The sequence below is a fragment of the Monodelphis domestica genome, chromosome 4, assembly GCF_027887165.1.
Source record: "Monodelphis domestica isolate mMonDom1 chromosome 4, mMonDom1.pri, whole genome shotgun sequence".
In the NCBI taxonomy this organism is placed as follows: Eukaryota; Metazoa; Chordata; class Mammalia; order Didelphimorphia; family Didelphidae; genus Monodelphis; species Monodelphis domestica.
In genome coordinates this window covers 254,208,967-254,330,862 of record NC_077230.1, presented here as the reverse complement: position 1 = coordinate 254,330,862, position 121,896 = coordinate 254,208,967, and the positions used below count along the sequence as shown (strand labels likewise).

Genomic DNA, 121,896 nt, shown 5'->3' with positions numbered 1-121,896 from the left:
GCTCTGAAGACTCCTGGAAGGCTGGGCCGCCCAGGCTCTCTCCAGTTCTCTCCAGCTGCTTCTCTGCTGTCCGCAAGTGCCTTTGCCAGCCTCCCTAAACTCTGAGGAGTTCTGATGGGATTAGGTTTAATTGGATTGGTCTGGTTGTGCCTCGAGGCAATGGTGAGACTGGAGCCTGATGGAGGGATCCAGCCACAGCCCGTTTCTCCCTGGCTTCCTCCCCGCTGTCCAAGCTGGATGTTCTGAGCCTGGTGCCCCACTGCTCACAGGTAGATCCTGCAAACCAGCACCTTTGCCTGCTCAGAGGTTCCCACTGCTGCTGGGGGCTCAGCCCTCTGGGTTGTGGGGGAGGGGTCCTGGGACCTACCCTCTGCCTTCCCCTTAGCCCTGAGTATTCTCGGATTCTGGCTTTTGGGGGGGGGGGGGCGTATCTTTTGATTTGAGTCCAGAAGGAGGGTTCCCCGCTTCTGTCCTGTTATTCAGCTTGAATTTCGGTGCCCTAGGAGCATTCAGTCTGTATCGGTAAGGAAGGGTCTTCCACTGAGGTCTGAACTTTTGCTGCTTGCTAAGCTGCCATCTTGACTCCACCCTCCCTACTCCATTATTTTAAGAGTTTTCCCTGTTCAAGCCATTAAAAAGATTTTGACAGTTTTGATTCCTGGGGAACCCACAAAATTCTTTTTATTGATAATTTTTGGTTTTTCTTCATAGAACTCTGTTTTTCAATATATTTTGGCCTTAAAATTGTTTTACTCATTTTTTCCTTGTCTTTCCTAGTTTTGATGATTTATCTGCTCATGAACCATATATTTTTATACTCAGGCTCCATTTGATTTTTGGGGTCCTCCCTTATACCATACCTCATTTCTAACACTCCCCTCCTTTTCCTTTCAATTTCAAGAATGGTTGGCTCCCTTCCAACAGCAATTCTGTGGGTAAAAAAGGACCCGCCCCAGATTGATTTCTAGTCCCCTTTCCCTCTAGCCAAGATTCTCTACACTACTTTGCTTTCCTCTCTTCTTCCTTCAGATGGCTAATGTGGAACACTGCCCACTTCCTCTTGAGAAATGTGTATTGTAGTTCAAACTGAGTCATTGCTGTGGGGGGAATGGAAAGGGGCCATATTAGCCAGAACTAGAAGCACAAGCCTATACATGAAATGGAAATGGGAAAGTAAAATTTAGTACCTTTAAACATTTGTAGGGAAATAATGAATTGGCATCAAAGTCAGGAAAATGTGTGTTCTAAGAAGTCTTGTGTGAACTCAAACAACTCTAAATATTAAAAACTAGGCTCATTAGCAAATATGCTTTGGTAGAGGAAGTTCCCTACATTCGGAAATCACAAAGTTTGGATTTTAAAAAAGTTTAATTTTCTTCTTTGTAGGTCAACACACATTCATTTATTAAGCACTGGTGGAAAGAATAGAAAATGATTAGCCTTGCCCTCACAAAGCTCATGTTCTAATGAGAAAAGAATATTAATAGTGGTGGTTTGACTACTCAGTATTCAGCTATAACAAATTCAGACTGTTCATGAGTGGGGATATAGTTTGACTTGTCAAAAAACTTAGAAGACAGCATCCTTTCATCCAAAATGTCTCACTACTGTAAGTCATGTTTTAATCTCACGTAAGACTAGATCACTATAACACCCAGCAACAGAGACAGTTTAAAAACAAGAAGAAGGGACAGCTAGATGACTCAGTGGGTTGAGAGCTGGGTCCAAAGATGGGAGATCAAATCTCTTCTCAAGACACTTCCTAGCTATGTAACCCTTAACAAGTGACTTAACCCCAACTGCCTAGTCCTTCCTGCTTGACTGAAATGGTAAGGTAAAAAATAAACAAACCAAAAAAACCACCACCACCCAATAAAATTAACAAATTTGCTGCATGATTCCCCAGGCAATGATATTTGGTGTGATTTTTGGCAGTGAAGCTTCTCCATAAATGTTTGCTAAATGAAGGAATTACTATGTTTTGCTTAATGTGCAAATGCAATTTTGAATTATGGGGTGATCACTGCTATCCCTCTTCTCTCACCCCCCAAAGAAAACCCAAACCAGTTTTTATGTCAAAATACTTTATAGTGTCTGTTTAGCACCTGTCAGCTGCCTTGTCTTTCAGACTTTTGCTGTTGATTGCCTTTGTGCTTAAATCAAATTAAATAAATCAGAACACTGGAACTATTTTTTTGTTTTTGAAGTGCAAATTTTCATTTTATTACTTATCTAAAAATAGACCTTAGCAATAACAACAATATACCCAAATGCTGGTTACCATAACAAAAGAAAAGGAAAAACAAAAAGGAAACAGGAATTTACTTTAAAAATTTTTGAAAAAACAAAATTTAAATTGTTTAAATATGCTGCCAACTCTCAACCATCTTATTTCTTCTCTGTATTATTTATGGAAAATTTTTGAGCTTGGGCTAGTTTCTGTTCATCACCCAGCTGTGCACCTGGACTATGTTCATCTTTTGTCAAGTCAGCCGAATGCAAACTAATTTTAATATCTGCCTAAGTCAACATAATTAAGAGAATAAATACACAATCAAAAATGCCAGAATGTAATACCAAGTCAAATAAAAATTACTTCTGATTATCTGTATTAGTTGCTCTAATTTTGGGGGGTAGGGGAAAAGGGATTAAGAGGAACAGATAATGGAGTTGGCTTTTGTAAATAATGATATTATCATATTAACAAATTATACTGTCATGTAAAAAATAGGAGGAAAGCAATATCAATTGTTCAAAAGCAGAAGACAAAGTAGAACATTTTTAAAGCAAATAATGATATTCAGAATTTCAGGAGCTTGTCATCTTCAAAGTGTGACACAAGTATTTTAGAACAACTCAGGAGGGCTGCTCCACACAAGTTCCCATAGACTTCCAACAGCAGTCTCACAGGGTGGTGTGGAACAAACCGAGAAAACACCAATTCCCGCACCAGACTTAGGAAGAAGACAGGTCTTCCTATTCTCACGCTCATTTATTTTTATGAAGGAGGAAACAAAAGCATTGAATGGCAGAGCGACCGACGTGGGGTTAGAGAGGCTCCCGTTTGGCCGATTCCATATCACACGGGGCCCCCATCACATCTTTCTTACTAAATGGACTCTAGTCTCTGGATCAGCGGCTGCTGGCCCGATATTGATTACATCTCTTGGCCACAGGGTACAACCACCATTTAACGTCCATCAGATGCCAAGGATTTTCTGCAAGCAAGAACTGGTTAGAAAAATATTCCTTCTGGTCTCATGAATGGAGTCTTCTTGGCACCTTCGATAGATAGATTTTAGGATGGTTTACTTTGGTTGCCTTCAGTGTGACTAGATATCCCGCTCGTCACTTGCCCTGAGATTCACAGAGAACAGTCTTGGGCAGTGAATGACTCTGAATCATGTCCAACAATACTTTTTTTTTTTTTGCTAATACGAGTGTCACTTTCATGATGTACGATCTCTGCTCTCTACAACTGTCCTACAAGAGGCCAGGAGTCACAAAAAGAGTAAAATTGTTGTAAATGAGGGGGGGAGAGCCTTCCTTAGACATTTCTGAATGTAGTTGAACCAGAAGCAATTTCCAGTGGCAATCTAAATGTTCACAGTAGTAAAAAAAAAAATCTACAGTGTAAGCGCTTTCCTGTCTTGCCAATCTGATTTGTTTTGTTCGTAAGAGTCTGTAATCACACGGTAAACATAATGTGCTGAAAGCATGGCAAGGAAAAGTAAAAAAATAAGGCTGCCCATCAACTACCATTAAAAAAAGCTCAAGTGGAAAGTACTTAAAAAATAAAAATCCAAACTTCCCAGCTGGCATCCTTCATGGAACACAGCTAGGTAAAACTCTCTAAAAGCAAAACTTTGGGGTTACTCTTTAAAATTTGGGGAAGGCTTAGAGGGGGATTTTAATAAACTACCCTGAATAATATTGTATGGTTGAGGAAACAAGGGCCCCATTTTAAGACTGATTATGATCGGCACCCCCAATCTCCATTAGCAGGCAGAGTAGTTTCTGCTTTATCTAGCCCACTGGCAGACTGGGAAAGCTGGCACTTCTCGGGGCACTTCTCATGTCCCAGGGGAGAGTGTGGATCCACTGAGGAGGCAGTGGATGCCCAGATGATATCTCTGCCTTTTGGGTGGCTGCCTTCCAATTGCTGAGTCTTGGAGCCAATTTCACACCACCGTGAATGGCTTTTACTGTGTCGAAACTCATTTATTTTTAAGTGTATATGTGGAAAGAGTACACAAGCTTTCTATTAATTTGTGATCTTGAAACAGTCAAGTCTTTTCATTAAAAAACAAAGCAAAACAAAACAAGAACGAATGCAAACAACTCTTTTTACCTTGAGTAACCACATTCATAGACTATATTTTACTTGGTGGGAATTATCTGTTTATATGTTTTTCAAGAGGGAAACATTTTCCAAAATTAATGACGAGGGTTGCACCATCTTCCTTTGCTTTGGTTCTCAGATGATTTTCTTTAAATGATAGCATCGTGTTCATCACTGTAACAACATGAAATAATAGAATTATTCTCTGTTTTGCAGTAGTACTAAGGATCCATGTTCATTAAGAAAGCTACTTTGAGAAAGACAATCTGGACTCATTTCCATTGCTCTGCTGTGTTTCTCTTACATAAAAGTGTCCTTGATGAGAAGAAACAGACAGCTAGAAATGCTAGTCAGCACTCTCAAATTTTAGCTAGGCTTTTTTTTTTTAATTCAAGGAAACTAACTTCTTCACTGTTTTTTCTGGATGTCTCCTCATGTGGTTCTGAGTTCTAGGAGGTGAGGAATTCTGGCCAGGCTTTAATCAAGTTAGAAGGGCTTCAAAAGTCTCTGCCTGGTGCCAGACCGGGGGTAACCTAAGGACCAGCCTCACTACATTTAGAGAGATCCGTCACATTTAGAGTGGATGCTACATGGTGACTTTATTTTTGGGAAGAACAACTCATGATTTCAGACATTTCAGGAAGGGAAAAATTCCCACATAGATGAAAGAAAGGTTTAGGATTCCAGAATTTTTAAATCTTCTAAATCTTTGGCTGCTAGAAGACAAGAACTATTTTACTCAACCATATGTTCCCCTTAGTGCCAAAGAGAATTTATCAAATCATATGACTAAATAATAGCAAACACTAGAGTAAGCACTTTACAATGATCTGATCTTCATAGCAACTCTAGGAGGTAGGTGCTGTTATTAAGCGTTTTACAGAAGAGCAAGCAGAGGTTAAGTGACTTGACCAGGGTCATATGGCTAGTAAGTGTCTGAGATCAGAACTGAACTCAGGTCTTCCTGATTCCAGACTCAACACTCAGTTAGAAGTTACTATATTTACAACTAAACCTGATCACTAACATCAATTTACTTTAAAAATGATAATTTAATGGAAATAAAACTTTGTTTCTCTTTATGGATTTTATTTCACTACATACTGACTATAAAAACCAAGCCCCCCTTTGCAGAACAAGGTGTGCTCCTGCCAGTAGAGTGCCATTGCTGAGAGATCCAAGTCCTCATGGCAGCTCAAAGCAGGTGAGCAAAGTCATGGAGCCTGCAGTTGTGAGAAAAGACCAAGTCTGTAATGGTTAAAATGATCTATATTCTACTGGCCACAAGAGTTTCAAGAACGGTAGAATTTGGACAAAGTTACTACATTGTTGGCTAGCTTGATAATTCTGATCTCACAAAAGATGATGGCATTTAAAAAAAGAAGAAATAGATTGATCAAGTCAAGGCTTTTGGTTTGATGGTAAAGTTTGGGAAGGTGATAGACAACAAAAATTCAGGGCATATTTAAAAAAGCATTTCTGAGCTGACTGGATTTGAATCACATCAAGCATTTTCTTGAATCTGTAGATTGGACAAACAAAAAAACATGAGTGGATTTTTCCAAATTTGTACTGATAAATAGCACCTAGATTTTTTTTTTAAACCAGGTGAAAATAAATCAGAACACAGGTCCTTAGAATTTTTTATGTTGTGGAATTCTGTGAAATCTTGTGATCCCTTCTCAGAATGTTTTTCAATGCATAAAAGAGGATTATGAAGGAAAACAAATATGAGAAATACAGATACAAAAATCTTTTTTAAAACAAGTCCATGGACTCTAGGATAGAACCGTTGCTGCTTCAGAAAAATAAAGAACATGTCATGATGTTTCTCAATTCAATTAACTTTCTGAACATTTGCTATCATCTGACTGTTTCTTGAGCTTAAAAATGCTATTATTTTTGTTTAGGTATTTGAAAACTAAACCTAACGTATTATTCTGATGAATTATGGATAACATTTATGTGGCAACATGTTTCTGTATAAATCTGAATTATCTCATGAGATTTGATACTTTAAAATTTGGTCTTTGTAGGTTGATAATTTGAGAGCGGGACTATCAATCCTTCCTTTGACCCTTTTATAAATTAAGATATGGAAGTAGAACATTGAAGTGTAACTACAGAGGGCTAGTTTAAAGTGTTTGATGACTAATGACCAAAAGATAGTAACTGTTTAAACAGGAAAGAGAAAGTAATCAAGCATAACTTAGAAGTGTAAATATGTTCTATAACTTTTGTTTGAAGGACAAATATTAAAACCAAAGCCAATCTGAACTTGAAACCTGTGGGCAGCTCTGGCCACCCAACTTTAGAATAACAAGAGGCCAACATCGATTTAGTGCTTTGAAGCATGCAAAGCACTCTGCATACTTAATCTCATTCCAGTTTTATGAGGGAAATAAAAGAGTATTCCAAAAGTCTTAATACAGTTTTAACCTTTAAGAACTTCAGAAGTTTGAAATTTGAAGGTTTACTGGCTTTATTCTACACTTATTTAATTATTCTACACTAATTTAATTAATTGATTAGTTAATTAATTAATTTGGAATAGTTTAAATTTAATTTTAACAAGATGGGGGCATCTCGTCATCATTCATTTGAGTGTAACCATTTCTGGACGGCACTTTTCTCAGATCAGAAAACTGAGAGAAGAAATCTTCCTTGGCCAGGCTGGTCACCCCATCTATTTCCATTAGTCTTTTTTCTTGGGGGATGGATGGGTAAAAATCACGACAAAACTGTTGTATATGCACTGAAACTTCATTCCTTATGTGATCTTCAGGCTAAAATCACAAATTCAATCCTTTCAGTCACTGAGAAGCAGCTAATGAAAGTTTTTAGCAGAATTTGGAAGCTGACTAGAGTAATGTATAGAGCACGGTGATGGTTATGTGGGAATGTAAAAAGAAATATATCAATATTTCAAAACGTAACATTCTAATTTTTTTTTGTATACCTGAAGGATGCATTTATAGTTCTGAAGTTATTGAAATTTAAACTATACTGAGCCTTTTGGGATTCCCTGCATTAGAGTCTCCACGTGACAGATGAGGAAACTGAGGCTCACAGGCGTTTTTGTGTCTTGTCCATTATTGTGTCGCTACAGCAAGTGTCAGGTGGGATGATTCAAAGTACGTGTTATCCAGCCACTGCACACTTTAGCAAAAGTTATGGGAAGAACATCCAAATTGATCCAAGTAAATAGATTAACTCTGATAAGAAGATACAATGCTAGACCATTCAACAAACTCTACATACGAGAGACCATGCTGAGCTGCCAGAGAAATAAAGAGTTATAATATATTTAGGCCCTGACCTCAGGGGCTTACAACACAACAGGGAGAAAAAGACATTCACACAACACATCGGAGCACATGAGTGACTGTGCCAAGGAGTGACGCTTTGATCAAGTCCAATGAGAAATTTGAATAAAGTGAGATCCTGTGGAGGCTGGGACACATTGGGCTAGACATTCCTATTTTGAGCCTTACATAAAGAAGGAATTTCAATCAAAAATGGGAAATCCCATTCCAAGGCTAAAGAATCATGCAAGCAAAGACACAGAAGACCAGTCTACTGCATCTGTAACTATCTAGAGAAATAATTTTTAAAATTGGAGTCATATTTTAAAGGAATTTTGACTATAAGAATTATGACTAAATATTTTAGATTTAAAGAAGATTTAAAATGCCACATGCTCATAGAAATAGAACACAGGAAAACTTTTCAGGTGGAGGAATGAAAGCCTGAATGGAAAAATTATAAACTTGGATTCTGGAAAACCCAACTAAGATGCACATATTATGATGGTAGCTGAGAAGGGTTAGGAAATGATGAAAAAGCTGCAACATGAGAGAAAAGAAGGGATGGGTGTGAGTGTCCTCTCAAATGTGTATCATCTGCCTTCCAGGCCAGGGCCATGTCTCTGATGGAATGTTGGCATGAACAGAAGAGGGTGGAGAAAAGGCAGTTAAGTACTATGAGGAAATTACAAATATAATTTGTATAAATTCAATATCACAATCGATATCAAAAGAATATAAATTATGGGAATAGGAAGTTTTTATTTTTATTTATTTGATTAAAAATTTTTTTTATTAAAAGATATTTTATTTCCCCAATTCCAGGGAAGTTTTTAGATAAAAGATAAGCGTTGTTTGGGGCAAGTTGAAGTCAATGTGCCAACAGTAAATCCAGGAAGAGCTGGTCCATAAGGTACATTAGAAAAAGTCACCTGCAGATGTAATAAAATTATAACCACAAGAGTAGTTGAGATCAACATGGGTGAGAAGGAAGAAAACTGAAAACAGAAATTTGGGTAATGCCAACATTTTAGGGATAAGTGAAAAATACTACACCGGTAGAAGAGACAGAAGAGTGGGCAAGGCAGATGAACTCTGATTTGTTATCTTGGCAGTCAAAGGAGGATATTCAAGAGGGAATAATGCCAAGAGTGGCCCCAAAATGCAGAGAAGTGAAGAAAAAAAAAGAAAAAAAAGCTATTGGATTTTGTGCCAGGGAGATCATGGGTAGGTTAAGCTGTTTTAGGAGAGAAGTAGGAATGGAAACCATAAGTTAAGAGGGAGTAAAATAAATCAATGGGCAGTGAGAAAGTGAACATTCTAAAAGCATTCTTTCTTAAAATTTGCTAGTGAAGCAAAGAAAAAAAATAGCTCAGAAGTATAGCTGAGTCAATGGGTTATTAAAAAAAAAGACTGGTGGTATTTGTAGAGGGAATGATTTATAACATATGAACATATGAAAGAGATAGGGAGAATTATTGCTAGAGCAAAGTCCTAGGAAAGAGAGAGGGAATAAAATTGAGGAGATGGGTGGAAAAAGACCAACTGTTGTCCAGACTTGATAATCTATCTCTTGCCTTGGAGTCAAGATGTTCCTAGTAGCTAGAAAACATTTCCTCCTAACCACTCCCTTTTAGAATCCTTAGCTTCCTTCAAAGCTCAACTTGGATACTATGTATTATGTGAAGCCCTTCCACATTTTACAAAGTACCTAAATTTCTAGTATTTATTGTATTCTTCCCAAGATCCTGGAAGAAAGAGACTGTTTTGTATACTCAGTGTTTTCTACATAACAGTCACTTAAAAAAATGTTTACTGCCACTAGATGAAATGCCAACATCCTTTAGAATCCCTAAAAGGTACAGATAAGGTATGCTTGGATGGTCAGATTTAGAAGAGAACTGGATGTTCCTTGAAATTTTGTGCCAATAAAATTATTTATAATCATTGCTCACTGTTATGGTGCTAAGGGAAAAGGGATCACGGGATATATGTCTAGACTCTGGAGTCAATGGAGATATTATGGAGAAAGAAAGACCATACTTTCCCCCAGAGCTGAGCTTGGTGCTACACTCATGAGTCAAATAGATTACTAGATAGATAGATTCAATATGGACAAGCCTTCAAAGGGCTTTAAGCCCTCTGCCTTGATCAGGGTATTAGCAAATGAAAGCATCTGCTGACCCTGGTTTCTCTGTAGAAAATGCAAGACTTGTGAAATTCACACATACTTGTAGAAAGTTGACATTCTTTCAACTAGGGATGGCCAGGATCAGAAGACCTCAATAAACAGCTAAATTCAGAAGCAGGAGTATAAAGAACACTATTCATTTTTCAAATAAAAGTATGACAGAAATTCTTTTTGTAAAGAGAAAGCTATAAATTGTTGAATGTTGTAATTTATTACCACTATTAAAAGATGAACATTTGGAGACCTAAAAGGTACAAGAAATTTTTTTTCTAGGAATAAAAAGTGCTAATATATGATTACAAAAAATAGTTTTCAGATGGGATTTGAACAGTTTTAGAGAAAATAAATTGTGCTTTACATATATAAAAAATAAACTTAATTTCAGATATGAAATTTATATAAAACCAACTCAAATCCCTTTGGAAATGATATGGAATGAAGTTTCGTTTGTATGAGAACAATTTTAAAAGAAAGGCAGATTTAAAAATTTTATTGATAGGGGGCAGCTGAGTAGCTCAGTGAATTAAAAGCCAGTCCTAGAGACGGGAGGTCCTAGGTTCAAATCTGGCCTCAGACACTTCCCAGCTGTGTGACCCTGGGCAAGTCACTTGACCCCCATTGCCTAGCCCTTACCACAGTATTGACTCCAAGACAGAAGGTAAGGGTTATAAAAAAAAAATTTTATTGATAAATATTAATGGAAAGAAAAAGTTTTAAGGACACCAAAGAGAAATTGGACCATTTTGGAACCTTAGCTCTTTTGCATAACTCTTAATGACTCAAGAGATTAAAGCTAAAAAAACGAGAAATCATAATTCTTTAGATATTAATATATACTGCTTTAAAAGGACTAATGATTGGTTGAGATTTTTGAGTACAAGGCAAATCATTGTGAGCCTAGAATCTTTCTCCTCCACTGAAAACTGAGACCCTGAAATGAGAGAAGAACTTGATGCAAGTTCTCTCTGTCTCTGAAAAAAAGAACTAAAGACCCAGCAGCACTGGCTGGAAAAGCTGTAGGACCTGTGATCCTTAGAAGCAGTCAGTGGACAGAAAGCTTCAAGCGAGTGATTCCTGATCTGTGGGAGTGCTATCTGTCTTCACAGATCCAGTGACACTTATTGCCTTTCAGTACCTTAGCCAGAGGCAGAGAGCAGTGAAGTCCTAGTGCTCTCTGCTACTCCTTTTGACTGGAGAAGGAAAAGCAGAGGGCGCCCTTTCCAGCTGCTTGGAGTTCACTGGGCTTGTTTTCTTTATGTAAAGAATGACTTTGGCCGAGGATGCTATGAGTGAAGTTCTGATTAGACAACACAGCTCTTGGCTGAGTGAATTATTGGCCCCACTGATCTATGGAACCTAGAAATAATGAGTTTGATGAACTTTTTGGTTCTTTGGCTTAGAGAATTATAGAGAAGTAATGCATACTAACTGTTCTAAAAAATCAAAACACAAAACCTTTACCTAATGTCTTAGGCTTACTACTATGTATTGATTCTAAGGCAGGAGAGCTGTAAGGGCTATACTATGGGGGAATAAGTGACAGCTAAGAACTGTCCGAGGCCAGATTTGAACCAAGGACTTCCCATCTCTAAGTCTGACTCTCTATCCAATGATAGAGCCCTAGCTGACCCCTGAATGTCCTTTTAAGATTGGGGAACTATCTCACAGTATCAACAAGCTGCCTTGCGTGTGACTGGTTGTGAAGACAAAGAACTTGTTGGAAGAGAATTTCTCTTTCCATATGTCACTCTGTTAATGTCATCAATCAGTGACTTGGAAGTCATCTCCCACTGAGTAATTCAGATATAGATAGCCCTTTGAGAAAGGAAATTAAAAGAACCCAGGAACAATGAGACGGGAAACTGATCCCACAGGCACTGCTCCCCCCCAGGGGGTGCCAGGCAAATTAAGAAACTATGATTGGTTTCTGAGATGTAACGTGTGAGAGCTAGTGGGTGGAGTAAACATCTTATAAGTGGAAAACCAGGAGGTTTTCTGGGTCTTCTGGCTGGAACGTGGATCCTAAAGGAACTCTTGCCAGTGTTCAGTTTCAATCCATCATGGAGGCCAATAGAGTAGTGAGCTAAGTAACTCTCTACTTCTTTCCTACCTTTCCCTCTCTTTACTATGACTACTTTGATTTAATAAAGTTATTAAAGGTACTAGCAGCCTCATAATTTAATTTTAATTATTACAAACTCATTGTACAGGGGACACAAGGATTAAAGTATCAAACAGAGAGAATATATTTTCCTTCAACGGGTTTATCCATAATAGCTTGGGAGTCAGTCTGTAACCACATCAGTCTACCTTTGAAAATCTGAGAACTGCTTGTGTGAGGAAAGGCTGAAGTGATTGAGCAGACCCAAAGAAAAGAGGGTCAGCACATTCTGGGAGAAGGATGATATTGCTATAATGCAGAACAATAATGGTGAGAGGCCACTCACATCACAGATCACTCGATCACAACCCCAACCACTACCTTTGGCATTCCTGAAGGGCAAATCACAGATGTGGCTTTGCTCATAGTTTTTCTGTTTTGAACATTATTAGACAGATTTCAGTATTTGTCCATAAAATAAAGTCATTTTTAAAAAGAGAAGAAAACACAAAATATCCCAACATGGTGAAACTTACATGGTTCTGTATCGAATACCTCTTGAATAATATGTTTTGCATCCAATGTAGAGGATAGATAAAACTCCTAGAGTGAGTACAATGCCACCAACAAAGCTGCCGATATCAAATTTTGATCCTTTGTTCATTTTGGCATTGATGTTGGCTGTGGCTAAAACAAAGTAAAAAATGGGCATTAGCTTTTTAAAAAAGTGTGATATTGGCTAAAAAGATAGTCCAGGGAAATCTGGTACCATGGTATTGGGTTAACATGGATGACAGATGTGCTGCCTTGCTCATGCAGCTCACTGATTGCTTGTCCCTCATTTCTTTTACCTTTATGCCCTTCCCTTAACTGAAATCCTTAAGGACTTTTAATTTTAAGCAGACTCCAGAAAAAGTGCTATTGAGGTTCAGATCCTGGGTAATGGTGTATGTTGGGGTCAATTCTTAAACGTCTCATTCTGCTAAAAAACCAGAAGGCAGGTTATTTGTTTTTCTGAATAGTCATTTATAGGTACACAGATAATAATAATAATAATAATAATAATGGCTACCATTTATATAGCACTTACTTTGTGACAGGTATTCTCTCAATTGATTCTCCCAATAATTCTGGGAAGTAGAAGCTATTATTATTTCCATTTTACAGATGAGGAAACCAAGGTAGAAAGGTTACTCATGGTTACATAGCTTTTTAAGTGTTTGAGTCTGTTGAATTCACATCTTCCTGGCTCTAGGCCTAGAGACTATTCACTATGCAGCCTGGTTTCTTCAAAAATACATGTACAAATATGGAAATATGTTTTGAGTGATAATACAAGTATATAACCCAGGGAAATTGCTTATTAACTCTGGGAGGGGGGTGGGAAGAAGGGAGGGAGAGAACATGAATCATATAACTTTGAAAAACTTATGTGTACAATTGTTATTGGAATAAAATAAAGATAAAATTTAAAAAATACATCCACACATTTTCTTTGCTAATGAAGTCAAAACCACACATTTCGTTGTTTAAAGAAAGAAGAGTAATCACTTGAGAACTAGATCAAACTAAGGATTTTAGGATTTAGAGATTATGGAGCCTTTGGGAATCATCCAGTCCAGATGTGTCATAGACAGAGCCCATTAACGTGTGTGGACTGAATTAGATTAAAATGTATTTAGAAAACAACCAAATAAAAGAATAACAAAAGAAAAATACAAAAGAACACAGATAATGTTAACATGTGCCTTTCCTAAGTCAATATATCACCCTCAGGAACTTTATGTACAATTCAGTGGACGCCATTTTTATTTTGAGTTGGTCATTCCTGTTCTAGACCAAGCCCTTCATTTTACAGAAGAGGAAATAGAGACTTCTAGGCATTAAATGATTTGCCAAAGGTCATCCAGCTAAGCAAAGCCAGAATTTGAACTCAGCCTCTGACTCCAAATCCAAAATTCTTTCCCTACACAATAGCAGTTGCTGCTCACTAAATATGTCCAACTTCTGCCATAAACGTAGTCTTCAAAACTGCATTTTTTTGGGGGGTGGTATTTGATAATATTTGTAATAATAAAATTAACTTTACTGAACTTTATATGCTTTAAATAACAACCTCAATGAGTATGTTATCATCTATCCATCTTAAATAGATGAGGAAGGAGAAACTCATCAGGAAACAGACTATTAAGTAACATGACCATTTTATTCAATTAGATAAATGATGACATCATGGATCCTGGACTGGCAGGGTTCTGAAACTATCAAATCCAAATCCCTCATTTTAAAATTGAGGAAACCGTGGCCCAGAGTGGTTGTTAGTCGCACAGGGTCAGTCATATAACCCAGTAAGCGTGAAAGTCAAGATTGGCTGGGTTCAAATCTGGCCTCAGACACTTCCTAGCTGTGTGACCCTGGGCAAGTCACTTAATCCCCATTGTCTAAAGCTTACCACTCTTTTGCCTTAGAACCAACACACAATATCGATTCTAAGATGAAAAGGTAAGGGTTAAAAAAAAAGGCAAAATGTTGCCTCAGGTACCCTAGACTCCAAAGCAAAGGCGCATTCCACTATCCTACAGGACCTCAAATTAAAAGCTGGAGCTTATAGTACCTTAAGGAGGACTTGCAAAATCCACTCCTAAAAGGAAGCCATCACAAGATTAGAATTTGGTTTTTAGTTTGTTTTTGAACCTGAGTCTCCCAAGCTGGCACCACGTGGGATGGGGACACAAAGTCACTCTGTTTTTCCATCGTGGGGCTTTCTGCACAGCCTGGGAGCCCTCTCTTGTTCAGAAACTCCCAGCCTCCGCCTCCCCAGCAACAGGGACTCAGAGTCTGCGATGCCCAGGCTGGATTCTGTAGTTCCAACCCAGAAAACACACACTGGTTGGGATCCTTACCTGTGCCCAGGGCAGCTGTGGTCACCACAGAGCTGTTGCTGACTGTGGTTGTTGATTTGGGCATGCTTTGGGTGGTTGTGCTCTGAGGGGTGCTCTTGGTCGTCGCTGGAGGCTTCAGGGTGCTGTTCCTCCCAGGCGTGGAGGAGTGGATGACCTGAGATGGCTCGGTAGCTTTAGGGGTAGAGCCTGTTGTCTTACTGGAAGAGTTTGGGGACAGTGAGGAGGACGTAGGATGGACGGTGGGAGAGGTCAGGTTTTGTTTGAGTACTGTAACAGTGGTTGGAATTTTTGAAGTTTCATTTGTGGCATTTGCTGTGATTTTCATGAAGAGAAAACAAAGAAAGTGATTAATTTTGTAAACAGGCTTTGAAAAAATTTGAGTACCCATTTTTCTTTGGGAATCCCTTCAATTCCTTTTTTTTTTTAAACCCTTACCTTCCGTCTTGGAGTCAATACTGTGTATTGGCTCCAAGGCAGAAGAGTGGTAAGGGCTAGGCAATGGGGGTCAAGTGACTTGCCCAGGGTCACACAGCTAGGAAGTGGCTGAGGCCGGATTTGAACTTAGGACATCCCATCTCTAGGCCTGGTTCTCAATCCACTGAGCTACCCAGCTGCCCCCTAGCAAATGATGGTTATAAGGAGTTCAATAATATAAAATGCACAGCATTATTACTTCAGAATGGAGTCTAGTCCTGGCTCCTATCTTTGGATCAGTAATAATTAAAATTATGAGGCTGATAGTAGCTTTATAACATTATTAAATCAAAGTAGTCAGAGCAAAGAGAGGGAAAGGTAGGAAAGAGGTAGAGAGGAACTTAGCTTACTAATCTATTGGGCTGCCATGATGGACTGAAGCTAACCTCCAACAGTGTGGTTCCTTCCACTCTCCACACTCCAGCCAGAAGACACCCACTTCCTGCTGGGTCTTTCTTTAGAAGCCATTTTCTCCTCCCATTAGCTCTCACCTGTCACATCTCAGGAACCAATCATAGTTTCTTAATTTGCCTGGGCTGCCAGGGGGAAGTGCCTATGAAATCAGTTTCCTGACTGGTTGGTTCCTGGGTTCTTTAATTTCCTTTTTCTTGGGGCTTATCTATACCTGAATTACTCAGTGATCTTTGGCCTCCAGGTCACTGAGAGATGACATTAAACAAAGTGACATAATGGAGAGAGAAATTCTCTTCCAACGGACCAGTCATGATTTCTCTACACCTCACTGTTCTTATCTGTAAAATGTTAATCATGGGGGGTGGCTAGTTGGCTCAGTGGATAGAAAGTCAGGGCTGGATGGGAGAAGTCCTGGGTTCAAATATGACCTGAGACACTTCCTAACTGTGTAACACTGGGCAAGTCACTTAACCCCCATTGCCTAGCCCTTACTGCTCTTCTGCCTTGGAACCAATAGAACAGTATTTATTCTAAAATGGAAGGTAGAGGTTTAAAAAGTTAGTAATAGTCATACTATATGTCTCTGGGAATTATGAAACTCCAACAAGCTCAAGCATCTGAAAGCACTTTCAGAAATAACAAAAGCAAAGTATGCATATCTTGTCATCATTATTTGTTATCATTCACTGAAAACAAGTTAAGAGAAAAATAAGCAAACAGAAGTAAACTGGATTTAGAGTAACTATCAGAAAGAAAGGCAGGCTAGGCAGTACAGTGGACAGAATGCTAGGCCTGGAGTCAGGAAGATGTGCACCTCAATCAAATCTGGCCTCAGACGCTTATTAACTGTGTGACCCTGGGCAGGTCACTTAATCTTGTTGGTCTCAGTTCCTTCATCTCTAAAGTAAGCTGGAGGAAGAAATGGAAAACCATTCCAATACTTTTGCCAAGAAAGCCTTCTATGGCATCACAAAGAATCAGATGAGATTGAAAATGACTAAAAATAACTCAGAAAGAACTTTGTTTCTAAAATGGCAGCTAGGTGGATGGGCACCAAGTCACAAAGACCTGGAGTTCAGAAGCTTACTAGCTGTATGGTCCTGGGCAAGTCATTTAACCTCTGTTTCTGTCTGTTTCCTTATCTGTAAAATGGAGATAATAACATTCCCATGCCATCTAGGATTGTTTGAGGATTGACTAAGATTTTGTTATTTTGTTTAATTTTGTTTGAAATTGTAAAGTGCTTGGCACAGTTCCTCCCTATAAAGAGTGTGATGTCAAAGTTAGCTATTATTATAATAATGTAATTATTGACAGGTAGGTGGTTCAGGAGATACAACTGGGCCTGAAGTCAGGAAGACTCCTCTTTCCAAGTTTAAATCTAGTCTTGGATACTTACCAGTTGTGTGACCCTAAGCAAGTCACTTAACTTTGCTTGTCTCGGTTTCCTCACCCAAAAAAAAAATGAGTTGGAGAAAAAAAAACTGGCAAACCCTTTTGGTATATGTCAAGAAAACCCCACATGGAGTTTCAAAGAGTCAAGACTCAACTGAAATAACCGAACAAATCATTGACTGGAATCCTCAAAGTGCATCAGGAAAGGAGGTGGTAAAGGCTTCTCTGAACAGGATATAAAGCCATTTTCAGGTACATCAAGTACGTGACCTTTCATCTTTTTAAAAAATTAAAAAGAAAAGAAAGGCAGAAAAGCAGGCTAACTTTTTAAAGCCACAGGTTAATCCTATATTGTACTTAAGATGAAGAAGAAACTGTATATAAAAGACCTACAGTTCCACAAGCAAGCTTTTTAATTGTGTATACAAATGCCCATTTCATTTTTTTTTTTTTGCTAACTTCAAGATGAAAACAGAAAAAAAAAGTATGCAAACTTGTAAGGGAACTGGCGAACCAGCCAGGGTTTGCATGACATTATTATTGTCTACTGCTATGCCTTCCCTTGCCTTCCTTGAGCTCCACGCCTGCCAGGACATGTATTTGGCAAGGAGGAGAACTTCCTGTTACACCTGGGGCTTCTCTTCTCCAGGCTGAATGTCACCCACCCTGTCCAGCGATCTGCATTTTTCAAAGCCTCGAGACCCTTTGGCATCCTGGGCGCCTACCAAGTTTGTGTCCTTCCTAAAATGTAGCATTCAAGACAGAACGGAGTATTCCATATTTGACCTGACCAGATCTGTTGCTGTTCAGTTTCAGCCATGCCAAACTCTTTGTGGCTCCACTTTGGATTTTCTTGGCAAAGACACACGTGGTTTGACATTTTCTTCTCCAGCTCATTTTACAGATGAGGAAACTGAGGCAATCAAGGTGAAGTGACTTGCCCGGAGTGATATAGCTAAGCTACTGGAGTGGTTTCCTATGTCCTTCTTCAGCTCATTTTACAGATGAGGAAACTGAGACAAACAGAATTTAAGTGACTTGCTCAGTCACAGAGCCAAGATTTTGGGGTATTTGACATTTTCTTCTCCAGCTCATTTTACAGATGAGGAAATTGAAGCAAACAGAATTTAAGTGACTTGCTCAGAGCCACAGAGCCAAGATTTTGGGGCATTTGTAATTTCCTTCTCCAGCTCATTTTACAGATGAGGAAACCGAGGTAAACAAGGTAAAATGACTTGTCTGGGGTCACACAGCTAAGCTACTGGAGGGGTTTGCCATATCCTTCTTCAGCTCATTTTACAGAAGATGAGGAAACTGAGGCAAACAGAATTTAAGTGACTTGCCCAGAGTAATATAACTAAGCTACTGGAGTGGTTTGCCATTTCCTTCTCCAGCTCATTTTACAGATGAGGAAACTGAGGCAAACAGGGTTAAATGACTTGTCTGGGGTAAGCCAGCTACTTAGTGTCTTCATGCACATTGGAATTTAGGAAAACGAGCCTACCTGACTTCAGGCCCAATGCTCTCTCCACTGTGCCACCCAGCTGCCCAGATCTGGCCAGAATTCCCTCCTCCTTCCTGGCCATGAAGCCTGCGAGCACATTCCTTTTCTCACTGGCCAACATCCTCTCTGTGGATTCACACTGAGCTTGTGGTCCACTAACATCCCCCTATCTTTTTCAGATCATGTGAATTCACCGTTCGTGACTTCCCCCACTGTCCTCCTCCTGTCCAATGCAGTCTCCGTGCCTACTCAATATTTTAAAATCCTATTTATTTGCTTAGATTAGTGCGGTGGGTGAACCTGAACCGATTGCTGGAAGGACTTCTCATGAAGGTTTCCCGAGCCCTTTCCTTAAAAGAATCCTCTGATTCCAGCTCCTAAAAGTATCATTTTATCCTCACGGCACAGATAAAGCAACTGAGCACTGGACACTTCTAATGACTATAGTCTAAGACCAGAAAGGGAGGCAGTGACACGGCCAGAATTTGGACTCAAAGAGTCCAGGCTTCAAATCCAGTGTCTGCTTTTCCCCCCTCCTTTTTTAAACTTACCGTTCTGTGTATTGGTTCCAAGGCAGAAGATAGGTAAGGGCTAGGCAATAGGAGTGACTTGCCCAGGGTCACACAGCCAGGAAGTGTCTGAGGCCACATTTGAACTCAGGACCTTCTGTGTCTCAGGGTGTGGCTCTCCATCCCTTGGGCCACTTAGCTGCTCCCACCATGTGCTCTTTTCAACCCATCGCAAGGATGACTTCTCAAGTTGTTGTTCATCAAACAAGTCTATACCTGTCCCTGGCTAAGTTCAGGGATATTTATGTGAGGAAGCAAGCTCAGCCTCTGGAAGTCAACTAAATTGGTCTTTATGGACATAAAATCTTCCCTTTCTCCTCTGTGTCCCTCGGTAGACCCGGCCTCACTGCGGGGTCCCTGGGCACCATGCCGGCCTGACGAAACCCGTTCCTCAGTGACTGGCGCCCTCACAGCGGTCACCCTTCTCGTCCCAGGGACTCCGACCCCCTGGATGTAATACTACAGATGCTCCCCCTCCCCATTGCTCAGCGCCTGCTCCCTTGTGCCCAGCACCCTACCCAAGATCTACTGACACCTTTTCTACCCCTCCCCAAAATATGTATTGCTTCCAAGGCAACAAGAATGGTAAGGGCCAGACAACAAGGGTTGAGTCACTTGCCCTGGATCTCAGCTAGGAAGTTTCTGAGGTTCCATTTGAACCCAGGACCCGACTCTGTCCACGGAGGCTCTACATATACCTTTTAATGTCCTCTATGGAATTCTTGCTCCAAAGGTGTCACACCTAACCTTACCGGATCTCCAGAAAAAGAAAAAATGCCGCCCCTCCCCCTTTTAAAGTTCATAAAGAATATATAAATATTACATAAATATAAATTTTGAAATATATAAAATATCATAAACATGTTCTTGGTCACTTTCTTAAAGTCTCAACAAGCAACAAAAGGAAAACAAAAATAATGAATCCCCAATTTGTAGCCTTTGCTGGTTTCTAGCACATGATCCTGTTGACCTCCCTTCGCAGCTTTGGTGGCACGTTCACTCAGACCCCCATCGCTGGGATGATGGGGGAGATGGAACACTCCATGCTCCTCGCTGCCATGTCCAGGCTCTCCCTCTCCCCCTGCTCAGTAATCTCGGCGGCTTTGGAGGTTCACTCAATTCCCATTTCTCATCCAGTCCAGATTCTGGTAGCTGTCCTCTACAGACCTCCCGGCCATTCTGCCTCCCTGAAGGAGTCTGGTCCGCGGCTCATCACGCTGTCGCCTACCCTTCATCCCCAAGCACTCCTGCGCAGGCTACACTCTCCTCCCTTCCCCATCTTGACACCTTTGTGAACGCATCTTCTCCATCCTCTCATCTGCAGTCCTTTACTCCCTTATCTTATCACCTACGCTGCCCTGCCAAGCCCCTGCCTGGGAGCGCGTCCACCAGCCTCTTTTATTTATGTGTTATTGAACAAAACTAGAAAAAACATGGAACTACGCTGGCTGGATCTTCTAAAAATGCACGTTACATATCCTCACCTGGGACCCGGCTGTGGCGAGGCAATCCTTTTATCCCTCTCCAATGGATTCATTATTCTACTCACCACAACAGCTTTTCCCAATGATTTTACCCCTCTTTAAGCCTCCCACCACATTCTTACCCATTCTTCTCAGCAGAGCTCCCTTGCCTTCCCCATTCCTCATCTCATAAGCCCCAGATGCCTTCCTCAAGGAGTTTAGTGCCTGGTTCACAGCTAGGAAGCCCAGAGCATTATCAGGTGCAGTCTCAGATAAACTTCCAAGCCCTAGTCCTCTGGACTCAGTAATGGGAGAGAACTTCCCCCCTGCCCCAAGAGCTAATCAATGAAGGAGAGAAATATGGAAATGGTAGCTAGAGTGGGTAAGTCATGGGGGGAGGGGAGGGAATCTATATCTATATCTATATCTGAAGAGACCTTCCTTTACACAGATAAAGGATCTACTGGAGAGGGGAAGGAAGGTTCAAGGGCCTGGGAAAAAGGCAGCAGAGAAGGAATTCTTATGTTGAGGCCAGGATTTGGGTGAGAGAATAAGAAATTTTAATGAATAGACAATGGTACTTGTAAGTCTCCTCAACATGAATACAAATCTTCGAAGCCTTTGCTCAGCTACTTTCACTCAATCTTTTTTTCATTTTCTATCATACCTTTAAAGTTCTTTAGCATTATTAATCCCTATGGCTCCCCCTTATCTATATTCCTCAATGAAGCATCTGACTTACAGTTTTCTCTGTTCTTTGCCAGCTATCATTCTTGGCAATAATAATATTTATGTTGAAGAATTTAGTGTTAGTTATCAATTACGCAGACAGAATTTCAACGTTGGAAGAGAGCTTATCATTCATTTAGCTCAAGCCAGACTTTCCAAGAATTCTCTTTACATCTGTGACAACTGACTCTTGGCAAGGATACACTATTGCCTGCCAAGTGGCCATTTATCCTTTGTTCAAAGACCTCTAGTGAGGAAAGGTCTACCAGGTTCCATTTATGGATAGCTCAAATTCTTCTTCTTTTTTTTTTGTTTAACCCTTACCTTCTGTCTTGGAATCAATACTGTGTATTGGCTCCAAGGCAGAAGAGTGGTAAGGGCTAGACAATGGGGGTCAAGTGACTTGCCCAGGGTCACACAGCTGGGAAGTGTCTGAGGCCAGATTTGAACCTAGGACCTCCTGTCTTTAGGCCTGGCTCTCAATCCACTGAGCTACCCAGCTGCCCCCCTGGATAGCTCAAATTCTAAAAGTTTTTCCTTAAGTCAGATTTAATTTCTTCTCTCTGCAACTTCTACATTGTTCCTGGTCCTGTCTTTGCAAGCTGTTTCCTTTTAAGTCTTTCTTTTCCCTATTTAAACACACTTATTTCCTACAATGGCCCTTTCTTTAGAATGATATCTAGTCCCTTTCACCATCAACCAATTGAATATATTCCAGCTTGCCAATATCCTTCTTCAAATGAAGTACTGCAGCTGACTAAATGCTTTTACAATTATGGCCAGGGGAGCATTCTTATTCAAAGAATATCAATGGTAACTATGAGGAAAAGCATAATTAAAATAATAGAAAATAGAAAATCTTTTGCATAAGCCATACAATCTCCCATAGGGATAAGATGGAAAACAGAAGACTAAGGGTTTGAAACTGAGATAGAAGGGAATTAATATAAATATTTAAACCAAACCATTCTCCAAGGTCAGTGATATGTTCTCAAAAAAAAAAAAATAGCCAACCATTAGCAATCCTATATAGGAATAATTCAAATCAATGGTGTCAAACTCAAATGGAAATGGATGCCACAGAATGCATATTGACTTAGAAAACCACAAATTAGCATTATCTGTGTTGTATTGTAGTTTTATTTTGTTTAAATATTTCCAGCAACATTAATCTGATTCACCCTACTTGTGGGCTACCAGTTTGACACCTGTGTTCTGAATCAATAACAAGATAAACAGAAATCAAAACAACTCTGAGATTTTGCCTCACACCCCAAAATTGGCAAAGATGACAAAAGATGGGAACATTCAATGTTTGAGGGGTTGGGGTGGTGGTGGGGAGGAACAAAAATGCAGTTTGGTAGAACTATGAATTACTTTGACCATTCTGGAATCATGCTAAGAAAGTAATTAAGATGCCTAAATCCTTTGATTCAAAAGTAACTAAAATACCCAAATTCTGTGACTTACTGCTCAGCATATTTTAAGGAGGTAACCAGATTTACAGATTGTGAGTTAAGAGACTCCATTCCAAGGAGTCAATACTGAAAAGATATGCTCCTCCCCATCCCTTTTAAAATTTAAATCTGCTAAAAAATAAAAGAAAAAAACCAACTTTGTCACAAATATGCATAGTCAAGAACAACAAAGACCCACAGTGGTCATATCCAAAAAATATATTTTACTCTGGAGTCAAGAGTTCAGCTCTTGCCCATCCCATCACTTGTCGGGAGGAAGGTCACATGTTTTGATTGAGAATCATCTGGAATTGTGGTTGATTTTTGAGATCAGTGTTCTTAAGTCTTTCTAAGTTGTCTATCTTTATAATAGTTACTATTGCATATATTCTCTTAATCCTGCTTGCTTAATTCTTCATCAATTTATTAGTCTTCCCCAAATTCTCCAAAATAATTCCATTCATCAATCCTTTTAGCACAATAATATTGCATTAAATCCATACACTGTAAACTTGTTCAATCATTCCCTAGTTGATATGTATCTCTTCAGTTTCTAATTCTTTCCACCACAAAAAAAGCAATCAAATATTTTTGTGCAGAGTCTTTTTTTCCTTCTTTCATCTCTTTGGACCTAGTAGCTTTGTCCCTGGGTCAACGGATATTCGTAGGTTAATAGCTTTTTGAGCATAGTTACAAATTGCTTTCTAGAATGGATACCCTATTTCACAACTCTACCAATGATGCATTAATATATCTATTTTCCCACAGTCTCCCCAACATTTGTAATTTTCCCTTTTTTTGCCTACTTTGCTAATTTGATGAGTATGAGAACTTTGGAGCTGTTTTACTTTGTATTTCTTAATTAATAGTGACAGGATATTTTTTTCATTAAATTAGTGATAGCTTGGATTTCTTCTTCCAAATCTACCTGTTCATAGCCTTTGATCATTTATCAAATGGGGAATTCTTCATGTCATATATTTTAATACATTCCTTATATATTTTAAAAAGGAGAATTTTATCAAAGAAATTTGCTACAAAAATTTTTTCCTCATTTACCTGTTTCTCTTTTAATTTTTGCTATATTTGTTTCTGCAAAATGTTTCCATGTCATTTTTATCATATTGGTTTGGCCTACTCATGAGCAACTGATATTTCTCCAACTATTTAGATTTGTGTAAATAAAGTTTTATTATGATGTTCATATAGTCCCTGTGCAAATGTCTTGGCAAGTAAACTCCCAAATATTTTATATTGCCTATAGTAAAATAAAATGGACTTTCTCTTTTTAATCTTTTCCTCCTGAATTTAATTGGCAATATGTAGAAATGCTAATAATTTGTGTGGATTTATTTTATTTTCTACAATTTTGCCCAAGTTAATTGTTAAGAGTATTTTTTTTAGTTGACTAGTGTTCTCGAAGTAAGCTAAATCATAGGCAAAAAGAAATAATTTTGTTTCCTCTTTTCCTATGTTTAATTTCCTTAATTTCTTTTTCTTCTTATTTTTTTATTTTTGCTAGAGCTAGCATGGCAATACTATACTGAATAATAAAAGTGAATAGGACATTTTTGCTTTATTCCTGATATTACTGAAAAGGTCTTTAATAATAGCTTATTTCAGATAATACGAGCTCTCAACTTTATGAAGATAATACTTATATAAAGAACGTATGTTTATTCTTATAGTTTTTAGTTATTTAAAAAAAACAAGGTATTGCAAGGTATTGAATATCTGGCAAAAGCTTTTCCTGCATTTATTGATATAATTATGATTTTGTTATTGACATGTTTATTCATTTATATTCAGTTATAATATATTGATTATATTCATATTTTTTCCTAATACTGAATCGGTTCTGACTTCTGAAAAGTACAGACACAATCTGGTCATAGTATATAACCTTTGTGACATGTTGCAATAGTCTCCTTGATAATATATTGTTTAAAATATTTGCATTGATATTAAGTGGGGATACGGCCTAAAGGTTTTTTTCCTCTACTTTGAGTCTCCCTGGTTTAAGTATTAAGACCACATTTGTATTATCTTATGAATTTGGTATAATTCTTTTTCTATTTTTTCCTCAGGCAGTTTACACATAATGTTGGAATTAACTGCTTTTTAAACATTTGATAAAATTTGCTTATAAATACATCTGGGCCCTGGTTTTTTCCCCCTTTGGTTCTCCTCATGACTTATTTGATATTTTTTTCTTTCTTTCTGAGATTGGGTTAAATCCTTTAATTTATGGTTCTGTTAATCTATACATTTTATTTTTGCAAATTTTATATTTATATACATTTCATGTCAATTTTGTTGGCATGTAATGGGACAAAATAGTTCCTCAAAAATTTTAAATTTTCTCTTCTTCACTGGTTGTGAATTCACTTTTTCTTCAGTTTTGGTACAAATAATTTGGTTTTTTTCTTTCTTAAAAAAAAAAAACACAATAAAAAACCAACCACCAAGTTACCTAATTGTTTATCTTAAAAGACTCATCTCCTGGTTTTATTTATGGCCCTTCCCTTTATTTATAGCAGAACTTTCTTTTTTAATTGTAAAAAATTATAAACAAACCAGATGCCCATTGACTGGGGAATGGCCAAACAAATTATGCGTTATGTTAATGTAACGGAATGTTATTGTGCTGGAATAAGAAAGAATATGAATGAAGCATGGGAAATTATGTGAACTGTTACAAAGTCAGTAGAATAAGCAAAACTATATATATGTATATATAATGACTACAAAAATGTACACATAAAGAACTACAAGAAAATAATTGAAAGTGAATTATATGAAACCATAAATAATCAGACTTGGCTTTCAAAGAGGAGATATAAGAATGTGTGTCCTCTCTTTCTTTATAGAAATAGAAGAACATGGACATGAAACACTATACATAATGATGAATTTGGCCATTGTACTGGTTAGATCTGATTCTTGCTTTTTTCTTTTTTATCCTTTATTATAGGACATAGCTCTTAAAAGTGAAGGGGGAACATTGTGTCATTTACCAGGTTCATGAGCATGGAAGATTTCATCTAAACAAGTGATAAAAATTATAAAAATCACAAGAGCAAAGCTATATCCAAGGTTGTACTAAGAGACATTCCTGCAAGTTGAAATGGAACCATTACTATTTCCTCTTTGGGTTGGATGATTCAAGTACCTCTGAAATCACACCTAAGTGTACAACCTTGGTCTTTCATGACAAACCTATGACATATATGCTGGAGGGGCACCTCCCTTCCCCGTCTCCACCACAGCAGAGGACATTTCTCCCATTACCCACCCCTCTGCCCAGCAGCCAATGGGAACACTTCCTTCCTCCCCTGTCTGGGGCAAGGGGGGTGGCTCACATGCAGCATGAGGGTGCAGTTTGGGCACTCGGTTGCTAAAAGGTTCACCAACACTGGCCTAGGTTCTACCTTCATATTAACAATGAAGTGTTCATGAAATAATGTCAGATAACTTTCTGATTTGTGTAGTATGTCTATGGTATTCTCCTGATCTGCTATGAATCCAATACTATCCCCTAGTCCCAGTAGTTTATTAGGGTTATCATATTATACATTTTATTATATAGCTCTTATAATGTGCCAGGCACTATACTTGGTGCTTTAAAATTATCTCATTTGCCCTTCATAACAACCTGGGGAAATCACAATATTATTATTATTATTCACATTTTACAGCTGAGGAAACTGAGGTATTCGGAGGTTAAGTGACTTGTCAGAGATTACAGAGCTAGTAAGTATCTGAGGCTGCATTTAAACTCTGATTTTCCTTATCCAGATCCAGTGTTCTGTCCACGGGGTCACCTAGTTGCCCAATTAGAGATGGTGTGCTATGACTTGATGGTTTTAAATTGTTTTGATGATAATTCATGTTTTTACATTTCTTTCACTTCCCAATTTGCTTCTTCCCTAACAAACACTATATAGGACCCTCCTCCTTATAACAAAGGACAGTTAGTTAAGTACAAGTTATACATGGCACTCTGTGCATTATTATTAGTAAATTTAAATTACAGAAGAATTGCTAGTTTGTAGGGGAGGGGGAATTTCTGCCCTAGAAGTTTTCCACATCAATGAAATAAAAAGTTCAAATTTAAAGGGGGGGAAGGGGGAAGAAAAGGAAAGAGGATAAGGGGAGTGGGGGAAAACTACCTCCTAGGAGTCTGTATGTTTTTGTATTCAAGGACTGTTTTCAAGCTTTTCTCCCTAGCACCTAGGTATAAACATAATTAATGTTTGTTGAAATACATTAAAAGTGGCTGAATTAAAAGTTGTTGGATTCTAAGTGTGAGCAGACAGCCTGGCTACTTCCTATTATCTTGGGGACAAAGGCTAGAAACTATTTGTATTTGCCACTTTTTACAGATGGACTCTGTTTCTCTGGATGAGGCAGGCACTCAAACCAATTCCATATCCCAAATGCAAAGGTTTCCAGATAAACTCTTACTCCTCATGGTTGTTCTGAATGTATTAATTTTTCTCCAATTTGGAAGATAGAATATGTAATCCTTCCTCCCCCCATTCCCCAAAGATATCAGAATAATTTACATACACTTTGGGATTCGCAGATTTTTACAAATTCATCAGGATTTTTAAATGGTGTGCCAATTGACCTTAGTGCCACATATCCTCTAACCAACTAGGGGGAGTGAGGGCAAACAAGATAAAATTAGCTGTCTGTCTCTAGCATGATGGTTGGCAGGACATATATGTGCATGTATAAATAGAAAGATTATTTTTATAGATTTCGCCCACATCCTGGTATCTTAGGAAGTGAAATATTTTATCAGTAGGCAGTTCTATGGGGATTTCACAATATACTACTCTTCACGGTAGAGGGTTTTTACTTGTAAAATTATCCTTCACAATAATAGCCTGCAAAATTTCCCAAATCTGAGATTCTCCATCTGGAAGAATGATTGTGATTTTTTAAATGATTAAAAAATTTTAAATGGGAAACCACCATTTTCAAACTTACATAATGCATTTAGAAAGATCATCTAGTTCAATCCTCTCATTTTGGAGATGAGGAAGCCAAGGCCAATATAGGTCAGATAAGTAAAAAAATAGAATAGCCAGGATGTAAACTTAAGTTCTCTAATTCCCAAACCAGTGCTTTTCCACTATATCATAATGACTCTTTGCTATTCTATTTGGAAGAAAATGGTTCTCCTTCCTGATCAAAGATATGCTATCTAACAAAGCAGATATTTAAGGAATATTAGATTTCATATTTGAAGAGCTGGTGATTGGGGGTGTGAAGTGGTTATGGTTGGTTACACACTCTTGCTATTTATATGTGGCAGGATTTCCAGGAATTGGGCATTTTCCTTATCCTATTAATAGAACTGCTTGCTGCAGAAAGCATCTGTCACTCAAAGGCTGTATGAAAATTTTCGTGTCTTTATATCATATGTATGTTTGCATATTATTTAGCTTCCAATGAAATGCTTTAAAGGGATTTACCAACAGGTCTAATTTTTCTGAGTATACTTGGGGGCAATACCACTCATACCAGATAGCTGCCAGGCCCCCCAAAAGACTATTTCATTTAGAAGGTTTATCCCTCCATGGTCATTTTGTACTTTATTCACCTCACACTGGGTCAGTATATCCATATTTACTTTTAACCAAATCTAATAGATATGCTTCATCTTCAAACTAATTTTCCCCATCTTAAAAAAAACAACAATGTTTCTGCCAGTGGTGTTCATTTATTGTTCTATTTGCTTGTATAAATAATGGGCTGAAGCATCTCTCACTTAAGGAAGAGGCTAATATGTTATCATTATTCAGGTTTATAATAGGAAATGATGTAACCATGTGTAAATCATGTTTGTTCTGCTAACCAACTTTGGCAAGTTTTGATAGATAAAAGGGTAAGTAATCAACTTCACCATGCCAACTCTTTTTTTCTTTGTTATATGAATTACTTTGTAGCACAATAAAAGACAGCAATAAGACATACTTGTTTGTATCTTAACCAGAGTACAGATCAGATTAAGAGAATGAATTGAATGCTACTTTGAAGCATCCCCAGGGTTTTGGGCCCACTTTTCCCTCAGTAAGAAAAAATATTCCTTCTGCCATCCAGTTTGCAATGACAAAAATGAAGGATTATAATAGGCCAATATTAGGTAAGATAAATAAAAAAGATCAAAACATGTTAATTAGCTAATTAAAAAAAATAAATGGCTACAACAGCTTCCTGCTAGATGGATAACTGCCTTATTGATATACTCTTACTGACCTGTTCACCAGATTAGGGCCAGAGGGCTATCTTCTTTCAACACAAAAAAGAAGGAAATCCAGAGTTAACCCACAACTGAAGGCAGGCAGGGTGGGGCTCATCTAAGCACAGAGCAGTTGCCAGGTGATCCACAGACAAGGAAGAGAGCTGGAAGAATGCCAAACAGAGAGACAGCCATGGGGAACACACAGACTATCAAGAAAGTGAAATCTCACTAGTCGGAGGGGCAGACTACTGCACCCACAAAGTGACAAGAGATCTCAAAGGTCATCTCATTCAACTGGTACCTGTACAAAAAATCCCCCATAAAATCTATGACAGGTAGTGAACCACCTGGGAGAAAGGTAGGTGCTATGATGATAATCCATGCTTTACAAATGGGGGAACTGAGGTAGAGGTTAAGGGTCCAGGGTCACACAACTACTAAGAGGCTATGCCAGAGATGGAAAACCTGAGTGCTGTGACCTGCCCCATTGTATGCTGTGCTCCCCATCCTCCCCTGCTGCCTTACTCCAGACAAGGGAGAAGAGCTCCCATTAGGCTGCTGGGCAGGAGATGACATGAGTGCTCACAGAAAGAATTCTACATGTCATCTGTGGCACATGTTCTATAGCTTCACCAACACTGCTATATATAATCTCTATTCTTCTTGACATCAGATGCAAGGATCTTTCTAAAGAGTAGTGTCTTCAAAACCCAGGGAAGAGTGTCCAGAAGAAACATAGTCAGCAACGTCAAAATACAGCAGATAAGTCAAGATGGATACAACAGAAAAGGGACTACCAGATCTGGCAATTTAAAGAATGTATGTACATACTATTTATGTTCATAGATTGATATTTTTAATTTTTATATTTTATTAAAAAGACAAGAATGTACTTTAAAATGATGACCATGCAAATTGGTGGAAAATTGAGATGATAAATAATTTTTATTTTAAATTTCTCCATTCTGTCCTTTTTTGTGCCTTAAGGTTAGGTCCAAAAGGATATGCATTAAAGACAAATTTCTTGGTACCATGTCAGCAGAATTTGTTATAATCAAGACAGATTGTCTGAATTTTGAATGAGTCTGGGGCTATATTGATAGATATTTGTTTTTGTTTTGTCATTTTCCCCCTCTTCTCCATTGAGTGATAATGATAAAATCTTAATTTGGGAAATCTTTCCTTCCTAGCTGAATAATTTTAACTGAAGCAAAAATAAATATGTATAGGATAAAGAAACAATTTGATCATTTAAAAAAAAGAACCATGAGATTGGGTGTTTGTTGCAGTTGCTATTTGCTTTCTTTGGATTCTAGAATGGTACCAATAAATTACTACAGCCCTAAATGTTGAAATGCTTAGGCAAAATTGAAGAGAAAAAAAAAGCCTTACCATGTTTTAGGATATTTTTGGAATTAGAAATCTCTGCTTATAGAAAAGTTATTTTTTAACAGAGCAACATTGATTCCTGAGAGGAACTAGGCATGAAATAGTAAAAAAGTAAGGGACCGCTGATATATCACCCATGTGTTCCTTTGGTATCCCTGTGACCTCAAGAAAAAACAAGGGAGACACCTAGAATATATGGGTATGGGTGGACATGACCAAGAATAAAAAAAAAAACATCTAGGATGGGCTCTGTCATAAAATCTTTTCTTGTGTTAATTATTTCCTATTTATCCTATATATAGTTTGCTTTGTATGTAGTTTTTGGCATGTTGTCTCCCGCCTTAGGCTGTAAGCTCCTTAAAAAAGAGTAGGGATTATCTTCGGCCTCTTTTTGTATCCCCAGTACTTTGTGCTTAATAAATGTTTATTGAATGAACATACATTTATTAAGCACCTGCCATATGTCATGTGCCAGATAGTCTGCTAGCCACTGAGGCAAATCCTGTCTTCAGGAAGCTTTCATTTTTTGAGACAAAATGTACACATATATGTTTATATAAGACAGATGCAAAACAGTTACAAGGAGTTTCATATTTGATCATTTGGCTTTGGACACAGATAGGGCACAAACCCCATAAGACAATTTTGTGACTGGACTCTTCGAAGTGATTTTGTTTATATGATATTGATAGTAACAGTGGAGAATGAAAGAAATATTTTTGTCTGTCAGCAGTAGGGCTCTCAATTCTACTTTTATTGCCCCTACTCTTTAATAAGAGAATATCAAGAGCAGATCTTTCCATTTGTTGTTGTTCAATTGGGTCCTACTCTACATAACCCCATTTGAGTTTGTTTTTGGCAAAGGTACTACAGTGGTTTGCCATTCCCTCCCTTCTCTAGCTTATTTTTTTATAGGTGAACTGAGACAGAATTAAGTGACTTTCCCAGGATCACACAGTTTATAAATGTCTGAGGTCACATCTGACAGGGAAATGAGTTTTCCTGACTCTAGACCCTGCTCTTTCTGTTCAAAGAGCAGAACTGCTTCCTTTTAAATAAGAAGGAACAAAGAAATATTCAGGAATGAATTTTTCTGGCCTAACTGGACTGTCTTGATGATTTCTATACATCAAGAACCTATGATTCCTTTTCTCTTTCTCTACAAAATGACAATGAACATCTGAACTTGGGAAAATTTTTAAAGCTGACTAAATTTGAACAGAAGCACAAAAAATCCTCAGTTGTAAAATAGGGATCATAATAGCACCTACCTATTTCCCAGGGTTGTTTTGAGGATCAAATGAAATCATATTTGGAAAGTACTTAACATGGTGTCTGACATAGAATAGGCATTTAATAAATTCTTTCTTCTTTCTCCTTTTTTTAACCTGATTGTTTCTTAAAAGTTTCTTTTGCTGGTTCATCATTCATATCACATCTTCTAACCGCAGGTATTCTTTTTCCTAGGACTTCTCAAAAGCAGATGTTATCTCCCTCATTTACTCATTGCAAACTCCTGAAAATCCATCTGTATTCTCTGAACAAGAACACAGTATACAGGACCATTACCCTGCTTGATCTGTTTCACTCTACTAAAAAGGAGATTAACAAGATAGAGGCACTTGCACATTTAAGGCAGATTATGATGTCAAACAAGTCTCTTTTACTATTCCATAAAGTTTCTTTTATTTGTGGTTAAGAATGATATTTTAAGTTTCTGTAATGCAAAGTGGCTCTTTCAGTGACTTAAAAATGTGTGTGTGCTCAGGAATGAAGTGTAACTTTTGACAGCAGTCATTTACTAGTCAACTTCAACTAAGGAAAACACTTGAGAAATGGGAAGCAAGCAAAATGGGATTCTGGAACTTGTGAAACCTCACTTAAAATGTTCATACACTAATGATCAGACTTTACTCCTAGGTGAGCTCCTCCGAAGGCAGCTCTTCTTGGGTTCAAATGAAGTTGAAGTTTAATATTGGTAAAACTTCATGCATTTTATCAAAAGTGGCAATAACATATATGCTACTATATATGAGATAGGGACTGGACCTGTGGTTTCACTAATATAGGGAATTCCTAATTAAGGAAACTTCCCCTTACTTCTACCACATATGATATAGTCAAAGGTATTTTAAGAAAGTTATTTTGATCAGAAAAAGTACTAATAGGGTAATTAGATTGTTTCCAGAATTGTTTTTCTTTTTAAAAACAATTCTTTTTGTTTTTATATCATACTAATTTCCAAATATACCCATTTCCCATTCTGTTTTACCTTTCTTTCACCATAAAGTTGGCATTTACCAAGTACAAGTGCCTGCCCTCAAAGAGCTTTTCATTGAAAAAAGGCCATAATAATATATGGATCCTGAAATTAAAACAGTTAAGTGTATTAAAGAAATTAAAAGTTTATTAGATCAAAGAGAATAATTAACTTTGCTTTGAGAATGAAGGAGAAATCAAGTAATACAGACCTGAAATATGAGTAGATGGAGAAGTAGAAAGGTGATTGTGAATATTCAAAGTAGTTGGAAGATATTGAGAAACAATGAGATTGTGATATAAAAAAGGCATTTCCATGAATAGTAAAAAAATAGGATATTAATATTTGCTAAAAATCAAACATCAGTGATGTGGCAGCCAGCCAGATGAGTTAGATAATGAAATCATTAAGGCAGGAGAAATGGAAAGATATTTAAATAGATGGACAGCTAGAAAGATAAGACAGACACACAAAGTATTAAGTATCTTTGTGCCACTGTACTAAGCACTAAGAATACAAATATGAAATGGAACCTGCCCTCAAGGAGCTTATATCCCTAATGTAATGAGGAATGACAATACTGAAAGGGAAAACTGGAAATTTGGGCTACTTTCCTAAGGAGGGAATAGTTTAGAGCCCTGGCCCCAAAAGGATAAGGAAAAAGCTGATCTAATTAAGAGTCAAAGGACTTGGGGTTTCAATTTAGGTAATCAATGGGGAAATGGGTATGGAAAATGTACCATTCCAGGAAAAGATGAAAGTACACATTTTATATCCAATAATTCTTTCCAATTGTCTTACAAGAGCTAGAAGAGGAATAAAGGAAAATATTTTCTCAGTACAATTAATTCCCTCCCACTGTTTTCTATTTTGAAATAGCAACCACTCTTGAGAAGCTCCTCTAAACAAAGTGAGCCATAAAGGATTAATTCAAGGAACTGCTGGTTTCTAGTCTAATGCTGAGAATTGGGGGTAGATAATGAAGAGTCAATCAACCCTTCTAATCCCTAACCTCCTTCTCTGGGATCCTGGGGTTGTAACAGCCAATAAACTAAACTAAGTCCATTCATGTTGTAGCGCTTGTCAGATACTTCTGGACCCATGCTGCGTAAGCTCCAAATATGACGGACAGAAAAATCCTAGAGGTAAGTACTACTCTTAATCTGTAAAACATTGCTGTCCTGTATTCTGAAAAAGAGATGAAACCACACCAAACCAAAATGAATGAAAAGCCCTGACTATCAAATAGGGTGGTGTTCTAAGTTTGAGCCTCAAACTTTCTATTAGTGGCAGTGTTCCAACCCTCTAAACCTTGGTTCCTGAGCAAAATGACTCATTAGATGACATTTACACATTTCTCTGAAAAATGAGAGCCAGGGCAGTTGTATATATGTAGAAGAGAGAGGGTGAGATGAAAGGGATCAGTTTAGGATTCCTATTTCAAGAAACACTCAAAAGGAAATCTTAACTGATCATAGTTATAATTAATTGAAAAGGCATAATCAATTAAAAAGGGAGTAAGCACTTTAGAGAATAACTTAGTATGGGTCTATATGGGAAAGCTATGTGGGCTTGGAGCCAGCAAGTCCTGAGTTCAAATCTGACCTCAGACACTTACTAGATGTGTGACTCTGGGCAAACCACTTAACCCCTATTTTCCTCAGTAGGTCATCTGTAAAATGGGGATGCGCTGGAAAAAAAAAATAGAAAAACCATTCCAGTGTTTTTGCCAAGAAAAAAGCCCATAGACTCATGCAGAGTGGGACATGGCCAACAACAACTACAGCAAGAATCTATGCACACTAGAGCCCAAATATGCCTCTGTATTTCCATCCCTTTCCAGTGCTTTGAGGAAAAACTAGCAGAAAAAAAAAGACTTTTCTTTTAAACCCTTACCTTCAGTCTTAGAATCATTACTAAGTATTGGGTTCAAGGTAATAAGGGTGAGGCAATGGGGTTAAGTGAATTGTCTAGGGTCACACAGCTAGGAAGTGTCTGGGGCCACATTTGAATCAAGCCACCCAGCTAGGGGTGGGGGAGTGGGGCTTTTTGAGAATATAGTTTGGAGTTGAGTTTTACTTAATGTTTCCATCAACAAAATGGGGGATTCAAGATTAGAAACTAGGTTAATCATCCTTCTGGATGACAAGAAGAGGAATAGAAAGATACTTTAGGGGAAAATAAAAATAAAAAATCCCAATAAATTGGAGAACTGACTTGAAAGGGAAAAAAAAGTTAAATGAGCAAAACTAAGATAACATTATATATAGCAAAAGATATTATTTGAAGAATGACAAACAAAAACAAACAAAACAAGGCTTTATATATCCACATCTTTTTTTTTTTTTTAATTAAATGATACCTTCTGTAGTGAGAGGAAGAGAAATACCTGGGAATTTTAATGTAACAAAGAATTTTTTTTAAAGGGAAAAAAAGGAAATGAAAGTGATGTAAAACCAAAAGATACCAAAAAGATTTCAAGGGGGGAATCTCAAAAAAAGAATTAAAAAGTTCGGTCTGGACAAAAATAAAGCAATAGAGTAAGGGAAGTGATACCATTTCACAAATACAAGGGGAGGAGGATCTATGCTGATGTATTTTCAAATTATTTTAAATTTACTTGCCAGTGAAGCAAAATGAAAAGAATTATAGTAAAGGTAAAGAAGCTTTGGCTTCTCCCAGTGCCCACCAGGCCCCTTTGCTAAGCCAATAAGCAGGGGTTAAGAGCTCCCACTGGCTAAAAACCATTAGAGCTACCAATGGATTCCCCATGCAACAAAAACTTTACTGAGAAATTACTATATTCAAAGGATTCAACTTTTCTTCACTGAACAACTCTAGGCACGTATAAGATCAGATGCTTCTCTGCTCAAACAAAACATGTATTTCAAAGATATTTTGTGACTCATGCTTCCTAAATTTGCAGAAGAGAACACTGTGCTGATTAGGTGGTGGCAGGGGAAGGAAGATGCAGTTTTAACAGGATAAGCAATCTCTCTCCACAGGCCCCCATGACATTCTGAGAGCAGAACCGGCTCTACATATTTGATAAGCATCGATTAAGTAGATGTATTTAAAGACAAAAAACTTGCATTTAAATCCCAGCTCATCCATTTGCCACCAGTTTGATTTTGGACAAATCCCTTCAATTTCTGCAGGCTGTTTCCTCATGTGTGTGGGAGGGGAACAGTAGAAGGTCTAGATAGATGGAAAATCTGAAATCTGTAAGGTCTCGATGTTGGAGCCAGCTTCTACTAGCTCTCCCCATGTTAAAGTTTTAATGCCAGCATTTATACCTCTGAAATCAGCAAAAGCTACAAATCAGGATTTGAGTTCTTGTTTCGGCAATTGTCTACTTTTAAGAAATGGATAGAATAAGTGTTAATAATAAAGCTTAAACTTAAAATAGATACTTTTATAAAAATAATCAGGCTCAAAGTGATGGATGATACATACCGCTGGACTCTTTCATAGCTCTAAATGTATAATCTTTGTGCTAAAAAGCACTGTAAGACTAGGAAATTGGGATTTTTTGTTCTTTTTTTTTCATACTCCTGTGACTTTGTTCATTATAAGGAGCTTTCTGGGTAAGAAACTCCTCCTATCAAGGCAAATGGGTATCTGTTCAACAATTTAGGAAGCTATCTGGATCCCTGAGACGTTAAAACCAAAATGTGCTAGGCTGAACCTGAATCAAACAGACTAAGTCAACAACATATTTAAATATGTCACAGATCATAGAGTGCTGGGAATACAAAAAGAGGGAAAAAACAATCCTTGCTTTCAAAGAGCTTATGGTCTAATGGACTCACAGGAACAGTAACACAAAATATACTTTGTAAGGAAGTTAGTGCTATTATGCCTAGAACTGTCTGGAACCTGGAAGTTGGAAACCTCTTATTGTATCCAGCCACTTTAGACCATGGCTGGTGCCTCCTTTTCCTCTCCAAGAATCTATAAGCATCTTGCATTCTGCAGTTTATCAGAAGTGCCACCCCAGCACTCCCCAGATTAATCTACCCATCTCGATTGAAGACCATTCCAATAACTACTTTACTAGTTCTGTATTTTGCAGGTTGATGGCTGTATAGCCCTGGTAAAGTCACTTAACATCTCAGAGCTCCAGATAAATTTAAGAGTATGAGAAGGCTGACATTCCCAGAAGGAGTTTTCTTACCTAAGAGTTCTGCATACTAATGAAATCACTGGTCCTCTCTATAGCAAAAACTGAGGATAATACAAAGGATGCACTAAACTACTGGCCTAGCTAAACCCCTGCTAGTCAGCTGGCTTCTCAGGTTTTCATTCTTTTTTTCTTTCACTCTTCACTCTCCCTCTCTCTCCTCCTCAAATTACTTTCTTCCTTATTTCCCCCCTTCATCTTTGTCTCTCTCACCCTCTTATTCTCTCCTGTCAATCCTTTCTTCTCTTGGCTATATTCTTACATTCTTTTCTTCCTTGTACCTATCCCTCTTTCTTGTCTCCTCTCCTTCCCCAAATGCCTCTTCTTTCCTTCTTACTTCTTCCCCTACCACTCTTTTCTATTTTAATAGCTCTCTTTGTTTAAAATATCTTCATTTCCCAATACAGCCCATTCCATTCTCTTTTAACAAGGAGAAATTTAACAAATTCTTTTAACAAAGAATAAACAAGAAATATGGGGGGGAGAGATAGCACTTCAGCAAAACTATTCACATGGGGGCAGCCAGGTGGCACAGTGAATAGAGCACTGGGTCTGGAGTTGGGGGACCTGCATTCAAAACTGACCTCGGATGCTGTGTGACTTTGGACAAATTACTTAACATTGATGGCCTAGCCCTTACCTCTCTCCCATCTTAGATTTGATACTGAGACAGAGGGTAAGGGTTAAAAAAAACAACTATCCAGCACTCAAAGTCTGACAGTAAACAAAATGCTACATAGCCACAAGACCTCCACTTCTCCAAAGAAAGCCCTCCCTTCCTTCTTTTGTGTATCCTCTCTATCCACTGAGGCAGGCTGCTACTCACTAAAACCTCTCTGTCTCTATCCTTTGATTCCATTGCTTCTACTTCTTTACGGATATTGCTCCACAGACAACACTTCTCTTCTCATTCATCTTCAATATCTTCCCCCACCTTTAGCTTTTTCTCTTCTCGTTCAAGTGCTCCCAGTCCTAAAAATGGAAACCAAGTAGGTGTCCTCCAAATGGGAAATAGATGAACAAACTACTATATATGAATGTAATTTTTAACACATTGTAAGAAGCAATGAATCTGCGAAACATGGGGACAGATGAACTGATTTTTAAAATGAAGGGTTAAACCCAACTCCAATAATGTGTGTAATGGAGACAGCTCTGAAAGATGGCAGAATCTCAGTCAAATGTAAGGAATCAATATTGGTTCCAGATGATTAATGCTGAGCTAATTCTTGACTCAAAGGTGGTGGTATGGGTAAGGCTTGTGACATAGTCTTGAGTGCTGGTTTTCTTGGACAGTTTTACCCCAACTTTCATTGTTAATGGTTGGTGTGTAATTGGAATCTGAACCCCAGAACTATAATTCCCAGCATCCCACTCTTCTTCTCACCTTACATGCTGAAATAGGCAGAATATAAATTTGGTGTAGCCCCGCCTTTACCCCCCCCCTCGGGTTTACTTTTGTTATATAATTAGGTTTTTATACCTCTATTTCCCTTTAATTTCCTCTACTTCAACTGATTGTTAATAAACTTTATAAAATTAGTACTTGAAGTGTTGGATATTAATTTAAATCTTACATTGGGGAATAAATTATTCCTGCCACTTCCTTACCTTCTACCACACTGCCCAGCTTGGAAACCCACTTCTGAAGGGCTTGATCCTTTCACCCTAAGAGCTTCTGCCTAGAGTCCTCCTTGGTGCTTGCCTTAACTGACCACTCCAGGCCATTCCCCTATCAGCCTCCATGCCCTGCCCCCTTTCCAGTTCTGGAGCCTTAAACAAATAAACTCTCTTATTGCTTTTTGCTTCAAAACATTATTCTATGGAAAACGGTTCAATAAATGTCTTGTTTCCCCCTTCTGTTCCTTGTGATAAAAAACTATCTTCCCCTTTGTTTTTGTGTCCCCCCCCCCATTGCACACATAGCAATAAGTGTTTTTATATATTCGAAAACAGAAGAATAAATAAAAGATATGACTCAAAAATGTCTGTATTCCATGCTTCAGCTTTTTTACTACTCATTTTTTAAAAACCCTTCCTTTCCATCTTAGAATCAATATCTGTAATGGTTCCAAGAGAGAAGAGTGGGTAAGGGATAGGCAAAAGAGATCTAAGTGACTTGCCCAGGGTCAGACACAGCTAGGAAGTATCTGAGGTCACATTTGAACCTAGGACCGCCCCATCTCCAGAACTGGCTATCAATCCACTGAGTCACCTGATCATCACCTCACAATCCATTCTTTCTTCTTCAACCCCTTGTTTCTGGGAGATTGGGCCCCTACTCGCAACTATTCCGATGAAACTTATTTTGTCAACCAACAAAGAATACACATAAATAATATAATTTAAAACTCTGGAAACAAAAATAAATATAAAATGCAAAGAAGAATGTCGGCTATTGTTAAATGTAACCACTAGTATGGCTATAATACAAATGAAAATAAAAATCAAAATAAAAAATTATAGATCTTAACTATGGTCTACTTCCCCTTCCTCGCCATCATCCCTACAATTTCTCTTGAAAGGATTTTTTTTTTCAAGGCAGGACAAGAGATAATACAGTAGACTACAGCAACATTCAACAGAGTCAATTACAAGCTTTTACTAATTTTATTTACTGAAAAGTTTTATATGGATGCTTTTTGTAAGCTTCCCAAACTGGGCTTCCAAAGTCTCATGAGAAAGATCTCTCATTCCTCTTTGAGCTTTAAATACTTGCCCTGGGAAAATTTATTTTACAACTAGTAAACATGAAACTATAAATGCTATGGCTAGTTTTAATTTAAAACAAACTGATATCGCAGCACCCTAAAATTCCCCACTCCCCTCTTACAAGTAAAAGCATTTTTTACTTAAAAGCTATTATAAACTTCTGTTCAGAAACAGCCGAGCTCAAACTACCAGAACTCCATCTACTACTACCTAGAGGGGGAAAATAAGTTTTATAGAGGGATTAAGAAGTATATTTAGGTTAAACAGTACTGGAGTCTGAAGTTAAAAATAAACCAGTTTCCTTTTGAACCTGTTTATTTCAAATCGGTCCTTCTTCCTTGAACTGTGTCCTCTTAATTCTTTCAAGGAAAAAACAATAAGTACAATCTAGTTCTAAAAAAAGTTAAAGGAGACTTTGGCATGAAGGGAGATATCATAAGCAAATTTTTAAAACAGGGAACAATTAGAAGAATTTATAAATAAACAAGTTAGGAAGCATAATGAGATATAAAATGAATAATTTTGAATATATTAAATTGAAAAGGGTTTATTTAAAAAACCCAATATTTTAAAGTAGCCAAAAATTAGAAAGAAAGCTATAAATTGGGATAAAATTTTTAGTTTCTCAGATTGAGGTGTCTCTTATCTAAACTATATAGAAGATTCTGTGAAATATATAAGAATATGAACTATTCTCCAAACAATGAATGATCAAAGGATGTGAACAGATAGTTTTTGAATGAAGAAATCAAAGTTATACATAACTACATTATAAAATGGTCTAAATCATCATTTCATTAGAGAAACGCAACTCAAAGCAACTCAGATATCATCTCACACTATCAGACTGACTAAAATGATAAATGGCAAAATGACAAATCCTAGAGGGATATAAAAAAATGGTGACACTAATACACTGTTGGTGGAACTGTGAACTGTTCCAACCATTTTGGAGAGCAATCTGGAATTATGCACAAAGAGCTCTAAAACTGTATATATCTTTTGATTTTTGATCCAACAATACCACTCTATCTAAGGTGATTTAAAGAAAAAGACAAAGAACTTATCTATAGGTTCCAAAATATTTATAGTAGCTTTCTTTGTGGTGGCAAAGAACTGAAAACTAAAGGGATGAATGCCCATAAACTAGGGAATGATGGAAAGGTTAATTTGGAAAAAGATGTAAAGACTGACATGAAATGATGAAGAGTTAACTGAGCAGAACCAAGAGAATATTATATATAGTAACAGAAATATTGTTTGAAGAATGACCTGGGTGAGTCCACCTCCAAAGGAAAAAACTGACAAGCAGAAATGAGACAAGTTTTATATATGCATATGTCTTTTTGTCAAATAAGGACTTCTCTTAATGAGGGGAGGGGAGAGCAGGAAGGAGTTAACTGGGTATTTTCTTTTTTATTTAAGTTTATTTATTTAATTAATTTAGAGTATTTTTTCCATGCTTACATGACTCATGTTCTTTCCCTCCTTTAGCCAACCCACAATTCTACTGGGTTTTACATGTGCCATTGACCAAGACCTATTTCCATATTATTAGCATTTGCACTAGTATGATCATTTAGAGTCTATATCAACTGGGTATTTTAATGTAACAGAAAAATTTTAAAATTGTGGGGTTTTTTTAGAGAATTTAAGCCTGTGATTTCATTGGTATAAGGAACTCTAGGAAAGGAAACTCTCCTAATTAAGAAGGGCAACTATTTTAAAATTCATATCTGTAGACTGTTGCCTCAGGCACTGAGAGGGTTAAAGAAATAACCTGCCCAGAGTTACACAGCCTAGACTGTGCCAGAGGGAAGACTTAAATCCAGGTATTCTGGACAAGATTATTATCATTATTGATTATTATTAGCCACTAATTTGGTAAAAAGCACAATGGCTGATTTTTCCTAGTAACTCAGGAGAAATGAAGTTTTAGGAATAAATGAGTGAAATAAGTCTGACACAGGCATTAAGTCCCACTGACAAAATCAATAGGCTGCCCTCTCTGGTCAAGTTCCATTATAACAAATGCCAAAAGGTATGACTGTTGTTTACAACAGAAAGAAGAATATAGCTCAAAACACATTTTCTCTGAAAAGTCCTTTATTGAGTTAAGTCTGAGAGTTGTTGTTTTATAAAATTAATAGTTTCTCTGAGTACAATAAAACTTTCCAAGCTCAAGTAGATGGCTTACTGCCTTCAAATATTGGCTAAAACAAAATTAAGTGTAATAATCCAAGATTCTTAGTTGGCCAGAAAGAATTGGCCTATTTTTCTTATTAATGTATTGACTTATATTATAGATAGCTCTCTTTCCCCAAATTTAGCTTATACAAAACCTAAAAGTTAACTTATGAACACATTCTCCAGTTGGCTTTTAAAATAAAATCTGCTTTCCTCTCTTTGATTGTCTTAAAAAGCAAAAGAGGTCATTAGTTATTTCTAGTTGATTCTCCTTTCTCCTCTCCTCTCTCCTTTCCTTCCTATTAAGGATCTGTGAATTTCCTGGTAGTATCTACCAGACCCTTTCTCAGGTCCCAAGGTAACCTAAACAGGTAAGCAATCAATTTTGATAATACACATATTTTGTAGTAATTTTGAATATGCTTTACTGAACAAACTGAATAAAGAGACAATAGGCATTAGTAAATAGAGGTGTCAACCTTGAAAAACACAAAGAACAAGTCTTTAATCAGGACAAGGAAGACATGGAAGATGCTTTGATCAGCCACTACACAGAATCAAATGCTAGGTACTACACAGAGACAAAGCTCTGGGACTCTGGGAACATCTCCGGGAAACTGCATTTAAAAAGGAAATTTTCCAAGGAGCTGAGGAACTTGGGGTCCTACATACCTTCTGGGGGATGAAGGACAGAAAATACAGACTGGCTACAAACAGCTCTGGGAGAAAGGCTGTAGCCACAGGCTGGGGTACCAGGGAATGGCCTCCGATTCAATGGGAGAAACTGCTCAAGACAAAAAAGGTGTTTGAAGTTGAATTATTTCTATCACTCCTATTCAGGATACTTAATGGATGCTTAGCAGTCCACTTCCACAGATCAGTTTGGGACTTCCCTTAAGGCAAGTCCCCAAGGGACAGGGGCAAACTTGGGGGGCTCCATAAATGAAGTTGACATGGGCCAGGCTCTTTAAGACCTGGGCTCAAATGTGATGTCAAAAATATATTGGGACCACAAGAAAACTTGCTCATTAACTTTTCAGTGTCCTGTACAACTAAAGTTGATAAACTGAGGATAAGGGAAAGGAATTTCCACAACTAACGCTCCCCAAACTGAGAAAACCACAGGTCCAGAGCCACTCCCCAAGCCCACAAAATTATTTTACAATGTATACTTAGTTTTTCCTCCAAAGGAAGTCCTGTCTTAGGAAGTGTGGCTTATAATAGTGTTTTCTTATATTTGGACCAATATATTTTTCTAATCATCTTATTGGATATCTGTCTGTCTGTCTACCTATCTATCTATCTATTCTAAAAGACTGAAATAAAGGCTTCATATACATTAAAATATTCATAACATTTTTGTGGTTATAAAAAACTGGAAACTAAGTGCCTTTTGATTGGGAGTGGTTTAATGAATGTTGCTATAGGAAATGATGAATTTGAAAAAGTCAGGAAAACAGGAAGATTTGTATGAAATGATGCAGCAAAAAGTAAGCAAAACTATGAAAGAACAGTATATGAGGTCTACAGTAAAGTAAATGAAAAGAACACTAAAACAACAGACTAAATATGACTGATATTAACTGCTAGTCTAGGCCCTTCATGATCTTTATGAAATACACCTCTGCCCTTTCGGCAATATGGTAGGGTTTCTGGGTACATAATTTTATAACTCTGCAGATGTACAGTTACTGATTCCTTTGGTTTTGCTTAACATTTATATACATATATATATATATATATAACTGCTCATATATGAAAGTAATTATAAAAAACAAAAGGGAACACTTTTATTTGTTTTATAAGAGGCAAACAAAGAGAAGGTAATTGATTTTTTTCTGAAAATTAAATTACTATAAAGTATATCCTTGGCAGAAAAAAAATGTTAAAAGGTGATAAACAGGAAAAATAGTCACTAGGACCCAGCAAACTTCCTCCTACAACCTCTTCCCCTCCCCCCAACTCCTACAAGTAGAGCCTTCTTTTACTGGGTTAGGCAGGAAAGGTGTAGTCAGTCTGACTTCAGTGCTTAATTTCCTGGCTGTGTGTGTGACCCCATTCCCTAAACCTCCATTTCCCTCATGTTTTCTTTATTATTTTTTTTTGCCTTTCCCTTCTTGATCCAAAATAGGTAAGTGGAGAGGAAAACAAAGGTATCTTTCCCTCCTCTTCTGTTTCTCTACCCTCTATCAGTTTCATTATTTTTCCCAACTTCACTATCATTTATTTTTCTTTCTTAACATAACCAGGACCCTAGGAGTCTTGAAATCCTTTTGTAATCACGTTTCTTGCCATTACCAATAACCTTGTCCTCTCATTTGGTTCCTTTGGAAATCTTTCATTAATTATACAGCATTCACAAAGTTCTTGTACTTTCTCTGTTGGAAAACTTGGTCCTTCAATAGATGTGAATTTAGGATAACCCAAAGAGGTTTTACAGGACCTTCTCAAAAATATGAGAGAGACAGACAGACAGACAGACAGACAGACAGACAGAGGAAGGAAAAAAGGAAGGAAGGAAGAATTAATTAATTCAGCATGGTACACTTGAAAAGAGCAATCTGTGCCTCTGGAGTTAGAAGATGGGATTAAATTCCACTTCTGGGGTTTCTGACCAATGTAACAAGAGGCAAATCACTAAGAATCTCTGTTTCCTTGACTAGAAAACAAACAGGGTCAGAACAGATGTCTTCTGGGATTCCTTCTATGATCCTAGGATCTTAGCAAAGGGACAAAGATTGGGATAAATTAAAACAACTATAAGGTTTTTGGCCTTGTTTTTTATATAATGAAAAGAGTACTGGAGTTTTAGAGAAATAGAGAAATCAGAGAATCTAGGGACTGGACAGGACATGAGAGGTCATCTGTCCAACCTCATCTGTCCAACCTCTCACCTTGATGACAAGTCCTTCAGCAGGCAACCTGGGGTCTAGTCTTTTTATTTTTTTTTTAACCCTTACCTTCTGTCTTGAAATCAATACTGTGTTTTGGTTCCAAGGCAGAAGAGTGGTAAGGGCTAGGCAATGGGGGTCAAGTGACTTGCACAGGGTCACACAGCTGGGAAGTGTCTGAGGCCAGATTTGCACCCACGACCTACAGTCTCTAGGTCTGGCTCTCAGTTCACTGAGCCACCCTCAGGGTCTGGTCTTGACCTTGCCATCTGTTAAAAACTATGAGGCCTCTGCCAAGCCAATTTACCTTTATCTGTAAAATTGAATTAGATTCACTTTAAGCATTTAATCTTTTGGGGGGAGGTGAAATTTTCTATATAACTGAACCAAGAAGCTAACTGGCAACTCAGAACTATGTACACAAATCATAACTGTCTCAGAGGGGAAAGTCTACCCTTCAGGAACTAAAATAAATAAATCTATCCAACTTGTCTGATTTTTCAGTTCATGTTTTGTCAACTGACATAATAAGGCTGGCCTTCCAAGGGCTCCAGGTTACCCACACTTTGGCACAGCTACAGAAACAATAATGAGGCCATTAAATAAAGGAGGCCACAGCACGCCTTTCAAATCACTCTCATCCTTCCTGTCTTTTACATCAAGTCCGACAGAATCAACTGTTTCAACATCTTCTTGCCAAAGGTCACAGAAGGAGTCGGCAACAAAACCAGCTGTACAACTATGGTCACATGGTACCCTGACTGCATTCACAGGAGAGGCTCTCTGTAAAATGGTGAAAAAGGAAATAGATTCTGTTGTTTGCAGCCTCTCCCAACCCCTTCAACTTATTCCTTTCTGATTCAGTACTTTCAGTGCTTCCAACTCTTTTCCCAATCTATACTTTAGAGCAGAGGTGTGTTCAAGAAGGGGTCTGTGAGGGGTTTGATGTCCCTGCTATGGAGCACAATACCCCATCACTACTGCTTCAACTCTTTCCTGACACCCTGTACCTTTCACTTGAACATCTCAACAGCAAAGATTTACTGGATTCTTTGCCACTCAATACTTATTTGTCTCACTTCCTGGGTCCTTTTCCTTTAGATTTTAAAACCCCCTCCTTTGGGAGGGGGAGTATCATAGACCCTTTAGCAAGCCAAGAAAGCTTAGGGACCCCATCTCAGATTATTTTCAAATGCATAAAATATATAAATTTACAAAGGAAACATTATATTGAAATAAAGGTATAATTTTTCTCCATACAAGCTCAAAAGCCCCCTAAAATCAATTCATGGACCCCTTCAAACATCTGAATATCTCAAATTAAAAACTCCTGTCTGAATATACGAGTTCCTTCAGAGTTCTGTCCTAGAAGTCTCAGATTCTGAGTTGGATGGGGACCTCCAGAGATCATCCAGTTTGACCTGGAGCTGAACAAGAATCTCCCTTACAACATTCCAGCAAGTGGTCATCTAGTTTTTGTTTATAGATCTCCAGTGAAGGTGAACTCATTATTTTTATTTTTGGACATCTCTAACAATTAGGAAGGGTCTCTTCCCCCGCCCCTTATCTTAGACCTAAATCTTATTTGTGGTAATTTTTTCTTGGTAGATTTTCCTTTTCTCTATACTTCTCTCTTGGAAATCGAATCTACTTCCAAAGTAAACTATATAACCTCTAAAGAGATCACTCCTCTATGAAATGGAAGTCTAAGGTGATCTTGAAAATAACATCATGTGCCCTCTTTAGTCATATGAGGGAGGGAGAGAAGGAGGAGAGAGTGAGGGGGTGGTATGGGGTGGAGGGACAAGCTTTCTTCAGGGTTTCTAGGGGTATTGATCTTGGAGATATTAATAACTCTCATTATTATACATTCATTCCACCTCACAAACTCCTAATACAAATGACCAATTCAAGCTCAATTCAAGCTCTTTCAAAATGGTAAAGGACATTTCCCCAACTACTGATGACCATTTCTCTTGGATGTCTTGCTGGAACCTCAAACTAAACAAACAACTAATACTAAATTCATCATCTTTCTCCAAAATACCTCCCCCTCTCCTTAACTTCCTTATTTCTGTTAAAGGCACAGTTTCTCTTCCAATCTTCCAAAGCCTTTCAATCCCCCTTAACTCTTTTCCTTTCTCTTTCATACTTCATATCCAAATGGTTGCTAGGCACTGTGATTCTGCCTCTGTACACTTTCACATCTGTCTCTTCCCACTGCCATCACTCTAGCTGAGGCTCTCATTACCACTTAACCTAAATTACTGCAACAATCTTTTTAACTGATCCTAGAAATTTCTGAGTTTCATTAACATGCTTGATACTCAATAAATATCTGGTATCGTTATCAGAAAAGACACTATATTTGGAGAGCAGTGATCCGGGCTCTGCTCTTTTCTCTGACACTTAGCAACTGTGTCATCCTAGGCTAGTCATTTAACCTGTCAATCTAAGTTTCCTCAAATGAAAAATTGAAATATTGCAATAATATATTACCTGCTTTGCTGATTATATGTGAATGCTATTGTTAAAGTAGTTATATAAAGCATGCAAATGAGAGCCATCCTGACAAGATGAACCTCCAAAATAATGAGAATTAGACTCGTGTTTAATCTACATTAAGACTGAAAATCTCTAATGTTGTTACCCATGTTTGTATGTTTCCTATGATAATAATATAAGGCATGCTTACATTCATCAGGAAATCATATTAAGTGTTGCCATCTCCCATCATGGTGTCTCTTCTCTTTTTCTAAGTGCCAGAAGTTTTCTGGTATTTTACTTTTTAACAGGTTGAAACATGAAAAGCCACATGAAAAGATTCATTTTTTTTTCAAATTTTTTAAACCCTCATCTTTGCTCTTGAAATCAATACTATGTACTGGTTCTGTCAACCTCGAAAAACTCAGAATCTCCAAAGTAGTTACAAAAGAACAAGTCTTTATTCAGGGCCAAGGAAGACAGAGTTCTTCTGGCCACCACATAGTCAAGCACACACACACAACATCCCAATGAGGTAGGCTCAGAGACTCTGGGAATATTGTCTCCAGGAAAATGCCTCACGAAGGAGCACCTCCATTATGAGAATTTCCTTCATGAGAATTTCCATGGAACAGAAGGACTTCAGGTCTTAAAAGATACTTTGGGAAGTATAGGAAAGGAAGGACAACTGACTGGCTTGGGAAAGTGGCTGTAGCCTGAAGCTTGGGTATCTGGGAGAGACCCAAATACAGTGAGAGAAACCAAGGAACCAAAAAGGATACTTAAGACTTAAGGATCTATCACTCCAATTTAGGGTGCTTAATGGATACTTAATGAAGTTATTGTTCATTAGGGAGTTCATAGGGAGTTCCTAGAAGGCAAATTCCCATAGGACAGAGTGAAATTTGGGATTTAGTAAAACAAGGTTGTCAGTTCCAAAGCATAAAAGGGTGTAAGGGCTAGGCAAAGGGGGTTAAGAGACTTGCCCAGGGTTACACAGCTAAGAAGTGGCAGCGCAGTTTGAACCCAAGACCTCCCCTATCTAGCCCTGGCTCTCAATCCACCAAGCCACCTAGTTGCCTCCAGATTCAACTTTTATAAGATGGAAAGTTCTACATGGTGCTTGTGCTTGCATAAATCAACATTCTTGAAATTTCTTTAATATTTAGAAACACTCTTGTCCACAAGTTTAACTAATGATTAAACAATATGCTGCTTAAACTCTTGCCCTCATCTTTATCTTTCCTCATCGAAAACTGGGTCTCTAGTCTTTCCACCCCACATTTATTTTGCCCAGAAACAGATCTTCCAGTCATGTCCACACCAAGCCTGCTTCCAGCTACCCCTTCCTTCTAGGTGTAGTCTTCTACTAGAATTAAAAAGGGGCAGCTAAGGTGGGGAAATGGACAGTGTTTGGCCTTAAGTCAGGAAGATCTCAGTTCAAATACAGCTTCAGAAACCTTGGACAAGTCACTTAATGGCTATCATAGTTTCCTCAACCAAAAAACAGGGATAATAGTAATAGTGTTAATATTTCAAAACAAAACAAAACAAAAAACTTTTAGCATTGTGCCTGGCACATAGTAGTCACTTTATAAATGCTAGTGATGATGATGATGATGATGATGATGGTATACTCCAAGGCAAGGACTGCCTTCTCTATTTGTATTTGTAATTTCGGCACTAAGCACAGTGATTTATATATAAAGTACTTAATAAGGGGGAAACTAGAATGCAATGATCCAGGACAATTCTGAGGGACTTATGAGAAAAAACGCTATCCACATTCAGAGGAAGAATTGTGGGAGTAGAAACACAGAAGAAAAACAACTGCTTGATCACGTGGGTCAATGGGGATATGATTGGGGATGTAGACTCTAAATGATCACCCTAGTGCAATTATCAATATGAAAATGGGTCTTGATCAATGACACATGTAAAACCCAGTGGAACTTGCACTGGCTATGGGAGGGGTATGGAAGGAGGGGAGGGAAAGAACATGATTCATGTAACCATGGAAAATTTTTCTTAATCAATAAAATTAAATTAAGAAAAAGAGGACAACTAGGTGGCACCATGTTTAGAATTCCAGACCTGGAATCACAAAGACTCATCTTCTGAGTTCAAATCCTTATTCAGACACTTACTAGCTCTGCAACCCTGGCCAAGTCACTTCACCCTGTTTGCCTTGGTCTCTTCATCTGTAAAAATTGAACTCAAAAGGAAATGGCAAACCATTTCTGTTAATACAAGTGACAAATTCTCCACACTGTGGTCTTTATGAGTTGCCTTGTGGTCAATTCTTTGATGGTGAATCTCTTTGTACTGGGTGGGCTTGAAGCTTTTGGAGATAGGTAGGACTTGTCAAAGCTTTCATTCTGCTATTGTGGTCTTTGGGTTGGGTCACCCCTATGTTACTAATCAGATTACAATGCAGCTAACTGCAAATGTACTCCTCAAGGCCACTTTTCAAGATTGAGCTATCTTCTCAAATGAGCATACCTGCTTTTGTAGTACTCAGATATTTTATAGTGAATTAAACTGAACTTGTTGACAGGTTGTTTTTGAAAGGTTAACATTTTTAGCTACTTCTTCTATGTTACAGTTCACAATTAAATTTCAAGTTATTTGAGGTCAAGGAGTAACTTTAAAAAAGTTTTTATATCATTGTCATCTTTGGATACAGTATTTTCACTACCCTCCCATGCCCCTAACAGAACCTGCTCTTTTAACAAAGAAAAACTGGTGAGCAAAAACAACTAATGGAGTAGCCAGCAACTGACAGTGTAGACAACATTCTGAAAGGCAAGAACTATTTCATTTCTTTGCCTCTGTCCAAAGGGACTACAGTAAAAGGCTAATTTTCTCCCATCTGAACTCAAGATTCCTTTTCCAGACTCCCATTCTGACTGGTGAGCTTTCATTTTATCTAGCTATCTCCTTGCCAGTAATAATGGGTTTATAGTTGTCAACATGGAATCTAGAAACCCCCAAACTTGCAGCCTAGTAAGATCTGATGAACTCCAAGTTTTAGGATTAGCTTGTAAACTTGAAACCCCAAAGTTAAAGTTTTGATTCCCTTCAGGGTGGATTCTCATGGGAACAAGAACAAGTTTTGGAGTCTCCAATTTACAAGCTAATCCTAAAACTTGGTATTCATCAGATCTTATTATGCTACAAGTTTGGAGATTTCTAGATTCCATGATGACACAACAGTCTTCCTCCCCACTACACCACTTTTCACCCAAGACTCTTGAAGGACCTTGTTTTATAAACCACCAAATTTACCTTGGTCCCAAAGGAATTTACCTTCAGACACCCCTTAGGCACCCTGAATAGGAATAATAAGAGATACTTAAGTACCCTTTTTGGTTCCTTGGTTTCTCCTATCCTATTTGGGCTTCTCCCAGATACCTTAGCCTCAGGTTACAACCTTTCCAGGTTACAACCTTTCCCAAGCCCCACAGTAACTGGTCCTCAGTCCTTCCTTTCCAAAGTGTAATTACCATGATGATGTCTTTCCCAAAGACATTGTTCCCAGTCTCGGAACTTAGCTCAATGTGGAATTTGGTGTGTGCAAGACCCTGTATAGTGGCCATAAGTACACTGTTCCCCTAGACCTGATTAAAGGCTTGTTCTTTTTTACTGCTTTGGTGGTGGTGTTTTTCCAGGTCAACATTCCTTTAAATGTTGTTTTCACCTTTTAGAATGCAAACTCCTAGATGGTACTGGGCTGTCTTGACTTTTTTTGTTTTTGCATCCCCAGAGATTAGTACACAATTTCTGAAACATGCTGTTTAATAAAAGCTTTTTTCCTCCCTGGAAAGACTCACAAAGTAAAGTGGGTAAAACCAGGAGAACATTGTACATAGTAATAGCAATATCATATGATGAACATTTATGAATGACTTAGCTATTCACAGCAATTCAGTGAGCCAAAGAACTGATGATGAAAATACCATCTGCTTCCAAGGAATCAGTGGAGTCTGAATACAGTTTGAAACATCACTCTGAATCTTTACTTTTTTGGGTAGTGGCGGTGGCATGGGACATTGTACCCCGCCCCCCCAAATCATAGAAGTATTTTAAGCCAAACTGTAAGCAGGAAAACTCCTTTGCTCCCTTACATTCTTGTGACTACTAACCCTAAACATGGGATAAGACCCTGAGAGGATTCATCCCATAGCTTTTGAGATGGACATAGAGATACACCTCTAGGCTAAGCCTCCATACTATCTCTCAGTCCCCTAAACTATGAGGGGACTAAACTAAACCCCTATGTCTTCTGGCAGATCCCCTTCAGATGACCAACCCCTCCCCCCTTCCTGAGTGCATACCCACATATCAACTGTTGTAGAGAGTATAAAGATCCCATTCTTCTTGTCCTCTAGGAGGCAGCTTTCCATCTATACTGTTCTCCCCGGTAAATTCAACATGAATTCCAAATTAATAAATTTCTCTTTTTATTTCTAAGCTAAGTTTTGGAGTCTTGCATTCTTGCATAAGGTACCCTTCCTGAACCCAGGGGGTTCACTTCAAGCCCCCCATGACCGTGGTTGTTCCAAGTTCTCTTCCACAAAATGATTAATATGGAAAAGTGTTTTACATGACTACATATGTAAAATCTACATCAGATTGCTTACTGTCTCAAGGAGGGAAGGGAGAGAGAGAATTTGGAACTCAACTTTTTAAAAAAGAATATTTAAATCATTTTTACATATAATTGGGGGTATAAAATATTATTAAAAACAATAAAAGCTTTTCCCATTCATTCACTTATCCAGCCATCTACCCATTGGACACAGAATATTCTGAAAGTTGGCTTCTAAGTCAACTGGTAGAACTGGTGATGCATTTATACTAAACCAAAATATCCATTTGTATAACAATGTTTCTATTTGAGAATAAATACACTCAGCATTCCAATTGGAATTCCAAAAAGACAGCTCCCTTCAGCTAAAGTAGAAGATGGGACAACTCTTACCTCCCACGGACAGGAAAGTGGGAATGAACCCTACACCCTCCTTCCCAGTATCAATGGAAATGGCTTCCTTGCCTTGGAAATGGGGTTCCTGCAAAATAATGAGTTTGGAAGAGGGAAGAGAAAGGCAAGGCCAGCAGCTCATAATTCCTCCATTCTACTCAACAGTCCTATCTACAACATACATGAGCTACTGGTCCTGATGTGGATTGGGATGGGGAAGAGTTAAGAAGCTAGGGAATAGGAAAGAAGAGCTTTCTGTTAGAAGAAAGTTCTGTGAACAATTTTTAATCCCAGTTGGCCCAGTCAGTCCCCTCACCCCCATCCTTTTTCTTTTCTTTTTTCTCTCAGGTCCTGGGGCCAAGCCTTGTTTTCCATTTCACTGCCACCACCTGTTGCTTCCAATCTTGACTTTTGTCCTTCCCTTCTCCCCTCTCTACCTCCAAATTAGAATGGAGCAAAACCTTTCTCATTTTCCCACCGATCTTTCCCCAGAAGAGGGTATACAAAGAGTATGGTTGCATTTCTGAAAGATTTTAAATGGCAGATAGCAATGAATTCACATGCATAGCTGAGTTGTCCAGAAGGAAAATGAGAAAGATATGGATAGGCTTTCATAAATGATTCCCCATCACAGATCACATGTTTATAGTCACACTGTTGTCTTCAGCATGTTGGGGGTTGTTCCTTCTGTGGAGGATGTAAAAAAAAGGAACAAGAATTATACAGATTGAGAAGTCATGGTGGGTAGTAATAAGTATAAATCACCAACAAAAAGATATGTATAACAAATTATTTCTTTTGTGTTTCTATCAATTCTTTCTCTAGAGGTGGACATTTACAAATTATTCTTAAAATATCATTTTATTCTCTTCATTATATTCATTTCATGTAGGTCTTTCCAAGCTTTTTTCTTTTAACCCTTACCTTCTGTTTTAGAATGGATACTACATATTGGTTGCAAGGCAGAAGAGTGTGAAGGGTCACACAATTGGGGTTAAAGGACTTGCACAGGGTCAACACAGCTAGAAAGTGTCTAAAGTCATATTTGAATCCATGACCTCCCAATTCCAGGACTAGTTCTCTATTCATTCAGTCACCTTAGCTGCCCCAATATTGTACATATTTTTAAAAAACAAGTCTGTAGGACCCTGGTAGAATATTTTCTAGAAGGAATATCCACAGGCAAAATTAAATTGTTTTTGTGTAACAAATCTAGTAAAGCTAAGATTGAAAGGGAAACAACTGGGAAAAATATTTCTAGCTAGTCTCTCTGATAAAGCACTCATTCCCAAGATATAGAAGAAGGAATTGATTCAAATTTAAAAAAAAGTTGTCTTCAATTTCTAATTGGTTTAAGGATATGAAAAATGAGTTTTCAGGGGGAAAAAAACCCAGGCTATAGGATTCAATTCAATATAAATGTTTAGTTGGTCCTTCTAGCATCAGATATTATGCAAGTTATTTAAGGCAAGGAGGGTATAAAAAAAAAAAAACTGTTTCCTGTCCTCAAAGGTGTTTGTTTATCTATCAGAGGGGGAATACAACTTGTACACAAGAAAGTAAATACAAAACAAATACAAAGTAAAAGGGAGAGATTGTTAGTCATGGAAATGGTAGACTAGGAGTAAGGGGGCCAGGAGGTGGGTGTATTAGTAAAAGCTTTAACAATGGGGAGGTGTATGCACCTGTATTTCAATTTAATCTGCATTATTAACATTTTCTCCATCATTTCTTTAAATCTAGACAAACAATGGAACAGTAAATGCTGCTCTCCTTGGAGGCACTAATTTTTGAGGTATGAGTACTCACACTTAAAATTTCAGTCAATTCTCCCAGGCAGTTTCAGTGGCACTAGCACCCAGGAAGAGGTGGCATCTAAACTATAATTAAGAATGTTAAAGAGATTTCAGGTGCCTGGTATCTTTTAGGTATAATCAACAAATGGTAATAGGAAAGGAATAAAAAAGAATTCTCTCTTCAAAGAACTGACCATTCTCTTTTCTCTCTGAATTCCTCTAAGACAACAGTGCTAATGAAGGACTTTTCTACACAGATGACTGAACTAACAAGCACCTACATTTCAAAAGACAACCAGACAAGCAGGCTATTCTAGGCATTTGGAGGTGGGGCAAGTCCCAGGCTCTTGGGTGACAAGCACAAGGAGAAGTGAGAGGTGATGATATGGAACAAGGGACTTCCAAATCAGTTCTGAAGCTGGGATAGCCAACATTGGTGGTTAAAAAATCAAGAGTAGTTTATTCTCTGCTCCTTTCCTCTCTTTGCCGTAACATTCCTGGCATTATTTGAAGGAAAGGGGAGGACAATAATACCTAAGAGCAGCTGCAGAAAGAAGAAAGGGAGTTTACGAGGCCACAGAAGGAGTAGTAGAGACAAGAAGTCAGGATATTTTGGTAGGAACCACCTGTAAGAGGTTGGGGGTTGGGGGTCATACCGCACCTTTCCCTGCCAATCACTCCACAGTAGGATAATTAACAAACACAGAAACTAGCAGCCCCTGGATCCTATAGATTCTGAGACAGTCCTAGAGCATTTGAATTTGTTACTGATTAGCCAGAACAGATGTTAGTCCATGGAATTAAGCCAAGACCATTTATTACCGAACATACGTAATTTAAGGTCAAGTTAGTTAAGAAGGTAGTTTAAGATTAAGAAAAGTTAGTACCTCCAGTCAACAAAGTCTATTCATTTCCAAAAGTTACTGAGACTTTGGGGATGGTGGAAAATAATTTGGAACGATATTGTGAATTCCTTGCTTTAGTTTGAAGATATAAAAGTTCGACAGCCAGATTTGTTCATTTCTAGGAAAAAAGAACTAATTTAAGTAATTTCTGGTAAAACAGAAAGATTTTGAAACTGAAATGACAGGAACTCTGAATCAGATCTCCCCATTCTCTGGAATGAGAGAAACAGACAGAAAAAAACTTAATTCTAGCCTTGCTAGCTGATGTAATTTTTTCTACTCAAGCTTTTCAATCAATTAATATTTATTAAGCACCTACTATGTGCCAGACTCTGTGCTAAACACTCTCCTCCCCCTACACTGTTTTTTCATTGGGTTTTCCTGTGTTTGAAATATTCCCCTATCTCCTTCCAATTTTATTTTTCTACTTTCATGTTTTTTCCTTGATCTGTTTTCACTCCCTTATTTTCTTTTAGGAACAGCACCACCATATCTTTTTTTTTTTTTACCACCATATCTTTCTCTAATTTACTTGTTCCTTTTGCTTTAGTATTGCCTTTCTGGCAATTATTACCTGTGTGACTCGATCCCAATTCTGATTCCTCCCCCCAACAGGCACTCAGGGAGTTCTCTACCACTGGAAACCCACTTATACTGGAGGTTTTATCTGAAGGTCAAATAAACAATTCCCAGAATATTAGCTGGGACTTCTAAACTTCCCTTTTAGAATGCTAATCCAGGGATAAGAATTACTTATACAGCTTTTCAACTTTCTTGTTCAAAGGAAAACAAAACTAAGAAAAAAATACTGAAAGAACAGAATATAATTATTAATCAGATAGTACTGAATGAATAGGGAATTAGTAAGATCCCTGAAGAAAGGGACTACTTACTTAGCCAGTAATGTTTGTTGACCAACTCCTTATAAAACTTTCCTACATCTCTCCTTAAGTCAGTTGTGAAGAACAAAAGTCGAATAAGGCTCTCGGGTAGCTAAGTGGCATAATGGATAGTGTCTAGTTGGATTCAGGAAGACACCTTCCGGAGTTCAAATCTGGCCGCAGACACTCCTGGCTGTGACTAAGTAAATCACTTAACTGTAGTTTGCCTCAGTTTTCTCTTCTGTAAAATGAGCTGGAGAAAAAAATGGCAAAGCAGTCTAAGAAAATCCCAAATAGTCATGAAAAGTTGGATATAACTGAAAAAGGCCTGAACCGCAAGGAAGATTCTAAGAAAATGGGCCATTTAGGGCCTTGACACAGATGAGCAAAAATATGTTGCATTGCTGTCATTGTCTTTCTGGTTCCCCGATTCTCTTCGAGCTAATGAAAACAGAGGAGACCCAAGGGAAAACCAGTGGCCAAAACATCCCAAGAACAGAAGGAGAGGGAGTGTGAGAGGGCACATGGCTCCATTTAATTTCTTTTATCAGAAAGCAGCAAGATGCATTCTGTTACAGTGGAATGAGAATAAGCTCTTTAGTCAAAAGCCATGGGTTCAAATCCCACCTCTGGGAACTATTATCTGTATGACTTTAAAGCTACAGCTTCCTCTTCTATAAAACGAGGAGGTTGGACTAGCTGGTCTCTGAAGGCCCTTCATGCTCTAGACACATCTATGATTGTGTGAATTTGAAGGGTGAATGATGGCTGAATTTTGTATGTAAATCAAGGAAAATCTTCTGAACCAGCCCAAAATGTCCTGGCTGTCCAAAATTCTCTGGCTTTGAATGCCCTGCACTGTTACCTTTGGAGAAGAAAGCTTAAACATACACGGACAGACTTCTTACTCAGTTGGACAAACATCCATCACTGCAGATACAAAAAAGACATTAAAAAAACAAAACCTCGCTGGTATAAAAGTATTGAATTTTGTATTTTGATTGCCACATATTCTAAATTGTTCATAGCTCTCCTACTTTCAGAAAGAGCATTAATTAGGTCAATATACTGGTTAGCTTGCTTATATTTCCCCAGAGCATGGCTATAACATAGAATCACTATAATTATTTTTAACTGTACCAAGAATATCAGTCTCCTGGGGAATTTTTAAATTTACCTGTGGAGGTGGCATCGAAAGATCTCATCTGAACAGAGGTGTTACTGAAAAATAGCCCCTACCAAAAAAAGCCAAGAAGCCTCCCCTATGGGGACAACCCTATGCAAAAAGAGGCATTTATAAATTTAACTCACATGGCTTTGCTGACAGGGAGAAGAGTGTTCTATGGACTAGATACGCTTTCTTAATAGAAGCTGAACTGAATACTGAGCTAGTGTGAAAGTAACCTACAGGCATTCTCCATGGGACCAACTGGACCACAGCCTTTTTTCTTACCAATCAGTGACATGGGGCCACAGTGAGAGAATGACTTTATTTTTTGAGGCCTTAATTTCACATCTGCAGAATGAAGGAGGGTGGGGCCAAATGATCTCTATGATCCCTTCTAGCTCTAAATCCATGAATTTCTGAGCTTATTTTCAATGAAATTCTTTATATCCACAGTGTTCTAATTTTGCCAGTGTGATTGCCAGTTACTTGGATGCTAAAAATCAAACTGTGAGCTCCAAAACACACCTTTTAGGTCAGGTCCTCACAGCTCACTCAAAGCAGAGAATTATGCAATTATCTAATTAATATGAGGCAGTCCATATAAATAATTCAAGAAAATGATAATTTTGGAGGGTTGGAATAATCCTAAAACCAACTTTTCTTGGACAAAATTCCAAAAGAAGAAATTCAAACAATCAATAACCATAAGAAAATGGTTTTCTAAATTACTAATAAGATAAATACAAATTGAAACAATGTTGAAGTTCTATCTCATATCTGCCAAACTGTCAAAGATAATAAAAGATCAAGAGTCAATGCTAGAGGATAGGAACTAAGGAAAGACTGACACTTTAATATAGAACTGAAAGTGTTGTGAACTGGTCAAGACTGTTCTAGAAAACAAATTTTCATGGAAAATTACTGAACAATTCATATCCTTTGACCTAGAGAGCTAATATCAGGTAAATGCCCTAAGAATGTCAGTGAAGAGGAAAAAAAGCCCAAATACACCAACATCTTCATTTATCTCAGGCATTTACATAATAGCAAAAAGCTGGAAACAAGTCTTGGTTACAGAGAATTTCATCCCTCATCTTGGTATCATGGTTCATGATACTATCAGATTTGTTCACTATGTTGGTTTTTTTTATTTAAAAATTTTTTTCTTGTCATAAGTGATTTTATGGAAGGTGTTTGTATTAGTATATGCCTGGAATAAAAAAAATAAAAATAAAATATAGTAGGGAGTTGGTTGAAAGCACACTGATCAATTGAAGGCTCAAAGCTCATTTGATAAAATTATAAAACACAAGGTGCAAACAACAGCAACATGAAGATTTTTGCTACTTTTCTTTGTAACTTAAGAGAACCACCTTTTAAAGAAATTATCCTTTCAGACTTTGAGTGGATTTTTTTGTACCTGATAAAGGATGTGAGCCTCGAGTAGCTTGCATCTTTAGTGGGCAATTCGGAAGGCTATAGCAAGTATAAAGAAGGGGACATCATTTTAACGAAATTATAGGCAAGACAGTTATTGATGCTCACTAAAAGAATAACCTACAATGTGGTCTTTAATGGCATTTTAGCCAGTTCTGCAGGCACACTCTCTAAGGAATCATCTCTTCCAGCTGAGATATTTCTGGCAGTCAAGAAGACTGCCCCTCTAGAACAAGGACCAAGTTCTAGAGAAGGTACTGCCCCTTCACTTTTTCTACCAAGGCATAGGCATTGGGAGTAGAATGAAGGGTTCTTCTTTCTCACTCACTTCCATTTCAAATGGTGTCTTGCAATGAATATTCCTCAATCAGTAAAGAGCAGGACCTAGAGAATACAGCTGGGATACAGAGATGTTGTGCCTGGCAATGAGAAGAGATAGACAGCCCAGTGGTGACTGAGATCAGAAGAAAAATCATGAGGACACTAAGAAAAAGAGAAAGAATATCAGGATCTATACTTCCAGAAGTAAGTGTTAATTTGTTCACATATATACTCCATGTATACTTGTTTACTACTATATTCTATCTATGTGCCTACTGTTTCTACTGATGTTACTTATTTTGTTGTTGAATATATGCTCCAAGTTTATGGAAGGACTATTTTGTAGCTACTGTTGTTACTGTGCCATTACAAGGAATATACTCCCCTTGAGCTAATGGAATCAACTGGCTTACTATTAAAAGTAAAGACACCAGTAGGGGCTTCGCATGCTAACAAGGGTTAGGAATATGGATCCAAAGAGTGTCTTAAAATTGGGGCAAGTGAATCTTAGCAACCGTTGGGGGTGGAAGGAGTGGTACAGAGAAAAGTACTACCAACATATTCATTTAAACATCTAAAAATGACTTCCAGGGCTGTTACCAAAACAAAATCAAACAACATTCTTTTTGTTGGTTTCTTTTATTAATTCATTTTTAGGGCCATGAATCTCTCAAACAACTGGAAAGAAGCTTTTTAGTTTTCGCATTTCATCTCTGGTATTACTATCTATTATACTACCCCAAGGTTAACAGAGATGAAACCTTGTGTAAGAAAATTCAAAAACTACAATGTCTTATCATCCATTTAAATGATAAGTTTATTTTCTCAAGAATATTGAAACTGTACCATCTTTTAAGTCTGTAGTAAATGAAAAATAATCACCAAATGCATGTCATATTTGCTATAGAGATATACAACACAAACCCACGCTATGCTTAACTATTTTAAAAAATACCTTAAGAGTAATTTTAATCATCCCTTTCCAGGAGCAGTAAATACATTAGTTGAAGAGTCAAGTCAACACCTCAAAACACTGATGTGTCAGAACTTTCTGAAATTCCAGAAGGAAATTGTAAGATATTGAATATTTACCAAGCTTAGTTACTAAGGTGACCCTATTCTTTTCTTTAAAAAAAAAAGTAAAATCTTATTTTTAGAATTCTAAGGAAAGCCACCAACAGATTTTTCTTAAGACTTTTTAAAAGGAGTTTACTTACTTTCCAACTGAACAGAATAAACTCAAGATAGAAGAATTCTTCTGGCATTAGGGATTGTATAAATAAAAGCATGTCATTTCCCAAAAAAAACATTAGATTTTTTTGAGATATAATATTTTAACATGAAATGCATTCACCAACAATGGTTTTCTTAATTTGGAAAGGAAATTTCTGAAATGACAACCATCTAAATACCATTCAAAACTCACTATAAGTTGACTCTTTAAGTCTACCTTTCTGACCCATCTTCTATTACTTCTTTGGCCTCTGGAACATTTATGCTTCCCAGATATGTCAAGGTGGTCCTGACTCCATGTACTTGCTCCTGCTATTCACTCTCTGCTTAAAATACTTTCTTTCCCACCATCTCCATCTGTTGAAATCCTACCTATCCATCAAAGGCCTAAACCAAATATGATACCTTCCTTAAATCTCAGCCTCAAATTATCTCCTTCTAGTTTTTATTAGGATTCACCTGATATTTGTGAAATGTGCAGATCATAGCAGAATACTAGACTTGGGAGTCTCTGACATTCTCTATTTGTACAACCATGGGCAAGTCACAACTTCTCTTGAGACTCAGTTTCCTGGTACATAAAATTTGAATCACAAGATCAGAGATATAGAGCTGAATGGAACCAGTCTCCAAGTTTGCTCTACGAGATTCCGGGATCTTCATTGTATGGTAGAAATGGGATGGAGAAAGAGGGTGGTATCAGTCAGGCTTAGACTGTACTCCTCTTCCAAATTTTGACTCCTACCAGAAGGGTCAAGAAATCCCAAGACAATCCAGAACTGGAGGACAAATTGTCCTTATATGAGCTGTCCATACCTGATCCACCAGAAGAAGGGAGAGAAATGGGAGAAAGAACAGCCAGAAGCCATAAGGCTAGGCTATTGACCCTCAGTCCAAGTAGTTAAGTGATAGTTGGGTGAAAGGATTTCCTATGTTCACAAGTGATAAAACGACTCTTTCCTAGTTTATTCTTAAGCAGGGTTGATTCCTGGGGAGATGCCCAACAACTCCTATGAGTTGTCTAGGGCTCTTCCTGACTGGGTAAATAAATTCCTCATCCTCTCCTTTATCATTGTGGTGCTGAGCAATGAAATTTGGAACCAGGTAAGAGAGGAGACAATGTCCTATTTCACAGGACTGTGAGCAAAAAGTGCTTGGCAATTCTTAAAGTGGATTAAGCAAATAGTTAAATAAGATCTATCGGCTTTACAGATCTTAAAGAGATGATAGATATGATCCATCCTACCTACCTACCTATCTATCTGTCTTTCCATCTGCCTACCCATCCACCAGTCCATCTGTCCACCCATCTATCTATCTGAGTGATCTCTTATAACATTTGAAAGCACAGACCCATCTTGTTTATCTTTGTATCTCCCCTACCATCTTCAAGATCCTATCCTAGTCCCTAGCACACAAAATCAATTAATCTGCTATACTATAGCCAGGCACTATGGCAGGCACCAGGGATGCAATACCAAACATCGAAAAGTCTCTGCCCTTAAAGAGCTGAGATTCTATGACTGAAAACATGCAATTACACAAGTAAATACAAAAAATATTGGAAAAGTGAACTTTACAAAGGCAGTATGACAACGGATAGAGAACCTGCCTCAAATCCAGCTCTGTCTGACTTCAAATCCCTCCTCTGACCCCATAAAAGTCACTCAAGCTCTTAGTGCCCATCAGCTCTCCAAGATGATGCACTGAAGAGAACCTACTAACCTGCACTGATGGACAGAAGTTCCTCTCCAGAATTTTAGAAGAAATCACAAGTCTGTGTAAAAAACCACAACTGGGGGAGGGGCTGAGCACTAGCAAATGAGACCCAAAAAGGCCGCCTAATAAGAAGCAACTAAATGAATTAAGAGAGACTCCATCATGTAGACCTGAAAAGGGGAAGCATCTGAGACAGATACAACATAGAAAGTTGGAGACAGAATGCCCTATATCAGGAATATCAAGTAGACTGTTTGAAAGGGGTACAGAATGCATGAAGGAAAAAAATGCACAATAAGCCTGCAAAGATAGGCTGGAGCCAAAAGGTTTTAAATGCTCAACAAAATGCTAGAACAAAGGTTTTAAATGCTAAACAGTGGACTTTGTAGTTGACCCTAGAGGCAAGAGAAAAACCAAAGGAGATTATTGCACAGGAAGTGACCTGGGCTTTAGGGATATGGATTTCACAGCTGTTTGCAAGATGGACTTCCTGGAGACTGGAGAGATTTCGACACAGAAAGTCCAATTAGAAGGCTACTGAAATGATTTAGTTAAGCAGTAGTAGGACATGAATAAGGGTAGTGGCTGTGTGAGTGGAGATGGGGAATGAATTCAAGAGATGTGAAGACAGACTCCATCAGCCTTAATGACTGACTGGATTGAAAGTATGAGAGTAAATCAAGAGTTGACTGAGGTTGTAAACTTGAGTAACTAGATGCCCTCATCAGATCTAGGAAAGTCAAGAATTGGGGTGGGCTTTGGTGTGTGGACAGGTGATAAAAAATGGGAGTCTGTTTTGGCCGTGCTGAGTTTTGAAGTGCAAAGAGGACATTCAGAAGCTGGTAATGTGGGACTAGCATTCAGATGAGAGAGAGATTAGAGACAAAAAAAGCTGGAATATGGTCCTGGGAATCAAGATGGTAGAGAAATAAAGAAAAGGTTTCCAAGGACAGAATCCTCAGGGTAAACCCACCTGAAAGGAGGTCAAAGATCCAACAAAAGTCACAGAGAAAGACTGGTGAGACAGGGAGAAGAATGAAGAGTACAATGTCAAGAAAACCCAGAGAAAAGGCAGTATCCTGGGGAAGAGGGTGATCAACAGTGTCAAAAGACAAAGATTTAAAAAAAGGGATGAAAACTGAGCAAAGATCATGAGATATAGTAACCAAAGAGATCACAGATCAAAAAAATTTAGAAATGGAAAAAATATTGGAAGCCATTGAATTCAACCCTCTCATTTACAAATGAAGTAAACTAAAGCCCTGAGAGGTTAAGTAAAATGGAATTGGAACAGGAATCTTCCTGATTCCAAGCCCAGAGTCCTGTCCACTACACCATGCTTTGTTTGAGTGAATGTTTGTTGAGTGAAAAAGTGCCTTCCCATTTTCCTGACAGAAATCCATTTACTCCCAAGCATCCTAGGACAGAATGGATCATGGTACTCACACTCTAAAAAGCCCTTTAAATGCAGGATGAGCTATCCACCATTGTCCCTCTAATTCCATTAAAATCTTGCAAAACAGAAAGATACCTTCGCTTCTGATTTTGGGGAGAAGCCCAGGCATAAAGAAGCAGAGGAAGGGCTTTTAATTTTTCTTTAGGAACATTGTTAATTAGTGTTTTTATTAGTTCTTTTAAAATGATACCATGTGAGAAACCCAAGTCCAAAAGACAGTTTCTGAGGGAGTGACTCAATTGGTAATGGAACCTTTATGTAATGCAATATTTAAATTTCAATAGATTCTATTAGGTAAAAGTAACCAATATACTAATTTCCTCCTATTGGCAAAATTTAAGTAGAATCATAAAAAATACAAAATTAAGGGCCAAGAGCCTCAGAGAGTTCTAACAGATAGAACTATAATTTGCTGACTGGAGGGAGATATTGTGAAATTACAGTCTAAAGATATAATGGTTACTGGCTACACATTTATAGCTGATAATCAAAATAAATGGAGTTTATATATGTCAAAATGCCATTCCCTCAAACTTCAAATTCTAGCTCTAAACAGGCCTAAGAATGGCAGTAAGATGGGAAAAGTGTGCCTTACTAAGAAAAGATTCCCTACAAATGCCCTTTAGATATCTGTCAGAATAACCCTTCCCATACTCAGCATACCTTATTTTCATTGTAGAAATCTGAAAGGTTTCTATGATGCTATTATATATTAACAGCTAATATTTACATGGATTAAGGTTTACAAAATGCTTTCCTCGAAACAACCCTGAGATAAGTGGCATATTTTTATCCATATTTTACAGATGAGAAAATTGAGGTAAAAGGTGAAATGATTTGCCCTGAATCATATAATTAGCTATCCAGCACTGACTCACCAGTTAGTCTGGATCTTCATGTTCACAAAATTTTGTAAGCACATTTAATTTATAAGAAAAAGGAGCACTGTCTTGAAGATACCTATCAAGTGTCTTGTACGTAACCAGCATTTAAAAGATATTTGCTACTGTATACATTAATTAGGTAATACAATATTTTTATCAGATAATATCGCACAAGCCTGTTCAACCCTGACTCTGGGATATTTCCAAAAACCAAATCCACCTTCAGAGGACAATTTGGCACTATATGATCAAAGAACCATAGAACCTGAGCTGAAAGGGGTCTTTAGAGGTGGTCTACTTCAAACACACTTATTTTACAGATGAAACTGAGGCCCAGAGAAATAAAACTTAAGGTCATTCAAATAGTAATTAGGAGGATCTGGATATGAATCCAGGTTTTCTGACCCCAATTCTACTGAGACTCTTCAAAGGAACATTCTACCAATTGTGTAGGTATAAGAATATAAAAAAATAGGCATCAATATACATTTATTAAGCACCTACTATGTTCTGGGCACTCCAGTCACTTTAAAGCAGAATTTAGAGCCTCATGTGATCTTTTTAAACCAACCTCATTGATGGAGGAAAACACTTGACTTTCAGAGAAAAGGATCTTTCCCAAAATCATACAGTAAGTCAGTGCCAAAACTCATTTTCAAACCAGGTCTCCTGAATCTTACATTCAGGGCTCTTTCAATTATACAATAAAAATGATCATCATTAGACATTACTGTTAAGAGTGGAAAGGGATCATTCATTTTACAGAGGGGAAAATGAAGCCCAGAAAAAGCCTACTAAATCCTACTCACCTGCTAATGATGATCTTTGGATGAAGTCACATAATAAGACTGAAGTCTTCTATAAATTTGCTCTATACAATTTCACTGGTTCCTCCCTTCTCTGAAAAATTCTAAATTTTTTGCCTTCATGATTTACTCCTTATGAAACTTCCTGCAATGACCATTAGAAAACCTCTCAATCCACCCACACCACCCATTCCCAGATGCCTCTCAAGCAGAGGCCTCCTACTTCACCAAGAAAATTAAAGCGGTGCATTGTGGAGGAAGGAAGGAAAGAGAAGGCTGGAAGAACAGAGCCAGCTGCCCAAGCGTCATTTCCCCATGCCAAAAGACTCAAGAAGGAAAATAATGAACCGGTTTTCATAGTAAGCAAGGACCAAGGCCTACCATCTTTTACTGGTTACATTGGAAAAATAATCAAAAGCTTCAGGTTGAAAAATTGCAAATCCTTTCTGCTCTCTTGTCAAGTTGTCCTGGAGTGGAGGAAGTAATGGAGTGGAGCATCTTATATGTTCACTAGAAAGACAGCTTGGTAAAACTTCCATGGGCCAAGTTCAAGGGCAGACCTTCAAAGGGACCATAAATGGCCACTCTCTCTCTTTTTGCTATGGCCTAAAGACACCTGAAGGCCTCAAGGACTGGGTCAGAAAAGTTTCTTTTGCCTTGGATCCCTCTTACCTTGCTCCCATTTCCCCAGAGACTTATACAAATTAAAATGGGGAGGCCTTCTATGAGTTCAAATGTGAAATGATAAAAGGTTCATTATCTTTTAAATTGGCCTGTCTGGCATTTTTGTGAAAAATCATCTAATTCGCTAAACCCATTATCACCTACTAGGACTGGGTCTCATATTCCTTATTCTTGGAATAGGTGATTTCTAAGGTTCCTTCTGCCTGTAAAGTACTTATGACTCCTAAGGTTGGCCAATGTGTCTAACTGCACTGCAAAAAAAAAAAAAGGAATTCCATCCCAGACCCCTTCTTTAACTCTTTAAGTTTATAGTTTTAAATACATCTACTGATATAGATACAAATATACCCAGAAGAGAGACAGCAAAAATCAAAATGTGGAGAGAAAGGAAGGGAAGGAGGGAACACTAGCATCTGAACCTGGAAGGAAGGAAAAATTTTCAAAGTCACAGATATGAAAGAAGGCCATGTCAAACATAGGAGATGGTATAACATAAACAATCGTAGAGATGCAGTTTAAGCAAGGCAAGATCAATGAACTATAAATTAGCTGAGCTGAAATGTGTTATGCAATGAGTAACAGTGTGAAATAAGATTGGAAAAGCAGACTGAGATCCTTGAAGGACACTGAATGCCAGTGGTAAATGTTTGCTTATCAATTAGAACAAATTTATGCAAAAGTCTTAGAAGACTCCCAAAGTAACTGCTTCTAAGGGGGCAGCACTTCTCTGGATTTATGGCTTCCTTTTTGTTTTGTTTTATTTGTCAAATCAGTCATACCTTTTAGCCACACCTTCTAGAGTGAGTTTACAGAGAACTATGTAAAAGTGTTATTAAGTACTTTTTGGAAGCTTAAAAAAAATAAATGCGAGAAAGAACCTGAAAGATGAATATTCTTCATTATACCACTTAATATTTCATGCAGGACGTGAGATATTCCAGCACTCAATGTCAGTAGTTATCACCCTTGGAAATGGCCAGTGTCTTTATGGCCCTTAAGTGAAAGTGAGTGCTGATTTAGAGATGGAACATGACAACATGTTTAGAAAGAATGAAAAGTATATGCTATGGGGCCAAACAAATGGAAAGCAGAAGTTCTTACTTAGATGAGGAAGAGCATGACTGCAGAAATGGCACAAATGTTTACTTTTACACCAAATTGACAGAGATCTTGAGTATTCAGAAGTCCTGATTCTAGACAATGTTGCACAACAAATGGAGCAATTTTTCTTTTAAATGATTAAGCACTTAATCAGTTAAATAAAAAAGTATGAAGGATCTGGCCAAGGTTAACAATAAACGAGAACCTTACTTTAAGTGATCCAGGTCTATCAATTGCCAGTTACCAGCCAAATTCAGACAAATCGTCCATTTTGTCTGATTCACTGAGATAATTTGAGCAAAGGCAGGTGTTTCAACTAAACTGTCTTGGCAATTTTGCAAGCTCTTCTCTCCACTCAACTTTGGCTGGGTAGAACTAGAACTAGCATGAATGTAAACAAAAAATGTTGAAGACTGACTAGACTAGAAGGTCTAGGCATTTACATCAAAACATTAGAGTTCACTTATTTCAAAGTAGTTTTTGTTAGCTTGCTGATCAAGAGGCACTGCATTTGGGTTAGATGACTCATTCCCCAGTAATCAGAAGTCCTATACTAGTTGGCAAAGAGTAACAGAATTTGCAAGTAGAACTGGATAGCAACACAGGACTGCAGTACCCCCCAAACAATAAACAGGAAATGGACAAAAATCTTCAAAGAACAACAAAACAACAACACAAACGGTGGAGAGATAACAAAATGAATTGGGCTCAGATTTTCACCGTCCTCAGGAATATTTTTCATTAATTCAGGATTGTAGTCATATAAGAAAAAAATTCACAACAGCAACCCCCTCCCCCCAAGACAAGATGTCCGTGTGGTGTACACAAGCAGGAAACAACTTTTTCTTAACTACGATGATGAAAAGGTGTCTGGGAGTATTGTTACACAGCAGTTTTCCAGACTCCTAAAATCTCGCTTTTAAAGTGAATTATTTTTCTTCACGCTTGGCCTTCTGATTCCTTAAAACTGTAAATGGCTTGGCTCGTTATTACTTACTGAGAAAAATAAAAACTGTAGAGATGGAGAACCTAATCCTTACTCGCACATCATAAAACTGGGCAAGCAACACGTTTAGCTTTTCCAACCTACTTCATCATTTCGTTTCCAAATGTGCGCCTTCGACAAATCCTCCAGCAAACACTAACTGGGATCAAATGCTACAACTTTGATCACATACATCTGCTCCCCAAACCTCGAATCTCATCAACGAAAACCCCCACCACCTTTGCAGGATTAAGGACGAGCCACACAGCCCAGCCTGGTACAATTCATCAACAAATGGCTTAAGTTGAAGGTCCGACTGGTCCTTTCCGAACCCCAATTTCCATCCTCTACTACAACACTCTCCCGGTTCCCAGTTTTGCACTCTCGAGTTAGGGTACGGCTAGCAGCGGTGCCCAGGAACACCACCAGATGCCGAACTTGCTCGAAAAACTTAAGAGCCAACTTTAGGCTGGCGGGATGTCCCCGGGGAAGGCTCTAGCTGTTTAGGGGTCCCCGGGGCTCCGCGTTTTAAGGGTTGCTCTACTTACTCAGGTATTGGCTGTGAGCAGCTTCCAAAAGGAGCAGCACCTGCAGCGCAACCACGAGCAAGGGAGCCGAAGTCGCTACGGCGGAGAGTCTCATTGTTCCGAGGCAGGCCAGCCGGCCGGTCGTGAAGGGAACAGAGAGTGGCGCGGGATCTGCGTGGAGCCTGCGGCCAACGCCAGTCCTCGCTCCCCAGGCGCTGAGCAGAGCCCGCAACGTGGACCTTTCCGCCTCTCCTGCGCGCTGCGCTGGCTCCGCGCTAGCTGCCTGGCTCGCTCGCTCGCTCGGCGCTCCCTCCGGATGACCAAATAGGGTCCAAGAGCCCCAGAGCCGGGAAGGGGGCGGGTAACGAGATCAGCCGGAGAACCTGCGGAGGGCGGGCGGGGAGGACGAGATGGACGCGGGGCGGAGCGCAGCGCTGCGGGGGCCCAGCGCGCAATACTGGGCGTGGTGAAAGCAGGCTCCTCCGCTTCCCTGCGGAGGCAGGCTTCGAGCTCGCGAACGTGGATCGAGGAGCCTGGAGCCACCGGTGTTTGATTGCTCGCATTCATGTATGCTTACATGCGAACGGTTTCCCTTCTTTTCCGAAATGGCCATTTTCGCTAGTTTAGATAAAAATCAACGTAGTTTTCTTGCGCGTGGCCCGAGCTCGGCCGACTCGGAGCGCTCTGAGGAAGAGGAAGTCTTTGAAAAGTAGTTTTCACTAGGACTCACTTTGGGGTGGGGGAGTGTTTGAGAGGTGTGCAATAAAAAGTGAGAAAACAAAAGTTGCAAGAATAGATGGGAAAAAAATAGGAACTGGTACAATTGCCCATCTACATCCCTCTCGGGGTGTAGGTTGGGTCTTGGAAATCATGGTTGTTTCTCTGGTTGTAGACTGTGCTTTATTTTTTTACAGAAAAAACTCAAAACTTTTGCATTAACAACAATACATTTTCAGTTTTGTATACGGTGATCCTTGAAGTTTAAAAGTCTCTGGGGGGGATGCCCCCAACTTCTTTAACCCCACCCCAACTCTAGGAAAAACAGACTTGTTCCTTTATATTTGGATAAGGAACAAGCTTTTATTGTATAAAATTTGGGGGAATTCAGTAGCAAAACAAAAGAAGCTGGATGTTCTTAGGCAGAACCCCTTCCTTTTTCTTTCTTCCTCTGTATCTATGGGATCTTGTGGAACCAGCACAGCCAGGAATCGGTTCCATTGCCCTACTCATTTTCCCAAAATCTACATTTTATTTCCACACACTGAAAATTGAGATGATCCATATTGACTGCCCAAAGCTGGACAGGATCCCAGATCCAGTTCCAGTTTTGGATTGGCAAGGAAAAAAGGTCTGAAAACATGCATACATCTGCAGCTGGGGGTGGGAGTAAGGGCAACTAGTGCTTTTATTAAACCCCTTGAAATTGGAAATTAGTGATCTGGAATAGTTGTACATCAACATGTTATGGGAGACCTAGGAAAATACCTCTGAGTCCAGAAGAAAGGCAGTCTTGCTGTGGGAATGCAATCTGGAGTCCAATGTCATCTCAGAATTTGCCTGGAGTTCCTCAACCTCACGAATATATTTATTACTTTTCACTGTGCAGTCCTTGTCTTAAAACCTGTTTGCAATATTTTTTTATATGATCCATGATTTCATCAGTGCAGGGAAATCATCCAGACTTTTCTTGAACAACGAAAATCACCTTTTCTGCAATTTAGAATATCTGGGGGGCACTAAAAGGTTAAAAAACGTGCCCAGATTCACATAAGTAGATTGTATCAAAAAATCTCAGCCCCTGAACCCTGGTCTTTTAGTCTCTTAAGATCATTCTCTAGACACTGTATCATTCTGCCTTTCTTTAAAGGTACACATTATCCTCACTAAAGTCCTCAGATACCTCATTGTGCAGGTGATCCTGGGGGCTAGAAGACTATGTTAGCATGAGACAGGCTCTGGCAGGTTCTCTCAAACAGGTTTTCCCTTCAGGTGTGGGTTGGGAGCTGGAATGTCTTGTGGGAGGAACCTCAAGGAGGTTGGTGTCACTGCATCACAGAGTACCTCATGTGGAGGGAATAAGGTATAAGAAGAATGGAAAGATAAGAGAGGGTCAGGCTAGGAAGGCTTTAAAACTCAAGAGAATTTTTTATTTTATACTTAAGGTAATAAGAGATCTACTGAAATTTATTGATAGAGCAATAATATAGTCAGACCTGTATTTTAAGATCAATTTGACAGCTTAGTGGAGGATGGTCTAGAATGGGAATAGAGACTAAATAGCAAGTTTTTTGCAAGTAATCCAAAGTGGTGGCAGTGCCAAAGAAGAGAAGTGAGCATATACAAGAGATGTCAGAATGGTAGAAATGAAAACATTTGGCAACTGACAGGATGTTGGGGTGGGTGATAGTGAGGTGTCTCAGGGAGGATGCCTTGGAAACTTCAGTGTTTTGGCTAATAGGCCTTCATTCCTCTTCAGGCTGTACTCTTGACTCTGGACTTTCCCAATTATGTCACAGAACCTTTTCAATCTGAAAGTTCACCTCAAGACTCTCACACTGGAAATACTCTCAATTCCTGCATTCTTCTAATTGTCTGGTTCCTCCCAAAGCTTCCATTTTAAGGAGGACCATGTCCTTATTCCTCTCCAGGCCCCACTCCTGCTTGGTTATTCTTTCCCTAGTTCTGGGGAAAGTACTCCTTACTTTTCTACTCCCCTGCCCCCTTTTTAATGTCTTCTTTTATCAATAGAATATAAGTACCTTCAGTGCTGGGCCAGTTAATCTTTCTGCTTGTGTTTGTATTCCCAGTACATAGCACAATGCCTGGCACATTGTAAGCACTTAATAGATGCTTTTGGCTTTACTCAGTGGATAGGGATACCCGAGAGAAACAGATAAATTAGGAACTGGGAAGTGTTTGATGGGAAGGATAATGAATTCAATTGTGGATATGTTGAGTTTAAAATTCTATGGGATATCTAGTTCAAGATGTCTAATTTGGATATTTAATACTGGAAGTTGAGAAAGTTGTTAGGGCTACACAGGTAGATCTGAGAGTCATCTTCAGAGGGATGACAATTGGAGAAGAAGCAGAACTTATTTTTCTGAAAATAGCCTACAATTGCAGAGAATTTTTTTTTTTTATCCTGGTACTTCTTTAGATGCTGAGCAACATATGGTACCTTAAGTTCAATGGAATGCAGACTGTTGCATTGAAGAAAACAATCTGAATGTTTGAAGGGAGTTGGAAAGAGAGAATAGGACAATATCCCCTGGAGATGAAAGAAAGGAAGGAAGAAAGACACTGCTCTGTTACTTCTCTCTATTATCTCCTCTGGAATCTCTGCTTTCTTCAGATACCCTCCCCCTACTTATTCCAGTTGGATATTTGTTTTCTGCCTAGTTTGAAGAGTCTGCACAAGAGAAGACCTAGGCATATATTATATTAGTTGTGAAGATTGACATATGGAAGAGGGACTAGATTTGCTATATTTTATTGCAGTTGATGGAACAAAGAAATGGTGGAAGTTCAGAAGAGACATATTTAGGCTTGATGTTGAGAAAAACTTAACATTGTTATCCCAAAGTAGATTTCAAGGGCTTAGGTCCTCCCCTTTTTAAGTGTCTTTAGTCAAAGGTTAGGTTACTATTAGTTCTCTATGTTATAGCATGGAGAGATTCTTGCTTAGAGATGGATTGAACCAGACAGCTGAGGTCATAGGATGATAAATTTAATAGTAAAAGTGACTGTAGAGGCCACTCTAATTTAAAAAAATGAACCAACAAATTATCAAGCATTCTTTTTTTTCTTTCCCATTTCCCACCCACTAAATAGGAAGGAAGGAAGAAAGGAAGAGCCCTTTATATTACACAAGCATAGTTAAGCAAAACATTTTTACAGTGGTCAAATCTAAAAATTAATTTCTTGTTCTCCATAATAATATGTTATTTCTCTGCCAGGAGATAGGTAGTTTTCTTCTCCAATCTTCTAAATTATAGTTGATCATTAAGTTGATCAGTTATTAAGCTTTTCAAAATTATTCATTTAAAAATATTTCTATATAATATAAATTATTCTGGTTCAGTTCATTTCATTCTGCATGTCTTTCTAAGTCTCTTTGAAATAATCTTTTCTCCTCTCATTTCTTACAGAAAAATAACATTCTATTACATGTCTATTCCACAATTTGTTCAGTTGTTTCATAATTAATAGACATAGCCTTATTTTCCATTTTTTCTAAAAAGTGCTTCTAGAAATATTTTTTTATATACATAGAACCTTTCCTCCTCTCTTTAATTTCTTTGAGGTATAGGCTGAGAAGTGGCACAACTGGGTCAAAGGACATGTACTGTTTAGTGACTTTTTGTGCCATTCCAAATTATATTAGAGAATGATTTGACCTATTCACAATTCCACCAATGGTAGAGATTTTGAAAGATTTCTTTATATCATTTGGCAAATGAGGAAACAGAGTTCCATTGTCCAGTGTCATAAAGATCCCTACCAAACCTAAAATTCTGTGCCTCTTTGGCATGATTTAAAAGTGAATCCATTTCCAGACAATGTGTGGGAGAAGCCTGCCTCATGTTATTACTACAGGTTAGAGGTTAAAAAAAAATGTAGGATTAGTCTTCATGTCATTTAGAGTCCTTAGTAATTTCAGACATATTGAATGAAAAAGGGCCAGAGAGAAGAGGACTAGGCCCTCTTGTTGTTCACAGATAATTATACCTCAGCTGTCACAAATTAGTCTATGGGATATTTTCATGAGTAAAAATTCAAAGTCAGCTCAGTCATAGAGGTTTTAAGCAGCAAATGGCCTGAGGCAGCTGAAAGATATAAGAATGTATGTTTGGCATGGGGGCCATTTCCCCATTTGTGCCAAATTTTAGTCAGAATTCTTATTACAACAGGTTGAGAATGTTTTAAGTGGTATTAGGGTCTTTCCAGGAAGAACAGATCACTGCCATTTAGAAAGTGGCTTTTTTACAGATAGCTTTTGTTCTTAGAATGTTTGAGAAAGAATGGATTCTTTTCCTTTCTTAGGGGAAACTCTTTTGTAGATTTGTCCATGAAAGTCCATGTGTATCCACAGCCTTCCCTTCTTTTAATGGTTTCCATTCTATTCCCTGATTCTTTTTTAAACCAATTTTTCCAAACTAAAATGAACAAACATTTATTTTCTCTTTCTCCCATCCATTCCACTCCCAATTTTAAAGAAAAGGAGAAAAACAAATATCTTGTAACATATGTATTTCAAACAAAACTAATTCTGAAAATGGCCATGTTCAAAAATGTTTGTCATTCTGTTTGAATTCCTCTCCTCTCTGTCAGGAGGTAGCTGATTTATTTCAATTTCAGTCCTCTGGCATGGTTGTTTATTGCATTGATCAGATACCCTAAGTTTTTCAAAGTTTTTTTAAAAATGTTTTTACATTATAAATTGTTTTTGTTCTGCCACTTTACTCTGTATCAGTTGATACAAGACTTCTGAGGTTTTTCTGAAACCATATCTTTCATAATTTCTTATAGCACAGTATTATTTTGTTACATTCATATATCATATTTTATTCAACTATTCCTTAGTTGATGGCCAATACCTTAGTGTTATTTGCCACTACAAAAAAAAAAAAACACTACCATGAATATTTTTGTCTAATTGAAACCTTTTTCTCTTTCCTTGATCTTTTAAAAATATAGGCTTAGTAGTGGCATTACTGTGTCAAAGGGTATGCATGATTTAGTAACTCTATAGTAATAGTTCCAAAATGCTTTGCAGAACGGCTAGACCAGTTCATAGCTCTACCCTGTCTACATTTATAATTTTCTTTTCTATAATCATTGTTTATAATCTGATGAGTCTGAGGTGGAATCTCAGTGACTTTAACTTTTATTTCAGAAGTAGTGATTTAGATTCTTTTTTCATATAGCTATTTAATAGCATAGATTTCTTCCTCTGCAAACCACATGTTTCTGTCCTTTGGGCATTTATCAATTGTAGAATGGCTTTTATTCTTATAAATTTGAATAAATTCTTTATAAATTTAGAAATAAAACTTTTATAAGAGAAAGTTGCTGCAAAGATTTTTGCCCTCATATATTTGATTTCCTTCTAAGTTTAGCTGCATTGATTTTGTTTGTGCAAAACCAAAATTAATTTCATACATATAATCAAGAGCAACCATTTTATCTTCTATGATCCTCTCAGTCCCTTAGTCATGAACTCTTTTCCTATCCACAGATCTGAAAAATAATTTCTTCATTATTCCTCTTATTTGTTTGTTGTGACTTTTTACATCTCAGTCATATATCCATTTGGAGTTTATCTCCAATAGCATATATTATGTGAAGTGTTGGTCTGCATCTAATTCCTGCTGGACTTGCTATCCAGTTTTCCCAGCAGTTTTTGTCAAGTAGTGAGCCCTCACTGGGTTTATCCCTCAACTTCTTTGCTCACATCATTGTTTCAATAAATTTCTAGTTGACTAGGGCTCTCTAAATAAACCATTATATTATCTGCAAAACCACTTCCTCACTCTTTAACCACTGAATACAGTTTTTTAGCAGTCCTCTCATATTGTGTTTTGCAGTATTTTGGCTTTTGTTTTCTTTTTTTTCTTTTTGCCCTTTTCTTATTTCTCCTTTTATATCCTTTCCTTTTTCTCAGCTTCTCACTGAAGTCCTATGTGGTTTCCAGGCTCATAGTCTTAATTTTTCTCTTTCCCACATCCTCTATATTCTATCAGTAGCCAAGTCCTAAAAGTTTCAACTCTGAAATATTTATTGTATCTTACCTTTCTACTCCCATTGTAATCTATCTAATTTGGTCCCTTATCTCTTCTTCCAAAAGAATGCAAAATCTTTAAGGGCAGGGAATATTTTCTTTTCTTTTTTTTTTTTAGTTTTTGTATATACAATACCTTGTACAAAATAGGTACTTGATATATTACAAATGAATCCTTGCCTGTATTATTTCAAAAGATTCCTATATGTTCTTCCTGTCTTCTATTTATTTCCATTTCAGTCTTTCCACCACACTTCTTATAATCTTCCTATTATACCACCATGAATTTGTCACTCCTTTATTCAAAAAAAGCGTCAATGGCTTTCCATTGAATTAAAAATCAATGTAGATCAGAAGGGAAAAAACTGGATCTGAACAGATCACATAAACTCTGGTTTCTTTTAGTCTTCTCATCTATAAAATGAGGGAGTGAGACTAGATGACTCTTAAATTTTCTCCCAAATAGAAATGCTATTTGAGTATAAAACTTGGAATACTAGCAGGTCTTACAATATGACTCTAGCCTACTTGTCCAGCTGTACTCCTCCCTTTGACATTATACATTCCAGCCTAACAGGATCATCCCTCTCCTACACCTTTTGTTATTTCTCATCTTCACACCTTGATTCATGCTATTCCTTATGCCTATCTCATTCTCTCTTCAAAACCTCCTAATTCTATCAAATAATAAACATTGATTAAGCCCCTACTACATCAGGCACAGTGGTAAACACAGAACCACCTTTATGAAGTTTTACCACCCATACACAAGTGAAAGTGATCTTTTTCTCTTCACATTTCTTAGAGCATTGTGCCTACCTAGACTTGTCCTTGGCACTCATCTTAATCTCTCTTGTTTCATATTTTTTGTGTATTCTTGTCCTTCACCCTCCCTCATTAGATTGTAATCTTCTGGAGAAAAGGGCCTGTGTCATATTGATCTTTTTATCCCCAGTGTCTCACACTCCCCATAGTGTTTTACACAAAGTAGTGGGTAAGCTTTTTAAATGAAATTGAATGTAATGACTTGATAAGTATTTACTAAATACCTACTATGAGACCCTAAACTATGCCAGGCACTATTGAAGATGAAAAAGAGTCATAATACTTGTTCCAGTTAGAGCAATCAAACTGACATGTATGGCCATGAACAAGTGCAAAACTATGATGTTATTGACTTTACTTGAAGCAGAAATTCAAAGAAAAAAGTATTTGGAGTAGATTTAGTGCTCTGGAGGATATGAAAATTAAGCTGAACCTTGACAGATGGATAAAATTTATAGATTCAGAGAGGGTACAGGATCATTCTAAGAAAGGAAAACATTAAAGGAAGTGGCTGGGGGCACAATTATTGTAGTGTAATGTAGGGAACGCATTACTACCTGTGTGTTTGGTGATGGGCCCTTGGGCTCCTTGGGCCTCAGTTTTCTCATCTCTAAAATGAAGAGATTGAACTAGATGGCCATTGAGATCCCTTCTTGCGCTAGATTTATGACCCTATTGATCGGAAGTCAATCACAGGATTTAAGTTTGTAGAGTACTAAGAAGTAAGTTTGGATGAAAGTGGTCTTTTCTCCCCTTGAATTCCTCATAGCACTATGCTTTGCACTGTTCTTTGCACTCACCTCACTGTCTCCTATCTCATAGATGGGGTGAGAGTTTCCCTTGAATACTAGCTTTTTATTTTCAGTTTCTTTTTCCTCATCTGGTAAGAAATAACCTACTGATAAGATGAGAATTTCCTGTTTTCTTGAGAGACTGTTAAAAGTTTTTTTTTTTTTAATGGCTTGTTTTTAAAGTAGTAATTTCTAGAAATATTCCTTGTCCTCTTCAACCACCATGTCCCCCAGGTTCTTGAAGATGCTAACATTTTAATTATGATTCTGAAATGACTTTAGTTCATTAGAAAACATTATATCTATTGAATGTCTGCTATGGGCCATCACATTGGTTCTTGCCTTGAAGGAGCTACATATGAAAAGTTAAATAATACTATAAGACCACAATAGAGCAAATGATACAATGCTCCTGTTGGAGGCATTGGAATTAAGAGGTTTTGAACTGGAAGGGACCTTAGAGATCCACTGAAGTGCATAATAATGGTAAATATTGAGCTACATAGGTAATACCCAATAGGAATTGAAAGGAGGGACAGAAATTCCAAAAAGTAAGGATAATGATAGATTTCTTGGAAATTGATCTGACTCCTGGCCTGAAACAGGCAGATGATAGGCTATAGTTGCAAAATAGGACTTGCATTTTCAGACATGGCCAATGTGTTAATTTGTTTTTGTTCGACTGTACTTACTTGTTACAAGATAGCTTTATTGTGTGAAAAGAAGTAATGAAAAGTGAAAGTTACATTAAAAAAGAAAAAGGAAAAAAGGAAAATTTAACTGGATCTTGAACAACAAGTAGGAATTAGATTATTTTTATTTGTTTTAACATATATATATATATATATATATATATATATATTATAAATCCTTACCTTGTCTTAGAATCAATACTGTATATTGGTTCCAAGGCAGAAGAGTGGTAAGGGCTAGACAATGGAGGTTAAGTGACTTGCCCAGGGCCACCCAGCTAGAAAGTGTCTGAGCCAAATTTGAACCTAGGACTTCCCATCTCTAAGCCTGACTCTCAATCCATTGACCTACCCAGCTGGCCCTATTTTAATATTTTTTAAAAGTGTATAATTTCAACCTACTATTAGCTTTAGGAATAAAAATGCCAACAAACAAATATCAGGCTGACAAAATTATAGGAGGAATCACTAATTATTTTGGACCAAAAATTAACATAGAAAAACATTTACCAAGTCAAAGATTAGAGAGCAGATGGTTACAGAGACACTCTTAGAGAAAGCCCCATATCAAGAAGTGGAGAATGATATTTATGAAAGAGATAGGAATGGAATATTTAGAAGAAAACTAAGAAACTGGAAGGTCTCTGAAGCTAAAGGAAGGAGTTAGATGTGTCAAAAGTAGCAAAAAAGTCAAAGAATCTGAAAAAATATAATTTGATTTAGTAATCAGAAGATATACCTATGATAAGGAAGTTTTAGCAGTATGATGAGGACCAAAGTTGAATTTTTAAGGGGTTGAAAGAATAGATGGCAAGGAATTAAAAGCAACAAAAAACATTAATAATGTCCTCAAGAAGTTTAATAGTGAAAGGTAGGAGAGAAATGGGAAGGAAAGAATAAATAAGGAACTAGGTATGGTTAGAGAATATAAGGAAAGGCTCATGGTATAGTGAATAAGAAGAAAACTTATCACCAAAATATCCTAATTCTAATTGCACAGGATTATTCACCCACCACAAGTAAGTAGAGAAAAATATGGAGCACTCAAAAGTGATAAATTGCTTTAAAGATGGAGCCTGAGCCCAGCTTAATGTTGTTTATGAATGACTTGGATGAGAGCATAAATGACATGCTTATCAAATTCCCAGAAGACACAAAATGAGGAGTAATAAAAGAGATACTGAATGACAGAATCAGAATCCAGTGATTCTTCCACACTAAAATAACAGGCTAAATCTAGTAAAGCTAAATTTAAAAGAGTTTAATAAAAAGTTCAAATGTGGGTTGAAAAAAGTCAATTTTCAAGTTCAGAATTGGGAGGCTAAATCAATGTTCCTCTCAAAAAGACTTGGGGATTCTGGTGGAATGAACAGTTATTATGAGGAGAAACAGTATGGTATGATAGACAGTGAGCTAGCCTCAGTCAAGAAGTCCTGGGTGAAAGTCCTTAGATATATAATGGCAAATCATTTGATCTTTTCAACTCTTTAAGACTCAACTCTAAGTCTCACAGCAGGTATCAAGTGTCACAGGTAAATACTTTCCTAACCAGATTTCCCCCTACTAAAGAAATAGTACATCTAATCCAAAGTAGGGGAAAAGGTCAATGTGAATTTAGTGGTGTGATATGGTAGAAAATAAACAAAATAAAATTTTAGATTTCATTAGAGGCATTCTGTTCAAAAATAGGGAGGCAATAACCTAATTTTTTTGCTGGTCCTTCAGATTTGGAAATGTTCTGTTCTGTTCTGTTCTGATCATGATCTTCAAATAGGGTATTGGTATATTGTTGAACTTCACAGCAAGGACCTTTTCATTCATACTTTATAGATGTCATTTAAAGGAAATAGGGATATTTAGCTTGAAGAGGAATTTTAGGGAGGGTATGTTAGCTATCGTCAAGACTCTGAAGGACAGTCATATAGCAGAGAGAGGATTTTGTACTTAGTCACAAAGAACAGAACTGAGTTTAACGAGAGGGATTGTATGGTGTAAAATTTAAGCATGTTATAAGGAAAAACTCTCTGGCTATTTGATTTATCCAAAGATGGAATGTGTTGCTCCTCACTAATTTTCTTCAAAACTTCATTGGGCATGTTGCAGACGAGATACTTCAACAATGAGATTGTGTCATCTTTTAAAACTACAGATAGAATAAACACAAACATTTATCACCATTTCAAAAATGAGACAAAATCAGTGAATATGCAAAAAATATTTTGTAGGTCACTTATAGACTATAATTAAAAATACCCTGACTAAGGAGGTCCATGTGGAAACAACAAAAATTTATTAAATCCCATCTGAGTGAATAAAGAGATTATTTCAAAAAGCACATTAAACTAAAGATAACGGGATAAAGTTCAATAACAAGGGTGAAAACCCACATTTTCAAAATGGTATTAATTTATTATTTTATAATAAAATTTATAAATAGTAAAGGCTGAGATTTCCCAAAGAAATAAAGATCATTTTTTAAAAGAAAGCTTAATGAATCAAGTGTATTGGATTAGGAGAACCATTAAATTCAAACTCTAGTTTTGCTATTTATCACCTGAATGGCCTAGGACAGTTCTTCCTTAGTCTCAGTTTCCTTATCTGTAAAAGGGGAGGACTAGGTTATGTAGTTTTTGCAGTCTTATCTATAAGATCTATGATTCTATGATACTATTAAAACAAACATAGCAAAGATGTCTTGCACTTCAAAGCGATGTAATATTGCATTGTTGAGCATGAGGCATGAAAATTAAATAAAGAGAATAAATGTTGGCAATGAAGAACTTCAAGTATCACTGTTTGCAGATGACTCGATTATATAGATCTAGAAAACCCAATTAACTAGACTACTTCCTTGTCATGTCTAAGTTTTAGAATTCTTGGCTTCCTTTAAGAATCAACTCAAGCCCTACATTCTCCAGAAAACCTCTCCTTACTTTTCTGGCTCTAAAGTTCCCTGGTACTTTGGATGTATCTCATTTGTACTTCTGCATGTATTCTCTTCTCTCCAATAATGTAAACACCATGAGGGCAAGAAAGAATTCTTGCTTTCTTTTTTCATCTTCTAAGTATTTGGTGTGGTACTTCACCCATTACAACACTTACTAAAAGTAATCTCTGCCCTCAGGGAGTTTACATTTTATTAAAGAAATACAATGTATATGTAGATAATTAAATACAATATAATTTGAAGAAAAAAAAGAAGACTAAAATCTAGGGGTCAACTGGGTGGTTCAATGGACTGAGAGTCAGGCCTAGAGACAGGAGGTCCTGGGTTCCAATGTGATCTTAGACACTTCTTAGCTGTTTGACATTGGGCAAATCACTTAACCCTCATTGCCTTTTTTTTGCCTTTGAACCAAATCTCAATATTGATTCTAAGATACAAGGTAAAGGTTTAAAAAAAGGAACCCTGAAATCATAGGAGTCAGGAAAAGCTTTATGAAGGTGATGGAATTGAACCAAGCCTTGGAAAATATCACGATTTCAAGAATTTGTGGTAATGATATATACATTTTAAAACCTTACTTTTTGTCGTAGAATTGATACTATATACCAATTCCAAGGCAGAAAAGTGGTAAGGGCTAGGCAATTGGGGTTAAGTGACTTGCCCAGCTAGAAAGTATATGAGGTCACACTTGAACTCAGGACTTTCTCCAATTTGGCCATAACAGAGGAGAATGTGATGGGAAATAATATGAAATAAACCTGGAAACAAGAGCTGGAGCGAAACTCTAAAATGCCAGACTAATGAGTCTGTTGTTTTATTCTAGAGACAATAGGCAACTATTGAAAATTTTTGAGTTGGGCAGTGTCTTAGTTAGCCTTGTGCCTTGGAAATTTTGATTCATCCACCAGACCAATTAGAGGTATCTTAGTTGAGATTATCTAGACTTCTTTTATTGACTTCTTGAGCATAAATACCCAAGACATTATATGAAAAAGAATAGTCAAAACTTGGGAATATTAAAAAAAAACAATAACTGATTTCTCTGCCTCACCAGGCCAATCATGGATCTGATTGCATTATTAATCAACATAGGGGTTTTAACCTCCTCTGTTTCCAATATGGATTAGTTCGTCCCCTCTTTAGTCAGTCTAGTGACCCCTTTGCTCCTGAGGGCTCATCATATTGAAAGTGAACTTAGTGTGGACACCTGATTAGCTTTAGTCCACTGAAGCTCAAAATTCCTTAGTTCAAACAATCCACCAACTTCTTAAGTAGCAGAGATTACAAGTGTGTGCTACCATAACTAGTTGAACATACCTTTCAGGGAAAGGTAAGACACTCAATGATTTGCTCAAAGAATGCAGAAAGCTCAATTCATTCAGAGTGGCCATATGCTGGGAGCAGGGATGCCAAGACCCTCCTGATTCAGTCCTTGGTGAGACTGTTAATCCCATTTGGATCTGAGGAAGCCAGAGCTACACAGTGTGGTTTCTTCTTAAATCTTGGTCCATTGCCATTGCTGACTTTTCTGGTTCTACTTGACTTGGGTTTAGACCTAGTCTTCACTGTAGCACTAAGCTATCCTGTAATGTTTAGGAAAGATAACTTGGACTCATTGTGACTCATTTTTAAGGGAACTTGACAAAATAGCTTTTTGCTGATGGTAATTGGTAGCCAAAGTTGTTTGTGCCAACATATGAATTATAGTGTCCTTTGGGATGATTGTCAGTTATTTAGTAAATAATTCATGATTCTGTACTGATGTTATTCATTAGAGTGATAGTACTTGGTCACAATCATCAGATTATCAGATCCACAAAATCTGGTTGTTTACAGAGAAGGAACTTGGAGTACGTATGATGATTTGAAATTCAGAATGGAGCCACTCATGTCAAAAGACTCATGCCATCCATAATATGAATGTATTTCAATAGTCCTAGGAGCAAGAGGTGATATTTAAAACAAGGTAAAAGTTATATGAATGGAGAGAAGGGAGTGGATATAAAAGTTGTTGAGAAAGCATAATAATGGAAACTGATTAAAAATGAGAGTGATTAGATACAGAAAAGGATTAAAGATAATTCCAGAATTGTGAACCTATAAGACTGGAAGGATGATAGAACTCTCAACAGAAGTAAGAAAGTTTAGAGGAAGGATGGATTTTGTAGGGGAAATAAAATATTTTAGAATCATTGAGTTTGAAATTCTAATAGGATAGCCAATTAAAAATGTATGTCAGATAATTGGTTATATAGTAATAGAATTCAAGAGCAAGATTAGGATTAGATAGATAAATCTTGATATTAGACACTTTTTAGATGTGTTAGACTGGGCAAGTCACTTAACCCTGTTTTTTTTGTTTTTTTTTTTTAGTTTCTTCAACTCTAAAATGAGCTGGAGAAGGAAAGAGCAAACTACTCCAGTATATTTGCCAAGAAAAAGTAAAAAAAAGCGATAATGAAGAGTCAGAGACAACTGAAAATGACCGAACAGAAAGTGTTATAAAAAAGAGAATATTTGAATGGGATCCTGCTTATCAGGTTTCAGAATGCATAATAAAGCAATATTTATAAATATTTCTCTGGAATGGGGGGGGTGTTGAGAAAACAGATCAATAGAACAAAATAGAAAAAGGAGAACTAGAATGCAATTCATATAATACATTAGCATCTGGTAACCTTCTGACTTAAAAGCACTGAGGAATCATTATTCAATGAAAACTATTGGAAAGATTGGAGCATTGTGTAGTAAAAATTAGTTTAGATCCAAACCTCAAAGGATTTGTTACAATAAATTCCAAATGGATCAATAGTCTTAATAAAAAAAAAACAATCATATATGCTAGAGAAGGAATATCATATTTACCTCTATTGTAGAGAGGACAATTGTTTATCAGAAAAATAATTGGAAAAAATTATTGGAAATAGTCAATGGGCTTGATTATATGAAGGTAAGAGAATTTTTTTTTAAGAAAAAGAGATATCCGAAAGATGAAAAAGAAAACAGACGTACTAAGAAATATATTTATGATAACTATATTAGATAAAGGACTGGATTTAACCTATTTTGTTGTTGCTTAGTCATTTTTCATTTGTGACTGACTCTTCATGACCTCTTTTTGGGGATTTTTTTTGCAAAGATAGTGGAGTGTTTTGCCATTTCCTTATCCAGCTCATTTTACAGATGAGAAAACTGAGGAAACAGGGTTAAGTGATTTGTCCAGGGTCACATAGCTAGTGTCTGAGGTTAAATTTGAATTCAGGTCCTCTTCACTTCAGGCTGATGACTGATAAAACTCTAAGCATCCGACAGTGCCTGCTTCATCTGCTGGTATTTTAAATTGACATGGCCTGTGGTTTCTATGTCTTTTCATTTGACTAGGAGATCAAATGTTTGCTGACTGAAGTACATTCTAGGTTTTTTTGAACTCATAAAATTGTCACATCTTTTTGGGGAAAAATCGGTAATTTATGGTCTTTTTCTTTATTCATTTTAATAGGTCAAACTAGAGTTTTTATAATTGTATTCAGTATCTTCTTATTGCTAACCTTTAAAAAATAATTATCCTATTTTACTGATGTCTTTTCTCCCATATCATAGTACTTTTCTGATATATGGTCCTCCCTTTGAACTCTAACAAAGCAATATAGTTAAAGTAAAACCAATGAACCAAGCACCCATGTCTGAATACATTCCACACGAAAATTTATTTCATTATCTGTTGTCCTCTTAACAACAATGGTCATTGCAATTTATCAAAGTTCAGCTATGTTTAAGTGTTGTTTTTGTTTGCACTATTTTGGCTACTATGTGTTTTTTCTCTAGTTTACACTGTTTACACTCTACATAAGATTATGCAGATTTCCCCATGTTCCTCTGAATTCTTTGTATTCATCATTAGTTACAGCATGATAATGTTCCATTATATTCACAGACCACAATTTGTTCAGCCATCTCCCTGTCAATGGGAATATACTTTTTTTCCAGTGTTTTTCCTAACACAAAAGTGCTCTGAATATTTTAGTGTGTTTAGTATATTAGGAAATTAATATTAATTTGGTATCTTAGGAGTTTCCTTTTTGTCACTGATCTCCTCTGGGTTAGAGTATGATTAAATGAATAAGTTTTTGCTTGCAAAATTCCAAAATATTTTTGTGTAATAGGAATGATTGGACTAATTCACAATTTCAACAACAATATATTAGTGTGCCTATTTTCCCATATACCATCTAAAATCACGGTTTTTGGTTTTTTTTTATGCGTTCTTTCAATTTGGTATTGGTGCTGACCTTTGCCCCAACTAGTCAATGGTTAGACTACCCATGGACAGCTCATTCTGAAGTGACTCTCACAGAAGGAGCCAATCCTTTCCAGACTTTTAAGATATCATTGAGAAGCAGCATGGCTTTAAGATGTAGTGAGAGAGCCAGCTTTGAAATGGAGAAGACTGGCTTCAAAGTCCTTTAATTCAAAGTAGTTGTGTGATCACTAGTAAGCCATTTGTTTTTCAGGAAACTCTAAGACTCTAAATTGTAGATGGGTTGCTGATTTGTGCTGTAGAGGGCTCGTCCATATTAGGATATCCTCCATGTGTATGGAATCATGGGATCCAAATCAAAAATTAAAAAGGCATACTAATTTCATTTCTTGGAGTATGAGTAGATATTTGCCCTGCGTAATACCTGAAAGATATACAGGCATGAAGCTTCTGCATAGTCTAAAAATTTTGATCCTTTTCATAATATAATCCCATACCATATTTTCTAATATATTTTTCACTATCTCCTTCATTCATATTTTTACATTAAAGGCATCAAATATCAATGCATATGTTCACTTGGTTTGGAAGATTTTGTCAGTTCTTTTGTAGGATTTCTCTACTCCTCCATCGTCTGTGGCGAATACTTGCCCATAAGCTACAATGATCCTTATGGTCCTTGTGAGCACTACAAGGTAAGGTAAGCATTTGCTCCATGATAGGATCTCTTTTTCTTTTTTACACATGATTAACCAACTTTACCACTCCATGAACAAGGTAAGCCATCATTCCATGTAGCTGCAATTTTTCTATATCTTCTAGTTCATTTATAGGTGACAATGGTGGTATCGATAATAAAGCATTAGTAATTAGTAACAGAATAAATGGTGATATTGGGAATAGAGCATCTATGAATATTTTTTGTACACATAGGTCCTTTAAAATTTTCTTTATCCCCAGAGTTTAGCTCAGTGTCTGGCACAAGGGTAATTATATAATAAATATTGATTGATTGATTTTTATATATAGTGCCAATAATGAGATCACTTGATCAAAGAGTAGAATTGGTTTTGTCACTCATTATATATTGCTAGATTAAACATCAAAAAGTTGCACTATTCTCCAATCCTCTGATCAGTATAATAGTGTCTTTTTCCTGTAGGCTTTTTAAAAAACTATTTTTAACCAATTTAGTAGGTGTGATATCATAAGGTTGTCTTTTAGGAAATTTGAATATTCCTCATGTCATTATTATCAATTTATATGTCTTCAAAAATTACATCCATAAACTTTGACAATTTCTGTATTGGAGAATGCATTTCAAGGGTGGATTGGTGGATAGATTGCCAGGTCCTAGAGTTAGGAACTCCTCTTCCTGAGTTCAGATCTGGCCTCTGACATGTATTAACTTGTGCGACCCTGGGAAAGTCATTTAACTCTGTTGGTTTCAGTTTCCTCATCTATAAAATGAGCTGGAGAAGGAAAGGGTAAACTACTCCAGTATCTTTGCAAGGGAAACCCCAAACAGGATCACAAAGAATCAGACACAACTGAAATAACTGAACAACAAATCAACAGAATTGCACAGTGCCTTGTACATCATAGATAATAAATGTTGGTTGAATTGAATGTTACATAGCAGATTGGTAAAAGATTACAAGCAACCGCACCTCACAAAAATAGTGAGATGAAGTGAAAGGGAAAATGAATTTGCAGAAAACTCAAGTTAAGATATAGTTAAGACAGACTATTCCAAAATCATTTACATATGAAATTAGAAGGCCAATAGACATACAGAGATGGAGAGAAATTGATGTAAACAGAAATACCATTTATAGTAACAACAAAATGAATAAAATTCTTGGGGAATTAAGTAAGCAAGAACTAAATGAATATCTACATAAAGACAGTTTAAAATTTTTAACACAAATAATGACTGAATGAAATAATTAGATGGATACTCAATGTATAAAGCTAAGTTGAGCCAATATCATTTTTAAAAAGTTGATACTACCCAAATTAAAATTTATATTTAATGCAGTACAAGTTAAAATACTAATTATTACTTCACAGATGTAGATGAATTGATCATTTACATGAAAAGAACAATCAAGAATCTTAACCAGAAGTATGAAAAAAATTAGTAAGGGATAATTGCACTGACAGATTTCAAATTATAATGTGATGGGGATAATTATGAAAACTATCTCACACTGAATAAAAATGAGCAAAATAGATCAATGGAACAGAATAGATAATTCATAATTAGAATCAGAGGCAAACACATAATCATAAAACTTCAGATTGAGAAGGGACCTCAGAGACCACATACTCCAACCTACATTGAAAAGAGAATTCCCTCTATAACATACTTTCCAAGTACTCATGCAGTCTTTGCTTAAAGATCTTCAGTAGGGCAACACATTACTATTTGAGGCAAAAATTTCACTTTTTGATAACTTTCATTGTCAGAAAGTGTTTCTTGACTTCAAGCCTAAATGCTCCTCCTAATAATTTCTACCTGATTCTCCAGACCTTTGTATATTTTTGAAGATAGTTACCATGTCCCTTTTGCTCTGCAAGTCTTCTATTTCCCAGGCTAAATACTCATGTCCTTCGACTGATCCTTACATGGAAAAAACCTGATGTTTCTCACTACTCTACTTGTTTAGGAGCCTATGAATTCTTTGCAGTTTATTATTTCCCTCCTTTCTGCAACAGGAGAATGGTCAGTGAGAACTCAGACTTGGGAACTTGTGCATGTTTGATGAGCTACCTCCTTCAAATGTGAAATTGAGCATCTTGCTCCCCATTCAGAGAATGCACAGTTATTAAATGACTTTCCTGTCCACTTGTTATTCAGTGGAAGAAGGGCTTTCTAATTGGCATTTGAGCCAGAACCTAGTAGGTCCCAACAGCTTGACTTTGTTCTCTTTCCTGCTTACTACATCTGAGTGAGATGGGCAATGAGTGCTGTAAGCTTCTGGGTAAGGAGAATGTTAATTTGCTAATTTTTAATCTCCCCTCTGGGCCCACATAAAGTCATGAGCTCATGACTTTGCTGTTGATTCTGTTCCTACAATGTCTACTCTTTGAAGCCTCAGGTGAAGGAATAGTAAAGACAGAATGGACTAGGCTACAATCTAGTGAGCTTCAAAAGGTTGGAGAGCGCTTGGTGTTGAGGAACTAGAGTTTCTGGACAACCAAGACCAGTAAATAGTGAAGCTGCTTGTGACCTGCATGACTTGGCATAACAGTGGTTTGATGTTGAAAAGAAACAATGCTTTCTGGAAGCAAGAGAACAACTTAGTCCATAGGATATGCTATATTTCAAAGTGAGCGTGGTAGGGTGAATTCTTTGTAGTTTTTTTTTTTTAAGTTTGAGTCTCCTCTCCCCTGGAATATGGAAGAGTATATCCTCGAGTATTTAGGGTGTAGTAAGGGAAATTACAGGGTGCAAAGAGTTTGAGTGACAAGCCCTCAAGACTCAGAATTCTTCCAGGGCTATCAGGTTTCCAAACTGTTGAAGAAACAGTTTTCTCAACAACACTCTAGACCTGAGAAAAAGAGAGGAGACAGTATGTGTGAATTTTCTTGAAGCCCATCTATCAAGTTACTGGCCTTTTTAATATCTTCTAGCTGTGGGGTGGAGTCATCCTTCAGTCTTCTGCTGGACAGTGACTGAAGAGTGGAATATCTGCTTGGAAGGGTTATTACACCTGGGATTACTGTTTCTGGCTCAATAAGGACTCTTTGTGAGTTACTGATCCCCTGTTGGGACTTGTCTTTAGATAAATTAGGTTTTAGTGTAAGTCAGATATTGGTTATTTAGTGGGTAAAAGAATTCAGATTTCACTCTTTCCCATTTCCCTTTCCTTCATCCCTTCTATGTTAAATAAATGCAATATGTATGCTTTCTCCTCTGTATTACTTTCTTTTCCCCTATCCAAATTATATTAAATTATATATACTTTTAACAGTTGGCAGAGCCAGCTAGGTTTAAGAAATCTAGGGAAATTAAGTTTTATTTATAGGAAAAAAAAAACAGTTTCTATAGGGAAGTCAGTTAAGTTAAGGTTGGAATATTCCATCTTCACTCTGAGAGTGGTACATTCCAAGGGTGGGGGCCAGTGGAATTCTGAGACTCAACTAAGTGGATAGAGGTATTCAATAATTAAATACCTTTTGCCACATGCTATAGGTGGCCATATTTGAATTTTTTTCTTTCAAGTTTTTCCCTTTTAGTAATTATTTGTAAAAATTATTACAGTGGATTATAATAACTCAAATTCACTTAGATGTATTTTATTATATTTAAATGTAAACATGTCTGGAGACATGGTAATGGCTGTTTTGATGATATTCTGGGAATGCATTTTGTATATCCCATACATTGTGTTTGTTTTGTTCCCTAATATTTGTTATGTAGGATTAGATTATAGATGGATGAAACCTTTTCTGGATATCTCAATGCAAACCGTCCTGTCTCATGTCCCCATAGTTTATATCTGTCTTTGTGTCCTGTATAAGTGTAGATTGGCATTCTTTCTCATTGGTAAATGGTTTAAAGCAATTATGATTTGGATAACAAAGGATTCAGCATTCAAACTAATGGTGACACATATGAAAAACAACTTAATCAAATGGAACTATATATAAAAGATAATAAGTTTATAAACACAGAATATAGGTGTGGGGAAAATATAAACACTGGTGCAAAGGAAAACTTAAATAAATATCCACGAGTATAGGTGATAAAATTTATGATCTTTTGGTTGATACTGGAGCCAGTAAATCAGTTTTGGAAAGACTTCCTAAGAATTGTAGAACTGTGGGTACAATGGAAGTAATAGGAGCTACTGGAAAACCAAAGAGAGTAGCAAAATTACAACCTAAAATGATTACCTAGGTCCTTTATCTGTGGAACATGCATTTCTTTGTATGCCAGATTATCTCATGAATCTTCTAGGTAGGGATTTATTATGTAAATTATGAGCAATCTGGGAGTATTAATTCTATTGGGTCCATTAGTTTGTTCTCTCCATAATTTCAAACCAGGACATATAGTATATGTTAAACATTTTGCTAAAACATCAGCAATGCAAGAGAGTTCGTTAGGTCCTTACACCATTGTGTTATTATCTCTATCTTCAGTAAAAGTTTTGGGTAGAGGGTCATGGTTCACATATAAAATTAGCATATGGTATAAATAATGAAAATGTACAAATCAAAGAAGAAAATGAAGAAGAGATTGTAGAAGGTTAGAATCATCGGTCAAATTGAGTCTACAATCAGAAAGATAAGTAAGGAGAGGACCATTCCAGTGGAAGAGGACATCTGAATGGTAGAGGACAATGCAGATGAAGGAGAGAATACAGGAAATTAATGGACATTGTTAAAAGACTGAAAACTTACAAATTAAAAAAACTCTGAGAAATGTAAACCTTAAAATTTCTTAGACTTATGAATGTTGGAAATTTCCCCATTGAGAAATTTCATACTTGAAAAAATTTCCTACTGATAGTAAGAACTCTATTGGAATATGAAACTCCTTGACATGGGAGGATCCTTCTTCTCCCTACTTAAGACTACTTTAGGACAGAAACCTTTTGCTAAACAATGGAAAGGGCTTTGACCTATGCTTAAGCATAGAACAGGAAGTTCTTTGAGTCATGATTGATTTTAGAATTGATACAATAGAGATACTTGGAATTACAGAACCAGGTCTTGGAAACTACAATCTCCACCCTACTCAGAGTAACAGGATTTAGGAAGGGCTGCAGCAAAGATCAAGATTTAATTATTTGAGAATATGACCTTCAACAGACATGTGCAAAGGGGACAGACCTCTGGGCAGTCTTGGGTTAAGCTAAAGCCACCATTGGCACAGGGGAGACATCGACAGTGATTGGTAGATGTGAGAACTGAGGGGAGGGAACTTAGATTTTTTGCTTTAAGATAGAGGGGTGGATGCTCTGAAAGAGAGCTGAGAGGAGAGAGGTCCTGGAGGGAGAGCTCCTGGAGAGGTCTTGAAGGAGGCTGTGGAAGGAGAACTCAGGAGGAGTCAGGAGGAGGATTCTCTGGAAACATTTCTTGAAAGGAGGCTCTCTTGAAGGTGGAGCCTGAGGTTGGCATGAGAAGCCTTACCTAGAGAGATCTTGGGTGAGTGATAAAACCAACTGACTGATTTATCTCTTAGGACTGAGGTCTAGGCCTTATTGGCTTGAGGCCCTTCATTCTTATTCCTTTCTTACTTTCTCTCTTTTTCTATTGATTAATCAGTGTATTATAAATTAAATTTCTTTATAAAACCCAGTTGGCTTGGGCATATTCATAAATTGGGAATATATTCCCAGGCGACCATCTTATATTTATATAAAACCAAGACACAGTAGAAAACATATTTCAGCAGTCATAATTGTTATATATTTCCCTTGCTCCCAAACATTTTAATTATCACATTTTATGGCTCCCACTCTCTTATCTACAACTATTTAACGCTAAAAACTATTTTAAATCTAACAGAAACTTGCAATAGAAAGGATCACAGGACTAATGGACTAATGAATTAAAATTTTGGGTAATGTATTATAACATAAAACAACATAACACATATTCACAAACATTCATAAATATATTTTCTACCATGGAGTTGGAGAAGAAGAATTATTCAAGCAAGATGTGATGAAAAGAGGAGGAAAAATCTAAAGTAGTGTAAGTATATTACGTGCAACAATAACATAATATTAACATAACAGTAACACTAACATAACACTAGCAAAACAACATAACATAGCAAAAATAACAACAAACCATAAACACGGTCAGGCTACATTGAATCACTATGTGAATGAGTGAAACAATGTATAGTTAGAGTACTAACAATGTTATAAGTAGTTATAAATTAGTTACTAACTAAAGTTAGGTTGATACTTAATTTAGTATAGAAATATAACTAGACAGGAGATTTTTATTAAGATAGGGCTTTAGTTAGATAAAGATGAAAATTTGAGATAAATAAGATAAGATTAAGGTACTGACTTGCATTAAACATATATAACAACACATTTCATAATACAAATAACATATAACATCACAAATCACAAAATTTTAAGTACATGTGTAAATGTATGTAAACAGTGTGTATAATAGGATAGCAAATTAATTGTATTACAGTGCATGCATATGTAACATGTTCATATGTGTAGATATGATGTGTATACATGTGTGCATATATAGCATATATACGTACTGTAGACATATACTATATGTATATATGTAAAATTTATGTAAATAGAGCACTTATGTACCTATTGTTACATGTAGTTTGCATAAGTGAGTTTAATGTTTTGGTTTAATTTCTGTGTAAAACTTATGCAATGTTTTATTTATTGTAATTTTCAAAAATTTTCTCTAAGATTGCTGTTACGCATTATAATAGTAGTATGTTTTGTATTGGTTGATAAGAGTAGTATCTACGAATTTAATGTTTGCATGGAAGTTGTGTTTATCTTTTGCTTTTGATGTTATTTGCTTGTGCTTTTCATATGTTTGAGCTGTATTTTGAAATTTGTACTTGTTCATTATTTAACTCCCTTTTTTTCCCTTTCCTTGATAAAATCCCCAGAATAGTATAGTATTAGATAAGTTAAGATAGTTGAGTGTAGGTGGTTTGTAATTTTGGATAGATATTTTAGTTTAGGAAATCTGCAAGTAAGTTGGTTTGTGTACAAATGCCAAAATAGTGTTTTCAACATGATTTAGGCTTTGTGCAAAGGGGGGACTGTAGCAAGGGAAACTACAGGGTGTAAAGAATTTGAGTGACAAGCCCTCAAGACTCAGAATTCTCCCAGGGCTGTCAGGGTTTCAAACTGTTGAAGAGACAGTTTTCCCAACAGTACTCTGGATCTGAGAGAGAGAGAGAGAGAGGAGAAAGGTGTATATTTGAATTATCTTGAAGCCTATCTATTAAGTTACTGGCCTTTTTAATATCTTTTGGTTGTGATGTGAAGTGATCCTTCAGTCTTCTGCTGGACAGTGATTGAAGAGTGGAATATCTGCTTGATAGGGACTATCTGTGGATATTACACCTGGAATTCCTGTTTCTGGCTCACCAAGGACTCTTTGTGAGATACTGATCCCCTGCTGGACTTGTCTTTAGATAAATTAGGTTTTAGTGTAAGTCAGATATTGGTTATTTAGTGGGTAAAAGAATTCAGATTTCATTCTTTCCCATTTCCCTTTCCTTCATCCCTTCTATGTTAAATAAATACAATATCTATGTCTTTCCCTCTGTGTTTCTTTCCTTCCCCCTATCCAAATTATATTAAATTATATATTCTTTTAACAAGGGGAATGTTTTATATTTCTATCCTTGTTATCTTACTTCTCAGTAATTAACTTTTAGCAAAACTAATTGATGAATATTGCTTAAATGATAATAGGTGTTACTATAAAATGTATTGAGATATTGAAGAAATATTCATTAGTACAAATTAGGTGATATTGAAAAGAAAAATGGTGGTAGGTGTTGAGGGGGCACACTTGAATAAGACTTGACTCTATAGTGTTAGAAAAGCATCACCAACTCCAAAGGGTTATCCCTAGAGCCCTGAGAGAAGATGTGATCTTGCTCTGAGAACCCAAAATGCCATTGCGAGTGGGAATTGGGGAAAAGACCCTCAGAATTTATAGATAGCTGTGGATCTGAATACTTAATCTGTCAGTGAGAATGGTAGTGGGAGAAAGTCTATAGCTAGTCTTGTTCTGGGACTTGATTTGCCTGTGATGGTGAAAAGTTGGGTAAGGATCTTAAGAACTTATAAACATTACATTTACATGCATCCAGGATTGAACATCAGAGCTGATAAGTAAAATGAGAGTAATAGTAATACCCTTTTGTTCCTGGGAATTATACTTCTCTTCATGTCCCTAAGATCACATTCATTTCTTGGCTTACATATGAATCCATGGATTCATATTGAACTAAGAATCCATCAAAAATTCCAGCTCCTTCTATTTAACCATAGCCATGCTTCTTCCAGGTTGAAACTTATTTTTTTTTCTTTGTCTTTTTTTTTTTGAATATATTTTATTTGATCATTTCCAAGCATTATTCGTTAAAGACATAGATCATTTTCTTTTCCTCCCCCCCACCCCCCATAGCCGACGCGTAAGTCCACTGGGCATTAGATGTTTTCTTGATTTGAACCCATTGCTTTGTTGATAGTATTTGCATTAGAGTGTTCATTTAAAGTCTATCCTCTGTCATGTCCCCTCAACCTCTGTATTCAGGCAGTTGCTTTTTCTCGGTGTTTCCACTCCCATAGTTTATCCTTTGCTTATGAATGGTGTTTTTTTTCTCCTGGATCCCTGAAAGTTGTTCAGGGACATTACACCGCCACTAATGGAGAAGTCCATTACGTTCGATGATACCACAGTGTATTAGTCTCTGTGTACAATGTTCTCCTGGTTCTGCTCCTCTCGCTCTGCATCACTTCCTGGAGGTTGTTCCAGTCTCCATGGAATTCTTCCACTTTATTATTCCTTTGAGCACAATAGTATTCCATCACCAACATATACCACAGTTTGTTCAGCCATTCCCCAATTGATGGGCATCCCCTCGTTTTCCAGTTTTTGGCCACCACAAAGAGCGCAGCTATGAATATTTTTGTACAAGTCTTTGTGTCCATTATCTCTTTGGGGTACAGACCCAGCAGTGCTATGGCTGGGTCAAAGGGTAGATATTCTTTTGTCGCCCTTTGGGCATAGTTCCAAATTGCCCTCCAGAATGGTTGGATCAGTTCACAACTCCACCAGCAATGAATTAATGTCCCTACTTTGCCACATCCCCTCCAGCATTCATTACTTTCCTTTGCTGTTATGTTAGCCAATCTGCTAGGTGTGAGGTGATACCTCAGAGTTGTTTTGATTTGCATCTCTCTGATTATAAGAGATGTAGAGCACTTCTTCATGTGCTTGTTAATAGTTTTGATTTCTTTATCTGAGAACTGCCTATCCATTTCCCTTGCCCATTTATCAATTGGAGAATGGCTTGATTTTTTGTACAATTGATTTAGCTCATTATAAATATGAGTAATTAAACCTTTGTCAGAGGTTTCTATGAAGATTTTTTCCCAATTTGTTGTTTCCCTTCTGATTTTAGTTATATTGGTTTTGTTTGTACAAAAGCTTTTTAGTTTGATGTAGTCAAAATTATTTATTTTACATTTTGTGATTCTTTCTATATCTTGCTTGGTTTTAAAGCCTTTCCCCTCCCAAAGGTCTGACATGTATACTATTCTGTGTTTACCCAATTTACTTATGGTTTCCTTCTTTATGTTTAAGTCACTCACCCATTTTGAATTTATCTTGGTGTAGGGTGTGAGGTGTTGATCTATTCCTAGTCTCTCCCACACTGTCTTCCAATTTTCCCAGCAGTTTTTATCGAATAGTGGATTTTTGTCCCAAAAGCTGGGATCTTTGGGTTTATCGTATACTGTCTTGCTGAGGTCGTTTTCCCCCAGTCTATTCCACTGATCTTCCTTTCTGTTTCTTAGCCAGTACCAAATTGTTTTGATGACTGCTGCTTTGTAATATAGTTTGAGGTCTGGGACTGCAAGGCCCCCATCATATGTGTTTTTTTTCATTATTTCCCTGGATATCCTTGATCTTTTGTTCTTCCAAATGAACTTTGTTATGGTTTTTTCTAAATCAGTGAAGAAGTATTTTGGTAGTTCAATGGGTATGGCACTAAATAGATAAATAAGTTTGGGTAGGATGGTCATTTTTATTATATTGGCTCGTCCTATCCATGAGCAGTTAATGTTTTTCCAATTGTTCAAGTCTAGTTTTAGTTGTGTGGCGAGTGTTTTGTAGTTGTGTTCATATAGTTCCTGTGTTTGTCTTGGGAGATAGATTCCTAGGTATTTTATTTTGTCTAAGGTGATTTTGAATGGGATTTCTCTTTCTAGTTCTTGCTGCTGAGCTGTGTTGGAGATATATAGAAAAGCTGATGATTTATGTGGGTTTATTTTGTATCCTGCAACTTTGCTAAAGTTGTTGATTATTTCAATTAGCTTTTTGGTTGAATCTCTAGGATTCTTTAAGTAGACCATCATGTCATCCGCAAAGAGTGATAACTTGGTCTCCTCCTTGCCTATTCTGATGCCTTCAATTTCTTTATCTTCTCTAATTGCTACTGCTAGTGTTTCTAGTACAATGTCAAATAGTAGAGGTGATAATGGGCATCCTTGTTTCACTCCTGATCTTATTGGGAATGCATCTAGTTTATCCCCATTGCAGATGATATTAGCTGTTGGTTTTAGATATATACTGTTTATTATTTTTAGGAATGACCCTTCTATTCCTATGCTTTCTAGTGTTTTTAATAGGAATGGGTGTTGTACTTTATCAAAGGCTTTTTCTGCATCTATTGAGATAATCATGTGGTTCTTGCTAGTTTGCTTGTTGATGTGGTCAATTATGTGGATGGTTTTCCTAATGTTGAACCAGCCCTGCATCCCTGGTATGAATCCTACTTGATCATGGTGAATGATCCTTCTGATCACTTGCTGGAGTCTTTTTGCTAGTATCCTATTTAAGATTTTTGCATCTATATTCATTAGGGAGATTGGCCTATAGTTTTCTTTCTCTGTTTTTGACCTGCCTGGTTTTGGAATCAGTACCATGTTTGTGTCGTAAAAGGAGTTTGGTAGAACTCCCTCTTTGCTTATTATGTCAAATAGTTTGTATAGTATTGGGGTTAACTGTTCTCTGAATGTTTGATAGAATTCACAGGTGAATCCATCAGGCCCTGGGGATTTTTTCTTAGGAAGTTCTTTGATGGCTTGATGGATTTCAATTTCTGATATGGGATTATTTAAGAATTCTATTTCCTCTTCTGTTAGTCTAGGCAGTTTGTAATGTATATATTCATCCATTTCTCCTAAATTGGTGTATTTATTGCCATATAATTGGGCAAAGTAATTTCTAATGATTGCCTTAATTTCCTCCTCATTGGAGGTGCTGTCCCCCTTTTCATCTTTAATGCTGTGAATTTGCTTTTCTTCCTTCCTTTTTTTAATTAGATTGACCAGTACTTTGTCTATTTTGTTTGTTTTTTCAAAGTACCAGCTTCTTGTCTTATTTATTAAATCAATAGTTCTATCACTTTCGATTTTATTAATTTCTCCCTTAATTTTTAGGATTTCTAATTTGGTTTTCTGCTGGGGGTTTTTAATTTGATCGCTTTCGAGTTTTTTCAATTGCATTTCCAATTGATTGATCTCTGCTCTCCCTTGTTTGTTAATATGAGCTTTCAGGGATATGAATTTGCCTCTGATTACCGCTTTGGCTGCATCCCAAAAGGTTTGAAAGGATGTTTCGCCATTGTCATTTTCCTTGATGAAATTATTAATTGTTTCTATGATTTCTTCTTTAGCTAAACGGTTTTGGAGTATCATATTGTTTAATTTCCAATTGGTTTTAGATTTGGTTTTCCATGTACCATTACTAATCATTATTTTTATTGCCTTGTGATCTGAGAAGGCTGCATTCATTATTTCTGCTTTTTTGCATTTGTGTGCTATGTTTCTGTGACCTAATGTATGGTCAATTTTTGTGAATGTGCCATGTGGTGTTGAGAAGAAGGTGTATTCCTTTTTATCCCTATTTATTTTTCTCCATATGTCTATTAATTCTAATTTTTCTAAGATTTCATTCACTTCTTTTACCTCTTTCTTATTTATTTTTTGATTTGATTTATCTAAATTTGATAATGGTTGGTTTAAGTCTCCCACTAGTATGGTTTTATTGTCTATTTCTTCCTTCAATTCTCCTAGTTTCTCCATTAGAAATTTGGGTGCTATATTATTTGGTGCATACATGTTGATTAATGATATTTCCTCATTGTCTAGAGTCCCTTTTAACAAAATATAATTACCTTCCCTATCCCTTTTGATCAGTTCTATTTTTGCATTGGCTTTATCAGATATCATGATTACCACTCCTGCCTTCTTTCTATCAGTTGAGGCCCAGAAGGTCTTACTCCATCCTTTAATTCTGACCTTGTGGGTGTCAACCCGCCTCATGTGTGTTTCTTGAAGACAACATATGGTAGGGTTTTGGATTCTAATCCATTCTGCTATTCATCTACGTTTTATGGGTGAGTTCATCCCATTCACGTTCAAAGTTATGATTGTCATTTGTGGACTCCCTGGCATTTTGATTGCCTTCCCTAATTCTAACCTTTTCTTCTTCGGCTCTACCTTTTAGTCCAGTGATTTACTTTGAATCTGTCCCCCTTGTCCCCTCCCTTGATGTTTCCCTTTTTAGTCCCTCCCTTTTTGTTCCCTCCCCCTCCCCCCTCTCTTTCCCTCCCTTTTTGTTCTCCCTCTCCCCCTCCCCCCCTTGGTTTTCCCTTCTCCTTACCCTTGTTGGGTAAGATAGAATTCAAGATCCCAATGGATCTGGATGTTTTTCCCTCTCAGAGTTGATTTCCCTGAGATTGAGGTTTAAGTAAACCCCCCCCCCCTCTCTTCCTCTCCTTCTTATAGGAGTTTTCTTCCCCTCCCCTTCCCCTGTGAATCTTTGTGTGAGAACCATTATTCTATTTGGTCTTTCTTTACCCCCTATTTATACATTACATTTTCCCCACATATTAGTATACATAGGTTGATATAAATGTAGTCCTTATAGAAGAGAGTTTGAGTAAAAGAAGATAACATTTTTCCCCTTTCCTTAATATTTACCTTTTCAGGTATTCCTTGCTCTTTGATTTTCGGTATCAAACTTTCCACAGAGCTCTGGTCTTTTCTTTGCAAAAAGTTGGAAGTCTTCTATTTTGTTGAATGCCCATACTTTCCCTTGGAAGTATATAGTCAGTTTTGCGCACCCAGCAAAACTGACTATATACTTCCAAGGGAAAGTATGGGCATTCAACAAAATTGAAACTTATTTTTTACAAACTCAAGTGTAAGACTTTAAATTTATCCCTCTAAATTTTATCCTATTAGATTATTCCCAATGAACCTGCCCATCAAAAACTTAAGTCCTGCTACTGTCATCCAGTGTTATTAGATGTCTCCCAACTCTGCGTCATCTGAAAGTTTGATAAACATCTTATCTATGTCTTTATTTAAGTCATTGACAAAATGTTGTTAAACATTTGAAGGCAAAATATAAAACTATGGACACTCAATTAAAGATCTCCTCCCAGCTGATATGGAACTATGTTTTATCTGACCTGTGCTGATTCCATCTAATTTGTTCTTTCTTGGCTCAAATTTCAAAATCTTTTCTACCAGAATAGCATGAAAGACTGACAAATACTTTTCTAATATCCAAGTAAACTAAACAAAAATATAAGATATCATTATGCCCTACCAGTTTAGTAATACTGTCTGAAAAGGAAATATGGTTAGTTTGGCATGAGATATTATTAAAATCACATTGGCCTTTTGACAATCATGGCTTCATTTTTATTCACTAACCACTCCCTTAATAATTCACTTAGAATGTTTCCAGAAATTCATGTCAAGTTCATCATCTTACAATTTACAGGCTCCTCTCTCTTCTATTTTTGAAAGTTGGTATCATTTTCTCCTTTTCTAATCTCAAAGTTCCTTTCCTGTTCTTCATGGTTTTTTAAAAAAAATCACAGATAATAACTCAATAATCATACCTGCCATTTCTTTCCAAGTATATAGTTCATCTAGGCATCACTCTCCTTACCTTATTTAGTCTGATTTTTTTTATTGTTTAGGAACATAGCTACATTTATTTTGTTCCAGTTGACCAAAAAAGATTGACTTAAATATCTATTACATACTATAAACCACAATACACAACTTGATAATTTTATAAAGTGAGTTAAAAACAGTCTATCATATATACTTATTCCTTTACAAATCTATTCTGGGATTCTCTCTGCTTTGATTCCCTGGTGGATTCTTGAAGAGAAATGTTGCCTTTTTCTAAAGTGATTTGAATGCCTTTTCAAAACGAAAGTCTTCATATAACAGAAAAAGTCTCTGTATAGAATTGTCATGAAGTTGCACATTTGGGAGGGTTATTGGAGCTATAAAATTGATGTAAGTAGAGATGCTGAGTGACAGCATGACAATTATTTTGTGGAATAATTTATTATTTATAATTCTAACTCTCGCTAATAGGGTCCTGAATTGCATCATAAAATGGCATCAAAGTTAAACTCAAACTACATTCCAGCTATAATGTGAGATAGTAAAACTTAAGTTTATGATGTTGTTTTGATCACTAGGACTTATTATTCTTTTTATACTATGTTAAATGAAGTTTTAACTTTACTACATGTAACACATTTAGCTAACAAATGTGAATTGCTTTGAAAAAGTATGATATAAATCAGCATGTGCAAGCATTATAACAGAACTGATGACCCACCATCATTCATTGGCATGTTTGAGTTGTTACTGCTATTTCTGACATTTATTATTGGCAAGTTTTTATAATTGTTAGTAGTGGTTGGTGATAGTAGTGCTGGTAAGGTGTGTGTCTTTGCATGTTTGCTACTTATTACATTTTTTATTCATTTTTCCAGAGTAAAAAGTGGAAAAATATGTGTTTACACAGCCTTATGAGGACAACATTTCCCACAAAGTCTAACTGGAACATTGACTTCACATCTTCCATGGCAGAACTAGGGCACATTGAAATTTATTACTCTCTGAATGTTGACCTTCCTTGGGTCATGTTGCCCCCTGGTGGGCATCAGTGGCAGCACTTACTCTCCTACTATCGCCTTATATGTAGGTATCATTTATTTTTGTTCTGTTCCTTCCAGTCCAATGATATTTCTCTATGGTGGGCAAAAAAGAAGCATGCCTGTTCTCTCTACCTTCAATATTATTGTTCTTAACCTGATCAATTGCCTTTTTTCCTTCCTTTATCATTTTCTTTTCCCCAAAGATAGGTTAAAACATTGCTCTTCAAGATTTATGGCCCTGGTCCTCTGGAAGTGACCAAAACAATCATCATATTTAATATGATGTCAGTGAGCCAAATAGTAAACATAGCAATGAAAGCTCACAAGGAGGCATTACCAATGCCAGAAATAAATCTCAAATGTGGTTCCAGGATAGATGTTTATACTTTGTATAGGAATGTATACTCATTGTGAAAACACAACAAACATTTCCTTTTCCTTTAACCTTGTTCACTTTTACTGGAATCATTCTACTTACATTTTCTACAAAGAAATGATGATAAAATTTGGAAAAAATACATACAATAGAGATCATGATAAATAAATTAAAATACAACATAATTGCAGAAGCCAATGATTTTATTGTTATTATTTTGTTAAAAATTATTATAAATAGGTTTGAATTTTTTGAGCTTTCCATTTAAATAAATGAGATCATGTGAAATATGTTACAAAACTGTAAAGATCTGCATAAAGGAAGCTTATTATTACAATCATATGATCATTTTAAAATTCTGTTTCATTATTTGAATATTTGGAAGAAAGAAAGTAGATAGAGGATTGACCTCAGATTCAGGAAGATCTAGGTTCATATCCCATCTCCGATTTATACTGTGTGATCCTGGGCCAATCACTTAAACCTCTGAATATTCTAGGTGGATTATAAATTGTGAGCAATTTGTCAGTCTTTAATGGTAGAAGGGGATCCCTATATTGGATTTCTTATGACAATGAAATCACAGACTGGGCCAAAAACATTTAAATTGTTATATTTGTTAATGGTTACTAAATTTAGAGTTATGCAGTTATAAACATGTTCAGAATTTATTAAAAAACTCCAAGAATTGAATATCTTTTAGCCAAAAGATAAAAGAGCAGTCCTTCAGTTACTCAGTGAAGAACAAATGGTAATTCAGAGCCCCATCTGCTGAAATTGTAGTTAGTCCTAATAGCATAATGTTAGTAGCACTTCTCTGAGAACTCTGAAATTTACTGAGAGGAATTCAGGGAAACAATGGCAGGACATCATTTTGGCTTCATTATTTCATCACTGTATTATGTAAAAGAAATTTTCAAAAGAGAACAAACATGTTATATTATCTACTTGTTCTTTCAATTGACAAGACACTACCTGTCTAATTCAGTTCAACAGTCCAGAAGAAATATATATTAAGTATTTACATGTACTACATATAAGATATTGTGCAACATCCAAGAGATCCAAAAATGTACTGCATAAATTCTGCTTTCAAGGAGTTTATAATCTATGGTAGAGGTGTGGTTGAAGATACTTCTCTGGGCTTAGTTTTTTCTGTAAAATGAGAAACTGGATAATCACTAACATCCTTTCCATTTCTAAAATATATATTGACTTGTATGTTGATTTTAGATAAGATAGTTATGTATAGATTATATATAATATAGATTGATTTTATGGTTTGATATTCATATAGAATATAATACAAGGGGTAGCATGACAAATTCTTAGGATGCTCAAAGTATTATGGGAATATTTAGGAAAAAACTTACTGTTAGCAGGGGTTGTAGGATGGGAATTAGCCATTGGAAATTTCATGAAGGGAAATCCCAAGATCATAGATTTAGAAAAAGATGACCCCACTGTGAATGACTAACCTTCATATTATGTAGTTGAAGAAAAAGACCTAATTGTTAATTGACAATTGTCATAGGAGGTCACTTGACTTGCCCAATTCACACAGATAGATAACTGATTTAGAGCTGAAAGGGATATTAGAGGTTTGCTAGTCTAACAGGGAAGTCAACCCAAGAATAGTGAGCATTTCAAACTCAGGATTGGGTCTCCAGAGTAAGAGGTCTATAAAAATTAAAATTAGATCTCAATAATAAAAATATTATATTTTAGGATATTTATTAATGATCATTAGAAATAAAGGAATAAAAGGGATACAAAATAAAAACCACATGCCCATTGTTAATCAGCCAGCTCAAAGCCATGCTTACCACCACCATGCTCACTGACAGGAAGCCAAAGAGCTTGAGGCTTGTCAACCCACTGGCTAATATCCCTTTTTTACAGGAAGTACATAATGATAGGAAGTTAGTGGGTTCCAGGGAAATGTAGTTATTTTTTTAAGGTAACAGATTTTCAATTATACATTCCCCCTGATGATGATTAGGAGACTAGTCTCCCCAATTGGTCATTTAACATACAATAATTTGGGAATAAAAGGGAAAAGAACAAAACCAATGATTGCTAGGCTCTTTGACAAAAAGCCAATTAGGGGGCAGTCTCCTTTAGCATAAGAGTATACATACAAAACAAATGCATTCAACCTGTAATTCAGATTCAAATCCAAAGTTCACTTTAGATCTTATGGTGTAGTGTGTTGTCTGTGTAAGCATCTTCATGGTGCCTTCTCCAAACAGTTCATTTTCTGGATTTGGAGAAGTAGCGTGTTTCTTAACCTGAAATTATTCTCAAGAAGAATTTAAGCTTTTCAATTTAGAATAATAGTAATAATAATAATAATACATTCCCCCCTGAAGAAGGTGTTGGAAAACACAGGGATCACTTGGGAATGCATGGCTGAGTTATGAGGCATATGAATCAATTGGCAAAAACATAAAAAAATTCCAAATAAAAGAGAAAGTAATTTGTGGATGAAATATAAAGTATCAAAGTTTTATGTGTAAAAATTCTAAGTAATGGAAAAATAAACCTATAATAGGCCTTTGAATCAGGGCCCAATTAAAATGATTTATGCAATTATGCATTTACCTAATCAGTAGCTAGGATTACAGAAAATTTGCCACACTATGAAAGACAGAATGGGGACTAGGTTATAGAAGCAAAGGGGAGCCAGGATGGAGTCAGAATAATTGATGTCATACATGATGTCATAGAGTGTGTGGTTCAAGGAAGTCCTGCATTTAACACATGTTAAACAGCTGCAACCTCAAATCTCACATATGATCAAGTTTTTGCGCTCTGTGAGCAGAATGTCATCAATCCACGTGGTATTGGTTTGGTCTCTTTGACCTTGTGCTCTACTGTCACTATACAAGTAGCTTTGTGCTTCTTTGTCACTGTGCAATGGCTCCTTTTGTATTTCTTTCTCTTGGAATTGGACAGAATCATTAAAAGTCCCATGATTTTTAAAACAATCAGTGGAATCATTTTTATAGTCTAAAACTTTTGGGGCATGCATTGACATTAGGCAAATGAATTTTTAAACTTATAGTACTGCAAAATAAAAAAAAAGTTAAAGAAAATCTTCTCAATACTGGTGACATGCTTCAAATGCAAAAAGGAGAGAAAAAATAAAACTGAAATTGTATATTGCACATGCAAGAAAAAACAATAATAAAAAGTTTTAAAAATAAAAAATATATAGCTTACAATCATTGACACTGTGCTAGCTAAGGAAATGTAGAATACAAAGGTTTCTCACCAAAAATGAGATCCATTTCCTTTTCAAACTTGGCTATGATCCACCAACAGTTTTTATAAGGAACAGTAGTACAGCATGTAATGCACATTCATGAAGTATCAAAATCCCCAAAAGTAATGATAATAGCAAACAAACCCACTATCATATTTTACATGAATATGCTGTTTGACATTTAAAAAACCTATGAATTGATAGATATTTGTCACAATTTTTTACAGATGTAGCAAATCTTTCAACTTTGGCTGAGATATATATTTTTAAAATCTATTACTGCCATTATTACAAAAATGTGACAGAGGAGTCTAGAAAAAAACCAAACCTCTGTACTGTTGATGTTGGGTCTAAAAATGTCACCAAGAATCTAAATCATTCTGGTTGAAGGGCAAAGTAAGCTGAAGGGTTACAAATGAGAGATGCTTCCTCTTGGGAGCCATCCAAGGGTACCATGCCCTGGGAACAACTTCCCAGCTCCTTTGGAATGAGACTGTTATGTCCCATCCATTCACATTTTTACAAATGTGGAGGTGGGGAATAGGGAGCAGTTTGTTTCCCCTACCATGTTGATAGGAAGTTAGGAGGCTAATTGTAGCCTAAGGAAAGCACACCCTGGTTTTTACCAGCTGCCTAGAGAGTGGCTCTAAGTTTGTGAGTTCTGAAGATATCATAGCTACCAGTATTCTGGGACCAGGGCTGGGTCTGGGGCCAGAGCAGGAGGAGGAGTAATTAGGATTAAGAATATCAGGAGCAGATGGCTGGGAGAACCCAGGAGACTGGATTGGCAGTAGTAGCAGGAGCAAGAGGAGCAGAAGCACACCACAGATTTAGCAGCTAGAGCAAGTAGAATCAGGAGCAGCAATGCCAGAAGCAGCAGCAAGGAACTGAGGAACACGGGCTTAAGCAGATGGGTGAGAGAAACAGCTTATCTCTTCTCAGCCTAGAATTCCCCCAGTAAAAAACAGGTCGGCTTTTAGGGAAGGTGACTGGGCAAAAAGTGGGGAAATTAAAAAAAACAAAAAACCAGCAGGAGCAGGAGTAGCAGCTTCAAAGAGAGTTTGGAGTTCTCTCAGAGTTTGAGAGAGTGGGTAGGTGGTGGGCAAAAAGCCTTGGCAGGAGAAACGTGGTTTTAAAAAAGTTATCCAGTTTATCTTTAAAAAAAATTAAGAGTTCTGTCTCCAACTTCTGGTTGCCATAAGTGTCAAAATTAAAATTAGATCTCAATAATGTCAAAAATAAAAATATTATATTTTAGGAGATTTATTAAGATCATTAGAAATAAAGAAATAAAAGGGATACAAAATAAAAACCACATGTCCATGGCTAATCGGTCAGTTCAAAACTGTGCTTACTACTACCATGCTCGCTGACCAGAAGCCAAAGAACTTGTGGCCTGCCAACCCACTGGCTAATATCCTCTGCTTACATTAAGTATGTAATGACAGGAAGTCAGTGGGTTCCAGGGAAATGTATTTTTAGGGTCTTTTTTTTTCATTTTCAATTTTATTTTTCAATTATACAGGTCTGAGGAAGCTAAGGGTTTTGAGCTGAGAAGTCATGGAAGAAGCACCAGTACTGTCTGGCCAGTGACTAAGTTGACTTCTGAATCAGATATAATAGAAAGGGCACAAATCATTTGGGCAGATGGCATCCATTAACAGAGCTGATGGAATATGAACTTTGTGTATAAGTACAATGGACAGCTAGGTGGTAAAGTGGATAGAGTGCCAGACTTGGAGCTGGGAAGACATCTTCCTGATTTAAAATATGTTCTCAGACACTTACTAGCTGTGTGATCCATGGCAAATCACTGAAACTTGTTTGCTTCAGTTTCTTCATCTGTAAAATGAACCGGAAAAGGAAATGGCAAACCACTCTAGTATTTTTTCTTTTACAAGAAAACCCCAAATGGGGTCATGAAGAATTCCACATGACTGAACAAAAACAATATAAGTACAATATATGTTCAGCAGAGAGAACATAGCAGAACACCACATTTCACTGGAAAACTAGTTTATCCTATGACATCACCAGAGGAAGTTGGCAGTTCTTTGGGGGAAGCAAGCGAAAATGCATCTATTCTACCACTGTATACAAATGAGTGAATGAAAAATACTCCCTGCCATACTCTCTTCAGTATAGGGACACTGGCCTCTTTGCTATTCCACAAATAAGATACTTCATTTCTTAGCTCCAAGCACTTTTACTGATTGTCTTCTATGCCTGTACTGCTTTTCTTATCTCTGACTACTGGCTTCCCTAGCTTCCTTTAAGTTCTAAATTACATCCCATCTTCTACAGGAAGCTTTTTCCAACCCCTCTTAATTCTTGTGTCTTACTTCTTTCAATGACTTCCCATTTATTCTGAGTATACTTGGCTTAGGCATATTTGTTTTCTTGTTGTCTCCCCCAATCCTTTGGGCAGGCAGGAATTGTCTTCTGCTTTTTATGTATCCCCAGGGCTGAGCAAAGTGTCTAGCATATAGTAGATGCTTAATAAATTCTTATTGACTAATTGACTATTAAGAGCTTACTGTGCAAAACATTTTTCACTTTATTTCCTTCATGAATTTTCTTATATAAGTGATATGTGTCTTTTTTCATGACATGGCAAATATGGAAATATGTATAGCATGATAATACATATATATCATATTTCCTACTGTCTCAGGGAGGATTGAAGGAAGAAAACATGGATAGCAAAATGTCAGAAAATGATTGTTAAAAATTGTATTTACATATTATTGGGAAAAATAGAATAAAAGAAGGTAAAAAAAGAGCTAACTTTGTGCTGAGCCCTATACTTGTCCCAGGGATACAAATAACTAAAGGAAAGAGCTCATACTCTAATTAGAAAATTAATTCAGCTGCAAGACATAAAAAGATCCAGAAATCTTAAATGTGTAAAGATAGGGTAGATGACAAGGCCCATAGGTACTTAGGTTATAGAAATAGTTAATATCACTGTGCTGGAGGACTGTGGGGCACATAGGTAAGGTGCATGGCAAGATCTAGAGGATGGTAGGAGGTAATAGCAGGGCAGACAGTCAGGTTTACTGGTCTTTTTTGGTGTTATAAAGAATGGAATTATTTACTCCAATCTCATCTGAGCCTTCATGTGGCTGGGAATACAGGGGGTTAGAGAATCCTCAGTGCTAGAGGCTTTTCCCATTCTGTTTTTATTATCCCAGACTGTATTTGAGGTCCTGGAGGGAATTTTTGTTGTCTTATAGTGCTATACTTTTTAAATTGAGTGTCTTTTATGTTGAGTTAATGTGTTCTTTTGAAAGCCTACTAAATGTACACATATCAGTGGGGTCTTGTAAATTATGGTTTTAGGCATATAATGACTCAGGAAGTATGTCAAACCAGTAGTGGCTTTTAGGATCGATGTTTGAAGGTGATCCTGGACAGAGATGAAAAAACTGAGACCCAAACAAGTTCAATCAATGGGTTTTGAACCCAGGACCCTTGACTTCTAATCTAGTGTTCTTTCCATTATAACATGATAGCTCTTTATAAGTGTCAGATCCAGACATTATACCCAGGTTCCAAGTCTAGTATTCTTCTCAGTTCTATATTTTGGGTAGTACCTATGTTTTGTCTTAAAGGAAGGGAAGGATTTTGAGGGATTGGGTGGTGTCAGGTAGCTCATTCCAGTCATAAGGGATGGTGTTAACAAATTTACAGAGGCAGAAGAGGGAAGAGCAAAAATAGGAAATGAGGAAGAATACAGTTTAGATATAGCTAGTATTGATGTAACACTTTAAGGTTTGCAAAGTGCTTTCAAATATTCATAACAGCTCTTAGAGGTAGGTACTATTATTATTTTATTTTACAGATGAGGGAACTGAGACAGAGTGAGGTTAAATGAACTGCCTAGGGTTACATAGCTAGTAAGTGTCTGATGCAATATTTAAACTCAGGTCTTCCTGACTCCAGGGTCAGTGGGTAGAGAAGTGATTACTCTCCTCCCCTTTCCCCACTCAGCTCATCATTCGAGTAAGCACATGGAGCTATGGTCTTCTGTTCCACAGTTTCCTCATTTGTAAAATTAGCTAGTACTAGATTATTCTAAATTTCCTTCTAGTTCTAACAGTCTATGACCCTGTAATTCTAAACCTGAAGTTGTTTGAATTATAGTTATCCTGTTTTCCCCCCAACTACTCAGAAATACTGTATTCAATTTTGGCATACTTCATTTTAAGAAGGTCATTGGCAAAGTACCCTAATACTGTTAAGGGACCCACCATCCTTCTAGAAATTATGATGATGATAATAAATAGCTAGAATTTATATAGCACTTTCTATGTGCCAGACACTGTGCTAATCACTTTATTATAATAAATATTTATTTATATGTACATGTAGTTATAAATATATTATATATCTACAAATAATATATTTAATTTTAATTATATAGTGTGAATGTTAAAAACTGTAAATGCCAAACTCTGTAAAGGTTTTGGCCAAACTGTAAGGATAATTTTAGTGTTTTGACTTAAAATCTAAAATGAGTGGTCGCCATGGTAAATTCCCAAATATGAAAATACCCAAGTCAGCTGGGATTTATGGAGATTTTAATTAATATAAATGAAGGAATTAAGGGAAAGAGAGAGAGAGAGAGAGAGAGAGAGAGAGAGAGAGAGAGAGAGAGAGAGAGAGAGAGAGATATTAGCCAAACAGTAGAAAAGGGCCTAGGCCAAAATGGCCTAGGCCTGAGCCTAAGGGAGAACCAATCAGTCTTTATCACTCACCATAAGATCATCTCCAAGAATGCTCCAGTCCTCCACTGAATCTCCTGAACTGAGTTCAGAGTCTAACTCCACACTGAATTCAATTGCAACTCCATTCAATATGTCCTCACTTCAACTCCAAACTCCAACCACTAAATTACCTTTTACCCCTTCCTTTTAAAGAAATTTTCTCTTATGTCACCTCCCCTAAATTTTCACGTCTACCAATCACAGTAGACGCTTTTTCCCAGGACAGCCCATTATTAGTTCTCATCTTCTTTTGTTCTCACATTCTCTGGTTAGATTAAATCCTCTGAGTACTTCTCACCTCTTTTGTTAAGCTTTTTGTAAGTTGCTTGACCTTTATAGGAACTTAGCACCTTTTTGTATTAGATCTAAAAATAGACCTAGATTAAGGTTCTAGCTTTACTATAAGTATGAATTAGGGACTTTTCATTGTTCAATCAGGAGTTTGCAACTTTATCTTCCCCTAAGGCACTGTCTGAGTAGGATGAAGTAATTTTAAAAGTTTCCAATACATTCCTGATCAAGTACCTTCATTGCTAAAAATGGAGAATAACTTAATTAAATCTTCTAAAGTAGAGTCTGAGTAGTTTTAAGATTCACAATAGTAACTTCATTAACTTAATTAATATGGAAATATGACAATATAACAATAATTATAATATATAATAAAATATTCTAATGCAATAATAAAATAAATAATATATAACAGCACAACATAGCATAATACAATATTCCATAACAATATAATATAATATAATGTAATATACATTATAATACAATATAATACAGTATAATAACAATATAACATAATACAACACAATATAATCATATAATATAATATAATGTAACATAATATAATATAATACAGTATAATATAATACAATATAGCATAAAATATAATACAACACCATATAATATAATGATATGATATAACATAATATAACATAATATAACATGTGTGAAGATTAAATTAAATCTCTCCCCTGATTGTGAAGATTAAATTAACTCCCCTGCCCATTTTTTAGATTTAATCACTGAAAGGGTAAATACCCCATTCACTCTTCAGTGGGGGAGATCTGTGACCCATATGTGCAATAGTGGGTGATGAATCAGAATAAAATTGAATACCTCCTGGGCAGTCCTAAGCAAAGCTTCAATTATAATTGGTAGAGGTGAAAGTGGAGGAAGGCCCAGGAAGTGATGCAAAAGAAAGTGTCTTTAAAAGGGAGGTACAACTTACTGGGACAACTTTGGCTTCTTCTGGAGTTCTGAGTTTGAGTTGGAGGCTGGTGAAGAATCTGATGACTTCTTTTCTTTCTTTCCTTCCTTCCTTCCTTCCTTCCTTCCTTCCTTCCTTCCTTCCTTCCTTCCTTCCTTCCTTCCTTCCTTCCTTCCTTCCTTCCTTCCTTCCTTCCTTCCTTCCTTCCTTCCTTCCTTCCTTCCTTCCTTCTTTCCTTCCTTCTTTCCTTCCTTCCTTCCTTCCTTCCTTCCTTCCTTCCTTCCTTCCTTCCTTCCTTCCTTCCTTCCTTCCTTCCTTCCTTCCTTCCTTCCTTCCTTCCTTCTTTCCTTCCTTCTTTCCTTCCTTCTTTCCTTCCTTCCTTCCTTCCTTCCTTCCTTCCTTCCTTCCTTCCTTCCTTCCTTCCTTCCTTCCTTCCTTCCTTCCTTCCTTCCTTCCTTCCTTCCTTCCTTCCTTCCTTCCTTCCTTCCTTCCTTCCTTCCTTCCTTCCTTCCTTCCTTCCTTCCTTCCTTCCCCCTTACCTTCCACCTTGGAATCAATACTGTGTATTGATTCCAAGACAGAAGAGTGGTAAGGGCTAGGCAATGGGGGTCAAGTGACTTGCCCAAGGTCACATGGCTAGTCTGAGGCCATATTTGAACCTAGGACCTCCCATCTCTAGGCCTGGCTCTCAATCCACTGAGCTACCCAGCTGCCCCCTTTTCCTGGATTTTCTGAAGGGACACCTATCCTCTTGGGAATGGCTCCCTACATCCCCAGGTCCTTGGCTCAAAGCTGAGGCCTCTCCGGTTAATGACCAAACTCTCCTGTCTGGGTTGAACCAGGGCCTGGAGCAAAATACTTAGTGTGTAGGCTAGATATCTTACCCTAGCCTCTCTCTCATTTCTTACTTTCACTATTTCTATATTTTGTAAATAAATTGTTAAATAAATCTCCTTGGAATTTAATTAAATTCTTGGCCACCCTACTCTTGAATAATCCAGGCCAACTTTTACATAAAACTACCTATTTTCCGCCTTACATGTAATATAACATAACATAATAGAATAGAATGTAGCATAATATAATATAATACAATACAATATAATATGATATAAGTATTATCCCTTTTGATCCTCACAACAACACTGTGAAATAAGTGCCATTATTATATTCATTTTGCCATTGAAGAAACTGAGGCAAGAAGTGGTTAATTGATCTGTCCAAGTCACTTGGCATCTGAGGTCAGATTTGCACTTCCTAACTACTATAGACCGGGTAGGCTTCCTAATATACCACCTAGATGTCTCTAGTCATTTAGGGTTGCAACCATGGTGCCATTCTCAGTTTCTCATTCTCCATCACCTGCCAAATCTTGTTTTTTTCCTGCTTCCTCAGATCACTCATTATGTATATGTCTGCATATTTATGTACACATACACACCTATACATATATATTTCCTTTTCTCGATTCATTCTGCCATAGCCTTCATTGAGGCTCCCATCTCTCTCCTGCACGGTTGAAGTTGCCTTCTCATTGTTGTCTCTTCTGCCAGTCTCTCCCCACTGTAATCTAGCTTCTACTCTGCTGTCAAGTGATTTTTCTAAAGTCCAACTAGGACCGTGTAAGCCTTCCTACCTAATGAATTTGAGAGACTTCCTATTACCTCCAGGATCCAATTTGATCTCCTTTTTGACATTTAGAACTCTCCCTACCCCAGCCCTTTCTTGCCTTGCCAGGCTTCTTAGACTTTGCTTCTCTTCCCCAGAGGAGTCCACATGAAAGTGCCTGAGAGCTGTGTTCTGGCTTTGAGCCAGTCAATCTTTTTATTGGTGGCTCGGAAAGAAGCAATGCTGATGTGCTTGTCAAATTTGTAGATGACACACAGCTGGGAGAAAATAGCTAATAATTTGACAATGGAGCCAGGATGCATTAAGGGCTGGACAGACTGGAATGAAGCACAGTGATTTAGGGAGAGGACCTAAGGTTAAATAACAACTACTGAATATTTCAGAGAGTCCAGTCCCTTAACTAGGATTTGTGAAGCACTTATGAGGTTCTGGGGACTGGGCTAGGTGTTGGGAATACAAATACAAATAGAAAAAAAAGATAATCCCAGCCCTCAAAGAGCTTACATTTTAACAGAGGGAAAAGGATGCTTCAAAGGATACTGAAAAGGAGGAGGGAGAGATGGATGGAGATACAGGTGGATGGCACATGGCAGAAGAGGTCCATAGTGAATTCTGGAGAAGTTTGAGAGGCTTTCTGTTGGTGTCTTGGTCCTTTTATGTAAGTGAGCAAGTCTAACTAGATGATCTAAAAGGCCATGTATCTACCTAGTAGGCTGAATTGGAAAAAGGTTAAATTTAATCATAATACCTGCAGTACCTTACACAGAGCCACTGAGAATGGGTTCAGGTACCAGGGAAACTTAAAAAAATTTTTTTCCAGACTGCCCAGTAAGAACAGAAGAGGGGTGAGTAGAAGAGAGGAGGAAATGGAAAAGAATTAGATTTAGAGGGTTAGAGAGGAGGAAAAGATGGAGGGGAAAGGCCTTTCCCTTCTCATGACCCTGCTAAAAAATCTTTACATGAGATTTGTGTTGAGGAACAAAAAATGCCAAATATGTCTTGCCTGGCACACAAATGAAATACCAAATAGGAAAAGAAAACACGTATTCTTAAAGAATGTGTACAAATTTCCAGAACATAGAAAAATCTCATTTCATAATCATATGTATCACATTTTTGTAATTCACATTACAATGCTTCCAAAATGCAACCTTGTAAATGGCATCTTTTCTCAAATTGTGACACTTGTATAATGCAACACTTAATTACTTGAAAAATTTACCTGATTGTTTTTCATTAGACTGTTATATTTTTGTAATCTTGACCTATGATCATATCTATTTGAAAACTGAGGAAATATAATTAAAAACATTTAAAAAGTAAATTGTATTTTTTATAAAACATTTTTGCTGTTTAACTGATTATTCATACCTGACTCTTCATGACTCCATTTGAGATTTTCTTGGCAAAGATATTAGTGATTTGCCATTTTCTTCTCTTTCTCATTTTACACTTGGGGAAACCAAGGCAAATGGAGTTAAATGACTTTCCCAACTAGTAAGTGTCTGAGGCTAGATTTGAACTTAAGTCTTCTTGAATCCAAGACTGGCACTCTATCTGCTTTGCCAACTATATGCCCCCTATAAATATATCTATACATAGGTCATTTAACTTATCATAATTAAAGAATAACTAAACATTAAAAAAGAATTCTTTATCACAAAAAGATAAAAATGTATTTCAATTATAATTCAATTCAAAATGCATTTTGATTTACAAAACCTCCAAATTAACAAAAATAATCAGTTTGATTAATGAAAGTTATGAGTGTTTATAAGATGAGATAGTGCTGTCACACTGTCAAAATAAAGCAAATATTACTTATGAATTCAAAATAATTGGTAATACTTGATCACAAAACAAATTCACAGGTCATTATTTAGAATGCATGTATAAAATATGGTATTTATAAACACATTTCATAATATACATATTTTATACATATGTGAATCAGTAAAATTTCACTATTCTTTCTTTGGATATAATTACTAGTTCTTTGGTTGAGTAGAATCAACATTGATATGTGACAGAATTTTCTGTATCATAATTTTCTTTGAAATCCACTGATTTTTAAAATAGATGTCAAAGGCAATTAACAAATAATATAATTAGCAATTAATATTATTAAGAAATGCAAAAACATATGAAACATGTAGTAGAGTGGTTTTTTTTTATCACGATACCTTGTTAGCACAGGAGAATCAAGATAGATAATATTTATATTGGCATTTCCTTTGTTGTTGCTGTCTTAGCACATTGTTTAGATTTTTTCAGTAATCCCTTTTTGCCTCTCCAGATTGAAATCCAGTACTGCTCCCAAGATCTGTGATTTTATTAATGTGAATATAACCTCCCCTAAAACAGATTATGACATTTCACACCTTAGAAAGTATTTGTGATCTGCTAAAGCTAAAAAAATTCCATCAGCTGTTGGCCAGCATTATGGAAATAAACCTCTTAGAACACAACCTGTTGATTTTCAGATGATAGATATACACATTTCCATCACCAATTCCATATTCAAAGTTTTTTTCTGGTTATTCTAATTATTTTGAAACTTTTTTTTACTTATGATCTCTTAGTTGCCAAATTCAATGACTTTTTCTCATTCTTCTTAACCTCTGTGGTCTTTGTCACTATTGATTACTCTTGACTCCTTTTCCAGTGACCTTTTAGACATCTCAAACTCTTAAACAGAACTTGTTATGTCTACCCCCAAATCCTTCCCCTTCCCTGCCTTCCCATTCGTTGCAGAGGGCAACACCATTTTCCTAGTCCCTCAGGCTCAAAACCCAGCAGTCATCCTGAATTTCTCTCTCTCTCTCTCTCTCTCTCTCTCTCTCTCTCTCTCTCTCTCTCTCTCTCTCTCTCTCTCTCTCTCTCATATCTAAACAGTTGCTAAGGCCTGCTGATTTCATCTTGGCAACATCTCCAAATATGTCTTCTACTCTCTGATGCTTCACCTCACTCCTTGATTGATGTCTTCCGTTGGTGAGTCTCTCTTCTGCCTCAAGTCTCTTCCATTCCAATCTATTCCCCATTCCACTACTTAAAATATTTTCAGAAAATGCAAGTCTGATCATGCCACCATCTCTACTTAGTGAACTCCAGTGGCTTCTCATTGCCTCCAGGATAAATATTATTTAGATTATATATTGCTTGCTTTGTATATACTGTATTTTTTGCATGTTGCTTTATATTCTGTCTGTCCTCCCATCAGATTGTAAGCTCCTTGATGAGGATATGGTATAATTACAGTACACACAAAACAGAAAAAGACAACATTGGAGGGAAAGTATATATATATATCTACATATATATGTGTATATATAATTTGCATAACTATATCTAGATAATATCTATATCTACATTTTTCTCTCTATTTAGCCACATACAAATTGTCTCCTTTTCTGAAACCTAAGCTCTTTGAAATCAAAGATTTTCATTTTCGTCTTGGAATTTGAAGTATCTAAAATGGTGCTTGAAACATAGTTTGTTATTAAGTCAGTTCAGTTACGTCTAATTCTTCATGGCCCCATTTGAGGTTTTCGTGGCAAAGATATTAGAGTGGTTTGTCATTTCTTTCATCAGCTTATTTACAGATGAGGAAACTGAGGCAAACATGGTTAAGTGACTTACCCATAGTCACAGCTATAAGTATCTGATTCTGGATTTGAACTCAGGTCTTCCAGACTCCAGATCCAGTGCCCCCCCCCCCTTTTTAATAAAGTTTATTTAAACATAATGATGTTTAGGGAAATATACAAATTTCAGTTAATATAATACATTTTAGTTTAAAATTACGCTACAATTTGGACCAAAGACTTATACATGGTTTAGGTTTAAAAAGCAAACAACAACAATAAAACGGGATCTGCAATTTGATTTATTTTTCATCTATGACAAATGTTTAAAAAAATCTCAAGTGCTGCAATAGTAGGCAGAAAGATCTATGTGCCACTTAGCTGCTCTTTGGCACATTTTCTAACTTAATATATGCTATCCCAATAAAGTCTGCCATTTCTGGAAAGTAGATTTGATTTTGGTTGTGTTATAATTATATCTCTATATATACACATGCTTACAGATATATATTCATATATAATCAATTATATAAATGTGAGTGATTAAATTATGTATCTTCAATAAGCCACACTTTGGCCTAAGCATTTTTATATCTTTTTCTTTTAAAGATGGATATAGAAAAGATCTCCAGCTTTTAAAAAACAAAACAAAACACTTTATATGTTTTGTCACTTTGGAGGTATAAATAAAAGATTTGTGGCTAGATCACAAATCTCATATAAATATTTCTCTAAGTTAGCTGCTTAAAAGCTTCCCTCCACTATTGCTAAGGACCAGAAGGGAAATGCTGGATTAAATTAAATATTGATCCTGTCTATTTATATGATTCAGTGATTCTGTACCTATTATCTGAATGGTTGGATCTCATTGCATACATCATTGACACAAAAGTGTGCAATGAAAAATGAGATGTAAGGTTGAGGTTCTTAATATTTTTTTGTATTGTAGATTTTTCAGAGTTGGTGAAGCCTATACAACACTCAGAATAGTATTTGTAAATGCAAAAATTTAATATACAGGATTACAAATGGAATCAAACACATTGAAATGCAATGATCAAAATGTCTTAAAATAATTTCTTATTAATGGAACTCCAGGTTAAAGTCCTTTGCCTTAGGGGAGTTGAAGAGTTTTTTCTTTTAAAAAGGGCTATGCAATGCAAGTTGAATTTTTCAGAAGAAGAATGAATTTACAAATTTTTCCTTATCCTTAAACTACTCTCTCCATCACCATTACACTAATCAAAAGGCATGTCTGTAGAGTAGTCAACTGAGACTGTATATAAAGTAACCCATTCATCAGAATTTTTGATAATAATAAACTTTGATTATCAATCATCCAATCAACAAATAAATACTGAGTACCCTGGGTAGAAAAAAAGCCCCCATTTAAATTCATCTTACTTAGTCTATTTAACTTTGAGTGATGCTATTTCTAATGTGCCATGTTATACCACTAGGTGGAGGCAGGATCCTTTTTCAGGTTCACATTTGCTTTCATTTAAGGGCTGTGATAAAAGCTGAAGACACAATTCATTGTTCCATCAGCCAGTTCAGTTGAGTATTAGTTGAACCTTGGAAGAAGTGTTAGTTCCAGTCCTACCAATTTATAAAGATGCTTTACATTCTACTGTGATGAAGGCTGGGCTTATGTGACTTTTGGAAGATCTCTGATTGTCTCTGAGACTTAGTTTCCTTATCTATAAAATAAGAAGTAGAGCTAAATTATCTTAAAGTTTCCTTTCAGCTTTGAATCTTATGGTTCTCTTTTCTATGAATTCTTCCTTAAAAACCCTCCTAATAAATCCAAAATTCAAAATACTGTGATTTCATGAATGAAAACCAAGGTAGGGTTAATAATAATGGTATTAATGATAATGGGTGGGAAGGGGAGTTGAAGGGGGGAGGGAGAAAGAAGGAAAAAGATATAAAAAAGCAGAAAAAGAATAAGAGAGAGAAATAGAGAGAAAGAAAGAGATGAAGGAAGGGAGAAAAGTGAGAGAATGAATAGAGGATGACAGAGATAAAGACAAAGAGAAATTCCCCCAATGTTAATGAAAAATGGTTGTAAAGAATTTTTATGTTAATATAATGATAGAGACAATAAAAGAAACAGTATTTTTATAAAATTATTTAAAAATGTTTATTGATGCCATTTTGGAAAATCACATTTGTATCCCAGGGTTGCTCTTGCTATCTATCCTCCATCCTATTATTGACACTTTCCTTGAAACAAAAATAGTAAGTAAAACAGACAATGAAGCAGCTATATCTGATAGTAAGCATATAGAATTAATTACATCCATAGGTCCCTACCTTACTACCAAAAGAAGGGGATATGTGCTTCATCCAAAGGGTTATCTGGGAGCTAGATCCTTCATGATAATTAATTTGAGTTCAGCTGCCTTTTAGTGTTGTTTTTGGTTATATTATTGTCATTCTGTGAATCTATGTTCTTGGTTATGTCTTCTTTACTTTGTATCATGTTCTTCCTTGTTTCTCTAAATTTCTTATTCTCATTTCTTCCTTCTTCTGTTCCATTTATTTATTGTATTCATATTTTGAAGTCTTTTTTGAATGTCTCTGCTCAACTCTGGACTTGTCAACATTTAATTTTCTCATCATTCCAAGGAATGTTTAGAAGGCATTAAATGTGTTAAATATCATTTTCCTTTTCTTTGAATTCTTCCCACTCCATATGATTATGTTCATCTTTACAAAAGAAGATATTAATTGTTATTCCATTCTTCTTTGTTTTGAGGTATATCATATTTCAATATTTCATTTCTTTTTTATAATTGATGTATGGTTTTGAATGTTTTTGACTGTAATTTCATGGCATATGATTTTTCTGTTCCTAGAAATTGCAATATTTTTCATAAATCTAGAAACTCTTTTAAATCATATTTCCACAAGCATTATATCTGGGATTTTGCTATTATTATAAAATAAGGACCCTGTCAATCTGTAGTTTTCTCTTTGGCCCTCATATTCCTGGACAATTTCTTTTATGATTTAATGACTTACTGAAATATTTTCTCAAAGTCTTTGATTTTAATATGCTCTTCTGGAAGCCTAATAATTTTTAGATTGTTTCTTTTTTACCTTTCCATCAGCTTTATAGCAGATATTTTGCATATTACTCCAATTTTTCTTTTAACTTTGCTCTTGTATTTCTTGTTGTATTGTTGACATTTTTCAGTTTTTTTCCTTTTTTTAAAGGCATCTGTTATTGTTCTGTTTTCTCACCTTCTTACCTCTTCCTTCAGTTCTTCTACTAGGCTTTCCAAACAGAGTCTTTGTGGCCATTCCACACTCTTTTCTGGCATATTACAAAAATTATTCTCTTTCTATAATTTTACCCTGGTGTTTTTTTACCTAATAAAAATTTTTATTCATAGTCTTAAAATATTTTGTTTGCTTGGTCATTTCCTTGGGCTTTCCAGTTTTTCATACCTCCAACTTGATGTAGTCCTGAATTTATTCTTTTTGAGGCATGAAAGGTTCTGTCTGAATTACTGTTATGGATAGATTACACTAGGATTTACTTGTAAAGGTCTTGGTGATTGTTCAACTCACTTATAATTAATTTCAGACTTCCTTATAGTAGCTACTGTATGCACCGACCAAAAAGACATAGCTTAGTGACAGGGATATGAAGAACATGAGACGAATAGAGGAGTTTTTCATGTCATTGTTTTAAATTCTCTATAGAGATTGCCTTGCTGCAATTTTTTTCTTTTTTTTGTGGTTATTCTTTTGCTTTGTCATATTTCTTATGTGTTTTGAGATGAGGCAAAAAAAGAGTTAGGTTTAACCAGAAACATTCACTTGACTATCTTCCTATTGAGACTTCAATTAAGGAAAACCTCTAATGTTTTGTAAAGAAAGATGAATCCACTTTATTTCAATATTTGAGATAACTAGGTGGGACAGTAGATAGAGCTCTGGACCTGGAGTCAGGAGAACCTGACATTAAATGTGACTTTAGAAAATTAACTACCAGTGTGACTCTAAGTAAGTTACTTCACCATTTTCTCTCCCAGTTTTCTCATCTGTAAAATGGGGATAATATAGCTCTTGCTTCCCATGACTTTTGTGAGGATAATATAAACTAACTTTTGTAAAGCACTTTGCAAACCTTAAAATCCTATATAAATGCTAGTTATGTAATATTGTCATAATCATAATTATTGTAGCTCTAAGTAGGATACAATATAAGCTGACTGAACTATAGTATTTGGTATGGAAATAGTTTTGACTTTATCCTATTTCTGACAGTTTCTAGATACATGGCCATGAAAAAATCACAAACTCTTTGGGCTTCTGTTTTGTCATGGGTAAAATGGGAAGAATAATACCTGAACATCTAACTCACAGGATATTTTTTAGGTTCAAAGAGATATAATGTTTATGCTTTGCAAAATAGTTATGTTAATGTCAGGGACAGCTAGGTAGTGCAGTAGATAGAGTGTGAGTCCTGGAGTCAGGGAGACTTTTTATTATCTTCCTGAATTCAAATCTCACCTTAGACACTTTCTAGCTGTGTGACCCTGGGCAAGTCACTTAACCCTGTTTGCCTTAGTTTTTCATCTGTAAATGAGCTGGAGAAGGAAATGGCAAATCATTCTAGTCTCATTGCCATTCTGGAAATATCTTCTCTAAAAAAGATATAATATTTTTTATCTAATATTTAATTTACCTAATATTTAAGAGCTTCCAGTCTAGTTGCTGAATAACAAAGGTAGCATATAAAACACAGAATCAGACATAGTTCCTGATTAATAATTTATAATCTTAATACACAGATAAGGATGGAAGAAGACACAATTCAATTCAAGAAATATTTATTTAGTAGCAAATAAATGAATATTGCTTATATTTGTCATATCTTATGGTGATATAGAAAGACATTATGGTAAAGAAAGTCAGCCTTAGAGCCCAGATGCCATGGATTCAGATCTTGCCTCCAGTTCAACAGGCTTTGTGATCCTGGGCAGGTTGCTTAATTTTGTAGTTGACAGTGTGAGATGGCACCTGGAAAGTGAATGCCATTTTAGGCTTCATTTAGAAACATATATAGTCTAGAATGACATAGGGCAAAGATGGAGATTTCTCTGGAGGTCCTTTAGTCCAGTTCCTTCATTTTACAGATGAAGAATCTGGAAACCATCCTTTAATCCTTCATCAACTTAATTTTCTTTTTGTATGGAAAATTTGACTTCTTTTTTGAGTCATTGTGTATCTCATTTATTGGGCTCTGTAGTTTTCTAGGGTTCCGGGCAATACACATTGTCATCCAAAAGCAGGATTATCTGGAGGTTCTTGCTATCTATAGGAAATTTTTTTTCCACTTGAAATCTTTGCTAGATATCCTCGGTAACCATGGCAAAAACCTTTGAAAAGAACCATCTCCTTGTTTTATGGCTCACATGAGCATCTTCAAATGAAAGAGTATGTCCTTTCAAGAAATCTTTTATGTCCCCCCTCTTTTTCTCAAAGACTGGACTCTCTACCCTGCTCAGGCTGGGACTACTCACAAGCCCAATCCCACTATTGATTAGCCTGGAAGGGCTGTGTTTGCAATGTGAGAAGGTTTGCTCCTCCATGGGCAACCTGGCAGCTCCCTGATTTCAGGGTCTTACCATATTAATATTGAACCTACTTTAGACACCAGATTGACTTACCCCCCTACAATTCAGAATTCTTGAGCTCATGATATTTTCCAGCCTCAGCCTTCCTGTCAGTAGGATTACAGGCATGTACCACAATTCCATGTGTGAATTTGACGTATATTTGGAAGAGGCTCTGCTGAAAAAGAACCTTAAAATAAACTTTTAGGCACGTGAGGCATTTTATTATATATACCTTTCTGTCAATCAGGGGACAGTAAAGATATGATCAGCTATCAATATTTTTTATAAAAGTCTACTTCATAACTCCTTTTGCTGTTTTTTAAAAATAATTTTGTTTTAAAGCACATTTTGTTTCTTTACATTGTTAAATCTATATTTTGGAAAGAGGGAAGGAAGGTAATGCAAAGGGAAAACAGCACATATAAATAATATTGAATTTATTAACGGAGAAGGGATGAAGGGAGGAAGGAAAATGGAAGAAGGGAAATCTGACTGCTTTACCCTCTAATTAAACACACTATTTAACTACCTTAACTAATTACATACATTCCTAAAGGAAAGTCCAACAGGTAGCCAGATTTCTCACAAACAAAGAGTCCTTGGTGAGTCAGGTACAAGAGTCCAGCTGATGTTCTCAGATGTCCCAGCAAGGTAGAGATCTTTTCCCCAGTCCAGCTGTCCATGAGGAAGACTGGAGATATTTTCTCACTGCAACTAGTAAATCCTCAAGGCCAGTTGTTTGATGGATGGATTTTTAGGATATCTGAGCCACACACCTTTTTCCTTCAAATTGCATCTCCAGAGTGCTGTTGGAAAAACTGTCTCTTCAACAGTTTGGAACCCTGACGCAGTAGCTTGGAATCCAGGTCTATCAATATTGCTCTTGCTATAATTCCCTTTCTTTGCTACATTTCCATAATTTCCCTCAATATTCCTTCTTTTTCCCTCCCAAAGAGTAATACAGCATAGAAGATTGCATTTTTCAGATAAAAATGGGAAGGGGAGGAAAGAAAGAGGAAAAAAGGCAATATCAATATACTGAAAAAATCTAGTATTTGCAAAGCATTTGCAACGAATGCTTGTGTATGTCCCACCTCTGCAAAGGGTAAGGGTGAGAGCATTTTTTTCTTATCTCTTCTATAATGTCATGCTTGTTTTAAAAATATCACTATAACATTTACTTTTAATAATTTTGTACTATTTTAATTTATTAATATTGTTGTAGTCATATATATTATTTTCTTGATGCTGCTACTTCACTTTGTATCAGTTTATGTAGA

General features: G+C 36.7%; 1 protein-coding gene across 1 annotated transcript; it reads right to left on the bottom strand.

Annotated features, from left to right (window-relative positions):
- Window positions 1–2,190: 2,190 nt before the first annotated feature.
- Window positions 2,191–68,698, bottom strand: TMEM123 (transmembrane protein 123). Its single transcript, XM_007494973.3, has 4 exons — window positions 68,118–68,698; window positions 14,843–15,154; window positions 12,476–12,626; window positions 2,191–4,516 (listed from the first exon to the last, which is right to left on the bottom strand). The coding sequence occupies exons 1-4, from the start codon at window positions 68,209–68,211 to the stop codon at window positions 4,492–4,494; spliced, it is 582 nt and encodes a 193-aa protein (XP_007495035.2). The 5' UTR covers window positions 68,212–68,698; the 3' UTR covers window positions 2,191–4,491.
- Between the last annotated feature and the right edge of the window lie 53,198 nt (window positions 68,699–121,896).

What these genes read in the sequence shown, in the direction of transcription:
- TMEM123 (XM_007494973.3), bottom strand. Translation starts at nt 68,211, where the DNA reads ATGAGACTCTCCGCCGTAGCGACTTCGGCTCCCTTGCTCGTGGTTGCG. An exon ending in CACAGCTGCCCTGGGCACAG is followed by an intron (nt 12,627 to 14,842) that starts GTAAGGATCCCA and finishes ACTTTGTTTTAG; the next exon opens with CCACAGCCAACATCAATGCC. An exon ending in GGTATTCGATACAGAACCAT is followed by an intron (nt 4,517 to 12,475) that starts GTAAGTTTCACC and finishes ATGTTGTTACAG; the next exon opens with TGATGAACACGATGCTATCA.